Source organism: Pelobates fuscus, chromosome 3 (assembly GCF_036172605.1).
Source record: "Pelobates fuscus isolate aPelFus1 chromosome 3, aPelFus1.pri, whole genome shotgun sequence".
In the NCBI taxonomy this organism is placed as follows: Eukaryota; Metazoa; Chordata; class Amphibia; order Anura; family Pelobatidae; genus Pelobates; species Pelobates fuscus.
In genome coordinates, this window is record NC_086319.1 from 380,284,824 (window position 1) to 380,413,713 (window position 128,890).

Consider the following 128,890-nt stretch of genomic DNA (forward strand, 5'->3'; position numbering starts at 1 on the left):
CGAGATTCAGGATTGATATGAGTCTATAGGAGATTATTTGAGCATAATCCCTTTCCGGCTTACGTATAAGAACTGCTCAAGCTTGGTTAATGGAGTCAACTGATAGACCATGTAGTTAAATTTGATTGAATAGTGGGCTTAGAACCCCTCTAAGAACAGTGTAAGTTGACATTGCCAGTTTCCCTAAGAGACAACCTGTTTTGGTGAGGGTGGATTGTCCTCGTGAAGAGGGCATTGGATTGAGAGCTGTTTTCTATAGTGACCTGTGAGAGCATGACTTCACTAGGATAGTGTGAACTGGAGGCAAGTCAGGTAATTGTTGTGGTTAGAAAAGAAAACAACTATAACTAAAGAATTTACACTCTATTACCAATAAAAGGGGTAGACCTGATTGGAGGACGTGTGGCAGTGTGTAGTAGTCCGTTGGTTTAAATATCGCATTTGGCATTGTTGTTGAAGGCCCAATTGGTCAGGAAAGAGTGTGGACAGCTGCGGTCTTGCTTGTCGGCCTATAACTCCAGTTCGGGTGTCCGAGAATCACAAGTTGTGTGCTTCTAACTCCCTTCAGAAAGCAAAGAGTGTGAGGTGGAGATTGAGGTGGCTTTCCGGTAGGGAGTTGTGCACCTGCAGAGGCGATGGTTTGAATGCCGGATGATTAAGGATTGTGGAGTAGACTTCAAGCTCTCGTAAAGTGCGGCCAGCCAAGATGGTGGTAGAACCAGAAGTCTAATATTTGCTTTTAATTATCAGTGGTTCCATTTTTTGCAGGGACCAACTTAATGTACATAACATTAACGTGGAGATTTATTCAGCAATTTTCTGATTACTTCAGTGATTCATTTTTCTGCCATGTCGTTATCGTGAATTAATTCTGTAAAACGCCTCCTTTGGACCCTTCATCGAACTTCATTGCACTTAGAAAACCATTACTGCTACAGTAAACATTAGACTGGGACCCGATGAATATGCTAATATTCATGAATTAATAGCTTTGAATCTGCATAAAACACGGTTTTTAGAGGAACAAACAAAAAACATATTTTCTAAGAAAAAAAGTGTTTTATTTATTTTTTGCTATATTGTATTTGTTTTCTCCCGGCCCAAAGTCTGCATTTTTCAATCTGATCCACGTAGGAGTATTTGGCTAGTGACTCACTCACTGCTTCCCACAGTGGCAGACCTTTATTTTATATGTACAGAGGAGATCCTTTAAATAAAGTCAGTAGGAGTTTATTACATACATGGCAGCAATTTCAGACGTAAAAGGATACTTCAAGCAGGTTAACTGCAGAGCATCATGCATGAAAAAAGAATTGTGGCATGTTTTGTTAAGTCAGAAGAATGTATTTTTGGATCTCTGTGACATCCTTTGGTAAAACCTGTGTAAACAGTCCTTTGGCGCGATCGTTTCAACAATTTCATGTTGTTGTTTTTTGTTGTTGGTTTTTTTTTTATATATATATATAAAATATTTACATTATCTTTTTAATTAAAAACGATGCAACAGAGGGTTTCACTATCGGGATAAAAACACTAATTCACACCACACGGGCGCACATATATGGTGTTAATTACCAGAATTGTAAGAGGGTGGTATGGTAATTTACACTATAGATACATGCAGTGTGATATGTTATTTTTTTTTTTTATCATGCTGACGAGGCATTTTTGCTTCCAAGTGCTGATGTTTTGCAATTTTTGGTTCATTAAATCCAGTGTTGCTGTGAATTTTGTACATTTATTTCTATTAGGAAAAGGGAAAAAAAAACTGCCTTGCCAAAACAAATCAAAGAAGGCTACATTCATCATTTAGTCTTGATTGCCGGTGTATAACGGAGTAAAGCAAATAGCCGGGCGTTGAAATAAATGAGCGATAACAGAAGCTTTATTGGAACTCTCAGACAGACAGACAAACAGCACGGAGAGGGGAGCCATAGAAAACCGTCCTTAGTCACAGGCAGTAGGTGTTGCACGTTCTACTGGTCCAGAACTACATAGAAATGCATGTGCTTATTTTACAGAAACGAAAGTTAGTTTTGTATTGCTGCTCAAATGGTTTCAAAACCGTCATGGAGGCAACTTTTTCTCATTGTACGGACAGTGCGGGATGTTCATTTACATATATAATTAAAGGGACACTATAGTCACCAGAACAAATACAGCTTAATGAGTATAATCATTGCCCTCAGGCATTTTAATGTAAACACTGCCTTGTCAGAGAAAAGGCAGTGTGTACATTGTCCCTAGGGACACCTCCTAATGCATCTTTATGAGGAGGTGCTGATTGGCCAAAACTATGTTTGGCCACACACCCTTGCCATGGGAAAGCATTGGATTGGCAAACAAATTGGCAATTCTGATGATGTAAGCAAAGGGGACCAGCATGGTGCTGGAAATAAGGTGAGTTTTATAAACTTTTAAGGGGGCTAAGGGGGGGGGGGGAGAGGGGGAGGGGAGCAAGTCACCTAAATGGTGGGTTTAGCACTATAGGGTCAGGAATACATGTTTGTGTTCCTGGCCCTATAGTGTTCCTTTAATAAGAGGGATTCTAATTAATCCCCTCTACTGATTTCATATGAAAATGAGAATCACTGTTTGAGTGAGAGGCCAGCCGCACACAACTCTCTGCTGATTGACCAGGGGACAAGCAGAGTCGGATTTACCCCCCTTGTTACCCCAAAGGCCACCCTCCTCCACCTCCGTCTCGTCGGATGTACGTGTTTATTAATTCATGCGTGTTAAAGTACATTTTCGTGTACACATTATATTCATCTTATAACATATATACGGTACATATAATTCTTATTATAATACACATATATTTATATACGTGCGTATATATGTACACATACATAATTCTTTCCCACAATTTAAAAATATGGACTTTTATAAATTAAAACTTTGTCTTTTGTGCACACACGTATTCAGTGATCAATATACTCACTCACACTCACTGAACCCCTACACGCAGTTACTGACTCATGCAGGCACACTCACTGGCCCCTGCAGATGTACAACTACTCCCAGCCTTTGACAGATTTAAAGGAACATTATAGCATTGGGAATGCAAAAATGTATTCCTAACGCTATAGTGTTCCTCTGCCATTAGCTAAAGGTCCAGTCCACCCCCTGCCCTCCCCTCCTCCCCCCCCCCCCCCCCCGGTGATGAAAGGGTTAAGCACCCTTTTTTCACTTACTTCTTTCCACATAGGAATGCACTAAATCAAGGCTTTCCCATGTGGGTTTGACGATGGTGGATGTCCTCATGTAAAGTGTGAGGACATCTGGCGTTGTTTTCATGGAGTTAAATTCTGTGAAAAGCAAGGAAGTGCCTGATAAATAGCCACTAGTTATTAATGCAGGTTCTCTAAAACAGCAATGTTTTACATTGCAGGGTTAGGGGGCAAGGGCACTGCACCCAGACCACTTCAATGAGATGAAGTTGTCTGGGTGCCTATAGTGTCCCTTTAGGCTTGGAAAATCACCAGAGTACCTTAAGGTTTGCAATGCGTCATAGGAGTTGTAGTACTACAGCAGCAGTACTGGAGGAGCCTACAGGTCAGACGTGGAGACAGAGGGGTTGCTGTGTGGAGAAGGCCCTGGGCCGAAGGAAGTTGCAGGAGGGGTTGGAGTGAACATCGAGCCGGAGGCTAGGCAGGAGCTGTGACCTGAAGCAGCAGGAAGTAAGGGGAACACTGCCTGCAATATGCCCCCTCTCTTCTTTAGAGTCCCCCACAGGAGGAGACTGGGCTAGCCCACGAGGAAGATCTTTGACCTACCCTCTGGCCAAGCCGAACCTCGTTGGTGAGACCATGGCCTTGGTGGCTCAGGGGAGAACACACCTCCCTCCACCTGATCAGCTGTGATCATAAGAAAATGGAAACATCATGGATTGCAATAGAGGACATATGCAGGGATATCCACAGAAACGTTATCAAATGGGACGCCATAATCCATATAGTGTACTGTAGTGGTTATGGTACTTTGATTGCTCCTTAAGGTACTTTGATTGCTCCAACATCACGGGCAATAGGTATTTAAACAGATTAAATATAATAACGCAGATGGCAATGAAGAGAAAACGGCTGCATGAATAGTTATAGTTCGGGAACAGATTTTAGGATAAGTATAAAGTCATTGAATCCAGGATTATAAGTATTAAAGTGTATGCTGATGTTTCCTCTTTGAAATATGGGGGGGGGGGGGAATTAAATACAAAAACATATCAGGAAAAGCTTCATGATGTTGGATATCTCACTGCAAGTGCCAAACACCCTTCTCTGCTAAGTAGAGGATATGAGAGGATACAAGTATAGGAGGATACAGAGACAAAGCTACAGGGAACCGGGTCAACCCAGGTGAAAATCCAAAGTTAGATCAAGGTCATGCAAGTATCAAGGCAGACAGCAAAGATCGGGAAATCAATCAGCAGACTGAGACTGAAAGCATTATTTATTGTATTTTACAAATCAAGCAATATGGTGGGTTTACAGACAGAGGGATATATACGGTAATTAAACCCACTGAAACTATACGAGAAGAGAACTCTTCCCGTGACGGGATTCAGTCCAATCCCAGCAACACCTCCAACACTGTGTTGAGGAAGACAGCCCATGAGCTTACAATCTCGAGCAGGGGGGTCAAAAAAGTAGATGTCCAGATGTGGTAGAACTGCAACTCCCATGATGCTCTGCATGCCTTTACAGGCGTTTAGAATGACAAAGCATCACTTGAGCCGTAGTTTTAAAACACCTGGGGATCTACCTTTCGGGGGGCCCTGATCTAGAGGAATAGTGCATTGAGACAATAGGCTGCAGGAAAAAATACCAATAATAAAATATTCATGCACACACAACTGTGCCAATGAGTATTCCATCACTATGATCATATAGGACATCAAGTAGGAAGCAAAAAAAAACGCGTATATATTAACCAAGTATAAAGAGCAAATAGAATCAATCATCTGATTGATTGATTGATAAGGATATTGGAGAGACCCATGGTCAAGAAAGTGAAGGCAAGGTGGAGATATCAAGAATAGTGTCCAGGTGAGCTGTGTAGTGTGCATCCCTAAGTGGGCCGCGTGTCCATGCAGGGATTGAATCTGTATGGGTGTAGTTCCATGTAAAGAGGAAGAGGTGAGAAACACGACGAAGCTTACTATCAGAAGAGAGGAATAGTGTGAGAGGCGCATGGTCAGGAAATTCGTGTATACACTCCACTCTGAAGGCTGACAGATAGTTTAAATATTTTTGAAGGATACTAAAAACCTGCTTCCAGCAGGGATGGTAGGGGGGCAAACAATGTAAACTTACATTATTGTGGGGGTATGTATGAGGCAGAGCTTAACAAACCACTCTCCAACGAACAAAGTCCATAGAAGTTTCACAGGTCATACCAATATTTATGGAGTCATTTTTATAGAAATCTCTACTTGTATATCTTCCCTTGCTCCTGAGAGTTCCAGATTGTTAGGAACTTCAAGTGAAGGAACTTTGTATTCTCGAAAAATTCACACTTCCATGTTATTCAGTTGGGGTCACTTTGTAAGGAATATCATTTCATTTATAATTAGAGTAGCCACAGTTCTGTTTAATGTATAGTGCACAAGTAAATCCATTTTTTTTTTAACTATCTTAACATTTAGTTAAACCTATATAATACAGAGTCCGGTGGGGGCTACGTGTGCAGCGGCATCACCTGCATGCACCAGATGGTTATAACATACCATGGACATCAGCTGGGGATATTCCTGGTGGACGTCATGAAGGAGTAGGAAGAGATCTTCAGGTAGGTATCTCTTTTGATCAATACATTTGTCAATAATATCTCAGCACAACATACGATCAATGCCAATCTAAAAATAAACTTGGTTTCACACAATTTGGAGTGACGGATTCACTTTAATTCACTATAGTAGAGTAAAACTGTTGACTGGACTATTTTGATGCGGCCAGTTTTGTCATTCGGCATTAACTCCTGAGTCACTGGTGAGAATTTAAAAGAAGGAATATATTCGGGGCCCTACAGTGCCCAGAAACCATGATATAGAGACAAAGATGTGCGTTCTACAGATAATTTGCCTAGCTGCCCATTATGAATCCTGGTTTTGATTGATTGTCCTCCAGGATGGCTCTATGTCCGGGTAATTAAGAATTCCGAGAAAGGGTCCCGTACACCACAGGAGTGAAAAACATGCACATAAAAATTTAAAGTAAATTTTTACCAACACAGTGTCCTGGACTTTTTCCTTCGAATTCTTGTTGTTACTGGATTGAAGACGATTCACAGAATAGTGAGTATAACAATAGTGCGTGTTGGCTACTCACCTCTTGTGTAGTTACAAAGCATTCCTCATAGGTTTTAATTGATTGCCCTTTACTGCTTCCACAGGAAGGTAATGTCAGGTATCTACTACCTAGTCTGTAAAACCTGAATTTTGTCAACTATTAAATAAACACACACAATATTAAGAATTACAGAATACAGTAAACGATACTTTACCTTTTTTTTTTTTTTACAAAATATTCTAACAATAACTAATATCTCAGGTACCCATAGGCATAGATCCTCCCTCTATAGTACAGTCTATTCAAAGTTTTACAAATATTCGTTAAGTTAAAAAAAAAGACAATCACAATTAAACTCTCATTTACAGTTGGGTGACACCTCCAACTAACAAGCCCCACTTATCCCAGGAATAAAATATTAAATACTAAATATATGACACTTGTGGAAGCCTTACCTTTTTATAACTCAGCCAGCTACTACAGTGGAGGAGAGTTATCAACGTCTCGTTGTGCTTTTTGGCACAATATAGTTGTCAGACTTTTTTTCATCTGCTCTTTTTTTTTTTTTTTTTTTTTTGTGTGCCCTGTCATTTTTGAAGATATTTACTGTAAAGAAAACCGTCACTTTTCTAAATAAAATCATAATACTGGCAGAACGTAACCGTCACGTTTTCAGAACACTTTGATAAATATTAAGAGCTTCAAATTACATCACATTGCTTACTAAACCTGCACCTCGCCCTGCGTTACCATTCCAGTTGCATTTAACCCCTTAAGGACCAAACTTCTGGAATAAAAGGGAATCATGACATGTCAGACACGTCATGTGTACTTAAGGGGTTAAGGACACATGACATGTGTGACATGTCATGGTTCCCTTTTATTCCAGAAGTTTGGTCCTTAAAGGGGTTAAACAACTCCCAGTGGTTAAAAATGGTAAGCTGAATTTGTGGTGCCCAATTAGATGCCCTGATCAGAAAGATGCCTGTGGGCAGCTGTTTAATCTGCCTACTGACAATTCTGATGGTACAGCTAGACATGCATTGATAAAATTACACGTTTGCGTTCCAATTGGCGGATTGACTGCGTATTAATGGCCTCACACAACTGCTTAGTGTGCCAGCTGATTGCCACCACGACGTTTACTGGTTTTATATTAGTTGTTAGGGCATTGCAGTGCAAAGCTTAAAAAAAAAAAAAAGCATATTATCTATCAATTTATCCATTTAGCTAATCTAATATATACTGATGATATTTGCTTAAAAATACCATCATATGTTTATAACACTTTGTGTTAACATTTACTGTGTCTTGCCATGAGCACATATGGAGGGATTCATTTTTTTTTTTTTCTCAAAGTAAAGTTGTGAGAAATAAAATTAAACTGTGCTACTATCAGGGCCAACATTGGAGGCTAGTTTTTTTAAATTCTCAATCCTATAAATTTCACTAAACATCCTGCCAGTTGAGCCCAATAAGCTCTGTATTGAGTCCATCGTAAATGGTCCCAAATGCCCTGTGAAACAGCCGAGAGGGGGTGTCAAGAAGATTAGAAACTGGATGAAGTCACAGGTAATTTCCAAATGACTCCAGAATTAAACAGTGTGACGTAGGTATAATTATAGTTGCATAGCTGAAAAGAGACTTGCGTCCATCAAGTTCAGCCGTCCTCACATCTGTTTTTTGCTGTTGATCCAAAAGAAGGCAAAAAAAACAGCTTGAAGCACAATTTTGCAACAAACTAGTAAAAGTTTTATTGACCCTCTTACTGTTTCCCATAGTGTTGAGGATTAGGGGGACTACTTAATAAGATCTTCAGGCAGCCCTGAATTCTATTTAATATAATTTTGGGGGACATTCTCTTTTCATTCGGCCATAAACTTTTTATTAATTTATTTGAATTCATTTTAACGCATTTCAAGTCCTGCGTTTTAACTCTCATTTAACTCAGTAAGTGTAACTTATGGCATAGTGGTATAAACATAAATCTTTAATAGTGACATTATTAATATTTGTAAAATGATACCAATACATTTGCTAGTCATTTGACCAGTACATTGTATAAAATTGTAATTGTCTGCTAAAGTACCAATATAACAAGCACCCATTTACATTTCATTATATAACTTTGTGATTGTGATTCAATAATCAGTTAAGCTGCTGCAGAGACTGTGTCAAGTAATCAGTAAGGGGCTAATTCATTAAACTCCGAAATTCTATCGAATTCAAATCTGAATTTTAAAAAACAGCCAACAGCTGTGACCATAACGGAGTTGGATAAATACATTTTCCTGATCAACTATTGTACCCTAAAATGTTCCATGTGGCTTTCAGTGTGCTACAATTCTGTGTATAGTGAATAAACCCCCAAGTCTCGCCCCTGTTTGGGTTTTAGTACATTTCTCGCATTTTTCAAAAAGGCTCCTGAGTTGAAGACTGAATGGCAGAGGTATGTTTAAATAGAAGAGGGAGTGGCAGGTGCTGCTGGGCCAGCAATGCAATCTAGGAGTGATACAGCTGGGACGTGAATGGTCCAAGACCCCCACCACTTCATTGCCTTCTTCCTCCTATTGTCTGTAGCACAATACAGGACCCTCTGCAGGGAGCGTGTGTGTTGGGGGGATTTTCTGCTCCTTTCCCCTTTAACAATTTAAATGCCAGCTAGGTGAGCAAAGCATTGCTTGGAAACATGTTGCAGTCCTATCTAAGCTCGTGTCAATTTAAATGCACACTCAGTGTAAAAGCAGTGGTACTGTGATCGTGTAACAGTGGTACACATGGGACCAAAGCTCTTTCTGCATTCAACAAAGCTCGATTTAACCCTCTCTCCACCCACTTGATCACACATTGATGTGAGACAAACAGAGATAGGATCAGCTCAGAGATAGAGGTGTAAGAGGAATAGAACGTAAGGGATGTATTGAATGGAATGGTAGAATGTTAGAGTCAGTTATGGGAAGAAAGGAAGAGCAATGTGTGGGGTGGTGATGGAGAGAGAACGATACTTTGGAAAGAATGACAGAAGGGAAGAGTCACGCAGGGCTTGAGAACGAAACATAGACAACATAAATTGTGCCAGACTATAAATGATTAGGATGATAACTGGGGGAGAGACTAGGACAAGGGCAGACAAATTGGATAACAAAAAGGATACTAGGGATTATCAATTGGAAGGGGAGAAAGATACAGAGAGTGAGGACAAGGAGAGGAAGGATTAGAAGGCGATGGATGGAGGCAGAGCAAGATGTGTAGAGGAATAAAGAGTTATTTGGCAGGTGTGACAGGCCAGTCCTCTGTGTCCCTCTTCTCAGGGGGCCTGAGGCAAAGAAAGGAAAAAAAATATCACAAGAAAAGAGGAGGGAGAGATTTACATCCTCCAACCCCCCTCTGTTTCTCCTTTCACCCCCCCCCCCCCCTTCATCTTCAGCCAATAGCAGAGTGAGCTGCACCATGAAGAGAACCGTATATAAGACAGGAGAGGGGGGACTGGACCGATCAGATGCAGAGAGCGAGGTGACACCACTTTTGGGATAAAGACACCGGGAAACAATTTGGACCCCTCCCTTCTCCCTTTCTCTCACTCCCTCTTTCCAAAATCTAGAAACCCCCCTTCCTCTTCTTTCCAGACAAAGACCCCCTCCCACTGTACCACAATTACTACCTCTCCATCCTTGCCTGCGCTTATCATTTTTCCCTGTTTTTCAATCTGAGGGGATATTTTGATACAGATTTATTTTTCTACATTTTTTTTACAATTCGGTTTCTTGAATCGATCCCGTGACGGCCGCCGGGAGGGGGCAGGGGAGCGGCGGGGTGGGCAGGCGCACCTCGGACGCCAGAGCAGTGAAGAAAGGGACACGGAGGCAAGAGAGACGCAACCGAAAATCTACAGGGTCCAACCTGCGTTCCCTAAGCATGGTGACTGTAAGTGCCGCCATCTTTTTTTTCATACCATCTGATTGATCCTATTGTGCTTCTTGTGTAGAAAGGGTTAAGAAGGAGGTTACAGGGTTATTTTCTGTGTGGCATTAGAGGAGGAGGAGGTGGAAAAGTGGATGGAAGGGTGGAGGGAAGCAGAGAGACATCCCAGGGGAGTCCCATTTGGGACTCGAATGCGTCTTACAATGCAGCAAACGAAAGGACAGAAGAGGGGGAGGGAGAGAGCAAGAAAGGATGGAGAGGGAGGGGGGGGGGGCATGAGCTAAAACCATGCACAATATGTCCTTGGGGCGCTATGGTACTGCCATGTTATATAGGAGTGACAGATTTACTCATATAGCTAGAAAATAGGTAGGTTACAATGTATTCGTGTTTTTGTATATGTAGAAATACGCTGCTGGTTTGTATTTATAGCTAATTTGTATATATGTATGTGTATTTATATATATACACACACACTAGAAGATATGTTTAGCCTTAATTAGATAGATAGACAGATAGGTAGATGATAGAAAGGTAGATTTATATATATATATATATATATATATATATATATATATATGGCCCTGTACAGAAACCCTTATCGATACTATATGTTCTAGCTATGCAGTCATAATTGCCTATATCTGTCTATAGATCTATACATGGATAATGCATGGATGCATGAATAGAAAGACCCTAATGACACGAGCTGATCTCACAGTACCCAGCCCCATTGCAGCTGGTACCCACAGGCGCATGGGGGGGAAGGGAGGAGAGCAGGAGGAGGAGGAGGAGGAGAGAAGGTTCTTGAGAACAATAGAGGAGACATGGCAGGCTTTGGGCGTGTGCGTGAGCACGCGTGTGAGCACGCCTGTTTGGGGGATCTGTGTAGGGTGTGTGTCCTACTAGTATTGTTTATATAGAACCAGAACCAACAATAGGACAGGCTGGCCAATATGGTGGGTTGATGCCCCCTGGCCTGGTTTTTCTGGAGATATTATTACAGCACAGGACATCCTATACTTGGCGTTTTGTATTTCGTTGGCCATATTGGTCTTGTTGGTCATTCACGGTCAAGCTACGATGGCAGAGTTGGTTTACTGGGATTTATAACCGATTCCCCAGACATTTCTACTGTTGGATAATATGATAATTCTATAGATAGCAGTTTCCATTTTCTTCAGTAAATAAGAACTGGGTCCTTAATGAAAGGTATGGCTCACGGCTGTTTCAAGTGCTGAAGGACAGCTCTCAGGGTCACAGGATCTACCATACCCTAACAGAGTCTACTTCTGAAAAAGGTCAACAGATTAAACACCAAGCAAAGTAGATTTACTATTTAAGCAGATAATGTGGAGGCTAACTGGCTATCATGATGTTACTGGGATATAAGTTATATTCTGTTTAATGAGACACATTGCACAAACTGCACACTGTAGCCACACACAGTGTTACTTGCCCTGTGCCACAGCTTGCATCGAGCCACTGATAAAACCTGCCATATGCCTCTCTATCCTGCCATAACTTCTCTGGAGCCAGTGATATAACCTGCCCCATGCCACCTGTGATTGCACATTTGGAGTCACTAACATGGCTGCCATGTACCACCCACTGTCTGCCTTAGCTTGCCTGGACATGCTGACATATCCTGTGCTGTTTTCTACATAACATAACCTGCCTTACACCCCTCTGTAACCTTACACAGCATACCATGTACAGTGTGCCGTGTGCTGCCCTAATAGCCTGCTTTATATTACTCGGTATTTGATGAAGCATACACTGTGCCACTGGCTGCCTTACATAGTCTGCCTTATGCCACTCACTGCCTCACATGGCGTACCCTGCTCCACTGACTACTTGAGATCAGCTGCCATATACCACGCATTGCCTGGAATAGCCTGCCCTTTGCCACACCCTGTGCTCTGTACCATGTGGTGGCCAACACTGTCTGTCCATGCCATTCACAAACACAGATAACTTGCCACGCTTCGTGTGACCTGCTGACAGTGCTCCATGCTAGGTACTGAGTTACACAGGGTGCCCAGTGCCATGTGGTGGTTGACATAGGATGCCCAGTACAACTTGCTGAGGGACAGAGCCTGCCAAGGACCATGTGCCACCAACATAGTCCTCCCAATGTCATGTTCTGCCAACATAGTCTGCCCAATACCATGTGCTGACTGACAAAGTGTGCCCAGTGCCATGTGCTGACTGACAGTGTGCCCAATACCATGTGCTGGCTGACATAGTGTGCCCAATACCATGTGCTGGCTGACATAGTGTGCCCAATGCCATGTGCTGACTGACATAGTGTGTCCAGTACCATGTACTACCAACATAGTGTGCCCAATGCCACATGCTGGCTGACATAGTGCACCCAATGCCATGTGCTGGCTGACATAGTGTGCCCAATACCATGTGCTGGCTGACCTAGTGTGCCCAATGCCATATGCTGCCAACATAGTGTGCCCAATGCCATATGCTGACTGATATAGTGTGTCCAATACCATGTGCTGGCTTATATAGTGTGCCTAATACCATGTGCTGCCAACATAGTGTGCCCAATGCCATATGCTGACTGACATAGTGTGCCCAATACCATGTGCTGTCAACATAGTGTGCCCAATGCCATATGCTGACTGACATAGTGTGCCCAATACCATGTGCTGCCAACATAGTGTGCCCAATGCCATATGCTGACTGACATAGTGTGCCCAATACCATGTACTGGTTGACATAGTGTGCCCAGTACCATGTGCTGGCTAACATAGTGTGCCCAATACCATGTGCTGCCAACATAGTGTGCCCAATGCCATATGCTGACTGACATAGTGTGCCCAATACCATGTACTGGTTGACATAGTGTGCCCAGTACCATGTGCTGGCTAACAGTGTGCCCAATACCATGTGCTGCCAACATAGTGTGCCCAATGCCATATGCTGACTGACATAGTGTGCCCAATACCATGTAATGGCTGACATACTGTGCCCAGTACCATGTGCTACCAACATAGTGTTCTCAATGCCACGTGCTGGCTGACATAGTGTGCCCAGTACCATGTGTTGGCTGACCTAGTGTGACCAATACCATGTGCTGGCTGATGTAGTGTGCCCAATGCCATGTGCTGGTGACAGTGTGCCCAATGCCATGTGCTGGTGACATAGTGTGCCCAATGCCATGTGCTGGTGACATAGTGTGCCCAATGCCATGTGCTGGTGACATAGTGTGCCCAATACCATGTGCTGTCTGATATAGCATGCCCAGTACCAAGTGCAGGCTGACATAGTGTGCCCAATGCCACATGCTGGCTGACATAGTGTGCCCAATACCATGTGCTGGCTGACATAGTGTGTCCAATGCCATGTGCTGCCAACACAGTGTGCCCAATACCATGTGCTACCAACACAGTGTGCCTAAAGCCATGTGCTGGTTGACATAGTGTGCCCAATGCCACGTGCTGGCTGATATAGTGTGCCAAATGCCATGTGCTGACTGACGTAGTGTGCCCAATGCCACATGCTAGCTGACAGTGTGCCCAATACCATGTGCTGGCTGACATAGTGTGCCCAATGCCATGTGCTGCCAACACAGTGTGCCCAATGCCATGTGCTACCAACACAGTGTGCCTAATACCATGTGCTGGTTGACATAGTGTGCCCAATGCCATGTGCTGGCTGATGTAGTGTGCCCAATGCCACGTGCTGGCTGACATAGTGTGCCAAATGCCATGTACTGGCTGATGTGTGCCCAATGCCACGTGCTGGCTGATGTAGTGTGCCCAATGCCATGTGCTGGCTGACGTAGTGTAACCATATAATGTGCCCAATGCCATGTGCTGGCTGACATAGTGTACCCACTGCCACGTGCTGGCTGACAGTGTGCCCAACACCATGTGCTGGCTGACATAGTGTGCCCAATGCCATATGCTGCCAACATAGTGTTCCCAATGCCATGTGCTGGCTGACGTTGTGTGCCGAATGCCACGTGCTGGCTGACATAGTATACCCAATGCCACATGCTGGCTGACATAGTGTGCCCAATGCCATGTGCTGGCTGACAGTGTGCACAGTGTTGAATGGCATAGTATACATAATACTTAAACATGTCAGGCAACACATGGCACAGTACAAGCTAGACTACTCGACACAGTTGGCCCTAATCCTCAATCCTATACTATGTGCCATGAGTGCCACACACTGCCTTATCCCACACTCTGCCTTCCAGTAAGGTCCTGTGCCACGCTATGCCTAAAAATGCTTGCTTGTGCCATGTGCCATCTCACAAGTTTTCTGACATTACAGTAGAAAGGACTGAGCACAAAGTCAGGAGTGTAGTCCAAGGCAGATTAATTGGAGAAGAATAGTAACAATGTTTGGGCTCACATTGGACCCTTTATCATGTGAGCAGAAACATTGTGATACTTCTTCTTAAATAAGCGTGCCCTTAAACAAACCTTTCTATTGGTGTGTCTGTGAGGGAAGTATACTTAGTGCAGTCAGAAAGGCCTCACTGTGAGTGTTTCCTTATTTTTGTTTCCTGATATTGGCTCCCAGTACAGGAGTCTGTCTGTTGATAAACGTTACCCTGTACTACCTTTTGCCCCAAAATAGTTGCCACGTATTACCTAGCATTGTCTACACCGTGCCACGAGTCACTGATATAGTTTTGTTTCCTGATATACTCTACTCAGAGCCACGTGCTACCTAACTTAAGGCGCCCCTATACCAACCTGTGCCATGAGCCTTGGCTGTGTTACACACTACTACATTGACTAACAGAGGGAGAGAGAGACGGTTACTTTGTGTGCTAGACATCCCATGACACAGTGACTGCCACACATATACCCAGTACTTCACACCGACTTACACAGAGACTGCCACATATATACCCAGTACTTCCCACTGACTAAAACAGTGACTGCCACACATATACCCAGTACTTCCCACTGACTAACACAGTGACTGCCACACATATATACCCAGTACTTCACACCGACTAAAACAGTGACTGCCACATATATACCCAGTACTTCACACTGACTAACACAGTGACTGCCACACATATATACCCAGTACTTTACACCGACTAAAACAGTGACTGCCACACATATACCCAGTACTTCCCACTGACTAACACAGTGACTGCCACACATATATACCCAGTACTTCACACCGACTAACACAGTGACTGCCACACATATACCCAGTACTTCACACCGACTAACACAGTGACTGCCACACATATACCCAGTACTTCCCACCGACTAACACAGTGACTGCCACATATATACCCAGTACTTCACACTGACTAACACAGTGACTGCCACACATATACCCAGTACTTCACACCGACTAACACAGTGACCTCCACACATATACCCAGTACTTCACACCGACTAAAACAGTGACTGCCACATATATACCCAGTACTTCACACTGACTAACACAGTGACTGCCACATATATACCCAGTACTTCACACCGACTAACACAGTGACTGCCACACATATACCCAGTACTTCACACCGACTAACACAGTGACTGCCACACATATACCCAGTACTTCCCACCGACTAACACAGTGACTGCCACATATATACCCAGTACTTCACACTGACTAACACAGTGACTGCCACACATATACCCAGTACTTCACACCGACTAACAGTGACTGCCACATATATACCCAGTACTTCACACTGACTAACACAGTGACTGCCACACATATACCCAGTACTTCACACCGACTAACACAGTGACTGCCACACATATACCCAGTACTTCACACCGACTAACACAGTGACTGCCACACATATACCCAGTACTTCCCACCGACTAACACAGTGACTGCCACACATATACCCAGTACTTCACACCGACTAACACAGTGACTGCCACACATATACCCAGTGCTTCCCACCGACTAACACAGTGACTGCCACACATATACCCAGTACTTCACACCAACTAACACAGTGACCTCCACACATATACCCAGTACTTCACACCGACTAACACAGTGACTGCCACATATATATCCAGGACTTCACACCGACTAACACAGTGACTGCCACATATATACCCAGTACTTCACACCGACTAACACAGTGACTGCCACATATATACCCAGTACTTCACACCAACTAACACAGTGACTGCCACACATATACCCAGTACTTCACACCAACTAACACAGTGACTGCCACATATATATCCAGGACTTCACACCGACTAACACATTGACTGCCACATATATATCCAGGACTTCACACCGACTAACACAGTGACTGCCACATATATACCCAGTACTTCACACCGACTAACACAGTGACTGCCACATATATACCCAGTACTTCACACCAACTAACACAGTGACTGCCACACATATACCCAGTACTTCACACCGACTAACACAGTGACTGCCACATATGTACCCAGTACTTCACACCGACTAACACAGTGACTGCCACACATATACCCAGTACTTCCCACCAACTTACACAGAGACTGCCACATATATACCCAGTACTTCACACTGACTAACACAGTGACTGCCACATATATACCCAGTACTTCACACCGACTAACACAGTGACTGACACATATATACCCAGTACTTCACACCGACTAACACAGTTACTGCCACATATATACCCAGTACTTCACACCGACTAACGCAGTGACTGCCACACATATACCCAGTACTTCACACCGACTAACACAGTGACTGCCACATATATACCCAGTACTTCACACCGACTAACACAGTGACTGTCACACATATACCCAGTACTTCACACCGACTAACACAGTGACTGCCACATATATACCCAGTACTTCACACCGACTAACACAGTGACTGCCACATATATACCCAGTACTTCACACCGACTAACACAGTTACTGCCACATATATACCCAGTACTTCACACCGACTAACACAGTGACTGACACATATATACCCAGTACTTCCCACTGACTAACGCAGTGACTGCCACACATATACCCAGTACTTCACACCGACTAACACAGTGACTGTCACACATATATACCCAGTACTTCACATCGACTAACACAGTGACTGTCACACATATACCCAGTACTTCACACCGACTAACACAGTGACTGCCACACATATACCCAGTACTTCACATTGACTAACACAGTGACTGCCACTATACCCAGTACTTCACATTGACTAACACAGTGACTGCCACACATATACCCAGTACTTCCAACCGACTTACACAAAGACTGCCACATATATACCCAGTACTTCACACCGACTAACACAGTGACTGCCACACATATACCCAGTACTTCCAACCGACTTACACAAAGACTGCCACATATATACCCAGTACTTCACACCGACTAACACAGTGACTGACACATATATACCCAGTACTTCACACCGACTAACACAGTGACTGACACATATATACCCAGTACTTCCTACCGACTTACACAAAGACTGCCACATATATAGCCAGTACTTCACACCGACTAACACAGTGACTGCCACACATATACCCAGTACTTCACAGCGACTAACACAGTGACTGCCACACATATACCCAGTACTTCACAGCGACTAACACAGTGACTGCCACACATATACCCAGTACTTCACACCGACTAACACAGTGACTGCCACACATATACCCAGTACTTTACACCGACTAACACAGTGACTGCCACACATATGCCCAGTACTTCACACCGACTAACACAGTGACTGCCACACATATACCCAGTACTTTACACCGACTAACACAGTGACTGCCACACATATACCCAGTACTTCACACCAACTTACACAGTGACTGCCACACATATACCCAGTACTTCACACCGACTAACACAGTGACGGCCACATATATACCCAGTACTTCCCACTGACTAACACAGTGACTGCCACACATATACCCAGTACTTCGCACCGACTAACACAGTGACTGCCACACATATACCCAGTACTTCACACCGACTAACACAGTGACTGCCACACATATACCCAGTACTTCACACCAACTAACACAGTGACTGCCACACATATACCCAGTACTTCCCACTGACTAACACAGTGACTGCCACATATATCCAGCACTTCCCACCGACTAACACAGTGACTGGCTCTCACTTCCTGTGCGATTCACTGACTGCCACACATACTACACAACAATGACTGTTTGCACACTTTGCCGACCATTCCATTCTGTATCTAGCCGAGACAGTGTCACACATCATGTGAAAGATTCTATTCTCAATTTCCCTAATCTCCATTTTGTTTTTACTTATTAATTTAATGCAATACCCCACTATGAATCCATTTTCTTTTGTGTCTACCTGGGGCTTATTTTCCTTTTTAATATTCCTACCGTTATGCCTCCATAACTCAAAGTGCGTTAGCTGTAGACATGAGGTTATGGGGAAATAAAGCTTGAAGGAGTATGCATTGATGCAGAGATACGTTGGGGAAGGGGGGGGTTAGATGTAGATAGTGGATGATGAATGTAGCGCATTTGCAATTATATGGAGCTGGAATGAAATGCCAGATTGATGAAAGGGCTCGTGAAATACAGAGAGAGGAGGGTGGGTTGTGGGATACAGAGGGAGAGATGTAAAATAGGAGGATGCGTTATGTAGGGTGATTGGGGGGGAATGTGTTGAATTATTGGCGGTGAGAGGAATGGGGTTTTGTAATAAATGCAAAGAGGTGAATTCAAAATTGGGGGTTGTGAAATACAGGGATGGAGGTTTGGGAGAAAACGAACATGTTTGTAACAAGAATTAAAATAAAGTGTTGGCATTTGTAGACAGAAGGATGTAAGGAGGGAGGGGGGTGATAGACAAAAGGGTGGTGATATATGACAGTGGAATGATGGGAGACAGAGAGAGAGAGAGAGAGAGAGAGAGGATATCTATAAAGACAGAATGAGATACACAGAATCAGTGATCCACTTTATAATCTCCGTACAGACAGACTGACTGGAAGAATGGTACTCTGGGTAGCGATATAGACACAATAAGGCCACCTAAAAAAATCTAATAATACTCGGCGTGCACATCCTATGTGTGTCACCCTGTGCTGGGAGGGACAGACTCCATGTCCCATAGCTCCCTCCTGTCTGTGTCACCCTGTGCTGGGTGGACAGACTCCATATCCCATAGCTCACTCCTGTGTCACCCTGTGCTGGGAGGGACTGACTCCATGTCCCATAGCTACCTCCTGTATGTGTCACCCTGTGCTGGGAGGGACAGACTCCATGTCCCATAGCTCCCTCCTGTCTGTGTCACCCTGTGCTGGGAGGGACAGACTCCATGTCCCATAGCTCCCTCCTGTCTGTGTCACCCTGTGCTGGGAGAGACAGACTCCATGTCCCATAGCTCCCTCCTGTCTGTGTCACCCTGTGCTGGGAGGGACTGACTCCATGTCCCATAGCTCCCTCCTGTCTGTGTCACCCTGTGCTGGGTGGACAGACTCCATATCCCATAGCTCCCTCCTGTATGTGTCACCCTGTGCTGGGAGGGACAGACTCCATGTCCCATAGCTCCCTCCTGTCTGTGTCACCCTGTGCTGGGAGGGACAGACTCCATGTCCCATAGCTCCCTCCTGTCTGTGTCACCCTGTGCTGGGAGGGACTGACTCCATGTCCCATAGCTTCCTCCTGTCTGTGTCACCCTGTGCTGGGTGGACAGACTCCATATCCCATAGCTCCCTCCTGTCTGTGTCACCCTGTGCTGGGAGGGACAGACTCCATGTCCCATAGCTGCCTCCTGTCTGTGTCACCCTGTGCTGGGAGGGACAGACTCCATGTCCCATAGCTCCCTCCTGTCTGTGTCACACTGTGCTGGGAGGGACAGACTCCATGTCCCATAGCTCCCTCCTGTCTGTGTCACACTGTGCTGGGAGGGACAGACTCCATGTCCCATAGCTCCCTCCTGTCTGTGTCACACTGTGCTGGGAGGGACAGACTCCATGTCCCATAGCTCCCTCCTGTCTGTGTCACACTGTGCTGGGAGGGACAGACTCCATGTCCCATAGCTCCCTCCTGTCTGTGTCAAACTGTGCTGGGAGGGACAGACTCCATGTCCCATAGCTCCCTCCTGTCTGTGTCACACTGTGCTGGGAGGGACAGACTCCATGTCCTATAGCTCCCTCCTGTCTGTGTAACCCTGTGCTGGGAGGGACAGACTCCATGTCCCATAGCTCCCTCCTGTCTGTGTCACCCTGTGCTGGGTGGACAGACTCCATATCCCATAGCTGCCTCCTGTCTGTGTCACCCTGTGCTGGGAGGGACAGACTCAAGATGTCATCATACTCTGCTCTTTGAGCTCGTACCCCATTGATCACCATGCATACACATAAATAAAGGCATTAGCATATATTATCGCAGGATCTAGACTCTATAAGGATTAGCACTTACAGAAGGGCAAATGAGCTAATTAAGCTGCACAGTTTTGTTTAGACTAATTACTATTATCCTCTTTGTAACAAGAAGCCTGCACAATCGGCTTTGCATGCAGAGACTCTCTTAATGACACTTAACAGAACGATGGGACCTCAGTGGGTCGGTGCAGAAGTATGTGCTCTACAGCTGCTGGAATAGCTGGTGGTACTCACCAATAAACAATACACCGTACATAATGGTAATATACATCGGTTTCCTACTTGAAATCTCTCCCATAATCCTCTGTTTTACGTCCCTCCAGTAAACCTCTATATACAGCTGTATATCCCTTCCCCAAAAATACGGGAGGCCAATATCACCTCTAAGTACTCCTTTGCACTTGCTCCAGCACCGTTTAATGTAGAAAAGTGAATTTATCTTAAAAATATGTTAAAAACAGGTATAGGTCCTACGACTGTCCTCCCATGCGGGACTTTCTCAGGGACAAAAATTAAAAAGCATGCACAATACTAATAGCCATAACACTCCCTGCCAAGTCCCGCTTTAAATTGCCGCTTCTTCGACCTCCCTGGTCCTCCTTGGTCCCCTCCTACTTGACCCTGACGGGATGGTCCCCCTCGCAGCTGTATTCAATAAATGGAGTTCTTGGGAGCATGCGCGTTCCATAAACTGAGTGTGTCTGAGATTTCTTACAGAGTACTCGATATGGCTATCTTATAAACCTCTGCCCAGTAGTTATTCCATGACTACAGCAATTTTTGTGGCCACAGTACAGTCTATAAGAGAATCCGTATGTTACTTATTACATTGTTTAGTCAATTCAGTCTTTAAAGTATCGCTTAATGAATGTATAGGAAGACAGGGGCATGGGATCTCCTTGCTTCATAATTTATGCAACGAGAATAGGTGATTGGAAATGTCTTCAAAGGACTTATCTGAGCACCATAACAACTTAATCTCAATTAAGTTGTTATGGTGCATGTAGCCACTTTCTCACCTTAACGGGTTATATTCTTATTAATTATTATGAAGTTGTTATGGTGCACAGAGTGTCCCTTTAAATATCATTCTGCTATAATTCTATTTACCCCCTTCACAAACTGTGTATGTGCGTATGTGCATTCACCCCAAGACATAGGAATGCCAAATTGTTATTTAAAAGAGGAAAGCATATTAATCAATGTAATATCTCATTTTATGTCCAATAGTTTTTTTCATAAAATGGTGACCTTGTACCCCTATCTGCAGAACTGTCTGTATTCTTACTCTTCTTCCCATGTTTCCTATTCTCTTGCTTTCAGTGTGACGCCTTCTCTCACCACCCTCCGCCTCTCTTCTTTATTCTCTATTCTTAGACTGCTTTGCTAAAGTGAGGAGGGAGCATCTATTTTAGTGGAACGCGTTTACACCCAGGAGTTATTTTTATTCTCTTCTATTTCCTGAATTCACCTGAAAAATTGAGACAATGTGGGCTGTGGCGGCGCATCTAATAAGCCAGTATTGCTCTACGATATATTTATAGTGCAGTAACCTATCCTCATGGCATATATACACAGCACAATTACAGTGCCAGTCTATCTCATGGCATGTATACACAGTACAGTCATAGTGCCAGTCTATCTCATGGCATATATACACAGCACAGTTACAGTGCCAGTCTATCTCATTATATATATATAAACAGTACAGTTACAGTGCCAGTCTAACTCATGGCATATATACACAGTACAGTTACAGTGCCAGTCTAACTCATGGCATATATACTGAGTACAGTTACAGTGCCAGTCTATCTCATGGCAATAAATACACAGTACAGTTACAGTGTCAGTCTATCTCATGGCATATATACTGAGTACAGTTACAGTGCCAGTCTAACTCATGGTATACATACAGTACGATTACAGTGCCAGTCTATCTCATGGCATATATACACAGTACAGTTACAGTACCAGTCTATCTCATGGCATACATAAACAGTACAGTAAAAATATAAGGAGCACAATAACATAGACATGTGTTTATATGCCACCCTATCATGGCATATGTAAAACAGTACGGTTTCAATGCCAATATACATAATGGTATAAATAGTATGGTTACACTGCCAATTTATACAATCATGGCATATATACATATTAAGTATACGCCATGAATTTCTTGGTTTAGTGAGTAAGCCTTCAACATAATACAGTCAGTGGCAATATTACTTTTACATATCGACTAAACCAACGATGCCGACTTCTTCTCCCACACCCAAACACCAAGGTGATCTAACATGCCAGGTGTATGCACTGTGAAGGTAGAACACAGGTAACAGCTGTGCCCCACTCTCTGCTCACAAGCATGTGCCCCCTGTGGCAGTGCCAGTCTGCACCTCCCTACACTGCGCTAGACATTGTTAACCCACACAAGGGATGTAAGCAGATATACCATGCTGGTGTCAGGCAGAGATTGGACACTGACCTGAAAGGCTCATTGTGGCTAGAATGAGTTTATTCCCTTCCTCCCTCTCTGCTCACACACATCTCTACATCTTAATATTCTGCTTTTATTGCCTTTCTCTACCTATTATACATTATTTTACATGCCTAAGCTGTCATCTTCTCACTTTTCTTTGAAATTTCTGGCCACTAAAATTTTCTTAAAATATGCCATGTTTCTCCAGCCCCTTTTTAGAAATATAAATCAAACATCCAGTGTGTCCGGAATATCAGAATACTAGGACATGTAGCAAACTCTGGTCTTGAAGGGTTAATTTGGGGGAGATATGATTCTATAGTCAATACAATTGTAGGCCAGTTATACATTTTCTATACTTGCCATTTGACTCCACAGGATAACCTGTGATTTGATATATCATTTAACAGGCAATATTTATTCGTATATTCCATTTAGACAGTGATACACTGATATACAGTAATTAAAATGTTAACATGGTATATGAAGTTCTGATATTCGTTTCTGTGATTGTTTTAGCATGGTTATGATAGTTTTTGTTATATTGGTGCTCTAAGGCACATGTCGACTTTACTCATGTCATCCCCTAAAAAGTATTATATAACATTTGAAGACCTAGATATTTTTGCAACACATTTCTCATCATGCTCAGTCAGCGTTTGTTCAGAAATATTTTGGGTGCTCAAGCTAGACATAACTGCACTAGAACAGTCTAATTTGAGATAACCTAAAAATGCATTACATCTGGGGATAAATACCTTTTAAAGTAAAATGATATATATGTGGTGCTCAGTCAGCATGATTTATGCACGGTGTTGCATGCCTCCCAATTGTGACTATTTAGGAGCAATAGTCCATATATTGAGCCCAAAACTCTCTCCCCTTCTTTTTTATCCTAATATCCCTCTTTTCTAGTCTAATGTCCCTCTTTTTTATCCTAATGTCCCTCTTTTCTAGGAGCTCCATATTGTTGGTGTCTCTGTGTGTATAACAGAGCTCCACAGCAATAATGGTCCCAGTAATGTATCTTTCAACTACAACAAATGAGCTTAGAAATCAGTCCGTGTAAATAAGATACATTGTTTTTGTTCTAAATTGCATTTCAGTTACATAAAATATTATTAGCAAATAGCTGAAAATTTCTCAAAAGTATCCTGCCTCTTGGCACATCCCCGCTCACATCCTTAAAATTGAAGTGTCCATTTTAAATATTGGGCGTAGTGAGTTGTCTAAATTGCCAACAAATATATATATTTGTCTATTATGTATCAGTGATTGTGTAGGCCTCCTCCAAGATGGCCACTGAAAATGTCTGCCTGCGTCTTCACTCACAGCAATCTGAACTCAAATGACATGCATGGTTTTGGTGCATGGGTAATTTGGGGGCCACACTTCATAGAAATCTGTGCACCAGAAATAAAACAGCAATTATTTTGTATAAAGCCACATATATCAATACATGTGCTTGCTGTTTTGCTGTTACAATGTATAGATCAAATTTGCAGCACTGTTGGCCTCCAGCAAATCTGATCCAACAGACTCCCTTTGAGCGTTGTAGAAATTGGTTTCTGTGTGTGTGCTTGTGTATACAAGGTCTTGCTGATGATACAGGACGTAAAGACTACAGAAGATGCAGTTTCTATGGCAACCGGGCTAGTAGGCCTCAGGCCTATGGTTCTATTTTTTAAGCCTTCTGAAGGCAGATGTCAGAAAATGATTTGTATAAAGAGAAAGGACAGAAACTGAGAGTTTGCTGGATAACATTACGCCACTTGCTATTTTAATAGTTTGGTTTGTCAAAATCTTAAATTCACAAATAATCATTAAAATGAAAAATTAAAATTAAAATACAAACCACACAATGCAGGATTAATGAAAGAAAGCATGGCATTATATTATGCACTTCCCCTACTCTGATCTGTGAACTCACACTGAGCTACTGAATGGATTATTTAGAACATTTCATATTACAGTTGTAATTTATTCATCACCCTCAACATTTTTTTTATTATTTGTGATTATTTGTCTTTTTTTAATTCATCGATTGCTAAAGGAATAATGAATACATTATGTTTTAACATGCTTCCTGACAATCTCAGTAGATTTATTTAACACACGCTAAACTGTGGTAAACTCAAAAACAAAGAGCAAATAATCAAATATTTAAAAAAAATGTTGAAGAGTTTTACATTTTTAAATTCATCCATACTCTCACTCTTGGGTGTAATCATGTGGGGACATATCAAAAGCTGTTGGGGCTGTAAATGTGTGATTTGGAAATGAACATGAGGAAGAGTTTGGGGTTACTCCACGGAATTTTAGGGACAGCTGTGGAATCCCCCCATTACCAGCCCCTACATAGTTATTTACTAAATTGTGAATGGTCAGGAATTAAAGCCAAACTCAATCATAATTTCAAATTATAGGTCACAATTACTAATATTTAAACATATGTAACTTGCATAATCCCATTGTACAGCGCTACGGAATCTGATGGTGCTATATAAGTAATAATAATAATAAGATTTACCTCTATTGGCCTAAAATTCATACATTAGAGAATAACATTTTTAGTTACTGAACCCAACTGAGCATAGGGTGGGGTTTCAGTCAGTGTCCTATGTAATGTATCTGTCTGCGTATAAAATGTCACCAGTCCTACACAATTCGGCATCAAGTGATTAGTAATAGTTTCTTAACTTCCTCTACGCTACATTATATCAAACTACACTATGTGCACTGTTTTGTTTTTTTAGCTATTTATTTTTTTACCCCGTGACTCTAAGCTTTGTGGTAAAGAGAAAAAAAAGACTCCAGTGCACAAAAGCTTTTTTTTATTTTTTTTTCCATAACTCTCAGCCACATTGCCTCAATGCAGTTTCTGTACATCTGCTGTTGGGACCACAAGGGTACAGTTTGATTGTGTTCCTCTACAGGCGCAGACTAGCACATCTGCCCTTTTGTCTTTAAGACTGATATGTGCTCTCTTTCCCTAATTAACACTCAACATAAAGGTATGTAGATTAATGGCAAAAAAACGGTTTCCATGGATCCACGATCCCCTTGTGACTCAATCAGCTCTCAATGCAATAGAGGCCCTAGCAATGGCTGGCCCTCTGTTACCAAGAAAGTATAAACAACGAGATTTATTGGGGAAAATAGTAGATAAGGAACAGTCATGACATGTTATAACAGAGTACTTACATACAAGAATTGTTCAAACAAAATCCGAATAATTATTGTATTAACTTTTACCATTAATAAACATATAAATAAACTATGTGACTTAAAGGGACACAGTCACATTTAGAAATGAGAATACAAGTAAACTATGTGACTTAAAGGGACACAGTCACATTTAGAATTGAGAATACAAGTAAACTATGTGACTTAAAGGAACACTGTCACATTTTGAAATGAGAATATAAATAACAGCAGTCACACAATGTATAAATTACTTATATATACAGACACACATATATTGTTAGCACCCACTATTCTGTATAATGTCACTGTCACATTACCCGTTTAAATGGCCATACTATGTGACAGGCCAACTTTAAACATGGGCCATCAACATATACTTCTCTTAAAATGTACTCACAATGTGTAAAAAATTACAGTGCAGCTAGATGTAAGACGCAACACGCCGTTGTAAAATTGGCATACCCCCACCCACCCTGTTTATTTCCACCCCCACCTCAAACCTAACAATCACTGCTTTATGTCTTTGACTTTAATCACAGATCTCAATTTGCCTGACATACAAGTCAGTAAGGGACAATTCAACACACATCCTCCACCTATTTGACAATAAGTGACAGGGTCTTTAAAAAAGTACCAATTTAGCAGTCATTGGGGGATAGGAATTCAGGGGCGTGCTGTGAAATTTATTCGGAGCATATGGCAATGAGTATATTATAATGTGTTCAGGACCTTGATTATATCTCATTTACCACTTTTCTGGACTATCAGAAAAAAATTATAAAGCTAGCATGTTTATCGTAGAATGCGCTAACACATGCAAGAGACCATTTGCAGTGATCTGAGCTTGCGCAAGCTATGAGGCTTATGCATAGGAGCAGATATGCATCCTTTGCATGACGCCCTCCAAATTCTGGGTTCCACCTTCCCAAACGAAGTTTGCTTTGGGGTAATTATGTCTAACTCCAAAATCTGATATGTTATTGCAAAAGCGTTTCCAGAACAGCAAATGGTAAAATTCTGTTAGCACTAGGATTGTGAGAGCGGTATAACCGGTAACTATACTACCATGTTTGACTGTGGCTCATAAACTCAAAGATAAAAAAATATATATACATTTTTGTACAGGAAAAGAGGTTTGCATCAGACATGAGCGCCCAGTAATCTGTGCATTAATACCAAAAAGGAATTTCACCATAACTACTAAATCCAATGTGAAAATGGCACGTAGCACTTCCACACATATCTAAATATTTTTTGCTAAATAAAACATTGCTTTTGATGGGTTCAGAGTTTGAACGTACAAGAGCTGAATGAATATTCAGTGGCTGTCTGCAAATGAGTTAGTACAAGGTATTGCAGATTGATGTGGACTACATTTCCCATCATACTTGGCAAGTCTGACTATTCACCAGTATCTACAGTGCTAAGGTTAGGTATTCGTACATCTAGTTCACAACATTAGCAGCTGGGTTGCCAGATCTTGCTTACCGCTGCCAAAAGTTGTTAAAGGGACACTATAGTCACCTGAACAACTTTAGCTTAATGAAGCAGTTTTGGTGTATAGAACATGCCCCTGCAGCCTCACTGCTCAATCCTCTGCCATTTAGGAGTTAAATCCCTTTGTTTATGAACCCTAGTCACACCTCCCTGCATGTGACTTGCACAGCCTTCCATAAACACTTCCTGTAAAGAGAGCCCTATTTAGTCTTTCTTTATTGCAAGTTCTGTTTAATTAAGATTGTCTTATCTCCTGCTATGTTAATAGCTTGCTAGACCCTGCAAGAGCCTCCTGTATGTGATTAAAGTTCAATTTAGAGATTGAGATACAATTATTTAAGGTAAATTACATCTGTTTGAAAGTGAAACCAGTTTTTTTTTCATGCAGGCTCTGTCAATCATAGCCAGGGGAGGCGTGGCTAGGGCTGCATAAACAGAAACAAAGTGATTTAACTCCTAAATGGCAGGGAATTGAGCAGTGAAATTGCAGGGGAATGATCTATACACTAAAACTGCTTTATTTAGCTATAGTAATTTAGGAGACTATAGTGTTCCTTTAAAATACATTACAACTGTTCTCTACTGTCAGAGGATTTGTGCCTGTTAAAAAATGCTGAATATCAGCAATTTGCTTTATTAAAAATGCAAAAGGACAAGATAATATTTAATTGACTTTTTTTATAGAGTTTGTATAAAAATGCATGGATATGTTTAATACACATTAATTAATCTGATTGAGCTGCATAATAAATAGAAACCTGCCTGTTCACATTCGTTAATATGTCCCATTTTGATTTAAATGGAAAAAAAAACTATTTTAATTTAATAGGTTTTTTAGGATAATTGTCCTTTACAGGGGCTGTCGATAATGAGCCAGCAATTACGGTATAACCTCTAGAAAAAACAGTATCAAACAAAACTGGATTTCATTCACTAAACCATGAATCGTGCAGAACTGTTGAGGGAATTACAAGTTTTAGGAGAAATTAGCTAAGCTGCACAAAAACAGCAATTCTAGATTTCGTTCCAGATCAGCAATTATGCACAAAAAAAAATTGCAGTTCATTGTCAATTCTCTACAATTCCCACATTCGTGACTAAAACCTGATTGTCTAATTCAAAATATTGCTGCAGCTGCGGAGTGGTAGGCAGCTAGGCCTCAAACTGTTGTACAGCAAGCAAGGGGCTTTCTCCCTTACACATAGCCTTGAATAAGTAGGAAAGAAGGTTTCAGCCCCAATTATACGTGCCGAGGATTTGTATGGGCTACTGATGCCATGATAACTAGGTCAATAGGAACGTGGAAGAAAAATCTTCAGGGAACAAACATATATATTTATATTTTTCCTGACGAAACACTCAAAGTGTGAGCTTTAGGTTGAAAAGATATAAAACTTTGTGCGGAATGTGTTTAACCCTTTCCTGCCCGGATTACAGAAGTTGAGCTAATAACGATTTAATACTTGCTCTGTCCCTCTTGCTACGCTAATCCCACCCTGGAAGATGTAAAGGGTCTTTAAAGCATTATGCAGCTAAAATCTCATTAAATATGTCCTGCTTATTCTCCACTGTCTTGCTAATTAAAGGAACCAGGCAGATGCCGTCTTTCTCTCTCCCATTCCCTCCTCCCCCCCCCCCGTTAAAGATTCAGCCACAGTCCCATTTTGTAGAGATCGTGATTGAATAAGAAAAGCCTGCATTATCTGATCAGCCCGTAGTCTAACAGTTATTTTAGCACAGTACACATTATTGGCTATATGAAAACTATATATATGTTTTTCATGCTTTAGGGTCTAATTAAGGATTTGTAGATAACAATAGATTGTTTGCCACCAGACGGTGCTTTGTATATATATATATATTTTTTATTTTTCTATTTTTTATTAAACTGGAATTCACAAGGGAATTTAAAATGTTATGCCCAAACACCCCTGTAAAGAAATTAGAGTTACGGTAGATAACATTTTCTGTTTCTGCTACGTTGGACTAAAATTCAGTAGTCAATTTCAAAACAGTTGTAATTTTACCCAAAAAGCCCTGCTGGGACATTACGGTATGGAAAAATTACTCCTAGGGCTTTGCTGTTAAGTCATTAACCTGATTGATCCCCTGTGGGACCACAGGGATTTTCTCCGCCATGGTCTGAATTACCCCAAATTGGGACATGCTGCTGGGTATAAGACACAAGCTGAGCCGGGCCTAAAAAAAACAAACATATCTTTACATATTCCATGTCCCTTTCTTGAGCTGGTTTTGAGAGCAATTCTGGGCCTTGACTATAGTGAATAAAAAAACTTATGTATTTTAGTTTCCAGTATATTTTGCGTACTCATACATTAACAGGAAGTTTCCCTACCCCCACCTCCACTCGTCCTCATGGTGCAACAAGAAAAGACTGGCCTACTAATTGGTTCAATTATGCTAATTGCCTTTTACTGATTGGTTCATTGTTTAATATCTTACATTAATCTAATTATTTATATTGGTGTAATTATAAGAACATAAATACTGTGCTTTACTTTAACGTAAGACTTAATTCTAAAGCAGCATGGAGGCTTAAAAATAGACTCTCGCTCACTGCAGAATAAGGACAAAATGGCAGCAAGTTCTGCCCGTTGTAATGCAAACTTGCAGATCCTATACGTCACGCTGCGAAGGCTGACACTTTCTGTCATACATATATAACAAGGACACACTCACGATATTCATTTGTAATGCCCCAACATATTTCACAGTGTTGTACACATGTACAAAACTCAAACTAGGCCAGAACTAATGCTTATATAAAAAAAAATCATAAAGTTAAATAAAATAAATGCATTATTTGACATTATATGGCAATGCATTATACAATTCAGAGGCCTGGGCTGCCCCAGTTTTAGCAGAGTCTAACCTATTGACTGTTCTTAGGAGATCACGTTATGGGCGTAATCAGCCTTCTAAGACTTACTGCAGGTTAGGGTATTCGCAGGACCCTATAATGAGTTACCAAATATGTTTCCAATAGGGACTGCACACATCCTATCAGGTAATACACTGGTAGTCCAGGCTCAGGGGATGGCAAACCCCCTAAAATACTCCCAAATAATGAAAGTCCAGGCACACAGATTCCCTTATAGAGCAGACATTTTATTGAATTAAACAACATCTTAACTGAACAGCAATAACCCGAACATTCACAAACCCACTAATGTAGATAAAATGATTAATCTTTATTATTGGGATTTAGTTACCGGTACTTAATATCCTATAGCTGGATAGGTAGCTAGACAGCCAGTCAGACAGACAGGATGATAGATAGACAGACAGATTTACATTCACATGTGTTTATACATTTATTTGTAGAATATTTCCTTTGTTTGGATTCTAATTGGTTGGTTTGAGAATACCCAATACAAAACATAGTTTTACTGTTTATTACGAACGGCCTAGTGAGGCTTAAAAGTGGGGAATGGTTATTGGATGTTCTCCCCCTGAGTGTCATTGGAGTGTCACTAAACCTGCAGACATCTCCAATACCTACTGCCTTAACCTACCCAGTCACAGCACTAACATGGACTATAAGGGTATATGTGAATACGTTGGTCCATCTAGTCAGGTATTTGCTAAGCATTCGTGAAATCATTTACTGTGCTAGCCATTACTATCTATACTGGAGGGCGATTCCATGCAACAACTCCCCTGTGAATTATTTTAGCACCTAGAGTTATAATGCACTTTTTTCACTGTGACTCAGAGTCTTCTACCTCATCAATTAATTCTTATATCTGCATTCTCCCAAGTCAATAAGGAGCAGAGATTCTCTTATTGCTACCGTGCACAGAGATCATGGTTCACAAAGGATATTGGTACAGGAGACCTAATTAAGGTGTCCAGTACATAAATATGTCATTCACTGCGAGAGGGTGACAATGTATGACGATGACTGGGGGAAACCTGTATGAATCACTATGAAGTAAAAAGGAGCCACGCACAGGAATATTACATTTTAAAATTAAGTCACTTTGCTCTCATTCTGATTTTAACGTTAGCTTCTGTTAGACACTCCCTTCTCAAATTTAAAATAAATAAATTAAATAAACAAATTAAAATCATTATTTAGTAGATTTACCCCAATGAAAAAATGCATATATGTAATTATGTGTTGTTCATTTTCATTAGGAACGATCTAAAACTAGCTTGCAAAAACTGTAGAGCTCTTGTCTGCAGCATTTCCAAGCCCTCCTCTTCTAACCCCGCCCAGACGTTCTGTGACTGTCCAATCACAGACCTCCCAATGCCGCTTAATGAGGAGTCTTTGCAAGGCAGGTGTTCTGGGCAATTGCTGACTCTTGAGTTTAGCTCCACTGAGCTAACCAAACCAGGAAGTAACATGAACTGTTGCCTGATTGGCAGCCTGGAGTGTGTAACAAGGTTAATTTTTAAAGGTGTCAATTTCTATTTAACCTTGCACCATTTGTAAATGGAACATGAGGGCACAGTTTTCACACATAAAGCAATTCAGCAAGCTAAGGTGTTTGGAGTGATCCTTTAAAGGGGCACTGTAGGCACCCAGACCACTTCTGCCCATTGGAGTGGTCTGGGTGCCAACTCCCACTACTCCTAACCCTGCAAGTGTAATTATTGCAGTTTTTTATAAACTGCAATAATTACCTTGCAGGGTTAACTCCACCTCTAGTGAACTTCCTGATTTCTAGCAAAGATTTTTTTTGCTAGAGCGTCGCTGGAAGTCCTCACGCTGTGTGAGGACCTCCAGCATCGCTCAATTCGCCATAGGAAAGCATTGAAAATCTTTTTCAATGCTTTCCTATGGGGAGCGCTAATGCGCATGCGCGGCAATGCCGCGTATGCGCATTAGGTCTCCCAGGCCGGTGGGCGGGATCAGTCTCGCCCACCGGCCAACAGAGTCAGTAGGAGGAGCGGCGCGGAGGAGGAGGCAGCGACGAGGGACGTCGTCGCTGCCTCAGGTAAGTGACTGAAGGGTTTTCACCCCTTCAGCAACTGGGGATTGGGGGTGGGAGGGAGAGGGAGAGGGAACCTGCAGTGCCAGGAAAACGGATTGTTTTCCTGGCACTGGAGTTTCCCTTTAAGGATGCCAGCTTTAACAATTATAAAATGTCCTGACTTTTACATACACCAACAGATCCATGGTTGGAAATTCCAAAGATTCCAATTGGATTTAGTAAGTAGTTTAGTTGGGGCTTGTATCAGTTTCCTAATGGAAATTATAAACCTCTTTGTAACTTGATCTCATAAGTGTATGATATTGACAATTTACTGAAAGTTACACATCACTATTTTTACAGAGATGGACATACTCTTTATATTGATTTTAATATTGATCCAAATATTACCAGCGTGGCTGACAGTGTCGTCAATAAAACATCTCTCTTCCAGAAATATATTCTAGTCATTATAATTATTTTTAACTTTTTAACCAGATGGTGAACACTATTGTTACTTTTTGTAGAGATTTCATACCGATTTCTTCGTTTCCCTTACGTCAGATTTAAATCAGAAAAATTCTGTAGTAATGAAGGACTTTGTGTGTTTCCTTAAAGGGCTATTCCAGACACCATGACCACTTCAGTGATTTGAAGCGATCTTAGTGCTTGGAGTCTGTGCAGCATACCAAGTTTAACCCTTTGGCTGCTTGTTAGCAGCATCGTAAGGCATCATTAGCCAGCTCGGTACAAGAGTTCTGGACTGGCTAATATACATTTTGTGCAAATTTGCACTCCCAGTGTGCCATTCATTGGCTTTGAGTGGTCAGCTGATGCTTTCTTCCACTGGATGACGACTGGATTGGCTTTCGGCTGGAAGTACATCACCAAGCAGGAGAGGAGACTGGGAGCGTGGCGTGACCCAGGTAAGAGGGCAAACTTTGCTAAACTGTTTGCCTCAGAGTACTCCTGGCATCATAACAACTGCTACAGTAGGCTCTATTAGTTTAGGTCTTGCACTAAAACTCCCACTACTTCTGGGCGGCAGAAATGACTAGAGTACACATCAGCCCCAATCTATGGGAAAAATAGCAAAGAAAAGAGTTACTTGCACACTTACTTGCACACTTTTTATTATCACTCCAAAGGAAATTTAAGTATACGCTCACCTGCCACGTCAAAGCAAACCTCTTTTTTTACCTGAAGCTGAAAGAAGCAAGGTGAATTGTTAGTGTAGGACTCGCCTAAGAGGATTGCCTTGACGTGGCAGGTGAGCTTACACTTAAATGGCCATTGGAGTGATAATAAAAACCTTTAGTTATTTAAATGTGCATAGGGATTTGGGATAGTGTGCAAGTAACTCTTTTATTTGGTTTCTGTTGGCTTAGGCCTCACCTGGGCCCCTTTAAGTTCTTTAAAAAAAATTCTCTACATATTGTAACGCAGTCAGCATGGGAAGCTAGATTTCCGTGCCCAAAAATGCTGCAATTATTGTCTTAACTAATTTGGATCGGTAACAAGAGATTTACAGTATTAGATTTTTATTTATAGATCACTACTCTTAATCTCATGTTATAATCCTGAATTAATATTAAATCATCGTTATGAATGATGCCAGAGGTCTTCCAAGCCATTTTGCAGGTATTTAGGTTGGTGTCATACAGAGATTCACTAATTATGCATCATTTCGTTTTTTTCTGGAAAACCCAATGGATTATTATATAAATATAGCATGACTAAAAGGTTTGGGACATAAGTAGACCAGGAATTCTGATGCCATCAAATGCTTTTAGTCAACTGTTAATGTCACGTTTATTTTTATTTTTTTATTTATTTTTTTATTCTTTATTTTATTGTGCATGAAGTGACAGTAGGCCTGCAGGGCCACAACAGCAACTGCAAGCTTTAATATAACAGTTTAGCATTTGAAAATGTGGCAGAATAAACAGCACTATTTTTTTTTTTTTTTTCAAGAAAAGCATAGAAAAAAAACACAATCTGAATTCGAACAGTGGTACATTAGTTTAAACAGGTTACGTTAGGCAATCTCAACATTTGTTGCTCTCGTGAAAGAACAGTAAAATGTGTTGTATCGATTCGCAGAATTATCTGTCGTTAAGACATTGCTCTATAAAGCCGAGGTTGGTAATACAAGAAGATAATATACAAGTAGGCATGTTAGGCACACTTCCAACATGTCACGTTTATTTGATCAAATATGGATGTTCTCACATTTAGGTTGTCAAATATTAATGCATACCTCCAAACGAAACATGTCAAATGAAGAAAGTGAGTGGGACTGCGACCAGGGGCGGGGCTGTTCTGAGATATTTTAGGCTACTTGCTAATAAAAGTTTATGTAACTAAAATGTAATTTGGAACAAGAACAGTGTGTCTTATTTACACAGACTGATTTCTAAACACATTTATTGTAGTTTAAAGGCACATTACTGGGAGTATTATTGCTGTGGAGCTCTGTTATACACTCAGTCACATTACTGGGAGTATTATTGCTGTTGAGCTCCGTTATACACTCAGACACATTACTGGGAGTATTATTGCTGTGGAGCTCTGTTATACTCAGACACATTACTGGGAGTATTATTGCTGTGGAGCTCTGTTATACACTCAGTCACATTACTGGGAGTATTATTGCTGTTGAGCTCCGTTATACACTCAGACACATTACTGGGAGTATTATTGCTGTGGAGCTCTGTTATACACTCAGACACATTACTGGGAGTATTATTGCTGTGGAGCTCTGTTATACACTCAGACACATTACTGGGAGTATTATTGCTGTGGAGCTCTGTTATACACTCAGACACATTACTGGGAGTATTATTGCTGTGGAGCTCTGTTATACACTCAGACACATTACTGGGAGTATTATTACTGTGGAGCTCTGTTATACACTCAGACACAATACTGGGAGTATCATTGCTGTGGGGCTCTGTTATACACTCAGACACATTACTGGGAGTATTATTGCTGTGGAGCTCTGTTATACACTCAGACACATTACTGGGAGTATGATTGCCGTGGAGCTCTGTGATACACTTAGGCACATTACTGGGAGTATTATTGCTGTGGAGCTCTGTTACACACTCAGACACATTACTGGGAGTATTATTGCTGTGGAGCTCTGTTATACACTCAGACACATTACTGGGAGTATTATTGCTGTGGAGCTCTGTTATACACTCAGGCACATTACTGGGAGTATTATTGCCGTGGAGCTCTGTTATACACTCAGACACCTTACTGGGAGTATTATTGCTGTGGAGCTCTGTTATACACTCAGGCACATTACTGGGAGTATTATTGCTGTGGAGCTCTGTTATACACTCAGACACATTACTGGGAGTATTATTGCTGTGGAGCTCTGTTATACACTCAGACACATTACTGGGAGTATTATTGCTGTGGAGCTCTGTTATACACTCAGACACATTACTGGGAGTATTATTGCTGTGGAGCTCTGTTATACACTCAGACACATTACTGGGAGTATTATTACTGTGGAGCTCTGTTATACACTCAGACACAATACTGGGAGTATCATTGCTGTGGGGCTCTGTTATACACTCAGACACATTACTGGGAGTATTATTGCTGTGGAGCTCTGTTATACACTCAGACACATTACTGGGAGTATGATTGCCGTGGAGCTCTGTGATACACTTAGGCACATTACTGGGAGTATTATTGCTGTGGAGCTCTGTTACACACTCAGACACATTACTGGGAGTATTATTGCTGTGGAGCTCTGTTATACACTCAGACACATTACTGGGAGTATTATTGCTGTGGAGCTCTGTTATACACTCAGGCACATTACTGGGAGTATTATTGCCGTGGAGCTCTGTTATACACTCAGACACCTTACTGGGAGTATTATTGCTGTGGAGCTCTGTTATACACTCAGGCACATTACTGGGAGTATTATTGCTGTGGAGCTCTGTTATACACTCAGGCACATTACTGGGAGTATTATTGCTGTGGAGCTCTGTTATACACTCAGGCACATTACTGGGAGTATTATTGCTGTGGAGTTCTGTTATACACTCAGACACATTACTGGGAGTATTATTGCTGTGGAGTTCTGTTATACACTCAGGCACATTACTGGGAGTATTATTGCTGTGGAGCTCTGTTATACACACAGACACATTACTGGGAGTATTATTGCTGTGGAGCTCTGTTATACACTCAGACACCTTACTGGGAGTATTATTGCTGTGGAGCTCTGTTATACACTCAGGCACATTACTGGGAGTATTATTGCTGTGGAGCTCTGTTATACACTCAGGCACATTACTGGGAGTATTATTGCCGTGGAGCTCTGTTATACACTCAGACACATTACTGGGAGTATTATTGCTGTAGAGCTCTGTTATACACTCAGACACATTACTGGGAGTATTATTGCTGTGGAGCTCTGTTACACACTCAGACACATTACTGGGAGTATTATTGCTGTGGAGCTCTGTTATACACTCAGGCACATTACTGGGAGTATTATTGCTGTGGAGTTTTGTTATACACTCAGACACATTACTGGGAGTATTATTGCTGTGGAGCTCTGTTATACACTCAGACACATTACTGGGAGTATTATTGCTGTGGAGCTCTGCTATACACTCAGACACATTACTGGGAGTATTATTGCTGTGGAGCTCTGTTATACACTCAGACACGTTACTGGGAGTATGATTGCTGTGGAGCTTTGTTATACACTCAGACACATTACTGGGAGCATGATTGCTGTGGAGCTCTGTTATACACACAGACACATTACTGGGAGTATTATTGCTGTGGAGCTCTGCTATACACTCAGACACATTACTGGGAGTATTATTACTGTGGAGCTCTGTTATACACTCAGACACATTACTGGGAGTATTATTGCTGTGGAGCTCTGTTATTCACTCAGACACATTACTGGGAGTATTATTGCTGTGGAGCTCTGCTATACACTCAGACACATTACTGGGAGTATTATTGCTGTGGAGCTCTGTTATACACTCAGACACATTACTGGGAGTATTATTGCTGTGGAGCTCTGTTATACACTCAGACACATTACTGGGAGTATTATTGCTGTGGAGCTCTGTTATACACTCAGACACATTACTGGGAGTATTATTGCTGTGGAGCTCTGTTATACACTCAGACACATTACTGGGAGTATTATTGCTGTGGAGCTCTGTTATACACTCAGACACATTACTGGGAGTATTATTGCTGTGGAGCTCTGTTATACACTCAGACACATTACTGGGAGTATTATTGCTGTGGAGCTCTGTTATACACTCAGACACATTACTGGGAGTATTATTGCTGTGGAGCTCTGTTATACACTCAGACACATTACTGGGAGTATTATTGCTGTGGAGCTCCATTATACACTCAGACACACCAACAATATGGAGCTGCTAGAAAAGAGGGAGATAAGGATAGAAAAGAGGGGCAGAGGGATTTTGGCCAAAATAAGGACGTCATAAGAATGTGATGGAAATATGTTGGTGAGACCTGACATTCATTGTGTTTCCCTCTCCTCTTCCCTCCAGCAGATAATTAGCACCATGGAGACCCAGGCCAGTAATGGGCCAGGCAGTGCCGGGATATTGAACGGAACCAACGGAGCAGCTGATGACAGCAAAACTAACCTGATTGTTAACTACCTGCCACAGAACATGACCCAGGAGGAATTCAAGAGCCTGTTTGGCAGCATTGGAGATATTGAGTCCTGCAAGTTGGTCAGAGACAAGATTACAGGTACAACAATTGTTTAATATTCCCTGCATGCAGCACAGATGGGGCAAGGAAAGGAAGACTGGGCATGAAGGTCAGGGCAGAGTTATAGCAAGGTTTTATTTACTAAACAGTGAGTTGTGGTGGGTTAAAACTCCCAAACGTAGTCCGAGTTGGAGATGATTTTCCATATTTGATATGTTGTTCTGCAGGTATAGCCAGGTGGTCAATGACTCTCTGAACAGTAAATAACGCTTGAACGTGACAGCTTGGGTCCATAACCTTCTTCCCCCAATACCTTGGCACAAGAAACTATAGAAAATTGCATGTGGGTTAAGGGCATAGATCACAGCTTTATTATGAACCGTTATCAAACCATGAGTTCTAAAACTGGTCAGTGGTCACCTACCTACCACACTGGACCCAGATATTGTATCCAAAGAAAGCCAACGCACAGGGTGGCCTCCAACTGATTATTCTCAAAACTCACCCAAGCTGTAACAAAGTAAGAGAGAAGAAACAGAACTAACCCACAATTAGGGGCCGGTGGGCAGGGCAGATAACTCTGTGCTTTGTTGTTGGGTAAATGTTTTCTCTTGGCTCTTTTATAACTCGAATCAATAATTAAACAATACTAGCTTCCCAATTGTCTTCCCCAGGTCAGAGTTTGGGATACGGTTTTGTAAATTATGTGGACCCCAATGATGCGGACAAAGCCATAAACACCCTGAATGGACTGAAATTACAGACAAAGACCATCAAGGTGAGAACCCCAAACTTTCTTATCAGGAGAAATATACTAATATTAATGTATGTACTGTATAATGATAAATATTGGTATTTATATAGCGCTAACTTATCCTGCAGCACTTTACAATATTAATGATACTGATAACACTGATAATGAACACACTGCGCTGTATAATGATACTGAGTATCTATACACTGATAATGAACACACTGCGCTGTATAATGATACTGAGTATCTATACACTGATAATGAACACACTGCACTGTATAATAATACTGAGTATCTATACACTGATAATGAACACGCTGCGCTGTATAATAGTACTGAGTATCTATACACTGATAATGAACACACTGCGCTGTATAATGATACTGAGTATCTATACACTGATAATGAACACACTGCGCTGTATAATGATACTGAGTATCTATACACTGATAATGAACACACTGCGCTGTATAATGATACTGAGTATCTATACACTGATAATGAACACACTGCGCTGTATAATAATACTGAGTATCTATACACTGATAATGAACACACTGCGCTGTATAATGATACTGAGTATCTATACACTGATAATGAACACACTGCGCTGTATAATAATACTGAGTATCTATACACTGATAATGAACACACTGCGCTGTATAATAATACTGAGTATCTATACACCGATAATGAACACACTGCACTGTATAATAATACTGAGTATCTATACACTGATAATGAACACACTGCGCTGTATAATGATACTGAGTATCTATACACTGATAATGAACACACTGCGCTGTATAATGATACTGAGTATCTATACACTGATAATGAACACACTGCACTGTATAATAATACTGAGTATCTATACACTGATAATGAACACACTGCGCTGTATAATAATACTGAGTATCTATACACTGATAATGAACACACTGCGCTGTATAATGATACTGAGTATCTATACACTGATAATGAACACACTGCGCTGTATAATGATACTGAGTATCTATACACTGATAATGAACACACTGCACTGTATAATAATACTGAGTATCTATACACTGATAATGAACACACTGCGCTGTATAATGATACTGAGTATCTATACACTGATAATGAACACACTGCGCTGTATAATAATACTGAGTATCTATACACTGATAATGAACACACTGCGCTGTATAATGATACTGAGTATCTATACACTGATAATGAACACACTGCACTGTATAATAATACTGAGTATCTATACACTGATAATGAACACACTGCGCCGCTGTATAATAATACTGAGTATCTATACACTGATAATGAACACACTGCGCTGTATAATAATACTGAGTATCTATACACTGATAATGAACACACTGCGCTGTATAATAATACTGAGTATCTATACACTGATAATGAACACACTGCACTGTATAATAATACTGAGTATCTATAAACTGATAATGAACACACTGCGCTGTATAATAATACTGAGTATCTATACACTGATAATGAACACACTGCACTGTATAATAATACTGAGTATCTATACACTGATAATGAACACACTGCGCTGTATAATGATACTGAGTATCTATACACTGATAATGAACACACTGCGCTGTATAATAATACTGAGTATCTATACACTGATAATGAACACACTGCGCTGTATAATGATACTGAGTATCTATACACTGATAATGAACACACTGCACTGTATAATAATACTGAGTATCTATACACTGATAATGAACACACTGCGCCGCTGTATAATAATACTGAGTATCTATACACTGATAATGAACACACTGCGCTGTATAATAATACTGAGTATCTATACACTGATAATGAACACACTGCGCCGCTGTATAATAATACTGAGTATCTATACACTGATAATGAACACACTGCGCTGTATAATGATACTGAGTATCTATACACTGATAATGAACACACTGCACTGTATAATAATACTGAGTATCTATACACTGATAATGAACACACTGCGCTGTATAATGATACTGAGTATCTATACACTGATAATGAACACACTGCGCTGTATAATGATACTGAGTATCTATACACTGATAATGAACACACTGCCCTGTATAATAATACTGAGTATCTATACACTGATAATGAACACACTGCACTGTATAATAATACAGAGTATCTATACACTGATAATGAACACGTTGCGCTGTATAATGATACTGAGTATCTATACACTGATAATGAACACACTGCGCTGTATAATAATACTGAGTATCTATACACTGATAATGAACACGCTGCGCTGTATAATGATACTGAGTATCTATACACTGATAATGAACACACTGCACTGTATAATAATACTGAGTATCTATACACTGATAATGAACACGCTGCGCTGTATAATGATACTGAGTATCTATACACTGATAATGAACCCACTGCGCTGTATAATGATACCGAGTATCTATACACTGATAATGAACACACTGCGCTGTATAATGATACTGAGTATCTATACACTGATAATGAACACACTGCGCTGTATAATAATACTGAGTATCTATACACTGATAATGAACACACTGCACTGTATAATGATACTGAGTATCTATACACTGATAATGAACACACTGTGCTGTATAATAATACTGAGTATCTATACACTGATAATGAACACACTGCGCTGTATAATAATACTGAGTATCTATACACTGATAATGAACACACTGCACTGTATAATAATACTGAGTATCTATACACTGATAATGAACACACTGTGCTGTATAATAATACTGAGTATCTATACACTGATAATGAACACACTGCGCTGTATAATAATACTGAGTATCTATACACTGATAATGAACACACTGCGCTGTATAATAATACTGAGTATCTATACACTGATAATGAACACACTGCGCTGTATAATAATACTGAGTATCTATACACTGATAATGAACACACTGCGCTGTATAATGATACTGAGTATCTATACACTGATAATGAACACACTGCGCTGTATAATAATACTGAGTATCTATACACTGATAATGAACACACTGCGCTGTATAATAATACTGCGTATCTATACACTGATAATGAACACACTGCGCTGTATCATAATACTGAGTATCTATACACTGATAATAAACACACTGCACTGTATAATAATACTGAGTATCTATACACTGATAATGAACACACTGCGCTGTATAATAATACTGAGTATCTATACACTGATAATGAACACACTGCGCTGTATAATAATACTGAGTATCTATACACTGATAATGAACACACTGCGCTGTATAATAATACTGAGTATCTATACACTGATAATGAACACACTGCGCTGTATAATAATACTGAGTATCTATACACTGATAATGAACACACTGCACTGTATAATGATACTGAGTATCTATACACTGATAATGAACACACTGCGCTGTATAATAATACTGAGTATCTATACACTGATAATGAACACACTGCGCTGTATAATAATACTGCGTATCTATACACTGATAATGAACACACTGCGCTGTATCATAATACTGAGTATCTATACACTGATAATAAACACACTGCACTGTATAATAATACTGAGTATCTATACACTGATAATGAACACACTGCGCTGTATAATAATACTGAGTATCTATACACTGATAATGAACACACTGCGCTGTATAATAATACTGAGTATCTATACACTGATAATAAACACACTGCACTGTATAATAATACTGAGTATCTATACACTGATAATGAACACACTGCGCTGTATAATAATACTGAGTATCTATACACTGATAATGAACACACTGCGCTGTATAATAATACTGAGTATCTATACACTGATAATAAACACACTGCACTGTATAATAATACTGAGTATCTATACACTGATAATGAACACACTGCGCTGTATAATAATACTGAGTATCTATACACTGATAGTAAACACACTGCACTGTATAATGATACTGAGTATCTATACACTGATAATGAACACACTGCGCTGTATCATAATACTGAGTATCTATACACTGATAATGAACACGCTGCGCTGTATAATAATACTGAGTATCTATACACTGATAATGAACAGACTGTGTAATAACACTGAGTATCTATACACTGATAATGAACACACTGCCCTGTATAATGATACTGAGTATCTATACACTGATAATGAACACACTGCGCTGTATAATAATACTGAGTATCTATACACTGATAATGAACACACTGCACTGTATAATAATACTGAGTATCTATACACTATAATGAACACGCTGTATAATGATACTGAGTTTATATACACTGATAATGAACACACTGCGCTGTATAATAATACTGAGTATCTATACACTGATAATGAACACACTGCGCTGTATAATAATACTGAGTATCTATACACTGATAATGAACACACTGCGCTGTATAATAATACTGAGTATCTATACACTGATAATGAACACACTGCGCTGTATAATAATACTGAGTATCTATACACTGATAATGAACACACTGCGCTGTATAATAATGCTGAGTATCTATACACTGATAATGAACACACTGCGCTGTATAATAATACTGAGTATCTATACACTGATAATGAACATACTGCGCTGTATAATGATACTGAGTATCTATACACTGATAATGAACACACTGCGCTGTATAATAATACTGAGTATCTATACACTGATAATGAACACACTGCGCTGTATAATAATACTGAGTATCTATACACTGATAATGAACACACTGCGCTGTATAATAATACTGAGTATCTATACACTGATAATGAACACACTGCGCTGTATAATAATACTGAGTATCTATACACTGATAATGAACACACTGCGCTGTATAATAATGCTGAGTATCTATACACTGATAATGAACACACTGCGCTGTATAATAATACTGAGTATCTATACACTGATAATGAACACACTGCACTGTATAATGATACTGAGTATCTATACACTGATAATGAACACACTGCGCTGTATAATAATACTGAGTATCTATACACTGATAATGAACACACTGCGCTGTATAATAATACTGAGTATCTATACACTGATAATGAACACACTGCGCTGTATAATAATACTGAGTATCTATACACTGATAATGAACACACTGCACTGTATAATAATACTGAGTATCTATACACTGATAATGAACACGCTGTATAATGATACTGAGTTTATATACACTGATAATGAACACACTGCGCTGTATAATAATACTGAGTATCTATACACTGATAATGAACACACTGCGCTGTATAATAATACTGAGTATCTATACACTGATAATGAACACACTGCGCTGTATAATAATACTGAGTATCTATACACTGATAATGAACACACTGCGCTGTATAATAATACTGAGTATCTATACACTGATAATGAACACACTGCGCTGTATAATAATACTGAGTATCTATACACTGATAATAAACACACTGCACTGTATAATAATACTGAGTATCTATACACTGATAATGAACACACTGCGCTGTATAATAATACTGAGTATCTATACACTGATAATGAACACACTGCACTGTATAATGATACTGAGTATCTATACACTGATAATGAACACACTGCGCTGTATAATAATACTGAGTATCTATACACTGATAATGAACACACTGCACTGTATAATAATACTGAGTATCTATACACTGATAATGAACACGCTGTATAATGATACTGAGTTTATATACACTGATAATGAACACACTGCGCTGTATAATAATACTGAGTATCTATACACTGATAATGAACACACTGCGCTGTATAATAATACTGAGTATCTATACACTGATAATGAACACACTGCGCTGTATAATAATACTGAGTATCTATACACTGATAATGAACACACTGCGCTGTATAATAATACTGAGTATCTATACACTGATAATGAACACACTGCGCTGTATAATAATACTGAGTATCTATACACTGATAATGAACACACTGCGCTGTATAATAATACTGAGTATCTATACACTGATAATAAACACACTGCACTGTATAATAATACTGAGTATCTATACACTGATAATGAACACACTGCGCTGTATAATAATACTGAGTATCTATACACTGATAATGAACACACTGCACTGTATAATGATACTGAGTATCTATACACTGATAATGAACACACTGCGCTGTATAATAATACTGAGTATCTATACACTGATAATGAACACACTGCACTGTATAATAATACTGAGTATCTATACACTGATAATGAACACGCTGTATAATGATACTGAGTTTATATACACTGATAATGAACACACTGCGCTGTATAATAATACTGAGTATCTATACACTGATAATGAACACACTGCGCTGTATAATAATACTGAGTATCTATACACTGATAATGAACACACTGCGCTGTATAATAATACTGAGTATCTATACACTGATAATGAACACACTGCGCTGTATAATAATACTGAGTATCTATACACTGATAATGAACACACTGCGCTGTATAATAATGCTGAGTATCTATACACTGATAATGAACACACTGCGCTGTATAATAATACTGAGTATCTATACACTGATAATGAACACACTGCACTGTATAATGATACTGAGTATCTATACACTGATAATGAACACACTGCGCTGTATAATAATACTGAGTATCTATACACTGATAATGAACACACTGCGCTGTATAATAATACTGAGTATCTATACACTGATAATGAACACACTGCGCTGTATAATAATACTGAGTATCTATACACTGATAATGAACACACTGCGCTGTATAATAATACTGAGTATCTATACACTGATAATGAACACACTGCGCTGTATAATAATACTGAGTATCTATACACTGATAATGAACATACTGCGCTGTATAATGATACTGAGTATCTATACACTGATAATGAACACACTGCGCTGTATAATAATACTGAGTATCTATACACTGATAATGAACACACTGCGCTGTATAATAATACTGAGTATCTATACACTGATAATAAACACTGCGCTGTATAATAATACTGAGTATCTATACACTGATAATGAACACACTGCGCTGTATAATAATACTGAGTATCTATACACTGATAATGAACACACTGCGCTGTATAATAATACTGAGTATCTATACACTGATAATAAACACTGCTCTGTATAATAATACTGAGTATCTATACACTGATAATGAACACACTGCGCTGTATAATAATACTGAGTGTCTATACACTGATAATGAACACACTGCGCTGTATAATAATACTGAGTATCTATACACTGATAATGAACACACTGCGCTGTATAATAATACTGAGTATCTATACACTGATAATGAACACACTGCGCTGTATAATAATACTGAGTATCTATACACTGATAATGAACACACTGCGCTGTATAATAATACTGAGTGTCTATACACTGATAATGAACACACTGTATAATAATACTGAGTATCTATACACTGATAATGAACACACTGCGCTGTATAATGATACTGAGTATCTATACACTGATAATTAACACGCTGCGCTGTATAATAATCTGAGTATCTATACACTGATAATGAACACACTGTATAATAATACTGAGTATCTATACACTGATAATGAACACACTGCGCTGTATAATGATACTGAGTATCTATACACTGATAATGAACACACTGCACTGTATAATAATACTGAGTATCTATACACTGATAATGAACACACTGCGCTGTATAATAATACTGAGTATCTATACACTGATAATGAACACGCTGCGCTGTATAATAATACTGAGTATCTATACACTGATAATGAACACACTGCAATGTATAATAATACTGAGTATCTAAACACTGATAGTGAACACACTGCTGTATAATGATACTGAGTATCTATACACTGATAATGAACACACTGTATAATAATACTGAGTATCTATACACTGATAATGAACACACTGCGCTGTATAATGATACTGAGTATCTTTACACTGATAATGAACACTCTGCGCTGTATAATAATACTGAGTATCTATACACTGATAATGAACACGCTGCGCTGTATAATAATACTGAGTATCTATACACTGATAATGAACACGCTGCGCTGTATAATAATACTGAGTATCTATACACTGATAATGAACACACTGCACTGTATAATAATACTGAGTATCTATACACTGATAATGAACACACTGCGCTGTATAATAATACTGAGTATCTATACACTGATAATGAACACACTGCGCTGTATAATAATACTGAGTATCTATACACTGATAATGAACACACTGCGCTGTATAATAATACTGAGTATCTATACACTGATAATGAACACACTGCACTGTATAATAATACTGAGTATCTATACACTGATAATGAACACACTGCGCTGTATAATAATACTGAGTATCTATACACTGATAATGAACACACTGTATAATAATACTGAGTATCTATACACTGATAATGAACACACTGTATAATAATACTGAGTATCTATACACTGATAATGAACACACTGCGCTGTATAATTATACTGAGTATCTATACACTGATAATGAACACTCTGCGCTGTATAATAATACTGAGTATCTATACACTGATAATGAACACGCTGCGCTGTATAATAATACTGAGTATCTATACACTGATAATGAACACGCTGCGCTGTATAATAATACTGAGTATCTATACACTGATAATGAACACACTGCACTGTATAATAATACTGAGTATCTATACACTGATAATGAACACACTGCGCTGTATAATAATACTGAGTATCTATACACTGATAATGAACACACTGCGCTGTATAATAATACTGAGTATCTATACACTGATAATGAACACACTGCGCTGTATAATAATACTGAGTATCTATACACTGATAATGAACACACTGCACTGTATAATAATACTGAGTATCTATACACTGATAATGAACACACTGCGCTGTATAATAATACTGAGTATCTATACACCGATAATTAACACACTGCACTGTATAATAATACTGAGTATCTATACACTGATAATGAACACGCTGCGCTGTATAGATACTGAGTATCTATACACTGATAATGAACACACTGCGCTGTATAATAATACTGAGTATCTATACACTGATCCTCTTCAACCTATAGTTCCTGTAAATTTTCTTGTAATTGTCCTATTTATAGTTAAATCCCCCCTCTCAAAATATTGTAAAGCGCTACGGAATCTGTTGGCGCTAAATAAATGCCAATAATAATAATAATAATTAGTAGTAATAGAACATGTTAGAATTGCTTTCCATAACCATACATGTAAGAACAGGTGACAATGACTGGTTCAGTGCTAAATCTCTATAACTTGGCTCGATGTTGAGGTGTGCTATACCTGGTGAACGCCGTATATTTTAGCAGAATCATTTTAGGAATGCAAATCGGGTGGGCTACATTGATTTTAACAGATTGTGCCCCTTACACACCGAAATCCTAAACCTCCCCCACTGACAGGAGCTAGAGTGACAGATGCCCTAAAAACCACATACACCCTCCAAGGGTCACTTCATAGCGGAGGCAGCAGGTCACTGGCAGAGAGAAGGGGGTATATTCTGTTTTGGTTTCTTTTGTTATATAAATGCATGCCCTTTGGGAAGAAGGATAAGAGGAATAGGATGGGCGGGGGGAACTTGAAACAAAAGCACTCAGCCATCTGTCCTCTCTATGGCTAATTATGGGGTATTTTCCCTGGAGAGTAAAAGTGGCAGAGGATAGGAAGGCAGCTGCTGTTATTAAATCCCAAATCAGGGTCACACAATGGAAAGTTAAAGGCTAAGGCGACTAAAAGACTAATGTGACCGAATCTCAGATTCTGGCCTAACAGGACTTTCCAGGGTCTATCCCTCTCATACAATCGTAAAGCTTACTATCTAACATCTATCACAAAGAGATAAATGGATTAATCTGAATAATCTGTTTAATTAAATGGTCAGTCCCCCTGGGGAGCACAGTGGCCTAATAACAGTGACATTTTAATGGGTTAGAGGCTAGCCCTAGTGGGGAGCACAGTGACTTAATGACGGTGACATATTTAATGGGTTAAAGGGCCAGCCTTCCAGGAGAATGCAGTGACCTAATGACAGTGACATATTTAATGGGTTAAAGGGCCAGCCTTCCTGGAGAGTTCAGTGACCTAATGACAGTGACATATTTAATGGGTTAAAGGGCCAGCCTTACTGGAGAGTTCAGTGACCTAATAATGGTGACATATTTAATGGTTTAAAGGTCCCGTCTCACTGGAGAGTGCAGTGACCTAATGACAGTAACTTGGAAAAAGGCTTAAAGGGACAGTCCAACTTGGTAAACAAACTGACCAATGACAGAGAAATGTTTAACTAGGAAAAGGGTCAGTTCGACTGGTGAGCACAGTGACATAATCACAGTGATGTTTGCTTGTTAAACAGTGATTTCCTTGAACCAGAAAACCTTTTTTTTTGTTTTTATTTAAACTAAAATGCCCAAATTGCAAACATACCCACAACCCACCTCTTACCCAAGCCTGGCTATTCTGGCCTATATGTAGCCATTTTTAATTGAATTGAATTTTTTTGTGTGTGAATTAAACATTTCCAGCAACTAATTTGGGGAGACAGTATTATAAAAAGACAAAAAAAAGATAAATACAGCCTCAAAGTGTGTATTGCTCGCAAGGCATCACTAAATCGAATTAAGAATTTGGCGACCAGAATTACTTTTTTTATTTTTATTTTTAAATGAATTGATTCTCACGCGTCTTTGTAATGGAAAATGCTGATTTAAGCTCAGTATCACTAGGTTGGAATGCTGCACAGGGATGGAATGCTGCATGACTCTATAATAGAGCAACGTATTGCGTGTGCAGGGAGAGAGCGTGCTGTGGGTTTGACTGCACAGTCCATTTATTTAATGGCACTGCACCTGCACTGCAGCTATTCTATATCAAGCAAGCATGCTTGACGTCCTTTATGATGATTTAACCCAGCCTCCCTGCCCCATCAGTCATTTCCTATGTATTGCAGCCGAATCACATCCTCTGAAACAAATGTAACTTATCATGCAAAAGAAATGCAGATCCTAGCTGGGTGGATGTTATTACGCTGCTATATAAAAGAATCATGACTCGAAAAAAATAATTTTTACTCATTCAAAAATATACATTCGTAGTGTTGTACGTTCATTTTAAGTTTTTTGTTTTTTTTATTATTAACTAGCTGAAAGTTCTCTATGAAATATAGTGTCTATCGCATTTCTGCATTAAAAAAAAAATTCTTATTTTTTTGTTAAGCATCGTTGGTAATAAATGGGTATTTCTAAAAATGCAATATCAGCAGATTTTCTGACTTCAGCGTGCATTTCGCCAGTGTTAGTGTGACTGGATAAACAAATTAATGTCAGGCTGTTTTTGTATAAAATGTAAAACAAGACCGCATTCCTATAAATGTTACGCTATAGCGTTTCTCTTGATAATGGGGTTTATTTATGAAGAAAGAAAAAAAAAGAAGAGAGAGAGATTGTGTGTGTGTGTGAGAGAGAGAGAGATCAGGATAATCAATAAAAAAAAAGAAGCTTGCTAATAGTAATAACATTATTTTATACTTTGTCTTCTCTTATAGAGAACTAGGAAAATAGTAGTGTTTGAGATTATTTTTTTTCTTTAATTTGTCTGATTTTATCTAAAATATGCTAAATAATTCCCACCGCCCAGCAGCAGCAATGACAGTCACACTATCATACATGGTGGGAAATGGCTGAAAGCCTTCACCCTCCTTATCCTCTGTCATGGCAGATATTCTGGGCCTGCGCTGTCTGTGGTGCTGAACCAAATCCTCTGTTGAAAATAGTGAGACATTTCTTGCAGGCAGTGTAGAGAAGGAGAGAAAGGCAGCAATTTCCTGTCATGTAACAGGACAATCTGGCTTTTGAGTCCCAGATGGGTGAGCAACAAACAATTCATACAATGTCCATGGGCTCCACGTTCGACAAGAAAAAACGATTCAATATGTATTTTTTCAGAATGATACAGCCCCTTGCAGTATTTTTTTTTTTAATTCTTTATTATTGTTGAGGCATGTGATTATAGGGGTACAGAAAAAAGAGAGGGAGACTTTCAAGAGTTGTACAGGATAGGGTCGTCATAACATATTGTCAAAGTCTCCTATGATTATCAACTTCATTTTATATATAGTAAAGTTTAGACAGTACGCTTTGTCTAGGCGCTCTACATTCATGCATGCTATGGCCAATAAAAGTGTATACATGCTTAGTTAAACATTATTTACAGTCATCACTAGTATTAAAGGCTTAAAACAGAAGGCATATATCATAGAACAGAGTTCAAAAGTCAGCATGTGGTTGTGGGGTAACCTCGGGCAGTCTCTGATAGGCACTCAACCCACTCCCGACCTCAGGATTCGCCGCGGCACAGCCAGCTGACCCTCCTTGTCCCAGCGATTCCATCTAGCACTGATGAAGCAGGATGGCTGCAGAAGTATGAGGCTAGGAGGTACAGGCAACTTGCGCGGGAGGTGATTCTGCTGGGCGCCCTGCCGAGGTGTGGATCGGTGCGTCGGGCCCCTGGGTGCAAACGTCGGCCTCTTGTTGCGGCCTGGAGAGAGGCTCTTTGCTGGGTTTCCCTGGTAGGTGGTAGCCGGTGGTAGCTGTGGGGTGTCGGTTTGTTTGTACCCGGTTGTTTTGCCATGGATTGTGGGCGTCTGGGCGCCGCTTGTTTTCCTGCTGGTTTTGTCGCACGTGGCGTCCGCCATTTTAGGTAGGGTGCCCAGGCCGCGGATCAGACTGCAGATGTTGCTGGGCCCGGGTTGCCGTGCTGCCTGCGGGGTCACAGGGTGGGGGCCGGCCCAGAGGGGGGGGGGAACAGGGCCAGGACCTCGCCAGTCCGGTCCTCTGGCCGGGCGCTGTCAGGCAGGATAGCGGGGCAGCGGGCGTCCGCCCCGCTCACCGCCGAAGAAGGCCCCATCTGGGGTGGCAGTTTCTCCCCCAGGGGACTGGAACTCGGAGAGTCAGCCTCTCCCTGGGTCCAGTGGTCCCAGCACACGGAGGGTCGGTGCTGTCGGTCTTCTATCCCAGGATAAACCATGTTTTTAGGGCTGAAATCGTTGGAAGGTGCAGGAGCTGAAGGTACTTGCGACCGTCCAGCTCGGCGGTCCGGCCCCGCCCCCCCACTTGCAGTATTTTTAATGCTGAAAACTGCAAAGTGTTTAAAATGTAACATAAAAGGCATGTAGACACATAAAGACATTGCGGCAATCACCACAATTTAGACAATGCTTTTATAAAAATAAACAAATTAAAAGAATAAAATTAGGAAAAAAATAGAAAAGAAACTCATATCAGAAGACTCATGCCTGTCTCTCTGTCTGCCTGCCTGCCTGTCTCTCTGACTTCCTGTCTGTCTCTCTGCCTTCCTGTATGTCTGTCTGTCTCTCTGTCTGCCCGCCTGCCTTCCTGTCTGTCTGTCTGTCTGCCTGCCTGCTTGTCTATCTCTTTGCCTTCCTGTCTATCTATCTGCCTTTCTGTCTGTCTGTCTATCTATCTATCTCCACCTACAATGCCCTCCACTAATATTGACACCCTTGGTAAATATGACCAAAGAAGGCTGTGAAAATCTGTGCTTATTTTTTAACCTTTTCATCTGTTGTTCAAAAAATACACACAAATACTCTGCTCTCATGGATATCAAACAATTGTAAACACGGCACAGGTTTATATATGTGTGGCACAGTTATTGGCACCCTTATGAATTCATATGAGAACATTCATTTGAAGTATATCCCCATTGATATTTTACCATTTTTTTTAGTACATCTGGGTGTCTAGGAACGGATAATTGTTCAACCACGACTTCATGTTTCACAGGGGAATAAATATGAGGTAACACATAGGCCAAATTCCCTTAGTTATTCATTACAATGGGTAGGACCAAGAAATATAGCTCTGATGTGCAGCTAAAGCTTGTTGTGCATCAGAAAATGGGAAGTGGCTATACAACGATATTGGCAATAATTAAGAAGTTTCAATCAACTGGAAATGTTGTGAATCAACCTGGAAGAGGACGATGATCTATATTGTCTCAACGCACTGTGAAGAGGATGGTTCAAGTGGCCAATAAATCTCCAAGGATCACAGCTGGAGAATTTCAAAGGTTAATTGCACATTGGGTCAGAAATTCTCCAAAACTACAATCTGATGTAACCTAATTGCGTAACATCATCACCACAAGCTGTTTGAAAGGGTGTCAAGGAAAAAGCCTCTATTCTCATCAAAAAACAACCTCAAGTCTTCAGTTTCCCAGACACTACTGAAACATCAAATGGGATGGGATCCTATGGTAAGATGAAACCAAAATGGAGCCTTTTGGCAATAAACACCAGAGGTGTGTTTGGCGCACACAGAGAGCTAGCCATATGGAAAAGTACCTCTTGCCCACGGTTAGATATGGTGGTGGCTCTTTATTGTTTTGGGACAGTTTTCTGCCAGAGGACCTATACATTTTATTAGGATACATGGCATCAGGGACTCCATCAAATATCAACAAATATTAAATGAACACCTGACTACTTCTGCCGGAAAGCTGAAAGTGGGCCGTGGTGGGCTCTTCCAGCAGGACAATGATCCAAAACATACATCAAAATCAACACAAACATGGTTTACTGACCACAAAATCAAAGTCTTGCCATGGCCATCCCAGTCCCCTTGACTTGAACCCCATAGAAAACCTGTGGGGTGAACTGAAGAGGAGAGTCCACCAGCATGGACCTCCAAATTTGGAGGATCGGGAGGGATTCTGTAGGGAGGAATGGTCTCAGATTCCTTGCCATGCATTCTCCAACCTCATTAAGCATTATAAGAGAAGACTCAGAGCTGTTATCTTGGCAAAGGGAGGTAGCACAAATAATTGACTAAAAGGGTGCCAATAATTGTCCCACACATATATTTAACAAAGTTTTTTTTAATTTTTTTTATTCTTTGATATCCATGAGTGCAGAGTATTTTGTGTGTTTTTTGAACAAAAGATCAAAAGGTTAAACAACAAATATTTTTTTTTTCACAGCCTTTTTGACTATATTTACCAAGGGTAACAATATTAGCGGAAGGCACTGTATTTATCAAGCATCCTGTCTGTCTGCCAATTCCCCAATGTAATGTAAATGGCGTATAATACTGTTGTACAAATGAGTTTTAATAGGATAAAGGAGCTGTTTTAAGTGGTGCTTTTGCATATTAATTTCTTCATTTGGGCTTACATGTTTTACCAGGAAGACAAATTCTGTAAAACTGGAAACTTAAGGCAGGATATAACGACTTTGGCTTCTTTAGTAGTATCTATAGGGAGTATCAGGCCTTAAAGGCTGCATTGAAAACCCTAAATAACTGTAATAATATTAGTGAAAATAATTAATTAATAGCTTAATAAAAGAGTTTGTTGCATCAGATGACATGTGACCTGCCTTAATGATGTGCGTTGAGGCTGCATAGGCTCATGGGAAATTCCCTAGAGAGGTCTGCACAATACACTGGCAGCGGATGCCCTGCGCATGATAAACAATCCATTATCCCCAGGGATAAACAAAAGAGCAGTTTAACCCCTTCACTGCCACACAGGAAATGGTTTCATATGTTATTATGATGTGAAGATTCTATCTTCACATTACTTTGCTTGACGATACTGTCCCTCTAACCAGGGATGTTTTAAACCCCTTTGTGAAGGATCATCATGATACAATGGGATTTGTTTAACCTCTTCTGATGAAGGTGTTAAGAAGTAGTGATTTTTTCTGCAACCCTCTACCTTATCCTTCAATTCTCAGGATTGTTAGTATTCTTTGCTTATCTCCTATATTTAGTAATCACGTGTTTTGCAGGTCTTTAAAAAAAAATAACGTGAAATGTATTAAATAAAAACGATTGTATTTACCTCTATCCTTGAACTCAGAGCCATCCTGTCAGTCATACCATTTGCACCTGTCAGTCAAATTAGACAAAGGGGTAGAACAGAGGTAGGCAACCTGCGGCACTAGTGCCGTGCACGGCACTCGAGGTGTCTTTGCACGGCACTCAAGGCTGCTAGAGCCAAACAGGCTCTGGCCTATCAGGAGTCCCAGTAAAACTTCAAATATCTGCTAATACGAAAAGATGGTAAAGGACAATCCTCAATTTAAGCATTGCAGCACATAGAGGAAATTATCTCAGATCACTTCCTCCAAGCACTTGTGAATGGGAATCCACAACGTAGTAGAGCAGCCTGCAGCTGCTGTTGCAGCCTCTGTCTTTGACCTGTACTCGGCCAGCCTGGTCCCCACTGGAACCCAGGGAAGCCAACCATACTGCTAGATATACACAGATATTGTGGATCAAACCAAGTGTTTATCTGAGTATCTGCTCCTTTCCAAATTGTTAAAATAAATGCGTGCACGTTGAAGTAAATTACACTGAGACACAAGTATCAGGTTAATAAAAAACTTCGGAATGTTTACTCAGGGGGCGGCAAGCCCCTTATAAAGGCAAAAATACATCATATGCAAAAATGTAGATAACAGAGAGAATACATCTCTAATTGGTTAAGTGTCTTATCTAATGCAAATCATACGAGGCGTGATGTCACCATCATCCCGGGATTTTACTCCGGATGTAGGCGCCATCTTGTTACACGAGGTAGTTAGTCGGTGGGAGCGGGTGCTCTAGCAGCCATTTTGAGTAGATATTGAATACAGGTATACACAGTAAATATACATTTTTACTATCACTAATTTACATTCATAACACAGAAATGAAGCATAACCCTCCCCTCATACAAATAATACGAACAGCGCACACACAAACATACACACAATCTGCACAAACGTAACCCGCTAACAATCCACATACATGCACACAAACCCCACATGCAGCCTCTCACATGCAATACCCCAAACAGCCCACACACACTACCAAACACACAATGTGACATATCCATCCACACACAATTCCACAAACAGCCCTCATACACAGCCCACATTCATATGTATCATAAACTACTAATGAACATATACAATATAATAGCTCATATACGCACAAATACAATGATGCAAAGCAACTGCAGTAAAAATAACACAAACAGAATACGGCAGCATACACACCTAAATTTAAAAAAATAGGACCGGCACGCTACGGGACATCACAATCCTATATCGGCACAGTGCTGCTAAAAGGTTGCCTACCCCTGGGGTAGAAACACAATGTTGCACTATGCAATGTATGCCTTCGCTATGCCAGGACTGAACTGGGTTGTGATTTCACTTACTTAATGTTTAATAAACATTTTAAAAGAAAATGAAGCATCACAGGACAAAAAAAAAATCATTAACACAATTGTAGGCGATTTTCAGTGTTATATTCTATAGTTTCATTTCCAGGAAAGTGACGGTGGATCTGAATCATCTACAAATGTGGATTCACTATAGAAATAGCAGTTCGAAATGTCAAGTATTATTATAGCAATGATGCAACAGTGCTATAGCCACAACAGTGCCTGTTAAAATGTTGGGCGTTGTTAGAGCAGGGTGGCCCTCTAGTGGACAATGGAGATTCTGTGCAGACTGTAAGACTGGAACCTGTTATCTCACTGTTACATTTTTGTTACTCAAGTGTCATTGTTCTTATTATTATCAATCAAACAATGACAATGAACGCCATTCAATTCTATACATAGTGCCGGTAACATTGACAATGTATAGATTAAATATTAGTTTAAACGTTAGTTTGGATTCAGGTAGCTGCTGTTGGCTAAGCACATTTCTGAGGGTTTATTCATTAAACCCCACATATTACTATAACCAAGTAGTGACTATATGTGGATTGGATAATTATTTCCCAAACCAGCAGGTTTTGCCTATGTTCTATAGTTTTCAGCCCCATCCATGTACTGCCACCATGCCAAGGGTGTGCTCCTGTGCAAGGGATTCTGGGAGTTAAAGGTCTCATCATATAATTTTGCACTTTACGTTTGTAATTGGTACCTTTTCTAAAATATGTTTCAAATCCCAGTTCATACAGTAGTAAATTTATGAATGTATGTGTTTTATATGTGTATAGAAGCTAATATGGTGATATTCTCTCTCCTGTTTACACAGGTATCATACGCCCGCCCCAGCTCAGCCTCTATACGAGATGCCAACCTGTACGTCAGCAGCCTCCCAAAAACCATGAACCAGAAAGAGATGGAACAGCTTTTCTCTCAATACGGGAGAATTATCACATCTCGTATACTGGTGGATCAAGTCACAGGTATATAATATACAGTATCCCTTCACTCACCCTGTAACATTTTATGACAATTGAAGTAATCATAAATTTTATTGTTGTGGCTCTACTGTTTTTTTTGTTGCCTTTTTTAGGTGTCTCCAGGGGTGTAGGTTTTATACGGTTTGATAAAAGGATAGAAGCAGAAGAGGCTATTAAGGGCCTGAATGGACAGAAGCCTCTTGGTGCCAGTGAACCAATTACAGTGAAATTTGCCAACAATCCCAGCCAGAAAACAGGACAGGCTCTGCTCACCCACCTGTACCAGACAACAGCCAGGAGGTACACAGGACCCCTGCACCATCAGACACAGAGATTCAGGTAAACAGATTTCCCCAGTAATCATTACTATCCCACAATCCATATGCCATTGTCTCTTACTATCCATGGACCATGCACGTCAAGCCATTTACATCAAAATAACGCTATTGTCTTTCACTTGGTATGCTCAAATCCACCCATCCATCTCCTGCATGCTGTCTGTAAATAATAATTCCTGTCTCCTGCTACTTTGTGTCTACTGCCAGTTACTGTCTATACCCCTCCTGTATTATTGCCCCCCCCCCCCCCATCCTATAATACAGCTATATCACCACCTGATACTCCCTATGTATCACCTGGATCCCATCCTGTAACTCCCTTCTATCTCCCATCTGGTATGACTGCCCATACCCCATCCATTTACATTTAGTATAATCCATCCTTTATCACTGGCTGTTTCCCAGTCTGGTCACTGTCTATATTATTGCCTATAGCCCCCTGTCCTGTTATTATTGCTGAACCCCCATTCTACATTACCACCTGTATCCTTCCTGAATTCCTCCTGTATATCTCCTATAATGTTACTGCTTACACCTCCTCCATATCATGCACTCGATCTACCTACATCTTACATTGCTCTCTATATCCCCTCGTACGTTACTCTCCATCCTTTACATCACTGTCTATAGCTTTTGAATCTGACTTCCCTTGTAGCCCCCTCTTGTATGACATAAACATATTGCATAAACCCACTATTGTCACTTCCCAGCTACCAATATTCTATTAAATTCTTGTCTATGCACCGCTATAATCCTACTCTCCATTACTTCATATTATATTACTGTCTATATTCCCATATCTACCCACACCGTGCATTACTACCGGTATTTACATCTAGCCTTTATATTTCCACCTTCGGAACCCCCATTTATCATTTCTATTTACAACCTATTGTTACGCTGCTTGTGTTACTCATGTGATTCCTGTTCTAAGCCATGCTTTACTGTCTACATTGCCTCTTCATTGTTGCTACTTATCTACTACTGCCTATACCCCCCTCCCCCATTCAGTTACCCCCACCCATTCTAAGTTTCTGCCTCTTTTTCTATTTAATTTTGATATTATCTACTCTAGATTATTTTTAGCTGTGTCGTACATACTGTTTGCCTACTCATGCTTGTACTTTTCACCAGTGCTTCTCAAATGCTGTCTCCAGCCATGAGGCTTGCTAGATAGTGCTAATCTTTTTCTCATCTCATTCCATCCTGTACATATCCGCCAACTGAATACGCCACCCATAGTACCGCTAGTTAAAATATAGAATTCAAAGAATGAACGCTTACATTGCCTTATTTGCTATTCAAGCATTGCTCACCTATAATACCCTTCTCTTAACTCCTACCGACATACTGCTTACCCTGTCCTCCTCTCCCTTCTTTGCCTACTCCTGCTGCCTGCAGCACCCCTTCGGCCTCCTATACAAGGTAAGGGCATATTTCACTGCCCCGTGATACATTTAGTGCTTGAATACCTAATTTCATAGTCTTTTTTTTTTATGTAAGAAAACTATATACATCTCTAACATAAAATTAGCTAAATATGTGGACCACAAAATGAATTGGGGATATTCAGGGTACCACCTCGAGGGTGGCTGTGAGTGCGTGACAAGAGTATGTGTTGCATGTCTATGTAAAGAGAGAGACTGTCATGAAATCTCTGACTTTTACCCAAAAATCACTGACTAATGACCATAACGAGGCATAACGAGGGTTACTTTTTAATGGTAAGATGGATTTCAGGAAACTTATGTGCATATCAGTATCTTTAGATGTGTGCGCACACGTGTGTGTAGATATATGTGTGTGTGTGTGTGTGTGTGTGTGTCTCAGTGATGGGACCCTCCTGCACCTCTGTAATTTGGCTGTTTCTGTTGTCTAGTACTAGAGAGACAAAGTTCATCTGTCTTTAACTTCACTTACCTGTGGGAAGATTGGGGTCTTTTTTGGGGGGGATACACAGAACCAATGATCCCCTTAAGACATTAATCTCCTACTCAAATGAACCATTCAAGTAATTATTTTAATGCTATTCAGACCATCAATGGATTGGTTGACGATGTATTGCATTGACATTTGATTGCCTAATTTCAGTATTGGGCCATGTGTAACTTTATTCACATGGGGTTTGGGTTTACTAAGGTTAAAGGGTTTATTTGCCTGTTTATTTTTGTATCCTCATTTCCTAGTTAAATTCCTAATTTGCTAATTTCCTTAATGGTTAAATACCTAAATAGAAACAATAAAACACAACTGTTAATGGATTAATCTCTCAATTAATACCTTTAAACACCCCTACAGCATGCTCTCCCTGAATCAATATAGCAGTGGTTTCCAAACCAGTCCTCAAGGCATGCCTACCAGCCCAGGATTTAGGCATTGCCCAGTTGTGTTAAGGTGTTTTTTTTTTCTTTTCTAAAAAAACTTTATAGACAAAACGGGGTAATCTCTTAATCATAGACTGGTAGGCGTGCCTTGAAGACAGGTGTGGAAACCACTGCATTATAGCATTGTAATTATTATATTTCACAAAATGGCACCCAATATGTTGTTGTCATTGTCATCATGTGAAAACTCTTAAAGTGAAACAGTGAAACCCTGTTCACTTAATCAATCTAACACTTTGCAGCAGTAATACTTACATTTAAAAGTACTAATACCATTAGATAAGTTATGTTTTAAATATATAAAAAAAAAAAACATTTCCTTTGCACACTGTACTTCCCGTGGTGTCTTAATATAGCACAGGAAGTACTCGTACGTGCAAGTGCAACAGGTGACGCTTCCCCCAGCTGGAGCAATTTGTAACTCGGTCATATTTTTCTAATATTTCCCATGAAATTTTTAAAAATAAATATACGAACATGTTAAATAAAAAAGAAAAAAATATATATGTGTATATATATATATATACAGACACATATCTATATTATATGCACCCTTTAAAAATTCTTTATTAGACCCTTTTTTTTAGTCTGTCTTTGTGTACTCATTATATGCATTATATGTACTTTATTTTATTTTTGTACCTTTAGTTTATTAACATCTGTGTGACAAACATGAAGGCAGTTGACCGTTATACAAATAGGAGATATACAAATGAGCTTAAATATAGTATTGACCGTGACTAGATTTACATAGGAGTAGACCCGACAGCTCTACAGACTGGTGGTGTTATTTATCACTATGTTTAATACCTTTTTGATGCAAGTTTCCTTCTACCAGCTAGAGTTTCTCCACGCGCCTTTCTAAGAGCAGTAATGTACCCCCTATCATTCCTGCGCGATTACTAACACTCCACTCCCTCTCCTGTCCCTTTTCTCGCAGGCTGGACTCTTTAATAAACATGGCGTATGGAGTTAAGAGGTAAATAAGAGCCCAATCCCTTCTGCCCCCAACTCTTTTCCCCTCCCCCTCCCCAGCGCAAGTCTTTAGTTTTTAAATGTGATTTAATGTACAGAGATGGGAAATAGCTGTTTATTTGAGGAGGGTTGTTTACCAAGCTGTGGTTGTGCCACTGGACAAATACTCTCATAATCAGATGCAAAATTTAAATTGAATTACTAATAATGTTTGAAGGGAGCGCTTGATATGGGTGAAATGGCAAACGACTTCTAAAATTGGCAGCCAAAATATTTTTACGTGTTTGGCTGCGATTTGATATTTTTGGGGTCAGCTTTTCAAATGATTTAATGTTTTAAATTTTTTAATTTTTTTTATTAATAAGATTTGAAAAACTAGATCATATATTTAAAATATACCTTTTTAAAATATATATTTTTAAAAAATATTTAAAATTAAAAAAAAAAATTAAAAATAATAAATCATTTGACAAGTTTATACAAAAATATTAAATCATTTGAGACCTTATCCAAAAAAATATTACATCAAGACCTTTGCTCTTTTGGCATAAGTTTTATAGGTCAGTTATCATTGATTACCCTTAAATCAATATTTACGGGAAACTCCATACTATGAGTTTTCCTATTTGTCCTCAGATGCTCTATGACTGTATAACATCCTCGATTTGTTGTGAGTCTCCAAGCCAAAACTCCCCAATCAGCGCAGTTCATCCTTAGACAATCTCACTCTGTGCTGAGTACTGTCTCAGAATGCTTCAACAATGCTCTCAACATGGACCTAAGGTCCAACATGCCCTAAGTGGGGACAGTCGGAAAGGCCAACACACCTCTTTTTGGAAAAGACTGCAGCTTTAGCAGGCAGATTTGACGCTCATCCCCCCTTTCTGGCCTGCCCACCTTTCCATCACATATCTCCCATTTTGGAGCATAGACTATTTCTGGTGACCGATATCAAACATCAGTTACCTAGTATAAATATTATATATTTTCATCGAATTATGACATTTCCTCTCTGGACATTAAATCACAGCTCCGCCCTGCCTTTTATCTAGATTGCTAGTATATATGTAGTTACGTGCTATTTTTTTATATATATTTTTTTGTCTGCTCTTGGATTCTTTTTAATGCGACCCTTCTTTTAATTTTTGGGGAGGTGCTTTGTTTAAATTTTTGTATTTTTTTTTTGTCTCTGTTGGCGTTTTTACTTTTCCTTTTGGTTGCAGTTGTAGGGTGTGAAATGTGTTTTTGTATGTGTAACACAGTGCGCAAAGTAAGACATCGGCATGTCTCACATAAACGACAGGCTTGAGAACAGTAAAACTATGACAGCAATCTGATTACTGTAATACGACAAGACAAAGAAGTAATATGTAAATGCAGACCTTGAATGACCAGCAGATAGGCTAGGCTGGTATGTGTGTGATATGTCGCAAACAATCAATAGACGCTCAGGACGGGAGACTAGGCAAGACCCTTTTGCTTGCGACAGTCCTAAAATACTATCATATTTAATACATATTTCTAATTCTCTACTGCTGCAAGTAGCCATTTTGCTTTTCAAGCAGACATCCTACAATGCAAAACTTTTTCAATGATAAGCAACAACAGTCTTTTTTTTTTTTTTTGACTTCTTGTTAAATACATTTTCAGATGACTACTATCCAGGCTATGAAACAAAATATTATTGATATCATGCATATAAAACTTTTCAAGTATTCCTGTCACAAAAAAATAAAAAACTAGTTCTCCTATAGCTCAAAAAATACTACTTGTTATCTCACCAGTAGTATTTAAGAAAACCAAGATGGTTGCTCACAGGAAATGTACTTTAAATATCTCAGGTGCTTGCAGGTAACTAAATGACTATGAAGGAGAATTAGACTTTGACTGTATTTTAACACAACAAATTTACTGCCTAGTGAAATGACCCAATGACTGACATTTTGAGTGGATGTTAGCAGTACAAATATAGCTCTGGCCACTAGTAAATTTCACTGGATTTTGAGCCGCTTTACTTGGTCTTGTGATAGTAGTAAAAGACGATACGTATTATATCATGAAAGCAAGTGTGAGGATTAATATGGCTGAAATATAAATGGGTCGCATGTTAAATACCTCACTGAAAAAAACCTCACACATGTATGTAAATTAGGGTAATCTCTTATTAGTCAGATTAAATATTTCAGTAAAAATAATAAAACAAGCTAATTTTTTGCATATAGTGTAGTTCAGATTTTTTTTTTTCTGATTATACATATTTACAGTGTTATTATTCCCTTAAGTAAAAATTGTCAGGAATTCAAAATGAATTTCAAATTTGCGGACAAAATATAAGAATTGGAGAATTTTTCTATTTCAGCTATTTTGACCTGAATTTTGAAATTTACCTTAAATCCCCAGCAAGATTGTCTTTAGTGAATTAACTCTGTTAAAAATCAAGTCTTAGTTAACTGTGTACGGATTGCCTTGTGAAACATAGGTGACATAAGTACAAATCTGTACAAAGTCCTCTACTTTCGCTAGTTTGCGTAAGCTGACTTTAAAGAGGATCTATTACATTAAAGATAAGAGAATTTTAAAATCTAGAACAGAAGAGTAACTAATCTTTAATTTACATTTCACATGTTTCATATCTCACCTTGGGTAAATCCTCCGTTTTTTGTCGGAGGATTTTCCCAAAATGAATGACAATTAAAGTAAACTCATCTTCGAACGCCTCTTTATTGAACTAACTGGGCAAAGTCACTAACACGCTTCTGGGGTCAGTCACCCTTTAAATCAGTGTGAGCTCCCAGTTCTCAAGGCTTTAAGGAACAAGGAGGAAAAAGGAATCATGGGAAAAGTAAGCAGATTTGCATAAAGAGCAGGACGTGAAATGTGAAATTAAATTATTCAAAATAAGGGCCACCAATTTTTTACCAATTACAGGAATTTTTAATTAAAGGCCAGGGTAGCAAAACTGTAAACTGCTGAGTTAGAAAATGTGAATTCTCCATTTAGTAAATAACCCTGTAAGTAAATGCAGTATTATGCCCCGTTAAGACCAAGAGAGGCATGTCTGAATTATAGTAATGTTGGCAGTCTATGTGGTGACCCATTATGTGCATTGTATTTGCTTTAAACAAACAGAATATATTGGTTAAACAAGACCTGAAAAAAGGTCACTTTTGTAGTCCTTTAATTTCAAAATGATTGCTATGCAAATAGTCTTCTAGAATGAATTTGACAGGTAAATATACTAACTAACCAGTATACTATCATAGCAACTATCATAGGAAGTGCCTAAGGATTTGACCGTAACATGTAAATTGTGAGATATATATTATACAACTTTACCAGATCTGCTATGGTTTGTTCTGGATACATATCACTTTTTCCTGTTGTGTAGCGGTACATGAATGATGCTATGCTCTATTTAGAAGAATTCATATACTGACAGATCATTTATAAATAAAGGCAGTTTCATAGGGATCCTATAAGTTAATGGCTTTCTCACAGCAGTCGCTGTAGCACCAGACATGATAAAAGTTATATGTTTCCATACCGAAAAACTGGTATCACTACACTTGTCATCCCAACTAAATTACAAAAACCATGTTCTTAAAGTGGAATGCAACTGTAAAAAGAATCAAAAGCGAATTAAAAAAAATTAAGAACCCTAGATTATTAAGGTTAGTGCCTTTTTAAAAGATGACCAGATAGCTATACCTGATGGTTGGGATGGGTTATTCCAAGCTGTGGATTTTCAGCATCAGTCTTTAGAACCAATTTCAGTAAAGTGTGCCTGATCAGTCATTTACAGCTAGACTTAATGTGTTCCATATACCGAGGAATGTCCCCAGTGCACGGCGGGTGTGATGTAATGGTCCAAGATTGAAAGATGGGCATGGGGATTTGTATACCGGGGTATAACTAGTGATTTATATACTGCCATATGCATTATGCAACCCTCTCCTTTCCACCTCACTTACCTGACCTTTGCACCAGCCTCCCCTTCCTCCAGTACTTTCTAATGTCTACGTCTACTCTGCTTTTTCCCTCCTTTCTCTCTCCCTCCCCATCACCCCAACCCTTCTTTCCTTCCCTCTCTCCAACATCACTTAAATGTCTTCTTTGAAAACTACATGGTTCTTTTTTCTTCTTTTTTCTCTATTTCCTTAGTTCTCCATTTCAAATTTCACCAGGAACTCTTTCTTACCCTCAATGTGAAAGACCACCTCTTTTCTTCATCTTAGAGTCTTAATAGAAAGAAGATAAGAGCTTATTAGCACATCCACTTGACCAATTTTACTGTCTATTTTAAGCCCCCTGCTATAATAAAATAAGTTATACCAATCAGGGCCTGCATTTACATTCCAAGTGCTAAAATTCTACCTGCGCCTCTCTAAGAAATACTAGCCATTTGCGTACTGATCTATCGTTGGATTATATTTTGGGGAAAACTAGGCCATATTAACACTTGCTTAAATATTAACGTCATTAAATCTTTTGGTAGAACATGACCCTTGGGCATGCCCACTCGTGGTCTTCAAAACATATTGTTATATCAAAAACTGCCTCATACGAAGTGTGCTAGAAAAGTAAGATGGATTCTACAAATCTTGGTAACTCTTGTTAATATTATATATATGTATCAAGAAATCTGATCTGTGTAAAATAGTCCCATTAAAGACATCATATTAAAGATTATTCAGGCCTGTTTATTGTGTGTTTTGAGGTAGTTTCCCATTAATTTAAAATGAATTGATTATATACTGGCCTCTCCTTACACCCTCTACATTTCTTACTATTTGATTCTAATTTTGCATTGTCTGTGTCACGGACATATTAAAATAAATCAAAACATGGGTTTGATAAAAGCCAAAAAATTTATAGAAATTCTCACTTTTAGTACAGTGATCCCTATTGTCATTTCACATGATCTTATTCTCAATCCGATATTTAGTTTTCATCTTCATTTCTTCTAAAAGAAGAGACGAACATGACGAGTCTTCATATCCTCATTACAGTTGGTGGGTTACTTGTTGCCGTAGACATGACTGGTAGCTAAACTGGGACATACTTGACCTTTTTTGATGTGTACTGCCGCTGGCTTGCAGTACATTAAGCCACGTCTTGCGTAAACTAAATAAGGCCCCACCACCAAAGTGGTGTGAAAAGAATGGGATGACTACTGCATGGAAGAAGCTTTGGTCACAAGGTTAAAAGGCATTTCTGACCCAATGCACACCATATTCTACATATCTAATGGAAGGGCCCACTTTGTCTTCAGTGGCACTCAGCATGACATCTCAGTTAGTGGAGTGGTACACAAAGAGGTAGATAAAAAGAGATCTGTTGTAACAGGAGCACCAGTATCTGTCCTCTGGGTTCCTTCATCCCTTCTTATTTACCCTGTATGCAAAATAGTTAAATATAAGGTCACCGGGAAGCCTATCTCAATTTCAATCTCTGCATATGCCCACTGATTTTTTTTTATAGATTGTATTAATTTTGAAGGCTTGAATTTATTCCAAATTAAAAAATACAAAATAAACAAAACCTATAACTGTAGATTACTCATACAGAATGAATCTAGAAGTACTCTCTGCTTCATAGGTCACAGAATATGGCCATTGCTGTGCTTGTTGTACCATTGGTTCTGTCTACTGGTATTTTCCACTGTGTCCTCATTCCTTTCCTTCCCACAAGGATTTCATCCTTATACTTCTGCTATAACTTCCACATTCTCATGTACTGTCTCCTCACAGAGATATCTTATGCCTACACCTGGTCTAGTAGACTATTCTTTCATCGTCCATTTTTCTCTCCAAATTACAAATGTCTTCCTCATACGGAATGCCCTTTCCTCATCCACCCTTCCAGTTCTTCTCCCTGTTTTCTGTACAATTCATCCACTATTTCTGTTATCGTATACACATCCATTTCTCATCGCATCTGGTTTCCTTACCACCTCTGATAAACCTCTAGTCCCTCAATGTATCTCTTTCCCTCATTCCTTCTCCCCATCTTCCTCTCCTGCTTTCCTCTCTCATAGACCTCTTCCTTACACCCAATGTAGTCCGCTCTCCTTCCTTCCCAGGTTCTCTCCTATCACCATTGACAGTGTTACCAACCTCGCCGGGGTCAGTCTGACGGGTCCCACCACTGCCGGCTGGTGCATCTTTGTCTACAACCTGTCCCCAGAAGCTGACGAGAGTGTGCTGTGGCAGCTGTTTGGACCATTTGGTGCCGTGACAAACGTCAAAGTTATCCGGGACTTCACCACTAACAAGTGCAAAGGATTCGGATTCGTCACCATGACTAACTACGACGAAGCCGCCATGGCAATTGCAAGCCTCAATGGATACAGGCTGGGAGATCGGGTCCTGCAAGTGTCATTCAAAACCAGTAAACAACACAAAGCATGAAGAAGCAGTGGGAGTAAGAGTTAGGGTGGGAGAGTTGGAGAGAGAGAGGGATAAAATAGGCAGGGGAGAGAATAAAGGTATGGCTGATGGAGAGGTTGGGAGGAGGTTTAGAAATAGAGGTAGAAAGGACTGGACACAGAGAGAGGAGAGTAACAACACGAGTTTAGTACTAGGTTTGAACACAGAGTCTAGCATAGGCCTCCTAACAGAGATACTGTATTAGTAAATATCCTATTTGATGGTAGTTTTGCACTTCCATTGGATGCACAGTGAGTTGATAGTCTGGCACTTTAAAATCTTAAATCCAAGATATGTTACATGAATAAGACCATGAATCCTTTCTAAGTTGGCAACTTGAATGCAGAGCCAGGTTTTTATGAATAGGTGACAATATTCAATACTTAGACAGGTAGTAGAGAATAACAGGACTGGTATAGAGCATTCAGTGCCTGTCACCTTGAGAGATTGCATAAATGATAGCAGCAATAGACCCCGGAATGTCTAGACAGAATGCACAGTGCCTGGCACCTCTATGGCTGGCACATGGGGTACAGAGCTTGGTACCTCTATGTACGTTATATAGGTATGGCACGATAGCTCCGTTAAAGTGGTCCTGCTCTCTCTTAGTAGCAGTGAACAGGTTAGGTTTCTTTTGGGATTGAGATCTCGAAACTTCAACCTCCTCACTCTTCTAACATTTAACTCCTATTCCCTCACTCTCCACCTTTGTACCCCATCACTACTCTTAAAAGAAGATAATAAACGAAGAAATGAGACGGGCGCAGAAATGAAAGAGAGAAAAAAAAAATATCTATTTTTATAAAAAAGGAAAAAAAATCCCGTGAGCAGTTTAAGCTTTCACACTTGTCCCAAAAGACAATGACCCATTAAGTGTATATGTATAAATACGCATATATACATATAAACTCCATTTTAGACAAAATCATAAATTCAGGTCCCGAAATATAAAAATTCTGATTTGATTTAAAATGATAAAAAAACAAACAAACACCTGTGACTGGTTTCCAGAAGGGACTGCTTAAAATCCATTAGGAAACATTCTAGAATTTCCTATTTCCTCTTCATTTATTTGTTTACAAAATGCGTAGTTTAAAAAAAGGAAAACCAATGAAATTCTTACTCATTTTAAACTTGAGTTGAATCCAGAGACTTGCGTTCCATTTATTAAGATTATTACTGAATATTATGCCATGTTTGGGGTAATTAATGGGTCATAGATAGCAATTATAGCTTCAGCCCCACTTATCCAGGGGGAAAAAAAATAACTAGTAATAAAAAAAAACTTTTCCTTCACGAGAATTCACAATCGATTCTTCCATTTGAAATATATATAAATATATATATATTTTTGAGGGGCTTGTTTCGTAAATCTTTAAAATAAAAAAATGTAATTTTGAAACCCTGAAATGTACAAAAAAAAAACCCTAAGTAATAGACAATGTATATATCGGAAATAAAAATGATAATTTTACAAAAAGATTCAGGCCAGCTCCAGGCACGGGGAAGTAATTATGTCGTTTTCAGGCATATAAATAAGGTATCTCATAGCCATGTAATTTTGCTCAAAGGATTTTCTGAATATGAAATATGGACTCTGATTGGCGGATTCCTGGACATGTTTAAGGACTTTGACTAAAGGATTCTGGGAGTAGAACAGTGACAGAAAATGTGCACTTATTGGTTGTTAAAAGGGTAGATGTCATGAACTGTCACTTAAAGGATACTGGAATTGTGATTCTGCCTATTTTTTGAGGGAACATTACGTAAACATTTTTGGGTATTTATATAAAAAAAAAATCCAGCTGGTATTTTAAATTACATTAGCAGAAAGCCTTGAGCCGGCTCACCTAAACCATATAATTTGTTTCAAACAGCAGGAAATGACTAAACGCGGAAAAGTGGGACTGCAGCCTTAATTCAAAAAGCAAATATTCATAACATTTAATATGATTAGCTTTGCGTTCATTTATCGTATAGCAGAAAATAGAAAAAAAAAATTAGGTTGTTTATTAATTAAGTTTGCGTCTGTTCTATAAATCGTTTTCTCGTTTATTTTCGGTTCCCTCCCCCCAAATAACTCTTTTTGAACGTGTGTTTTTCTTTAATATTATTTATAGATTTTTTTTGTGTTTCTTTAAAAAATAAAAAAAAAATAATAAAGTAGTTGGGGGAGGGGAGAGAGGAAAATCTTTCTCCTACCTTATAATTTTAGTTAGAGCTTTGTGTTCTAGTTTATGTGTGGTTACTCTGACTGTGTTTAGTAGAAAGTTGTAGGATCTCTTGCAAATTATAAATAAAAAAAAAAAAAAAAAGGAATCGACAGAGGTTTAAAAAAAACACACAAAAAAAATGAAGAAAAAAAATATTATGAAAACCTGGCGAGATCTTTTGAATTGTTGTTTTTAACTTATTTCGAAGTATTTATTCTTTATTTGTGTGGGTATAAATATGTGCTTAATTTATGTTTGTTCTGAGCCTAAGCAAACAAGGTTTCTTATTTTTTTTAAGCCCTCCTCTACAGAGGAAAAAGGGTTTAATCGGTCTTGAGGATAAGGTGTTAATTTATTTAATGAACGAAAAAAAAAATGGGATTGAAACATTGTTTAAAAAAATATAAAATGAAAAAAACAATAATGTGCATTTTTTATAAGCTGGTTTGAAATCCAAGGAGCTGAGAGCACTGAATAATTCAAAAAAAATTATAAAAAAAAAAGAAATAAAAAGATAATTATTAATAAGTAATTGTCGACTGTTTATTTAGGTTGGACTCGAAACCAATTGTAAGTTGTATGAGTGGTTGTAGTACTGCAATCTGATTGGATGAGTGAAAGTAGTTGAGTGCATTGTGAAAGTTGCTTGTGCACTTCTTTTTTTTTTTTTTTATAAAAACAATACAAAAAAAAACAAAATAACAAAAACAAAAAAACAACAAAGCAAACCCACCACTCTACGAGAGTTCTCAAAAAATTTCCATCTTTTACTACGAATTAGATAAAATAATGATTTACATCGCCCTTAGTTTTTTTCTCCCAGCTGGACCACCACATATGGAGGTAATTTCCTTTATGTTGTCTACAATTCCAGCAACGAGCATCAAGATCCATTGCAAATTTAGCTATTTTCACTGGAGTCATATACCAACATTTTATTAATTTAAATTGTGTTTCTAATAAGACAAAGGAATGAACATATTTATTAATTTTATAAAATGAAGATGACCATTCCTTTATATCTATATGTTTACTGTGCACTTCTAACTTATAAAGAAATATAAAAATTGTAGATTATTTAAACATAAAACTAAAAATTATTAAAACTAAATGTGAGGTTAGGAGTCATTGGCTGGGGCTGGCCATGTCATTTGCATTGACCACTCTATTGACCAATGTATGTGCACCACCATAGCCAGACTCTTCCAGGCTATCACCTGTATTAGATGTTTCAGCTGAAATGATTTGTGTGAGTTAAAGGATTACTACAGCCTTAGCAATACAAACATACTACTCACTGCTTAGATTTCTATGCCCCCGCTAAAAGCAATTAAAAAATTTACTCACCTATTTTTCCCGGTTCCTGCAGCCGTCCGATCTGCCTCCTGCAACATCACGATGACTCCTCTTCATCTTCTCACCAATCAAATGCTCTCTATGAGAAGTATTGATTGATAAACCAGTCTGACTCAGTATTGCAGCAGAAGCACTCTCTAGTGGGTACCAGGAAGAGGTGCCACTAGAGGTGTCTTTCGTCCTGCAGTGAAAACATTGTCATATCTGCAAAACAGCAATATTTTACATTATTGGACTATAACACCCGGGGCACTGCACCTAGACCACTACATTGAGATGAATTAGTCTTGGTGCCAATAACTTTAAAGGAAACGCTTATCATTTTATCATTATTTAAATTAAAAGATTATAAAAAGTATGTACATACCACTTTCCAGTACATCTCCTGTCTTAATACTGCTCTTTGGGGGCAGCCATCTTTAATGCCTCTTTCATTGAAAACACCACTTTATCCGACCAAAAATGATGCAGGTAATCAAGAGCAAGTGTGCGATTAGGAATCTTCATATCTAGCACAAGCGCCAGGTAATTTAAAAAGGCTCCCTGGAAAGGGTTTTAGACATTTAAATCGCTCATGGCCTTAGCAGATAAGGGAAACTTTTGATCAAAAAGGGCTCAAAGATGGCCACCATCATGGAACAAGTGTAAATCAAGAGATACATCTAAAGTGGTATCTTATATGTATTAAAAATAATACACAGGGGGGTGGAGACAAGCAACTGACCTGAATGGCCGCATGCAGCACGAGCTTTGCAAAAATCAAGAACTCTGGCCAACAATCACAGCCCAAACTCGACAAAAAAAACGACACCAAACTGATCCCCAGACCGCAGCCAACGATATGGGCCGAAAAAACAAAAAGCCCTAACCGCGGCAAACTCTAAATATAGGTGACCTATGGAAACAGGCGCTCAGCACCCAGGGCCCAAATATGGCCGCCTACCGCGACGGATGCTCCAATATCTCGGATGATTTCACAACAGAGGTGGAGGCGGAGAACTCAACAGCAGTGTCAGCACCCCTCCAAACTTCCCACGACCAGATTCATCTCCGGTGACCACTACGGTCATGAAAGAACTCCTGGCGGGGCTCCAATACACTATACAAGCCGATATGGCCCAACTTCGGCAGGACCTGCAGGGCGTGACGGGCCGCCTGGGTACCCTGGAGACTGACTCCCGCCAGAATGAACAACAAACACAAAGATTGCAACAAGCAGTACAAGAATTGAAACAGCAACGATTCGCGGTGCTGGAGGATCAAAGACACAGCTGAAATGTCAAAATCTGGGGCGTAGGAGAAGGGATACTGGATGTAGAGCTGCCACATGTAATACGGCGACTCCTGCAGGCCCTCTTACCCCCCAAGCAGGCCAGACAAGTGAACATAGAGAAGATGTTCCGACTACCAAGAGCAGCCAAGGCCCCAACAACAACTCCGAGAGATCTGCTGGTCTGCTTCCAAAATCAGGGGGACAAAGCAGCAGTAATACAAGCCACGCAAAATCAATCACCGTACCAGTTTGAAGAAATGCAGCTCTCCTTCTATGTGGACCTGTCGGGGTCCACATAGGCATGGCGACGCTCGCTCCAGCCCTTCACGACAATTTTACGCCAGCACAAGGTCCAATATAACTAGAAGGGGTCCCGAGCGCTCATGGTCCACCACGGGAACTCTGCATCCATCATCCGGGATATGCAGGGGGCTACGGAACTACTGCCCACCCTGCGCCTTCACATGGACTCTATGCCCATCGCGGAGAACACCACTACGCTAATACCATCCAACATCGGAGACCCTGCAAAAGTAGCCTCATTCGTCCCCAGATGGCCCGGGACCCACACAGTAGTCAACTCCTGATGCAGCTACAAGAGCCGACCTGCCTTAGAGCCGACCTGCCTTCGGACCTCTAGGTCTCAGGGGAGTTAATCTCCCACCTGTTGAACTCGTTTAAACTCATGTATGTTTTAGGAACTTTCCGGACCCCCCTACTCAAGGCAACTCTCATTATACTTAGCCATCCAATGCACAACCATACCTCATGTTCAACAGCCCCTCCAAATGCCCTCGTACACATTATAACATCCCCCCCACCCGGGGTAACAGGGTATACCTAAGCATCACTAAGTCGGGGTACTGCGGTAGCAACCTATGACAAACGTAGCTTAACCACTCCAGGATGACCTGGAACGCTAACTCCCATCATAGCCATAGATGTGCCCCAGACCCAAAGACAGTAGTCTAACTTACTCTGTTTTATTATGCTATTAATCACCGGACCCAAGGCCCTAGTAGACGGCCCCAGACTACGGTACAGACGCAACATAACAAACCGAGACGCTATGGCGACACCACAAGACACCGGCACTATTGGAAGATACAGTCGTGCACACGGCCACACGAACTTGACCAGAGACCTAGACAGAACTGTGCATACACACCATCTTACCTCTAGCACCGGCTGGCAAAAGCAAGGTACACACATGTTGGGGATATCACCCTGCCACCCCCCAGACCAACACCATTCTACCCTTCACTCTCACGCCTTGGCTCTCACACCCCAAATCACACACGGTCTATTTGGGACAAGACCTAGACCATTCATTGAAGTTCATTAATCATTATCATAATCTTCTATACACGGAATGCCAGCTGAAATAGCATGCTTAACCCTGTATTTACTGATGAAGTTCCACTGACATAGCGGACCATATTAGCTTTTCCAACCAATATAATAAAATGTGCCTTTACCCCAGTGCCATACCTGTGCAATACAATGTTATTGAGTTACTTATTCATGCCGTTGTGGCATTGTAAGATGTTATTGTTACTCCATGCACAATAAAAAAAATAAAGAATAAAAAAAAATAATAATAATAATAATACACAGGAATTCCTTATTATATGTAATTTTTTATTTTCTACAATAATAAATATGACAACAGATTTCCTTTAAACTGCAGCTAACATAGCATACCTACCTGTGTTTAATCCGCCCCCGCCAATTCTTTAAGTGTGTGTGTGTGTTTGTGTATTACGCCATCAGACCTGGACATGTTGGTTAAACTCTCAGCCAAGAAGGGCTACATACATGCACATACACGTACCTACCAGGGTAATAGTCCATTTTTAAGAATGCATATCTAACCCTCATACCTTTAAAGATCTTTTCTGAGTCCTGTGCCGGTTACAAAACAATTTAAAACAAAAAATCTGAACATTTCAAAATACTCAAATTGGATAATGATGTCAGATACATGATGGTAAGTAACAAATGATAAAAACAGATTTAGGCACAAGACGAGGGTGAGAGATTATTTACCCTTAGGCTTACCTAATAAAATAGTGAATTATAAAAAAAAAAAACATACATACCATTGCTTTGATTAAATAGAAACTTATGGGAAAAGTTTTGTTGGTGTATTCATACTCAAATTATTTGCTGCGTATTAATATTAAACTTGTCTAAAATAGCAATTTGTAAGAAGTTTAAACATACATGTAATTTAAAGGACGTGTCGGTTCTTTCTTTAGAGGGACACTATAGACACCAAACAACTTTAGCTTAATTAAGCAGTTTCCGTTTTCTGCCATTTAGGAGTTAAATCACTTTTGTTTCTGTTTATACAGCATTTGCCACACCTCCCATGGCTGTGGCTAACACAGCCTGCATGAAATCCAAATGGTTTCATTTTCAATCAGATGTAACTTACATTAAAAGTTTTTATCTTCCACTCTGTAAATTGAACTTTAATTACATGCAGGAGCTCCTGCAGGGTCTAGCAAGCCATTAACGGAGCAGGAGATAAGAAATTCTGAATTAGACAGAATTTGCAATAAAGGAAATGTAAACATTAGATGACTCTTTACAGGAAGTGTTTAGGAAGACTATGTAAGTCACATGCAGAGAGGTGTGACTAGGGCTGTATAAACAAAGTGATTTAACTCATAAATGACAGAGAATTGAACAGTAAGACTGCTGGTGCATAATCTATACACCAAAACTGCTTCATGGAACTGAAGTTGTTTTGGTGACTATAGTTTCCCTTTAACACATGCAAACAAATAAAAAAAAAAGAAGAGAAAGACGCCTACACACAGAAACATTAATTAATGTTATGTTTGATATTACAGCTGCGTTATGCTTTCTTGGAACTTCTAGCCAATCAGAAGCCAAGTGAAACAAAAATAATGGCTTGACTGGAATTTAAAGTGGTCGTGAATACACTACCCAATTTACAAGTCTTAGGTCAGAGATTAGGAATAAACGTATTACAGGACCTTAGAGTACCAGGGCTTAACGTATTTAGAAAAAATAGCAAAAAACAGTAATAGTTTCTGAAAACTACCTAAGACACAACTGGGTAATCCCTAAATCCTGGACTGGTGGGGGAGCCTTGAGGACTGGAATGTGAAGCTCTGGGTTATCAAGTTAAAACTTTGTTTAAACACTGACGAGCCCTCTAATTGGTCCACATCATCCCTTCAACTTCAGAAACTGGAGGAAGTGGTTGCAGGGTTGACGTGGATTGCCTGTGACCATAAATTACACGGTGCCATATCATAATTAGAGGGCTCCCACAAGCATATTGCGCCCTTCTCTCTGCCTAGAACATCACCACACGTCTGCTTCTCGATCGGCACATCCAGCAAATCCAAATTTTAGCACTGATCAGGGAAGCACAGACACCACAGCAGGAGCGGATCAGGATGCTACGGCCACCCAATCAACGCACACACAAATGCCAATCGGCACATCAATCGGGTTGGTATCATGACTCTCCGGCAGTGTAAGTGATGTGTCATCAGCCAGCCCGAACTAGAGTTCCAAGCTTACTAATGCTCTCAGTCATTGAATGGCCAACTAAATCATCACCCAACACTGTAGAAGCCTGGAAACTGAGCCAGCATACTCCTGGCATCATGACCACAGCAGATTGTAGTTGTTATGATGTTTGGAGTAACCCTTTACATTTTCCAATTCCCAAAGTGAGAATTCAAAATTAATTTCAAATTTAAGGCCAAACTGGAAGTATAGCTGACTTACAGAATGTTTCTAGTTAAGCTATGTTTACCTTGAATTTGAGATTCACTTTGAATTCTCATTTTAGTGAATAACCTTGTATTTTGAGTTATCCCTAAGACTTTCAAGTGAAGATAGAAATAGCGTTTAAAAAGTCCAAGAGGTCAGAGACTCCTTGGTACGGTATCTGCTAACACGTGGACCACGTGAGGTGAAAGTCTCTAAGAGAGAGAATTCCATTAGGAGTAATACAAACAAAAAGGGGGATGGAAGTTGTAGCAAAATGGAAAAAGACATGATATGGGTGAAGATAGCAACAAGAAAGGTAGAGAACAACAAAGTAAGAACAACAAGTTTAAGAGCCAAGAGTAACCAAAATTTGGTATAGTGATAAAAAAGGAAAAATGTTTGTAACAAAATGTCCAAAGTAAAGTCCCAATAAAAAACTTGCCAGAAAATATAGCATCAATTCTATTAAGGGAAATTCTTCTATATAAATGCCAGACCCGGGTTTTCTTAGGAGCTGTATATAAAAACAAAGGAGAGAAAGGGAAACTAGTGCAATATGTCCCAAGATGCAGAGCTAAAGGAAATAGTGAAGGAACTTTGTGAATATTCACAAATGTGAGCAGAACGTTTCCAGAAAAGGGTTGATTTGTACAGTTGGAGCACTGTAGGAGAGAGAATGCCTAGCAGCCCACTGAAATAAGTTGGTTAGTAAGTGTCTAGGAGCCAGCCATGGAAGGAAATAGAGAAAGAAGAAGTGTACCCAGCCTTGAGAAGTTAATGTCTTAATACTTAATATTACAGGCCATTTGCAAAGTGACTGATTTAGATGCTATATCTGTTATAATGAAGGGGGCCTTCTGTAAGTGAAGAGTACAAAAATGAAATAAATTTAAAATAGTGCAAAATGTCTCTTTAAAGTGTCACAAACAGCACAGAAGTCCAATTTTCAACTCACATTTGGGGGAGCTTAATCCCCACTTGTAAAATGTCCCTCTGGCACCAGCTCACAATGAGCAATGGTGAAGAGGACCATATAATATGAAATAGTGTTCTCCATATATGTATATACAAATAAGTAAAAAGGACTAAACCGAGCAGACACAGCGCTCTTTGACGTACTTTGGACAGTAGTCAGCAGGTGTCACAAGTGTAAACCATAAACCAAGATTATTTTACACCTTCATTATGGTTTTACACTTGTGACACCTGCCAACTACTGTCCAAAGAATCCTAGGTGGAGCTTATATCACCTTATACCTATATGGTTATCCTCACCATTACCTTGTTGTGAGAGGTTGCCATAGTGACATCCTTCAAGTGGGGATTAATCCCACTGTATGCAGTTTTACCTAGAGCTGGTTATAGCTCCACCAAATGGGAGTTGAAAATGTAACTGTGTGATACTTTAACCCCTTAAGGACCAAACTTCTGGAATAAAAGGGAATCATGACATGTCAGACATCCTTAAGGGGTTAAAGAGATATATTTTTTTTGGTTTTTTTTCTTTCATACGCCATTACGAAGTAAAGGTCTACCTGTATCTTGCTCCTTGGTATTCCATCACATTTTTATTTCACACTGTAGTTTTATTCGTTCCTTGCTTGTGTTTTTATTATCTGGAGAGACTCTTGGTTGGCGCACCCTATTGTTTTTTCTATTTTTATCATCAAAATTACAGTTATGCAGAAACATATAAACAAACATTCCATAGAGCATAGAGGTTTCACAATTGAACGGCTCACACTTTAAAGAGCTCTTCAAAATGTGAGTGGTTCAATTATGAAACATTTATAATAAATTACACAGTCCCTAGCCCAGCATAATTAAAGAGCTGGTGATACAGATACACTGGGATCGAGGTGGTTAATGCTCTGTTAAGGTGGTAGATCTGTCACAAATGTTTGGCCATTATCCTATTCAAACTTTCACAGTTAATCCTAAAGGTTTCAAATATAGAAATTGGTGACATCTAGTGGTTAAACTGAACACTAAAGCAGTTCTAGTTTTCTTGGTAGTCCTGATAAAAGTGTTGACATTTTGTCCTATATTATACATGCAGTGAGAACACACGTTCTAAGAATAACCTGCAAGTTATCAAGATTGTCACAGGGCTTTAACACTGTGATATGCAATTCTTCCCACTTGTATTCCAGTTTCGCAAGAGGGGGAGATCTTCTAATTAATCCTCTCTGGCATTTCATATCTTTACCAGACACTGGATTTCCCTGCCTCCCTCTTACACCTTGATTTCACCGTCCCCACTCACAGCAGTCTAGAAGCAGGATTGTCTACATAGCAGTTTAGATCTTATCTGTCAGTTTCAGTTAGTGAATGATGGCCAACCCCGATACTTGTGATACACAGTTTTGCTAAGCAATAAATTGATTGATACATGAATTATTTGAACCCAACCACAAGCACGTTTTTAGGTCTGGACCAAGCGGCTTGTGACCCAATACTTCAGTTACCAGTGTTATTACTTTCACATAAAGACAAAGACTGGAATACAGACAATATAAATAGAATATTAACAGGTCCGGTAACAGTCAATGTAATCTAAGGATCACATAATATAAATACAAAAATAAAAAATGATCTCTGCTTTCTGCCTCCATTAACCATAATTTGCTTTTGGTTTAGAATTGGAAGGGGTTAAAAAAAAAAACTTAAATAAATTAATGACTAACAAACAGACGCTCTGTTATCTGGGTATAGATTCTTCCAACATCCTTCATCTCCAATAGGATTTGTTAGCAAATAAGAAAAAAAAACAAAAAAAAAAAAAAACAGATATTTACATGACAACTGTCATTGACTTTACAAGTTTGAGCAGAATTAAAGTCCTCAATGTTTCTTAAAAATGAAAAAAAAACGACCACATGTGCCACTAAGAGGTCTATTTGCACACCATTGTATACAGGTAAACCTTTAACCCCTGAGTCTTACATACATCCTGTCTGCTGGCTGAGCGCCCTCGTAAAAGTAGAAAAATAAAATATCAGACAAAGATGTGTTTTTTATTTAATAAAACATTCACAACATTCCCCAAAACATTATGTACAGTGGAGGGGTGAGCAGCTTACTGGGGAAGGGGGAACGTGGATGAACATGGATGGAATGTGTCATTTGGTTGCCCGTGCCATGGTAAGGTGAAGATATCTAGAGAGAGGGAAGTACAGTAGGAATTGGAAAAGGTTGGTTCAGGAGACTGAGATGAGGTTTGGACTCCATGACATTGGTCATATCATTTTGGGTCCCAGTGGATAGTGCTGGAGGTTCCTAAAGCCTGGAAAGACATGAAATGTTAAAATTAGAGAGGTGGGTGTTTACATTATGAATGAGGAACATTCTTTCACTGTGTTCTAGAGAAGATATTTTCAGCCGTGGTAACATTCTGAGTACCTATAAAATACACCATTCTATGATAAAGCACTAAATAAATATTTTCAGACACCCTCACCCGTTCCACATGCGGAGAAGTTCAAGAACCAGGGTCAACAAATCACTGTATGGGCTGCATCTCCTCCCAAGTCTTCACAATGATAGCCTTTACACAGTAAAGCAAACACCTGGTTCTCTAACTTGCCGGATGAAGCCTGCCTTTCCTCTTACAATAAGAGGTCAGGGAATGATATAGGGAGGAGTGCCCTTCTTTAAATGACTCCATGTTTTACCCCGTTATCGACAGCTGTGAATCGGTTCCACTCATGGTAAGTACAGTGGCAGGGTGTAATTCCACTGCATAAGTTATGGTGCAATGTGTCCCCTGATTGTTGCATATAAGTGCAAGAGAGGGAAAGAAAAAACAAGTTTCTGCAGGTATAAGCAGACACTCCTCCGACGTCAGAGAAGGGGGTTAAAATTGTTCCTCTGCCAAATGAAAAATATCATACGTCTAACCTCAGACCTATTTTTGTGCATGTAAGCTGCAGTTTCACACATGATCAGACCTTCAGCATACAAGTTCTTTAACAATACAAAAACAGAATTATGGCTGCGGTCAACATATTCAGCAATTCCATGCTAAACTACATATCCCATAGACCAATATGGGAGACCCCCGATTCTATTCCTATTCTGGAAAGGTTCTTTAATATTGCTCTATAACAAACAACACACACAAACTATAAATGTCACGTTAGAGTTTTATACATCTAGACAAGCCAACAGACCTTCCTCTGTTCTGGCTCAGTACCACATCTATCTGAGAGCCAAAGAAGCCAAACATATAGGTGTCAGTAAACTCATAATGACCGGCATTACAATAAGGAATACTCACACCTAAATCAGAGCTCATCGTGATCTCCAGTCGGGGGCTGAGGTGGATGGCAAGCTGCAGGAGTGTAGAACTCCATCAGGTACTCACAACGACTTGGCTCGGAGGTGGAGGTGACAATTGTTTCCTTACCGCAGGAGAGCTTCACCTGAGGGGACACAATGGGAAGAATCTTGTTTTTGCCAAATCTCTTAATTTGTTTCACTGGAATTCTGTAAATTTCAGATATTTAAACCCCCCCTCCCTCCCCCCCCCCATGGTAAAATGAAGAGAGTACATAATCCACAACTCAATCCAGTCATGGATACATTCTTGCTGGATGGACAGATTACATTTCCTATGAAAATGATGGTCAAATATTTGAGTCCGAGTGGCCAATCTTCTGAAGAAATTGCCAGATTTGAAAGTGCCCAGACCCCATTTTAACCAACATTTTTTTGTTTCAGTCCCTGTCCTTTTCCACATACCTCAGGCTTTCATCTTCTGGTTTCTGTGCCACCACAGTGCTTGATGTGCTACCTGATTAGTATCATTTACTGGCCAAGTGCCACAGTTTCAGTGGTCTCCGAGTAGCAGTGATGGCACTGGAACCATAGATTTGTTGTTGCTGCCCTAAAAGGGCACACAGTGGGATGTCTCTTACCAGTGTAGAGCGGTTAGGGCCCTGCCAGCACGATGTGCCTTGCTCATACTTCATTGAAGTAAATTTGTTGCCTTCTGGTCCAGCCCAGGATCCCCATATTCTGTTGATGATAAATAACATTGTCTTTAACAAAGTCATGTCCTAGAGATTATATGAACATAAAGTACATTGCTTGTGCCTACAATAACATTGAGGTATATTATAATTCTGCAGATCTAGAACCCTGGTGCTCCCTCTCTGTGCTGCATGATGCCTGAGAGGTTCAAAGTTACCTTTCTCTCCAACATGCACCCATTGCGATCACATAATGAGGGTCATCACCACGAGCTAGGGAAGTTAAATTCTTACCCGAGGTTTGTTTCTGATCCTCCATTCTTTGGCTTCTGTGTTACACGGTTAAATGGACAGAGGCGATAAATATATCTGTAAAAGAAGGAGAAAGCAACACATTTGAAAGTTTGTTTAAATAAATGCACAAATTGCCATGAATAAGTATTCAGCCCTGCAGCACATCCCATTCCTCCCATACCGATCTTAGTCTGTGAGTTGCTTCACCTCATACCGGACCAATGTTCTAAACATTCTACCATGAAGCATCCTCTTCCACCCCAGCTTCTGCTAGACACCATAATAATAAAGTCCCATCTATGCAATGTACCAAAACTTACTCGCTTGTAGTAAGTTCATAACACTGTCCATATAAATATGAAAACTCTCCATCTGGTCCAAAATCCAAAGAAATCTCCTTCTCCAGACTCCTAACAAAGAAAAAAAAACTAGATGTAAAGAGGCAATGAAGAGCTACGAAAATACAAAACCAGTTCAAAAGAGGTAATAAGGCGCTCAGGAGTCGAGTTACTGTAATAGGATGTTACAGGGTAATAAGGCACTCAGGAGCCGGGTTACTGTAATAAGATGTTACAGGGTAATAAGGCGCTCAGGAGTCGAGTTACTGTAATAGGATGTTACAGGGTAATAAGGCACTCAGGAGCCGGGTTACTGTAATAAGATGTTACAGGGTAATAAGGCACTCAGGAGCCGGGTTACTGTAATAAGATGTTACAGGGTAATAAGGCGCTCAGGGGCTGGGTTACTGAAATAAGATGTTACAGGGTAATAAGGCACTCAGGAGCTGGGTTACTGAAATAAGATGTTACAGGGTAATAAGGCACTCAGGGTTACTGTAATAAAATGTTACAGAGTAATAAGGCACTCAGGACCCGGGTTACTGTCATAAGATGTTACGGGGTAATAAGGCACTCAGGACCCGGGTTACTGTAATAAGATGTTACGGGGTAATAAGGCACTCAGGAGCTGGGTTACTGTAATAAGATGTTACAGGGTAATAAGGCACTCAGGGTTACTGTAATAAAATGTTACAGAGTAATAAGGCACTCAGGACCCGGGTTACTGTCATAAGATGTTACGGGGTAATAAGGCACTCAGGACCCGGGTTACTGTAATAAGATGTTACGGGGTAATAAGGCACTCAGGAGCTGGGTTACTGTAATAAGATGTTACGGGGTAATAAGGCACTCAGGACCCGGGTTACTGTAATAAGATGTTACGGGGTAATAAGGCACTCAGGAGCCGGGTTACTGTAATAAGATGTTACGGGGTAATAAGGCACTCAGGAGCCGGGTTACTGTAATAGGATGTTAAAGGGTAATAAGGAACTCAGGAGCTGGGTTACTGTAATAAGATGTTACAGGGTAATAAGGCACTCAGGGTTACTGTAATAAAATGTTACAGAGTAATAAGGCACTCAGGACCCGGGTTACTGTCATAAGATGTTACGGGGTAATAAGGCACTCAGGACCCGGGTTACTGTAATAAGATGTTACGGGGTAATAAGGCACTCAGGAGCCGGGTTACTGTAATAGGATGTTAAAGGGTAATAAGGAACTCAGGAGCTGGGTTACTGTAATAAGATGTTACAGGGTAATAAGGCGCTCAGGAGCCTGGTTACTGTAATAAGATGTTACAGGATAATAAGATGTTACAGGGTAATAAGGCACTCAGGGGCCGGGTTACTGTAATAAGATGTTACAGGGTAATAAGGCACTCAGGAGCCGGGTTACTGTAATAAGATGTTACAGGGTAATAAGGCGCTCAGGAACCAGGCTACTGTAATAAGATGTTACAGGGTAATAAGGCACTCAGGAGCCGGGTTACTGTAATAAGATGTTACAGGGTAATAAGGCACTCAGGAGCCGGGTTACTGTAATAAGATGTTACAGGGTAATAAGGCGCTCAGGGGCCGGGTTACTGTAATAAGATGTTACAGGGCAATAAGGCACTCAGGGTTACTGTAATAAAATGTTAGAGTAATAAGGCACTCAGGAGCCGGGTTACTGTAATAAGATGTTACGGGGTTATAAGGCACTCAGGAGCCGGGTTACTGTAATAAGATGTTACAGGGTAATAAGGCAATCAGGACCCGGGTTACTGTAATAAGATGTTACGGGGTAATAAGGCACTCAGGACCCGGGTTACTGTAATAAGATGTTACGGGGTAATAAGGCACTCAGGACCCGGGTTACTGTAATAAGATGTTACGGGGTAATAAGGCACTCAGGACCCGGGTTACTGTAATAAGATGTTACAGGGTAATAAGGCACTCAGGAGCTGGGTTACTGTAATAAGATGTTACAGGGTAATAAGGCACTCAGGAGCAGGGTCACTGTAATAAGATGTTACAGGGTAATAAGGCACTCAGGAGCCGGGTTACTGTAATAAGATGTTACAGGGTAAAAAGGAACAGTCACAATTTAATAGTTAGGTTACAATAATAGGTAATGAGGACATTTACTAACACACCTGATTGTATCTTCAATGTCCTTAAAAGATTTCTCAGCTTCTTCAAATTGAGAACGTGCCTTGTCAGCAGCTATAAAAACGAAAAAAAAAAAGTAAGAAATCTTCAGAACAAAAAAAAAAACAAAAAAAAACAACAAACAAACAAACCCCGTACCTTCTTCTCTATTTTTACTCACCATCAATCAATGTCTGAGTGGCTTCATCATATGGTGGAAGCTCTGAATCCTCTCCATGTGGCTTGGTAGGTAATGTCTGACGGGGGAAGGGAATAAATAAAATATTTAAAATAACATCTACATAAACATCAGTTTAAAAAAACAAACAAAAAAAAACTAATCACACAAATGAGTGTGGGAAGGGAGTAAAACGTTGGCATTAGTGCTATGGGGTTCTGTGACTCGTGTCTTGTAACCTTGATATTAGTCTGTCTCTCCCAAGAGGTATTTTAATTAAACAGTTCAAGCACACACCATGATAGCAGCATAGTGTGCATTATCGAGTCCATTTCAGATTAATAAAGCTGTTAACAGAGCTTGCTCTATAGAAGAGCAGTGTTTTGGGAGCACTGGGAAGGAAGTAGAACCAGAGATCGATATCAGCCCAGAGCTGGTTGGCGACGAGAAGGAAAATAAATCACTAACTCTGTGGTCTTGATCGGAAGAATCATCATCATCATCACCGTCGTCCTCTTCATCTCCCTCTTCTATATCCTCCTCCTCCTCCTCCTCAGGGTGAAGATCAGGGTGGGTGTCAGCTGCCTCTTCAACCTGAGCTGGTGGTGGTGGTGGCGGCTGCGCACTCTGCTGGACAATACAGGGAAATTCAGAGACAGGTGGGCGAGGATTCAATGGAAATATTAAATACTAAATCATTGTGTAAACTATAGCAAGTGTATCCATATTTGCATCTTATAAAGATATCTTTAGTTTCTCTACTGATGAATGCTGTAAAAGTTTAAAAAAAAAGATAAAAAATAAAATAAAAAGATTACGACTGAATGATATTAATGTTCATATCAGAATCACAGATTTGTAAGATCTTTTTAATGCATTTCACATGCCAAGTCTTATTATATAGTCTAACTGCTGCTAAATGTTACAGAACTGCATCCACTTCCCTTTGCCAAAATATGCTTAGAATTTTTTTTTTTTTAAATGATCACAAAAATTACACCCACATACTGTGTAAAACTTGTATGTGTAAACAGAATCATATTTAGCCCCTTAAGGACACATGCCATGTGTGACATGTCATGGTTCCCTTTTATTCCAGGAGTTTGGTCCTTAAGGGGTTAATGTAATCAACGCTGGACACATTTCCAGTTAACCTTCCTGGGTGTAGTAGAAGCACACTGAATTGATTTCGCTTTTACATTACGGATATATTCTAAATGCAGAAATCCTTTCCAAGGTCTGCCGGCAGGACGCCTCGCTGTATATTTTATTTAGTACATGATATTATGACTTCCTAGAAGTATTCGTTCAGCTATTGACTCAACTACTACAACTCCCAGGAATCTTTGCGATACCCATAAACCCTGCTGATGGGAGTAGCGGAGCCATGTTTAAGAAAGTCCCTCGAGGTAAAGTAATTACTACAGTGAACTTGCTAAATACAGTGACCTGGAGTTTTCGGTTGCCTAGCTTGCCCCCGTACATGCACATTATGGTTGGCTTCAGACAAAATGAAATATTTGGAAACGTTTGTGACGATACAGACTTACCTCAGATTTGTATTTGTCTCGAATCTGCGGCCAGACGTCAGCATGGAAACTGCTGCTATCCAAAGAATATGAACCTCCCAGGATGGACTGCAAGTGACAAGGGAAATGCTTAGAGATAGTTTAACAAGGAGAACAAGCGATTAAAGAGAGGAAAATGAAATCAGAGGTCTCACAGGCATGCAAGTCTGATTTGGGCAGGATGTTCAAAGCTTTAGGGGAAAATGCGTTGGTGATGCTAAATATCTGTTGTAGAATAAGATGTAAAACATGGCTGTATTATCTTAACACAATGGGATGCCATAAGAGATTTGATAAGTTATCAATGTATTCACACATGGTGTGTGTAAAAAAACAAACACACACACACACAAGGTGTTACAGATTTAATAAGGTGATGGGCAATTTAATAAGATATTACCACTGCATTTTAGTGACTGAAAATTGTAAAATACAGACAAAAAACAACAACACACTAATCTGTGAATATAGCCAAGTAAAGTTGGAGATGTTTTCCAAAGTGGCTATTTTTGGCTACATTTAGCAATTTGTTTTTCAGTTCACAAGAGTATGGTGTTTAATGAATATTGTGTGTGTGTAGACATCTCCTGGGAGTACACGTATACAGCGTGCATCTAACACAGAACTGCAGACCGTACAATTAAAAACAGACCCAAATCAACTCTCACCTGCGCCTCTTCGACAGAAAGAGAGCCGTCTCCGTCAGTATCCAGCTCGTGGTGAGAGATCAGCTCTGGGGCGGACAGCCTGGTTGGAGAGACGAGATACACATGCATCATCATATGTGCTGCATCATCTTGAATTCTCACCTCATTAAAGAATTCAATAAAGTTTACAGGATCACAAGATTTAAGAATTACCACTGTCAGATTTCGTTAAAGGAGCACTATAGTGCCAGGAAAACAAACTCATTTTCCTGGCACTATAGGATCCTAAGGTCCCCCCCACCCTCAGGGTCCCACTCCCGCTGGGCTGAAGGGGTTAAAACCCCTACAGCCACTTACCTTTCTCTAGCGCCGGGTTCCCTCGGCGCTGGAGAACTCTCCTCCTCCTGCCTACATCAGCGCCGAATGCGCATGCGTGGCAAGCGCAGAGACGCGAGCGCATTCAATCCGCCCATAGGAAAGCATTTCTCAATGCTTTTCTATGGACGTCCAGAGTCTTCTCACTGTGAGAATTGCGGAAGCGCCTCTAGCGGCTGTCAGTGAGACAGCCACTAGAGGCTGGATTAACCCTCAGTGAAACATAGCAGTTTCTCTGAAACTGCTATGTTTTCTGCTGCAGGGTCAACACTAGAGGGACCTGGCACACAGACCACTTCATTGAGCTGAAGTGGTCTGTGTGCCTATAGTGGTCCTTTAAGCAGAAATAATGTACTTGTATAGAGGCATTTAAGGTCCAGGAAGCCAGGCAACAGACAAGATAAAAGGTTATCATTTGTTACCTCCTGTTCTGTTAATAGCCTGCTAGAGTCTCCTATGTGTGAGTAAAATGTAATTAACATAGCAGGAGATAACTTCTAAAGTAAACTCACTGTGCTTTAAGATCTGAATGAAAATGAAACCATTTACTTCATGAACATTAGGTCAGCCAGGGAAAGTGTGGCTAGAGCTGCATAAACAAATTGACTTAATACCTTAACGGCAGGGTCCTGATCTGTACACCAAAACCACTTTATTAAACTAAAGCTGTTTTGGTGCTTAGAGTGTCCCTTTAAAGGGACACTCCAGTGCCAGGAAAACAATCCGTTTTCCTGGCACTGCAGGTCCCCTCTCCCTCCCACCTTCCATCCCAGGTTGCTGAAGGGGTGAAAACCCCTTCGGTCACTTACCTGAGACCCCTGCCGATGTCCCTCGGCGGTGGTTTCTGGTCGCCGCCGCTCCTCCCCTTCCTTACGTCAGCCGGTGGGGCGAGACTGATCCCGCCCATCGGCGAGACCTGATACGCATGCGCGGCAATGCTGCGCACGTGCATTAGAGCTCTCCATAGGAAAGCATTGAAAATGCTTTTCAATGCTTTCCTATGGGGAATTGAGCGACGCTGGAGGTCCTCACACAGCGTGAGGACGTCCAGCGACGCTCTATCACAGAAAACCTGCGCTATAGACACAGAAGTGCCCTCTAGTGGCTGTCTACTAGACAGCCACTAGAGGAGGAGTTAACCCTGCAAGGTAATTATTGCAGTTTTTTATATTACCCTTGCAGGGTTAAGGGTAGTGGGAGTTGGCACCCAGACCACTCCAATGGGCAGAAGTGGTCTGGGTGCCTGGAGTGTCCCTTTAAATGCACAGAATCATGTTACAATGTGCTGTGGCATCATCTAAAAGGGACATGCCAGCTACACATTTTTAGAACAATAAAGGGTTTAAAAATCTGGACATTCAGGATATATTTTGGTAATTCAAGTTATTTGGATATTATTCAACTTGGCAACATGTGGAGAAAGTCTCTATAATTTTCCACCTCTCTACATATCCTCACTAATAAACAAGCATCTTCCATCTTATCCCTCCACTTTCCCCCAAATAATGTGTGCCTAAGCAATGAGCTCATTGTACCCAGAGGAGGTTAGAGAGCTTCACTCCAACACCAGACCCAACAAGTGGAATGTGCCAGGTACTCCTTTAACCAAAGGGGCCGAATGGATTACCCTTGCCATTTAATACGGATTCAATTTGTCCTTAAAGTTTCTTATTACAGACAATACCTATGATTTGTATTCATTTTTTTGTTACAGGTACAGTTTAATACACTAGACATGTTTTGCGAACCAAATATTAAATATTCTTAAATCCGTAGTGGTATGGGATACCCCAATATTTACATTGTACCAGTGTATTTATTGCAGCCTCTAACCCATAAATGGCAAAATATAGAAGTGAACTACTCTCCTGCGTGATGTCAAGGAGCCAGGCAATATGCAGAGTAAACATAGCAGGATAACATCCTTTACATCCACTCACATGCCATCAGAATCCAGATCCAGATCAGAGAACGCCTCTGAAGCTTGTTGTTTCTCCACGGCTTCTTTCTCGGCCTCCCTCCGCTCTGCAACAAACACAGATTACACTTTATTTTTCTTCAAACTCGTTTTATTTATAAACCACAGCGCAGTACAATGGGTAAACAAAACAAGTAAGTGAACGACAAGGTTAAAGAGGCGATCAGTGCCCTGCTCATTATGGAGTATAATTACATAAATACAGGACTTCCTTAAAAAGAAAGGACAGCAGGAGGTTTTAGGGTGAGAATGTTCGTATAAACAATGGATAAAGCTGAGACAACAATAGACAGCAAAAGTTGAGATATATATTTATATAAAAAAAATCTCTAAAAAAAAAAAACCTGTTTGTGGGAATCTATTTTCTTGGTTTTAAATGGTCACTAAAGCACTATTACTTTCACAAAACTAAACCGTGTTGTATATAAACAAATAGCTATCATATTATAGGGAAGTTTCACCCCCCCTGTGTGATAAGTGGAATGGCTGCTGGGAGATAAATGTCTTATTCAAAACACTTCAGGACAGAGGTACATGCGATAAGATTGCATCCCATAGACCAGAACGAGTGGCTCCCGATTGGGTGAGCTGTTACATGGTGAAGGAAGGGTTTGTGGCTCGAGCTGTACTCCGTTTATCTAGGCTGTGCAGTTTCAGGATCTTGGAAGGTATTATTTAATATTAAGCGTTTAGGGGGTTTTGCCCTATTTTAAATCTTGAAACACTTGCAAATAGGCTAAAACATGATCGGGTGAGGAACAGAGCATCCCTAGAGAAGTGTTAAGGGAAACAAATGTAGGACAAGCTAGGATCTTGCAGAGCAGAAGGACAGACATACTGAATTTGGTTATTAGAATGTGCAAGTTGGAGTGGAGTCATTGAGACAATGTGTTTAAGAGTTAGGATTTCTATATTTTTTAGCTTTCCATTTAAAACCCTTTCTTCCACCTACAATGTCAGACCCTGACAGAGCCGTTCATGGAATGTAGCACAGGTTGGTATTTATAAGAAAGGGAGAATGGCAGTAGAACGCAAGACGGGAAAATTATGAGGACGACTCTCAGCACCATGATTCTTTTAATCAATCTGCGTATACTACAAAGCTTCATACAGAATACTATGTATCATGATGGATGGGTTAAACAAGACCCACATTACCTTCCCAGGCCTTCTTGTGGGCATCCTTTGCTTCCCGTTCAGGTTTCTCTGCGTCTTCTTTTTCTGAGCGCAGAACATCCACCTGCTCCTGGAGACTTTGCCGCCTCTGTACCATGTCCTGCAACTTTGCCTACGTCAGAAAGAAATACCCAATTCTTAGTAGCCATAGTGCACCAAACTATCCCGTAGGGTTTATTCATTAAATAGTCATCTGTGGCAAATTGATAAGAGAACGGTGTAATCAGGTCCAAGGGTGGAGGTGGAGTTATACAGCCAGCTTGGCTATTTTACAGTATGACTGATGATCTCAGCAGATTTGATGTTTTACCATAGGAAAGCCTTGAGAGGACAGAACAATGTACCAATCAAGGGCTCCCTATGAGCAGCATGTTATTGAGAACAGAGTCTGGCCTGGTTGTCACAGAGATGGCTCCTCCTCTAGTTATTGTCATGAAGACCGCTACTAGAGATTTGTTAACTCTGCAATGGAAACAACAAGGTCTTACATTGCAGGGATACAACTAAAAGGCCACTGACACCCAGATCCTGACCATTGAGACAAGATGGTCCTTTAATCAGGGGATCCCATTTTAGTTAACAGAACCTCTCTCTAACATGTCGTGCAGATTCAGAACACAAAGAGATGGCTTTTTCCGGCTAGATTGCTGACTCAGTACCTGACTCTCCTCCCTGCTCTTCTTAGCCTCCTCGATAAACTGTTGTTTTAGCCGGAAGCCCTCTCTGGCCACCTCCGCTTGTTTCTGCATCTCCTCTCGCTCCTTCTTCCCCATCTCCCTAAGGGACAGAAAGAAGAAAAAAATCATTAGCAAAACAGAGAAAACTAATCCTAGATGTTTCATTCTAAAGAGATAAAAAAAAAAAAAAAAGTCTAAAGTATCTCACCTGCATGTATTCTGACACAAAGCTCCACTGTTATACTCATCTGTGGTGTCACAGCAATCTGCAGAAAGACAAAAATTGTAATTCTACAAGAAGTTCATATAGCTGGTAAATCCCATCAACATACATCCCCAGGATTTAAGGATTCCCTAATTCCATTCCAATAAGGGCTGGAGGCATTTGGAACATCACTTGGTGATGAACGTATTTTGTACATTCTGATTCATCTTCTGCATCTCATGTTATGGAGAATAGTATGCAAGTCAGGGATCCTCTCGTTAACCAACCCTTTCATTTTCCATGATTGAATCTGTTCATTACAGATAAAATGTTGCCACCTGTTAATAAACACGGCACACCTGGCAAGATTCCACCTCTCCATGAAGTATGAGAAAGCTGCCTACTCACCGCAGACCCCATCATTGACACGTGATGACGGTATATACTGGGGCTTGAATCCGGCATTGGTGCAATGGAACCTCCCATTGGAACATGCTGCAGTACCTGTAAGAGCAGAACAAAGACTCACTTAACACAATCAGATGTGGGTCCACGCCAGCGACACCAGCAATGCCCCATACCTTAACATCTCATTCATTACCCTTCACAACTCACATAACACAAATCATTGCAGTGTACGGATAGAAACTCAAATCATGCATGACACAGGAGGAATGGAAAGGGTCATTCCACAGAGGAAGAAAGAATACAATAGAAGGAAATGCTCTGGTTCTTTGTCCTTGATGTCTTTTTTACCGGGTTCGTCGGTCCCATCTGTGCAGTCACAGTAATCATCATTCACACGGTCAAAGGGAATGGTGCGCGATCCATCCAGGCAGGTGAACGGCTTGGAATCATCGTAGAAACTGCGACCTGGAAGAAGAACGCTTTAAGAATATATCCAGCGGTTGGCAAAGTAATTTTCCTTAAATGTTGTCTGCTTGTTTCACAATATGAACAATGGAGGCAACTAGCAATCAAGGCAATAGTATTAACACATAAAGGTAATCCCCATTTTAGGTATGAAAAGACTTATAGATAACGACATACATTAAAGGAATACAAACAATTCTTTAAAACTACTAATTTTGGGCTCCCAACCTCCCCCGCCGCCTTAATGTGAGGGTTTAAAAGAGTAGTATTACTTAAAGGGACAGTATAGGCACCAAGACCACTTCCTCTTATTAAAGTGGTCTGGGTGCAGTACCCCTTTCACCTAAACACTGTATTGTCAATTATGGTAGTTTCTGATAAACTGCAATAATTATTTTGCAGCGTTAGCTCTTCTAGACAGCCACTAGAGGCACTTTTTGGAATTTTAATTGGTTCAGTGTTTTCCAATGGGGAAGCACTATGGCGTACAGCACATTAGTTCCCCTACATCGTGGGAGGAGGATCCCGATCCAGCACCAAGGGACCTCAGCGCTGGAATCTGTTAAGTGAATGGAAGGGGTTTTAACCCTTTCATGATAGGTGGGGCACTGCAGAGACAGAGGGACGGTATAGTGTTAGGAATACAAACCATTATTCCTAACACTATAGTGTTCCTTTAACCTTCAGCCCTCGGCAGCAACGGTCTCCACGAAGCCACTGCGCCTCTTTGGCTGAGATCCTGTTGATATTAGCCAATCAAATGCTTCCCCATAGGGAAACATTGGGATGCTAGTTTTACAAGCGCAGCAATCACAGCTAGCACCGTAATCACCCCCATACCATCTGCAAACTAGCCTGTACAATTGAACGCTGCAACATTAATGATATTATTGTTATCTATAGTGTACTAATGTAGTATTCTGAACCTGCAGTTGAATGCATTAATTAATAATCTGGCTATTAGTATTTGATTGGTAAAATTGTAAACCACAAATGTTTCTTGTGCCATCCCACTCCTCCCCCATGCTTGCCACTCCTAGCTGTAAATCTCTTGAAATAAAGGTTTATCTCTACCCCTCCTTAGGCCCAGATCCCCCCATACCATCTGCAAACAAGCCTCTACAATTTTACTCGGCTCAACCCACCCAGGCTCCCACAATTTATAGCATGCTCTTCCAGCTAAAAATTCTCACTCAATTACCTTGTCATTCCTTCTATAGTTTACCAATAGCTGCAACTCTGTTTACTTTTTTAGCCATCACTTCCAAATTTCCCCTGCTACCGCTTGTCTCAAATCCTCACTGTATCATTTATATTGTAAGCTCACTGGCTATCTACCTATGCAAATGGATAGATCTCAGCTTACGGGCAGGGCCCTCTAAACCGTTTGTATTTGTTTGTGTATATTTTACGTCCTCCACCAATTGTACAGCGCTGCGGAATCTGTTGCCGCTTTATAAATACCAGTAATAAATAAATCACAATGAGCTGCTTAGAATGCCCCTTTAATGCCAATTCTTTAACAGCACATACATTACACATAATTTGGTATCAATTACATGTGATGCAGCCGAGAACCAATTTAAAATGCTAGTTTTATCCAGTCAAAATCAACTACATGTAAAATATCGGTTTTCTATCCATTTGCAATATAATAAAATGTACAGGCAGATTAAGATAGGACATTTGATTCAACTTATGTGGCATTAGTTTAGGGATTTCAAAATATATACCCAAGTGAAAGGATTACTCCAAGCACCATGACCACTTCAGTGATTTGGAACCTGTATGTGCAGCGTTTATGTTATTTTTTTTGGTAATTCTTTCTTTGTCTCAACTGACTGTTATGCTTTACCGTGACAACAAGACCAAACTTGCAAATTGTACATACCATAGCAAACATAAGTAACAGTCACTAGGATTAGGGTTACACATAAATAGATGTTTTAGATAATTAGAGACAAACATACGGCATTTAACATCTTGGGACAGTAACGGTATCTTGCAAGATTATTGTGCCAAAAGGTGAGTAGCGTAGGAAGGAAATGGGCTCCCCGCTCATGGTGGCGTTACCACAGCGTTCGCTAAGGGGCCAATCCTGTTGGATATCGGGGACGTGGATAGGCCTGGGGCTGTGGTGATTAAAAGCGGTAGGTTTGAGCTTGGGCCTTATTGCTGTGGCTTGTGCGCTATGTGGTTAAAGGAGAGTTTGACACCTCTTTGGGTAATGAAGGGGGCATAGCTTAGTGGAATGGCAGTGAGGCAGGGGGAGAGGATGCCAGTTGTGGGCTATACCCAATGGTCAGCGCTTGATGTCACGTCTGGTGCCTGATCTAGGCTGGCTAGATTTTTTTAGAACTTAAATAAACAGTAGCAAGAAACAGAACAGTTCAGAGTTGCAGCATTGTGCAGGACTTGAGGCACTTCGGGGGTTCAAGTAGTGGCTGCCGCATATGCTTCCGCTGAGGATTGACGTGGGGTAAACTGAGTGATTCCCCATGTTGTACTTGAAGTGTGCGTGGCATGCCCCAGCGGTAATGAATGTTGTGTTGTTGTAAAAGTGTGGTGAGAGGTTTGAGAGACCGCCGCTAGGCCAGTGTGCTGCTAAATAGGTCTGCATAGAACCCAAGTAATATATTCTCAAATTGGAAGAGGGGTTTCCTTAGTGCAGTCAGGACAGCAGCTTTGTCTGTACCGCTCTGGAAATGCAGGTCCCTATGGACAGTGGCAGGTGCTTTGGGGACACGGAAAAGTCCATCCAGGGATACTGCCTTGGCGAGAGCAAAGCCCATATCAATCTCCTCAGTAGATGCAGCATTTCTGCCCCAGAAACCCCCCTAATTTTCAATTTGTTCCGACGACGGCGGTCTTCCTGTGCCACAAAGCGGCGTTCATGTGTTTGGTTGTGTCGTTGCAGTTCTTTCTTGCACTGCTCATTCCAGCGTCTCCATTTGCTGGGAGCCCTTGTGGGAAGCTTCCTCCAGTGCATCAATGAGACCTGTCAGGCCCTGCAGGCACCATTGATTGTAGCTCGGTCAGCTTGCAATGTATTTTGTAGTTCCGCAAGGAGCCCCTTCAAGACAGAAATGCGCCATGCGCCTGTCTCCACAAGTCGCTGATATTCATCCCGAGATTGTGTGGTGGAATCTCGGTAAAAATAAATTTAGTAGGCCGAGATTACCACGTGGCATGTGTACGTGCATATGCTGACGTATCGATCAGTTGGTTGCACGAGGCAAGATACGATCAGTAGTGTACGGAGCATGTGCAAGAATACAGGATGTAGTATTCCCCTCCTCCATTGTGCTGGACAAGCCATGCGGTCAAGCAGGAAGTTAATTCTTATTTGTATTGATTGGTCAAGAGAATGTGCGGGTGGAGCTTAATATGGGAGGAGTTATGTGCCTATATAAGGAGCCTGCACTATTGTCCGGGGCTCAGAACTTGTGGTATTTTGGTGACGCTTGTTGAGTGGGCTGTCAGGTGAGGTCCCTGGGGTCAGATTTGGCTCGGTAATTGCCCTGATTTAGTGCCTTTTAGTCGCTTATAGGTTGGAACATCAGGAGTGTGCAAACTTCCGCTTAGGCAGATAGGCTCCGCCCCGTGCAGAATTTCTTACGGAGCGGCTGCACAGACAGATATTTATGTCTGCAGTTGACAGCATCATTAAAGGGACACTCCAGGCACCCAGACCACTTCTGCTCATTGGAGTGGTCTGGGTGCCAACTCCCACTACTCCTAACCCTGCAAGTGTAATTATTGCAGTTTTTTATAAACTGCAATAATTACCTTGCAGTGTTAACTCCACCTCTAGTGGCTGTCTGCTAGACAGCCACTAGAGGGAACTTCCTGATTTCTAGCAAAGATTTTCTTTGCTAGAGCGTTGCTGGACGTCCTCACGCTGTGTGAGGACCTCCAGCGTCGCTCAAATCCCCATACGAAAGCATTGAAATTCGTTTTCAATGCTTTCCTATGGGGAGACGTAATGCGCATGCGCGGCATTGCCGCACATGCGCATTAGGTCACCTCGGCCGGTGGGCGGGATCAGTATCGCCAACCGGCCGACGGAAGAACAGGGAGGAGCGTCGTGGAGGAGGAAAGAGCGGCGAGGGACATCGCCGCTGCCTCAGATAAGTGACTGAAGGGGTTTTCACCCCTTCAGTAACCGGGGATTGGTGGGTGGGAGGGAGAGGGACCCTCCAGTGCCAGGAAAACGGATTGTTTTCCTGGCACTGGAGTTTCCCTTTAACAGGCTAACATGAGCGTTCTGGGCTGCTAAGCCAAATATGGGAACAAAATGTATTTGTATTCCGCAGGCAAACCGTGCCAGCAACAAATTAGCAATGGTGGCACAGACCCCGGCCCTCCATATGAAAGTTTAACCCCTTAAGGACACATGTGACATGTCATGATTCCCTTTCATTCCAAAGGTTTGGTCCTTAAGGGGTTAAAGGAACACCTGGGCACCATAACAACTTCATCAGAATGAAGCTGTTATGGTATGAAGAGGTCTTCGGTGCCAGCTTACCTGAAAACCAGAGGTTTCCAAACCAGTCATTCTAACCCAGCAACAGTCCAGGTTTTGTCAGTATCTCCATTGGAATAGAAAAGAGGCGATACTCTGGTTACCTAGGAATGGTCCGCCACATTGGCAATGGAGCAGAATATCAAAGACAGGGTGAATTGACTATTTATTCCCTTCAGGTAAGCCCGGTTCCTCCTTATATCACAATGTTGTTACACAAATGCAGTTGTTATGGTGCCTGGAGTGGGCAGTTGCGCCTCAATAAATATGCCTGCTTCACTGAAAATTAAAATGCCAATTGGTCTAGTTAGCATGGACAATGCCAATCTAAAACAACAAAACAAAAAACATTTAATGTATTCTTCCCTTTATTTTCTGTTCAAGACAAAATTGTGTATATTCCAAGTGTTCTTGATATAAGCATGCCAGTCAAGTGGAAAAGTGGTCTAAATGCTCTGCATAAATTTAAATATATTGAATACTTTGCATGTTAATCACTGGCTAATATAAAAAGGTACGCTGAATGACAAAAAGTAAAAAATTTCAGATTACTTTAATATATGTACACGTTGAGAGAAGGACACAGCCACACCTAGAAACTATTGCACCTAGAAACAATTGCAGCCTTTGCATATTAATAAAGTATCTGGGTAATACAATATTTTTTCAAATAATAGAATTGCTGGGAACTAACCACATATTAAGACGCAACAGTTAAACTGAAGAAGATGTCCAATGCAGTTATCAATTTGTCTAATTTGGTCGACATGCTACAAATCAATTAATTCACTGTTCATTATTCTCTAAAATGTAAATTGTCAGGAACTTAAAGTGGATTCCAAATTAAGATCACAATTAAAGAAATGGGTAATTTTCTCAGAGGAAGCGATCTTCATTTTAGCCTAAAAAAACATTAAATTCACATTCAGTGATATTTACTAAAGCAAGAATTCAAAGTGAATTTCAAATTTAAGTCCAGAGTAGTTGAACGTGCCTAGCTGACTTGTAGAATTATTCCAGCTCCCACTATGGTGACCTTAAAGGGACCCTCTTGACACCATAACTACGTCATCTAAATAAGGTTGTTATAGTGTCAGAAGACCGCCAGACGCACCCTTACCTTAAGGGGATAAAAAAATTCTTAATTTAATCCCCCAAAATTTGCCTCTGTCGCTCACAGGCGGCACCCAGCTCCTGAATCTCAGTTACAGGAAGCACAAGGCTGCCACTGATTGGCTGGGTCAGCTGATGTCAATCAGCAGATCATTTTAGATGAAGTTGTTATGGTGACCTGAATTTATCCTTAAATTCACTTTGAATTGCCACTTTAATGAGCAGCCCTGATTGCACTGAGCACATGATGAGCTGTGACCTTGGGGGGAGGCAGGGAGGGGGGCTGTCACATAGACTAGAAATAATGGACACACTGATGGCACTCACTGGACAGGGAAACCCCTCTGGGTCTTTTCACTTCCACGGCAGAGCCGCTCAGAACCCCCAGAACCAGCACCAGGAGCAGCTCCATCTCTATCTGCCAGGGCAAGACAGCAACCGGAAACTGGCAGCCAGCAGCCTATCTGATAACGCCAGCAGCAGCAGAAACTCGTCCATCTGCCTCACTTCCGGCCAGCGCCACTTCCGTGCAGCGTCTGCAGGCAGCCATGTTGGGTGTGGCTGTTTGCACTAGTACAGCTACAACGATACAAAATAAAAAAAAGCACTCAGATAGGGTGTCCAAAGCCACGATTATACCTCTTACAAACGTCAGCAACATATTTGCTGAACTGAACTCAAATAGCAGCATAGATATGGTTTGAAAATATTATAGGTCCGCCATATTGGAGGTGGCAATAAAGAGGGGGGGGGGGAGGGGGGAATGGCAAAGCTTCTCATATGTGTTCTGTCAATTACAGAAAGCTACATGTGATAGCTGTAACAGTTCTGGGGATTTGGAAAAGCAAAATGCACACAATTCATAAGTAATACAATGAAGAAGAAAAACTAGGATAAAGGACTGAACTCAGAAATGTAGAATTTAATAAATCAGGGGCATGAGACCAGCAAGGTTTTACACACACTCAGAGAAAAAGAAGAAAAGCAACGCTTACATTGCATTAAAACTGTCTATATTGGATTGTACAGAGCAAACCACAATCAGAGCTATCTGCAGAGAGTTTCTCAATAATTTCACTTTATCATAAATATTTTGGAATAGCTAAAGAATGCTTTCCCACCTTTTCATGGAATATATCAATTCTTTAAGTTGTTGACCCTTACATGACAAGTGATGTCTTGCAGCAGTTGTAATCCCCATATCAGCTTACCTTAGGAAGCAGTTCAGACCCTGATTACCTACATCTCACATGTACATAATGTGTGTCTAGAAAATATGGGTGATCTAGCAATTCTGATTTTCTTGTGCTTAAAACAGTGATATATCATCTATGGCAGTTGTTATAGACATCCTCCCTAAATTATAATCATTCTCTTTCTAGCGAGAGTAGTAATATGGCCGACTTCCCTGTGCTACAACCACATTTCCACTGAGAGTAGTAATATGGCCGACTTCCCTATTCTAAAACCCTGTGTCTTTTGGGAGTAGCAATATGGCCGACTTCCCTGTGCTACAACCACATTTCCACTGGGAGTAGTAATATGGCCGACCACACCATAGCAATACTGTGTTTGTATTGGGAGCAGTAAAATGAATGTTTAAAAAAAAAAAAAACAATAGCAAAACACGTTTCTATTGGCAACAGTGATATCACAGGGCTAAGACAGTTCCAGTGTTACCGATTTATGACATTAATTTTAATTTTTTTTATTTTATTGTGGAGTAGCAAGATGGCTGCCCTCCTATGGCCAGGCTGCAGCAGTGCAACCAATAAGAGGGATTGTGTGCTGTGTCCAAGGAGACTGTTGCCTGGTATTTACTGTAATCAAAAGCTGTGGAAAGCAGCAGGGGCCAAGCTGAGAGGGCTGCATTATACAAAGCAAAAATAAGACGAGAAATACATATTTTAAAGGTGGGTATTCACAGATAGGGACATATTGTGTAACTTTTATAGAGACCAGTAAGGGGCACTGGGTGAGGGATGATACTGAATGTAAAATATAAACATAAATATTCATTAATACTTATTATTAATTAGGAATGCTACAAGAATTGGAGAATCTTAACATTGTCTTGATATGCCAGGTAGCATATTTTAGTTAAAAATAGCTGAAATGATAAAAAAATAAAAAATGAAATTTGAGCTATTTTTGCCTAAAATTAGATTTTTCACTTTGTGCTTTATTCAATAAACATTAAATTGTAGTTGATCAGATTTTGAATGGGTCAATTAAGGGGCAAAACTAAAGATACATTAGCCAAGCCATGACCGTAGCTGACATGGATCATTTTTCCAAATCAGCAATTTTTATCTATATTTTGCCAATCGCGATTTCATTAGCTAAGTTTGAGAATGTATTGAATAAGCGTGTGAATTGGTAGTTGTGGACAATTGTGAAGGGAACTGCAAATGTTAGATTTTGGATTTCAGTTGGAGCTACAGCAATGTTGAGCTAAAATTTTTGTTTTACCCAAATAAACCAGAATATGCTGTTTTAACAAATAAACCGCCATTTATGTTTCAGGCTCTCTGATATTTTTGTTAGAGTTGTTTGCCTTTCTTACTGGCGCCAGATGTGTACAAATAAACACAGACATGTAACTGTCATGGTAGGATCAAATATGTCATATGTGTTGTGTGTTCTACAGCAGGAAATCATGCCGGCTACAGTGTCTCTTGATTCTGTTAAACCTCCTATACACGAGCAAATAGCGGAACTGCAGAAGAAGATACAGCTTCTTGGTAAGTATACCTCCATATTATTGCTAATAAAGACGGCCAGTTTCATTTTAGTGGGTGTCTGGAGGAGTGACCAGGGGTAGGGCTAATATACGTGATCTCATGACCTGATACCCTACAAAAGGGTAACTTGTGCACTATAACAACTTGCTGCAGGTTAATGGCTGCCCCCCTGGAGCTAATACGTCAGATTGAGGAAGTTTAAATGGTGCTTTTCAGTATCACATGTGTCCAGGACTCCAGCTTGTGCTTGCGACTTGCACATTTTCAAACTTTTAATCGCTATACTAAATTGTCCTCCCAGCGCCCATTGTGCTCAGCCTCTTTGGCCCTGGCACTCGTAAAGAAGATTATACCATGGCGCCCATGATAGCTGACACTCATATTCTATTCTACCGATTGCAAGGGTCAGAATGCTTTAGAAAGTTACAGGGAACGGGTTTGATTGTTAAGTATAGGGGATGTACTCACTGAATAGGGAATATTAGTGTCCTTTTTCTGTCCTACATTTTCTGCTGTGCCTTGCAGCAATCTATACCTCGTGTACAACCAAGAGCAGCCATCATTCTACAAAGGAGACTTTTCCATAACAAACATGGATGGAGTCAGTTGTATAAAATGTGAGCTCATGTGACAATGGTCAGCTTTAAGCACCCCTCCTCCTGCCCAGTTCATGAAATTGAGGTGTCACCTTTGTATCTATTTTATGCACTCTGTCTAAAACTTAGAGCTGGGTCACACACCTCTAGATCAAGTACCCCCTGATTGATAGACATGTCCTGTGTTTAAATGTTAAGAACACATTTTTCATTCATTGTGCATGCTTTGCTTATCATAGACGGGGATCAAAAGGCCTTCCAAGAGCAGTCGGGATGGACCATCCAGAAGAATGGGGAGACTATACAATGGCTGCGCCAGGAGAATAAAAAGTTACATCGGAAGCTAGCTGACGTGCTTGCGGTATGTACCCGACTTAAATATCTCAGAAACATGCAGACACATGCTGCTCTATTGACAGTAAAGCTAATGCTATATCTACACCTTCTCCCCATCCCATGAGGTCTATCTTTAAACAAATAATGTTTCCAACAAGATATACATGAAAATCAGTAGGGAAGAAAGTGACCATTTTGATTGTTTCCTTGTGATGGGAAAAAAATATATAGTGTTAATAAAGTTATTCACTTAACTCTGACCTTTGTAACTGGTCAAGTGAATGAAAAGAAAGGAGAAACATTTAAAACAAGAGAATCAAGTCATGAGATAGTTTCATTATGTGACTGCCAGTTCTCAGCTCTTGCTCTCTGTGCCCATCTCAGGGTGACGAGAAGGTGATCAAGGAGGCTTTCCAGAGCCGAGCCGTGGAGAAAGCAGCCATGAGGGGCAAAAGTGGGCAGGTGAGTGCATGGCAATATATGTTTACCTTGTCTATTCGGCCTTCTTCTGTTTAAAAAGATACAACAAACACATAGGAGCTGTTTAAAGGGACACTGTAACCAATTTATCTCATTAATTTGGTTATAATACCTGGAGTCTCCTGGCACTGTCCCTCCATTCCATGTTAAACCATTTTCGAGCATTTATTATCAATATTATATTTATATAGCGCCAACAAATTCCATAGCGCTTTACAATCACAAACATGTAATCTAGAGTCTCTGGATTCCCATAGCTCCACCCCCACAGGAGGTGTGGTTAAAGCAGAGATTACACACTTCCTTGTAGCCATGCCGATTCATACCTGCAGTGGCACTGTGATCGGTTGAATGCGGTCAGCTGACACTATCAGCCAATCACAGCCATCCATTGTTGCTCACGTTAATGTTTTCTCATTAGCCCAAGCAGCAGAGAGAGTTTGAGTTTCTGGTGACTTTTGTTTAGCATTAAAACATTAAAAGGGGTTTAATGCTGAATAGTAGAAAAGTGCCAGGAGACTCCAAACACTATAAACACTTCAATGAGATGCAGAAGTTATGGTGCCTATAGTGTCCCTTTAAGGTCAACTCTCTTTAAGTTCAATGTTCATTTTAAATAAAGTTACATCAGTACAATAAATAGGGACGAATGCAAGTGTGTCAGATTTTAAATAAAGTTCCATCAGTACTATGTCTCATTATTATTATTATTATTATTATTATTGCCATTTATATAGCGCCAACAGATTCCGTAGCGCTTTACAATATTATGAGAGGGGATTTAACTATAAATAGGACAATTACAAATAAACTTACGGGAAAAATAGGTTGAAGAGGACCCTGCTCAATCGAGCTTACATTCTATAGGACATATGCTATTGTTCCAGAGTTTAAATAAACACAGAACTGCAACACCTTCTCTTCATAGTGACAAAATGGTTCCACCATCCATGGTGAGGTGCTGTGTGCTATTTCCTTTGCTGAATTATTGAAATTGAATACAAAGTATAGAATAGTTGTAAAATTTGACATAATGCCATTGCTATAACTAATGATAGAAAAGGAAATGCCAAGTCTTTTTGCTTGGGATCACAACAATTCCAGAGCTGACTCTCTTCAAGTCTTTATTACATTAATTTATAACTATAATTTTATGTTGCAATTTCATCAATGTTAAATGAAGCATGTAGAATAAAAATGCAGACCTCTTCATACTCATTACTGAGAGCTCAGGCAAAGATCATAAATCATTGTAATTCCCGTTTCCCAGCGAGTATATCTGAGATGTTTGGCCTTTACCATTCCAGAGCTCAGAACTCTATTTCCCATGCATAATCATTTTTACTCAGTTCCGAACAACTGGAGTAAGAAAAGTTAGCCATGTATTATACAGTCTTAGAATGGTAGCGGGATATATACTGATTGTAAGCTCACATAGGTAAAACACTTATTTTTGTTAGTTTCTTGTGAACTACAAGTCATATTGACTGACTGTGCTGTAGTTATATTGCACAGCACTTTAGAAACAGTCTATTATTAATGATAATAATAACTAATAAATTATTCCTATTGATTAGGGATTTGCAAGTCTATATACCTATCTGTCATCTCTTTTCATTCTATCGACATCTTCTGGTCTGTTTCCAGGCGGCCATCCAGGTGATGGACCAACAGTTGTGTGACAAGGTGAAACGTCTGAATGCTCTGCATCATCAGACCGAGAAGAGGAGGAAACATCTGGAAGAGCTGCAGAAGCTATACAAGCAAAATGAATTGGTGGAACAGGGAAAAACTGGGAAGGAAGAGGAGGCCTTGGAGGATGAACAGGTGAGGGGAACAAAATGCATACTCATCTCCTCCACAGTCATCATATCGTCACACTACATCCAAAGTCCATTTGTCATGTCATTTGTCCATGTATCACCCTGTGTTGGGAGGGACAGACTCCATGTCCCATAGCTCCCTCCTGTCTGTGTCACCCAGTGCTGGGAGGGACAGACTCCATGCTACCTCCTGTCTGTGTCACCCAGTGCTGGGAGGGACAGACTCCATGTCCCATAGCTCCCTCCTGTCTGTGTCACCCAGTGCTGGGAGGGACAGACTCCATGCTACCTCCTGTCTGTGTCACCCAGTGCTGGGAGGGACAGACTCCATGTCCCATAGCTCCCTTCTGTCTGTGTCACCCTGTGCTGGGAGGGGCAGACTCCATGTCCCATAGCTCCCTCCTGTCTGTGTCACCCTGTGCTGGGAGGGACAGACTCCATGTCCCATAGCTCCCTCCTGTCTGTGTCACCCTGTGCTGGGAGGGACAGACTCCATGTCCCATGGCTTCCTCCTGTCTGCGTCACTCTGTGCTGGGAGGGACAGACTCCATAACCCATAGCTCCCTCCTGTCTGTGTCACCCTGTGCTGGGAGGGACAGACTCCATGTCCCATAGCTCCCTCCTGTCTGTGTCACCCTGTGCTGGGAGGGATAGACTCCATGTCCCATAGCTCCCTCCTGTCTGTGTCACTCTGTGCTGGGAGGGACAGACTCCATGTCCCATAGCTCCCTCCTGTCTGTGTCACCCAGTGCTGGGAGGGACAGACTCCATGTCCCATAGCTCCCTCCTGTCTCTGTCACCCAGTGCTGGGAGGGACGGACTACATGTCCCATAGCTCCCTTCTGTCTGTGTCACCCTGTGCTGGGAGGGGCAGACTCCATGTCCCATAGCTCCCTCCTGTCTGTGTCACCCTGTGCTGGGAGGGACAGACTCCATGTCCCATAGCTTCCTCCTGTCTGTGTCACCCTGTGCTGGGAGGGATAGACTCCATGTCCCATAGCTTCCTCCTGTCTGTGTCACTCTGTGCTGGGAGGGATAGAATCCATGTCCCATAGCTCCCTCCTGTCTGTGTCACTCTGTGCTGGGAGGGACAGACTCCATGTCCCATAGCTCCCTCCTGCCTGTGTCACCCAGTGCTGGGAGGGACAGACTCCATGTCCAATAGTTCCCTCCTGTCTGTGTCACCCTGTGCTGGGAGGGTCAGACTCCATGTCCCATAGCTTCCTCCTGTCTGTGACACCCTGTGCTTGGAGGAGCAGACTCCTTGTTCCATAGCTTCCTCCTGTCTGTGTCACCCTGTGCTGGGAGGGACAGACTCCATGTACCATAGCTCCCTCCTGTCTGTGTCACCTTGTGCTGGGAGGGACATACTCCATGTCCCATAGCTCCCTCCTGTATGTCACCCTGTGCTGGGAGAGACAGACTCCATGTTCCATAGCTTCCTCCTGTCTGTGTCACCCTGTGCTGGGAGGGACAGACTCCATGTCCCATAGCTCCCTCCTGTATGTCACCCTGTGCTGGGAGAGACAGACTCCATGTTCCATAGCTTTCTCCTGTCTGTGTCACCCTGTGCTGGGAGGGACAGACTCCATATCCCATAGCTCCCTTCTGTCTGTGTCACCCAGTGCTGGGAGGGACAGACTCCATGTTCCATAGCTTCCTCCTGTCTGTGTCACCCTGTGTTGGGAGGGACAGACTCCATGTCCCATAGCTCCCTCCTGTATGTCACCCTGTGCTGGGAGAGACAGACTCCATGTTCCATAGCTTTCTCCTGTCTGTGTCACCCTGTGCTGGGAGGAATAGACTCCATGTCCCATAGCTACCTCCTGTCTGTGTCACCCTGTGATGGGAAGGACAGACTCCATATCCCATAGCTCCCTCCTGTCTGTGTCACCCAGTGCTGGGAGGGACAGAGTTCCTCTCTGTTACCTTCCTCATGCTTGAATCACTCTGTGTTGGGAAGAAAAGACCAGTGACTGTCAATATATTTTTTAAATTTAATTAGTTTTTATTCCCCATGACATTATTTTTATTTTTGCCCCAGGACTTCTTTAGAAAGGGGTTGTAATCCAAATACTATTTCCCCAACTTGTACTGTTTGCAAGAGCCAATATGCAAATAAAATAAATTCTAATAATCCAAATTCTATAAAAATCTTAAATTTGTATTTCCTCAAATACAAATAACAAATTCTGCCAGTTTTCACACCACCGGAATAAACTACGTATTATAAAATCCTTACGGTTTACTTGTTTTATCCACAGAATGAAGCCACAGAACAGGAGGAAATTCCTCACCAGGTTAAATATTTTATATTCACAACCAGCTCTGTTCCGCTCTGCAATGTTTAGAATTTCTCTCCTTTGGGCTTCACTTGCTCGTCAGTCATATGCTGCTTGTCTCCTCGTTTTCCAATGCAAGGGTTGGTGGCTTTGTGTCATTTAGCTTAGAAGGTATTGGACCAGAGCAAACTGGGATTTTCAGTTTCTTCACATCTTGGTGACCTCAGGCTAACTCCCCTTGCTTGAATGCTTCAGGTGCTTTGTGTTTACTTGATCACACAGATGTAAACTGCCATAATTTAACCCTTGTTTTACACATCTGCAGTCCCTTCGAGTTCTGGAGAACCGTCTTGAGAAAGCCCAGTTGAAGTGGCAGGAATCGGAACATATTCATAATGTCTACCAGAAGCTCAAAGACCATCTGCAGGTGACACCATCTTAACCGGAAACTTGCTTCTTCTTACCTGTATATTTGTATCGCTTTGTATATTAAGAGTGTTAGCTCTGCAGAACTACAGTCCTTTAAATATAGCCTCTCATGTTCTTGTTTTCATATTCGTGACCCATATTCAGTATTAGCACTTTCACTTAAGCCATTGGTTGCTGGATTTACAGATATCTGAGTTCCTCTGTATGTTAGAATGTAAGCTCTACGGGTCACAAACCAAGTTTGATATATCTGTAATAGCTGCCTTCTTTGTATAAAGAGAGTAAGGACAATTATTCTTCTATTTGGGTCCTCCTCTCCTATAATGTACCTAAGTATCAGATCACAAGCGCTGCCAATCAGAAATCACTTCTGGGGATTTGAATTGAATCTGTGTATTTTTGTATATTAGATTGTAAGCTGTGTGCTTTGTTTTCTCTCTGTATTATACCTGTGTCCCTTCCTGCATTAACCTGTGCGCCCATTTAGGTGTTGTATCCATGCTTGTCGCAATCAATTAGTGACAAGTCAGTAACGACAGGTAATTACTGGCAGACAAAACTTTTAATGTCTCCCATTGAGATTATTAGGAGGTAATAAATGCAAAGTAACAATTGGTTTCCATGCTTGAGGTTAAAGCTTACCAGGTGTCACAATCTAACTAAAAATGATGCCTCCCTCATCTATAGGAAAAAAAGGAAAGGCCAAGTTAACCAATGCAATCTCTCTGTATACCCTGTATTAAAAAACAAACAAACCATAAAACATTTATTATATAATAAAGTACATCTGAAGTGTCACGCTATTTACCATAACTATTACAGTGCACTGTGGTGTTTTTGCTGCTGGGAATCCCCTTGTGCGTCCCATGGTGGGTTGTCAAACCATTTAAAGTTGCTGTTGCAATGAATTGAAAAATGTTTCTTGATGTATGTCAGATTTGCAAAACAGTAAAGCTACGTGGTGGTAGGTACCAGTGGAGTCAGACATGAATAGCGTGCAGAATGTTAAGCACAACTATTCATCACGGAAACCTATATACAGGCATATATAATAAAAAGATATATTTTGGCTGCAGGAGGAGAGTTTGACTTTTCAATCCCAACTTGATCTCCTGGAGGCCGAGATTCTAAAGCAGAGACAGGAGCTAAAAGAGCTTCAGGCAATGAACAAGGGCGCAGTGATGGCACGGGACACAGCTCGGGTATGTAACACATTTTGTTATACAGGGAAGTCGATGCAGCCAACCCCAGGGTGAGATGATAGGAATGCCCACATCATTTTATTTATTTATTTATTTATTTTTTGACAATCTTTATCCTACATGATTATTTATGTTTGTTATATCACATCCAGAACAATGTGTTTTGCCTCTGCAGTCTGAACTTCTGCGTCAGGAGGAAGAGCTTCATCGGGAACGACGGGAGAGAGATCGCATCCTTCAGGAATACAAGAGGCAGGCGGAGGAGAGGCGCATGCATGCTGAACGGGCGGAGAGGAGGGTCAGTCATAGCTCATGCTCATGGTTCATTGGTATATGACATTGTTTAATCAACTAAATATAAACTTCTTCTTGTTACGAAACTCCTTGTTCCACCAATGAGAGACAATCTCCTTCACCTTGTTCCACCAATGAGAGTCAATGTCTTCGCTTTGTTCCACTAACAAGAGACAATCTCATTAATTCCATCTGATTATTCCAAACACGTTTTATAACTGGAAGACTTCACATCTTTTACTAGCGGACACCTGCAGCTATCTTCATCAAGCCTTCTTTCTCCTCCTAACCTAGACTGGATTCGAATACATTCTTTGTCCCATCTAAATGATTGAAATTACTAAAAAGGTCACAGTTTTTGGATATTTTCTTCTTTCCTTTCTCCCACAGGCTCAACGGGTAATTCTGCAAGGGGACGATGCTCCAGTGGAGACTCAGTTGGCCTCAAATGGGCAAGAGGAAGAGAAAGTCATTCATACTTATCAGGAGGCCTTCCAGAGGATTAAGGATGCCACGGGGGTTACTGACACTCAGGTGAGAGTTCATGATTCTGGAACCTGTGAACCTAATGTGTAATAATTTTAAGCTTCAAAAACTGTTTGTGTGATGTCTCAAACAGGGTTCTTTCTTTGAGAATTTTGAGTTTGAAGATGTAGGTGCTTTTGATTGTTGACGTATTTTTGTGGATCATATATACATATACGTACAGATATATACAGGGCTTAAAATGTAAACTGAACTGGGCTAAATTTTCACCCGCAAGTGGAAATTTTGCGCACTGAAATATTTAGATAAATGTGTATGTATGTATTCATCGTAGGTCGAATTATTTGTTGATGTCCTCCATTGAACAAGGATGAGCCTAGGGCCAGATTACCAGGTTTTCACTGTTTATTTAACGGAACACTTCGCACAAAGCTTGCTGAAGTACTTTGTGTCTGGAGTCAGTCATATTTGTGCACTTTCATCATTGAAAAACCACATCTACCTGGCTGTCACTCAGAGCGAACCGGAAGTTTAGGAAGTATTTTCGATCTCCAGATCTAGCTGGAGCCACAAGCAGATACACTACAATCATGTTTACATGTTCCATGTCCCCACTTTCTGAATAGTTCATGTAGACAATCTACCTGATCCAGTAAATCTATGTCATCTCAGAACTAACTGTAGTTAAAATTCTGGTCACTGGGTTATTTTTAATTTGGATCTGTGAACCCACTATTTGACCTGAATCACTAAAACAACGGGGGAGATGTATCGAAATGTTCTGATATAAGTGTAGTTTAGTTATTTAGTATGTTTGTATTTTTTAGATTGTTGTAAACATTACATTTTTTTCACAGAAATATCTATTTTAGAAAAGGCCATGGAATTTAGAGTGACAGAAAAAAGAAATGTTAAACAGAACACTTTTCTAGCAAAACCAAGTGAAGACATATTGATAAATTTGTTGCATTGCCACCAAAATGGCGGGAATTCAGAAATGAGAGTTAAGAAGCAACAGGTGACAAATCCTGACAGTTTTGTACTCATAACACTATAGTGTCCCTTTAAGCAGATTAGATAAAGTTTATTTTTGGTGTCAGAGCTTCTCTAATAAATTATGCCCATTAAATGTACACCAAACAGAGGCACAAAACTGTGTGTGATACTTTGATCAGTTTCCAGTTTTGAGGTAAGTGTGAAGGACTGGAAACACAATGGTAACGTTACTACCTTCATATTTCTTTCACTTGTAGGAGGTAGTAAGCCGCTTCATAGCGCAGGGGGAAACCCACAGGCACCTGGAACAGCTAAAGAGTGAAAATGAAAAGACTCTAGTAAGGCTGAAAGATGAGAAGGAGAGGCTGCAGGACGCCTTCCAGGAACTCAAATACTCAGGAGAGGCCAAACTGTCCAGGTACGGTACTTTCTTTCCATACACACTGCATATAAAATGGAGCTCATAACAGGATGGCAGAGATTTAGGGATATTTCCAGCAGGCCATACCAGCCCTGTATAATACATACACAAGGGGAAGGCACACATGCAAATGGCGGGCAGTTGTTGGCTGTCAAGGGTCTCGGGCAGTGACACTCTGTACAATAATATGTAGAAATGGAAAAGGCACAAAATTACCATCCAAAGGCAGTTTTATTTGGACAGAAAAGCAGTATTTGGTCAGTAACAAGAGCCTTCATGGAAATCTGTGCCCTGTCACTTTCTACATGTATTGTTGTATGGAGTGTGGTCACCTCAGACAGTTTGACACCTGACAATTGTCCCCTCATTTGTACTTGTGACAATTGTCAGGTGTCAAACTGTCTGCACTGTATGCATTTTAATGGGCTGATACGGCTTACAAGAAATGTTGCCTGGCCTTCTTCTACCTAATATCAGTATTTTGTATTTCCCCACTAAGGTGTCATGGTTTTATTGCTTAGATTGTCCCTTTTAAGGCCTTGAAACCTACACAAAATAAGTATTTCTTTCTTTTTATGTTCCACGTATGACTTGCTTACAATTCTGTAATCAGACCATGACCATGCATATTTCATACATCGATATTCTTTATTCTCCCTAATAGTGGACAACAAGTTTTAGACGATCTCCAGATGCACCTACAGATGGAAGAGAAGAAACGTGACACATCCAAGGAAGACCTAGATAGAATGTCTAAGATCCTGAGCTCAGCAAAAGCAGGAGTGGAGCATCTCGCAAACAAAGTGCAGCACATTAAGGTGGTAAGTAGAGCAAAGAGGCACTCAGGAGCCAGGTTACTGTAATAAGATGTTACAGGGTAATAAGGCACTCAGGAGCCGGGTTACTGTAATAAGATGTTACAGGGTAATAAGGCACTCAGGAGCCGGGTTACTGTAATAAGATGTTACAGGGTAATAAGGCACTCAGGGGCTGGGTTACTGTAAAAAGATGTTACGGGGTAATAAGGCACTCAGGAGCCGGGTTACTGTAATAATATGTTACGGGGTAATAAGGCACTCAGGAGCCGGGTTACTGTAATAAGATGTTACAGGGTAATAAGGCACTCAGGAACCGGGTTACTGTAATAAGATGTTACGGGGTAATAAGGCACTCAGGAGCCGGGTTACTGTAATAAGATGTTACAGGGTAATAAGGCACTCAGGAGCTGGATTACTGTAATAAGATGTTACAGGGTGATAAGGCACTCAGGAGCCGGGTTACTGTAATAAGATGTTACAGGGTAATAAGGCACTCAGGAGCCGGGTTACTGTAATAAGATGTTACGGGGTAATAAGGCACTCAGGAGCCGGGTTACTATAATAAGATGTTACAGGGTAATAAGGCACTCAGGAGCCGGGTTACTGTAATAAGATGTTACTGGGTAATAAGGCACTCAGGAGCCGGGTTACTGTAATAAGATGTTACACGGTAATAAGGCGCTCAGGAGCCGGGTTACTGTAATAAGATGTTACAGGGTAATAAGGCACTCAGGAGCCGGGTTACTGTAATAAGATGTTACCGGGTAATAAGGCACTCAGGAGCCGGGTTACTGTAATAAGATGTTACAGGGTAATAAGGCACTCAGGAGCCGGGTTACTGTAATAAGACGTTACAGGGTAATAAGGCACTCAGGAGCCGGGTTACTGTAATAAGATGTTACAGGGTAATAAGGCACTCAGGAGCCGGGTTACTGTAATAAGATGTTACAGGGTAATAAGGCACTCAGGAGCCGGGTTACTGTAATAAGATGTTACCGGGTAATAAGGCACTCAGGAGCCGGGTTACTGTAATAAGATGTTACAGGGGGTAATAAGGCACTCAGGAGCCGGGTTACTGTAATAAGATGTTACAGAGTAATAAGGCACTCAGGAGCCGGGTTACTGTAATAAGATGTTACAGGGTAATAAGGCACTCAGGAGCCGGGTTACTGTAATAAGATGTTACAGAGTAATAAGGCACTCAGGAGCCGGGTTACTGTAATAAGATGTTACAGGGTAATAAGGCACTCAGGAGCCGGGTTACTGTAATAAGATGTTACAGGGTAATAAGGCGCTCAGGAGCCGGGTTACTGTAATAAGATGTTACAGGGTAATAATGCACTCAGGAGCCGGGTTACTGTAATAAGATGTTACAGGGTAATAAGGCGCTCAGGAGCCGGGTTACTGTAATAAGATGTTACAGGGTAATAAGGCACTCAGGAGCCGGGTTACTGTAATAAGATGTTACAGGGTAATAAGGCACTCAGGAGCCGGGTTACTGTAATAAGATGTTACAGGGTAATAAGGCACTCAGGAGCCGGGTTACTGTAATAAGATGTTACAGGGTAATAAGGCACTCAGGAGCCGGGTTACTGTAATAAGACGTTACAGGGTAATAAGGCACTCAGGAGCCGGGTTACTGTAATAAGATGTTACAGGGTAATAAGGCACTCAGGAGCCGGGTTACTGTAATAAGACGTTACAGGGTAATAAGGCACTCAGGAGCCGGGTTACTGTAATAAGATGTTACAGGGTAATAAGGCACTCAGGAGCCGGGTTACTGTAATAAGATGTTACCGGGTAATAAGGCACTCAGGAGCCGGGTTACTGTAATAAGATGTTACAGGGGGTAATAAGGCACTCAGGAGCCGGGTTACTGTAATAAGATGTTACAGAGTAATAAGGCACTCAGGAGCCGGGTTACTGTAATAAGATGTTACAGGGTAATAAGGCACTCAGGAGCCGGGTTACTGTAATAAGATGTTACAGAGTAATAAGGCACTCAGGAGCCGGGTTACTGTAATAAGATGTTACAGGGTAATAAGGCACTCAGGAGCCGGGTTACTGTAATAAGACGTTACAGGGTAATAAGGCGCTCAGGAGCCGGGTTACTGTAATAAGATGTTACAGGGTAATAAGGCACTCAGGAGCCGGGTTACTGTAATAAGATGTTACAGGGTAATAAGGCACTCAGGAGCCGGGTTACTATAATAAGATGTTACAGGGTAATAAGGCGCTCAGGAGCCGGGTTACTGTAATAAGATGTTACAGGGTAATAAGGCACTCATGAGCCGGGTTACTGTAATAAGATGTTACGGGGTAATAAGGCACTCAGGAGCCGGGTTACTATAATAAGATGTTACAGGGTAATAAGGCACTCAGGAGCCGGGTTACTGTAATAAGATGTTACTGGGTAATAAGGCACTCAGGAGCCGGGTTACTGTAATAAGATGTTACAGGGTAATAAGGCGCTCAGGAGCCGGGTTACTGTAATAAGATGTTACAGGGTAATAAGGCACTCAGGAGCCGGGTTACTGTAATAAGATGTTACCGGGTAATAAGGCACTCAGGAGCCGGGTTACTGTAATAAGATGTTACAGGGTAATAAGGCGCTCAGGAGCCGGGTTACTGTAATAAGATGTTACAGGGTAATAAGGCACTCAGGAGCCGGGTTACTGTAATAAGATGTTACGGGGTAATAAGGCACTCAGGAGCCGGGTTACTGTAATAATATGTTACAGGGTAATAAGGCACTCAGGGACCGGGTTACTGTAATAAGATGTTACAGGGTAATAAGGCACTCAGGAACCGGGTTACTGTAATAAGATGTTACGGGGTAATAAGGCACTCAGGAGCCGGGTTACTGTAATAAGATGTTACAGGGTAATAAGGCACTCAGGAGCTGGATTACTGTAATAAGATGTTACAGGGTGATAAGGCACTCAGGAGCCGGGTTACTGTAATAAGATGTTACAGGGTAATAAGGCACTCAGGAGCCGGGTTACTGTAATAAGATGTTACGGGGTAATAAGGCACTCAGGAGCCGGGTTACTATAATAAGATGTTACAGGGTAATAAGGCACTCAGGAGCCGGGTTACTGTAATAAGATGTTACTGGGTAATAAGGCACTCAGGAGCCGGGTTACTGTAATAAGATGTTACACGGTAATAAGGCGCTCAGGAGCCGGGTTACTGTAATAAGATGTTACAGGGTAATAAGGCACTCAGGAGCCGGGTTACTGTAATAAGATGTTACCGGGTAATAAGGCACTCAGGAGCCGGGTTACTGTAATAAGATGTTACAGGGTAATAAGGCGCTCAGGAGCCGGGTTACTGTAATAAGATGTTACAGGGTAATAAGGCACTCAGGAGCCGGGTTACTGTAATAAGATGTTACGGGGTAATAAGGCACTCAGGAGCCGGGTTACTGTAATAAGATGTTACGGGGTAATAAGGCACTCAGGAGCCGGGTTACTGTAATAATATGTTACAGGGTAATAAGGCACTCAGGAGCCGGGTTACTGTAATAATATGTTACAGGGTAATAAGGCACTCAGGGACCGGGTTACTGTAATAAGATGTTACAGGGTAATAAGGCACTCAGGAGCTGGATTACTGTAATAAGATGTTACAGGGTGATAAGGCACTCAGGAGCCGGGTTACTGTAATAAGATGTTACAGGGTAATAAGGCACTCAGGAGCCTGGTTACTGTAATAAGATGTTACAGGGTAATAAGGCACTCAGGAGCCGGGTTACTGTAATAAGATGTTACAGGGTAATAAGGCGCTCAGGAGCCAGGTTACTGTAATAAGATGTTACAGGGTAATAAGGCACTCAGGAGCTGGGTTACTGTAATAAGATGTTACAGGGTAATAAGGCACTCAGGAGCCGGGTTACTGTAATAAGATGTTACAGGGTAATAAGGCACTCAGGAGCCAGGTTACGGTAATAAGATGTTACAGGGTAATAAGGCACTCAGGAGCTGGGTTACTGTAATAAGATGTTACAGGGTAATAAGGCACTCAGGAGCCGGGTTACTGTAATAAGATGTTAGAGGGTAATAAGGCACTCAGGAGCCAGGTTACGGTAATAAGATGTTACAGGGTAATAAGGCACTCAGGACCCGGGTTACTGTAATAAGATGTTACAGGGTAATAAGGCGCTCAGGAGCTGGGTTACTGTAATAAGATGTTACAGGGTAATAAGGCACTCAGGAGCCGGGTTACTGTAATAAGATGTTACAGGGTAATAAGGCACTCAGGAGCTGGGTTACTGTAATAAGATGTTACAGGGTAATAAGGCACTCAGGAGCCGGGTTACTGTAATAAGATGTTACAGGGTAATCAGGCACTCAGGAGCCGGGTTACTGTAATAAGATGTTACAGGGTAATAAGGCACTCAGGACCCGGGTTACTGTAATACGATGTTACAGGGTAATAAGGCACTCAGGAGCCGGGTTACTGTAATAAGATGTTACACGGTAATAAGGCACTCAGGAGCCGGGTTACTGTAATAAGATGTTACAGGGTAATAAGGCACTCAGGAGCCGGGTTACTGTAATAAGATGTTACAGGGTAATAAGGCACTCAGGACCCGGGTTACTGTAATAAGATGTTACATGGTAATAAGGCACTCAGGAGCCGGGTTACTGTAATAAGATGTTACGGGGTAATCAGGCACTCAGGAGCCGGGTTACTGTAATAAGATGTTACAGGGTAATAAGGCACTCAGGGACCGGGTTACTGTAATAAGATGTTACAGGGGTAATAAGGCACTCAGGAGCCAGGTTACTGTAATAAGATGTTACAGGGTAATAAGGCACTCAGGAGCCGGGTTACTGTAATAAGATGTTACAGGGTAATAAGGCACTCAGGAGCCAGGTTACTGTAATAAGATGTTACAGGGTAATAAGGCGCTCAGTAGTTGGGGGCTGTTACATGGGTTGCGTTATTGATTGGTGTGTTTCTCTGCAGCCAAGAAGTCACTATCCTGCTCCTGATCTGTCACCGCTATCAGATGAGTATGTTCTAGATCTTTTGTCCATCACTGAAGAAAAGCTGCAGAAATTGTTGGAGGAGTTGGATGGCCAGGATCTTGGAGAAGTCGTAAAACAGATGGAGGAAGAGGAGGTTAGTAAAAGTGGTAAAACGTCTTTGGTGATATTTTGTTTATTACATGTACACTGAAGGATAACTGGTGGAGATCGTTTTCATCTGCAATATAAGACTTGGTCATCAGATAACAGGCAATAGAATAGACTTCTCCACCTCCATGATGAATAGATTATCAGTAACTGTCTCCCTTTATGTTTGAACAATGAAAACCTCCAACTCTCAAATATAATTATACCATTTTATTTAGCAATTTATATTTTTATTGAAGTATCAGATGAACACTATTCCCATTCTTTATTTAAGCTCGAACAGTAGGTATATCAAAATAGAATTGACAATAGATAACAATTCAATAAAAAAGGAACGATAAATTACACGTCACCCAAAACTGTATAGACCAAATTAACCCCCTTAAGGACACATGGCATGTGTGACATGTCATGATTCCCTTTTATTCCAGAAGTTTGGTCTTTAAGGGGTTAAAGGTACACTATAGTCTCCAGAACAACTGTAGCTTAATAGCGTAATGGGTTTAGCACTGTAGGGTCAGGAATACATGTTTTGTTCCTGACCCTATAGTGATCCTTTAATATAACAAAACACTATAACAAAAATCATGGTGCGAAAGGTACTACCACCCTCCAAATTTTGAGTGGAAGCATGAGAGAGATGGGACCAATACACAGAATCGAACAATACCTTACGCTCAAATTACAAAGCCAACCTCAATGTCAATTGAAGGCCAAACTTCAGAGGACCGACGCCAACAACTGTGTTTATCCCACCCAAACACAAATGTACAAGGTAATTCTTGGAAAGGCAAAGATGAAACTAGTATATATTATACATTTCTATCAATAGCAATCTGGTACCAACCAACCAACCAGATACACAAACCGGACCCTAGACAAAGGCCTAGTACCCTAGATCGGATATTCTTTGCCCCATATCCAGGTGAAATGTAATCTTCATGTTTATTCATGTTTGTACAGAGCTAGTCGCACAACCTACACCAATAAATCTAACCTCTGGTCTGGAGTTACAACTCTAGTATGCATCTCAACCATGAGCCTAAACCATTATATTGTACTCGGTACCTGGGAAGTTCAGGGACTTCTGAATGTACAATTCATGTTTTTTAGCTCCGATGATGCATAACGCCATGTAATAACTTATAAGCATGTTCAATGGTGCAACTGTAAAATGTAATTTTAATTTCGTACGATGATGTCTCTTCCCCATATCCCTTTTTCCTTTCTGTACCCTCTTCTTGAAATCCAATAAACAGTAACACGCAAAAAAAAATATTACACATGTCACAATACATAAAGGGACTGTAGTGGGGGGGGGGGATAGATTAACTGTGGGCACACATATAATATCCCGGCGATATTAACCGGTTTTCGAGCGTCAAAACCGCAGCCCCATCACCCCTAACAAATATGAGTAGGAAAACTAAAAAGCTAAAACCCAAGAGACCCAAGCCGGGTATGAATATAGGAGACCTTCTCCGCCAAGCACATGGCGCATATGGGCCCAAGATGGCCACCAACCTGGAAGATTTCTCGGACAACTCGGATGAGTTGTCCCCAGAAGAAGAGGGAGGCAGACAGATGCTGATATCACATCCTCAAGCCATACCTAAGACCGGAGACTCAAGACCCATGATGGCAGAAATGCTCCAGAACATGCTGGGGCTCTCCAAAGGTCAATCCAGGTAGATGTTGCCCTGCTCCGCACCAACATCTAAGGCCTAGTCGGCCGCTTAGGAACAGTGGAAGCCACCTCCGAGCAGCACATCCAAAAGCTTACCAAGCGACAAGCGGCCTCTGACCAATGCTTTGCCACGCTGGAAGATTGCGATGCCGCAATAACTTGAATGTCTGGGGGAATTCCGGAAGACGTTCCCAATGCACAGCTCCTGCATCTCCTACGGAGACTCCTGGCACAACTAATAGAGCCTAAACAGGCCAGAAATGTAAACCTCAACAGAATCTTCAGGGTCCTGAAATCCCAGAAGACGCCTGAATCAGCTCCCAGAGATCTAATTGTGCAGTTCCGAAGTGGGACAGACAAGGCGATAGTACAGGCAGCACGCAAAGAGACTACCTCCTACAACTTTGAGAACATGGCTCTTTCCTTCTTCGCAGTTCTCTCCGGTGAAATGCTACAATGCCGCAAAACGCTGCAACGCCTCAGAGCTCTACTCCGAAGCCATAATATAGGATACCGCTGGAGATCACCACGAGACTTACAAGTGCGACACTGTGATACTGTGCACTCAATAACAGGAGCAACCATGCTCCTCACCAAGCTAGGCCTTCCAGGGGACTCACTGCAACAGCCTAACCTCCAAGCAATGACATCGGCGGTACACCACTGGGATCTGAATACAATCAAGCCATTCATCACAAAGAATGCGACACCAGAAGTATATGCAGCTGTAAACCTGAAGCTGAGGGATTGCGGCTTGAGTCTTACTCCACAAATGCATCGGACTTACTCTAATTGCGGTTCAAAGTTGGTTATATTTTTCTTTCGGAACCCTTCTCTTTAATTTCTTGCTGGTCAACCAACCCAAAACACAGGTCAGATACACTTATGCTCAACCATAAGCCAGGCTCTCCCATCCTACCCCTGAGTCCGATTACTACAGAGTTCTAGAGGTGTAAATCAGTACAGGCTCGAGGAAGATCCCCAACAACGCCATCCAGATAATGTGTTCATGCTCACCTTATACTTGCATGTAATCAGTCAGCTCAGCCATAGTGGGGCATATGATCTCCTCCAAGGGGTTAGGCCCATAGAAGGCCAGCCGAATCCTCATCTCCGAGTCTGCATTGCTGGACAGGCCAAAGTCCGTGATCACCTCCTCCCTGATCAGTTGCACCACCTCTACTGATGAATTGGTTCTGAACAAAGCCAATCCCTCTGGGACTCTTTTCTGGATTTCCTCCTCTGACAAGTACACCGCATGAGTGCTAGGTTTGTCGGGTTCAGGGATCCTCACTTGGCGACTTTCAATGCTGCTGAAAGGATTATAGCCCACCTCCCCAAGCACTAGATGACACTTAGTAAAGGGGAGAACACAACCTTTATTAAAAACAACACATATAGATAGTAGATTTAACGGAGTGGCAGGGCAGCCAGTTTGAACTGGTCTAGAAGTGTCCCTAGAACAAGGGATACCAAGATGCCAATATAGCATTTACGTGAGTCGTTATTTTACATAAGGGATGCATTGGCCATCCAGTATCCAAAATAGTAACCCAAGAATTTGGGCTCCTCATTGGGGAAGTCCCCTTTCAGAAGAGGAATAAAAGTATAAGGTAAAGAAAAGAAAAGAAGAAAAGATAAGAAAATAAACAATAGAAGATAAGAGAAGGAAAAGTAGGGTTGTTGCGGAAGGAGAATAGAGTGGCACCCAGACACCCCCGCACTCATACACGTGCTCCTCAGAATGCTGTCTGTCTGTCCCTCCTAAAAGGCCAGTTAGCCGTTGGAGGTGAACAAGGTCTATATGTCTTTTTTTGTTACCTAACTGTCTCTAAAGAAGGTCTCTCAAGGCCTTGGTGCATACTAAATTTTTAAACACAGTAAAACATTGGTAAACATGTTTTATTAGGGCAAAACAGATACATGTAAATATCTTGTCGTAAAGTTAAGTAAAATGCTGCTCTTGTGATGGGGCGAGGTGAGAGGTATGTACTCCAGTAGGAGAGACCATTCAAGCAAGGCTAGGTCAGAGTTTTATCTGACCGTTATTCTACAGTTCATCAATAAAAACAAAGAAAATAATAACAAAAGCGGGATAGGCCGTAGACGACCTTGATGTGGCCGTAGATTGACTGCCCCCAGGGTAGAAGGGTTAGATTGTATCCATGTTCCAGTCTGTTTTGTAAGGGTTCTTGCCCGTGCTCTGGAACTGATATGTTGAGTAATGAGAGTCCCAGCATAGAGACAAAGGAGTTGGTAAGTTGTTTTCCTTCATGTTGTACAATCAACCCATGTCCTGGACCCTGACGATAGGGGATAGCCTTGTCATGCAAAATCTTGGTAACGGGTCCCAGAGATTGTCTCCAAATGACCGTAAAATGCGGAAAGTCTCCATAAAAAGCACAAACATGTCCCTCAAAGGTATGATTAAGAAAGGGTGTAGCAACATCCATTACTGTAACCAGGGCCGGATTAACATAGGGGCTGATGGAGCTACAGCTCCAGGCCCAGGCCCATGGAATAGGCCCATTTAAACTCTTAGGTTTACCACCTGACTGTTTTTTTTTACTGGCACAGCCGGTATTTGAGGCTGCCTGGCCGTGCTGGTATTGCAGTAATACAAATACAGGTAATACAAATACGGCAATACAAATACAGGTAATTTTCTCCGAATAAATGGAGATTACTCTGCAATACCAGCACCGGCCAGTAGGGGTCACTGTGTGTGGAGAGAGGCAGGGATAGGAAGTTACAGCATATCCCTGCCCCTCTCTACTACTCACTGATCTGTGGTCCAGACAGTCCAGACAGCAGCTCTACAGCTCAGGTAAGTGAGGAATGGGGGGAAAGGCAGCAGGGACATATGGGGACACTGAGACACATGGGTACACTGAGACATTAGGGGACACATGGGGACACAGACACTAGGGGACACAGACACTAGGGGACACTGAGACACTAGGACGCAGACACTGGGAGACCTGGGAACACTGAGGCACTTGGGGACACTGGAAAACATGGGGACACTGAGACCCTAGGGGACACTGAGACACTAGGACACATGGGGACACAGACACTGGGAGACCTGGGGACACTGAGACACTTGAGGACACTGGAAAACATGGGGACACTGGGACACATGGGAATGCTGAGACATATGGGGATGCTGTGAGACATAGTGACATTGGGAGACATTGGGACACGGAGACACTATGTTCCCATGTCCCCCAGCCAGTGTCCCTATTGTCTCATTGTCCCCAAGTCTCCCAGTGTCCCATGTCTCTCAGTGTGCCTAGTGTCCCTATATGTCCCAGTGTCCCCATGTCTATGTCCCCATGTCTCCCCAAGTGTCTGTCTCCCAGTCAGTGTCCCCGAGTCTCCCAGTGTCCCCTAGTGTCCCTAGTGTCTTAGTGTCCCCAAATGTTTCAGTGTCTCCATGTCTCCCAGTGTCTGTGTTCCTAGTGTCTCAGTGTGCCTGGTGTCCCAGTGTCCCCATGTCTATGTCCACAACTGTCCCCATGTCTCCCAGTGTCCACAAGTGTCTGTCTCCCAGCCAGTGTCCCCTAGTCTCCCAGTGTCTGTGTTCCCATGTCTTAGTGTCCCCAAATGTTTCAGTGTCCCCATGTCTCCCAGTGTCTGTGTCCCTACTGTCTGAGTGTCCCCGTTTCTCCCAGTTTCCCTAAATATCTGTGTCCCCATGTCTCCCAGTGTCCCTGGGTCTCTCAGTGTCCCCATGTCTCTGTGTCCCCAGTATCCTAGTGACATGGGGACACACTGAGACATTGGGACACTGGGAGAAATGGGGACACAGACACTGGGAGACTAGGGGACTGGGCAACATGGGGACACTGACACTGTGATACATAGAGACACTGAAACTCTGGGTGACTTGCGAGACTGAGACACTGGGAGACAGGGAGACACTGGGAGCAATCCATCTATACAGCAGAATCAAACTGTGAGTAGTTTGTTGGTGATTTTACTGGATTTTCTCTGATGTCACTCCTTGTGATTTACATCATGTGATGTCACGCATAACTAATTAATTATACAAATGATTAAGGCTGGTATTTTTTTCCAAGAACGGTGGCAACCTTAACTACTCTTCACATACTCTTGCTTAAAGGAGCACTATAGGGTCAGGAACACAATCATGTATTTCTGACCCTATTATGTTAAAACCACCACCCTGGCCCCTTCTTGCCTCTCTAAACATAGTAAAATATTACTTGTATTCAAGTCTGCAGCTGCTGGCTCAGAAGTGGTGGTCTGAGCAAATTACAATACTTCCCCATAGGATTGGCTGAGACTGTCAACTAGGCAGATCAGGGGCAGAGCCAGCACAAGTCCAACAAAGCCCTGGCCAATCAGCATCTCCTCATAAAGATAAAATGAATCAATGCATCTCTATGAGGTAAGTTTAGTGTCTGCATGCAGAGGGTGGAAACACTGAATGGCAGTGCTGCACACTAGGCAGTACTGCCCCAGGAAGCACCTATAGCAGCCATCTAAGGAGCAGCCAGTGGAGTTATTTTCTCTGAAAAGACAGTGTTTACTGCAAAAATCCTGAATGGAATGATTCTACTTACCCGAACAAATACAATAAGCTGTAGTTGTTCTGGTGACTATAGTGTCCCTTTAAGTTTGGAAGCTTAAGAGGGATGTATGGGAACAAAACTTGTGTGGACTGGCTGACATTAAAATTAGTTTAGGTAATGCAGACGTTGGTCTCTCTAACACTGTGGCATGTCCCCTTTCTTCTACACTCACTACATACACCTTCTCTCTGTCTCAGACTATATACCAGGAACTTCTGCCTGCTAGTAAGAAGGTAAGGAGACAAGTGGACCAGCAAGTGCTAGGGGACAGTCCTTAGAAAGCATGGAGTGAGCGCATCATTAGACACATTTATGTCAAGCTCAAGGTGCTGCCTGCATAGTATGCCCTTAGTTGGACAGCCTACAGGATTAGCAGGCAGCCTGACATGAATTCATGCCAGACTGACCTTCCAATTCTTTGGACAAACATGCCCCCTTTTTAGGCATGTTCACCACATTTGGCAGGTCTTGTCACGTGATTCGCGCCAGTGGCCCACCCTTTTACCCCGCCCATTGACTTCCTGCTTCACTGGACACTGCTGTTAGGGGTTATGGATTTACTTGAAAGATGAAAGCATAAATTAGAGAGAAATTAGCATAGGGTATGTGTTTGTTTCCCTCCAGCACCATCTCCATCAGATACATGACGCTTGGGAGGTATGACTGTTTTAGTGTTTTTTGGTTGATAAGATTACGTAATTAGGCCCATCATAATTGTCAGCACCAGGCCCACTGTGCTCTTAATCCGGCCCTGACTGTAACCTTGTCTGCCAACATGCAGAACCGAACCAGAAGGTCCCTGGGGACATAGTTGGTGCTCTGTCAATTTTTGCCACTCTAAAGTGGGAGTCCACTTCTATGGCCTTAGACTTAGATGAGGACAGTAGGGAAGTCTATATTTTTCTCGCCATATGATATGTAGCTGCCTAATGGTTTTCCCAATTTGAGGTTCCCCACAGGCAGCTGCCGAGGTTGGAAGAAAATCAAGGTCATCCATTGCACTGACCCTAATGGCGCCATCTTAACCTAGTGGGTTTACGGCAACGATCGAGGCCTCCTTCTCGATGTGCCCAGTTGAGCCCAGTTGAGCTGCTGCTGTCTGAGAGACATTCTCTTGGTCATCTGCTTTACTGGCCTCCGAGGAAGTTGGAGATGGCACCATCTTAGACACATGCGGACATGGAACCTGGTGGAGTAACTCCCTGATACTGATAGATTTAGAGTTAATGTTGTTCTTTGCTGTCTTAGGGTGTTGTCCCAATGTTGCCCCAAACACTGGTTGCCAAAATCGCCTTAAAAAATGAAGGTTCTGGAAGTTAATTTGATTAGGAATTCAGTTCTCAGAGCAACTGCACAAAACATCTGCTCTGTTCAAGCACTGACTCTGCCCCTCCTTTTATAGCACTTTTAATTGTTGATCTGGGCAAGACATGATAGGCCATTAATGGGGTACATGACATCAGGGCAGGATTTCCTATAAGTCACGCAAGACATTTTCCTCATTGTACACTATTAGACAGTGCCTAGTCGATACGCCTCGGAGCAAATAGGATGTAAATCCAGCCATGGACATAATGCTCTGGACAAGACATAGCTGAAATATAAAACAAAAACTTGGTTACAGGTTAAATTTATTTAGGAATAACTAGTCAGTTTCCTGTTAATCCCGGATAATATATGAAGCTGGTCCTGTAGTTTTGATTTGTATTGTGATGTGTTGTGTGTAGATGTGTCTTTAAGTTGTTATGTGATACTACACAGTTAAGGTGTTTACACTTCAAGTTACTGATCTATGTTAATATCATTCTCTCTAGTTTCAAGCCAGCATTGAGGGCAAGCTCCCCGCGTACAATGTGCGCATCTCTTTGCCAGCTCCAGCCAAGCAGGATATATACGGTAAGAAAGCCAGGCACATATATAATGGTCACAGGGACATAGAGAGTGATGCTGCTGGGGGTCAAATACTGAATGCAGGATATAACATATATTATTCCTGAAACCTCTATAGTTGATACAGGGTATACACAGTCTGCCACCTCTAGGGTTAGTATAAGGTATACACAGTCTGATATCTCTAGGGTTAGTACAGGGTATACACAGTCTGATATCTCTAGGGTTAGTATAGGGTATACACAGTCTGATATCTCTAGGGTTAGTATAGGGTATACACAGTCTGATATCTCTAGGGTTAGTATAGGGTATACACAGTCTGATATCTCTAGGGTTAGTATAGAGTATACACAGTCTGATATCTCTAGGGTTTGTACAGGGTATACACAGTCTGATATCTCTAGGGTTAGTATAAGGTATACACAGTCTGATATCTCTAGGGTTAGTATAGGGTATACACAGTCTGATATCTCTAGAGTTAGTACAGGGTATACACAGTCTGATATCTCTAGGGTTAGTGCAGGGTATACACAGTCTGATATCTCTAGAGTTAGTACAGGGTATACACAGTCTGATATCTCTAGGGTTAGTATAGGGTATACATAGTCTGATATCTCTAGAGTTAGTACAGGGTATACACAGTCTGATATCTCTAGGGTTAGTATAGGGTATACACAGTCTGATATCTCTAGGGTTAGTACAGGGTATACACAGGCTGATATCTCTAGGGTTAGTACAGGGTATACACAGTCTGATATCTCTAGGGTTAGTACAGGGTATACACAGTCTGATATCTCTAGAGTTAGTACAGGGTATACACAGTCTGATATCTCTAGGGTTAGTATAGGGTATACACAGGCTGATATCTCTAGGGTTAGTATAGGGTATACACAGTCTGATATCTCTAGGGTTAGTATAGGGTATACACAGTCTGATATCTCTAGAGTTAGTACAGGGTATACACAGTCTGATATCTCTAGGGTTAGTATAAGGTATACACAGTCTGGCACCCTTAGGGTTGGTAGATGGTATACACAAACCGCTATGTTTGGTACAGGGCATACATTCTTCTTATGCCGACATTAAATTCGTTGTTTATCTACCTTGTAACAGATGATGAAGACAGTGGTGATGATGAAGGGGATGTTGTGACTCGAGCAGCATTAAAGAGGCAGTCACAGCAAATCGTAGAATCAAAGACCAAACGGCGCACCCGGCCTAAGAAGAAACGAGGAAAGCAGTAAAGGAAAAGGAAAGCAGATCCTAGAAACACAGTTTCCCTGACATTCTGCTATCAACGACCTCCATCATCATATCACTCGATCTTAGCAAGTCCAATCCTTCTCAGTCCTTTTCTAACAACGTAATCCTGTTCTCGTTATACACTTCTACCTCCAATTCTCTTCTACAGGTCCTCTTTATGGTGGTTTCATTCTTGCAGAACACATTGCTTTCCTACAAGACTTTGCCCAAATATCCATTCTTTTAAAAATGTCTTAAACAACTACTGTCCTACTAACTGTGTAACTCTTCTCTTCCTACCTATCTACTACATCTTGCCACATTGTGTCCTCCTACGAAACGTGCATGGTCTGCTGCCGTTAACCTTTCATTGTCTATGTAGACAGGTTTATCAAGATTCAGGCTGAAGACACGACCATCTTTTTCCCCTTTGCATATCTTTCATATTTCCTTTTTCATAATTATACTCCATTTAATTACATTTTACACTCTCTTAACCCATTGTGATAATCTGTTTTACATTTGCCCAAAATTATTCGTCAGAATTTACAGATTTGTAGTAAATAATATTTTATTGAAGAAGACACATCACATTTCAAGATTCAAGCAACAATATAAGGCATTTACTTTTTACATTATTTTTTTTAACTGGGTCTAATATAAAGCGTAGTGGCCAATACCAGCATCTTCTGTATTAGTATAATAGAGCCACCACCAATTACACGCTGAAGTAGTTTTCTGCACAAAATGTCTCATGAGAAATATGAAAATCCCAGTGTGTGCTTGCAGGAATAGAAACAGTTAAAAAATATGGAAAAGTATTTTAGAGAGACACGGAAAGAGATATAAGTGAGGCGAGCAGGGTGGAGAAGGAGAAAAATAATTAGGTAGAAAGCAAAAAAAGATAAATGGCTGATTCTGAAACACTTGCGATATTTGAAAAACATTCAGTGATAATATTATATGGGCAATATCTGTTCCACCTGGGCACCGTAGGGCCTGCAATACCATGGTACAGACCAAAAACAGACAAATAAATGACATATCTAACAGTTGTACGTCTTTCGGACACATTGTCTAGCGGTGGGTCTGATGCCCCATTTCCAGATACACACAAACCAACACAGTGAATTACTGCCTAGCAGAAAGCCCTTCTCTGACAAGCAACCCTGATTGGCTAACAGATAGATTCGAGGTAGTGAGGGACAAGCACTACTGACAGGTATACTGTATAGGTGGGTACTGGTTCCCGGGGTCCCCTTCTGTGAACCCTAAAAGTACACAAAATAAACAATAGGTCTCAGTGAAGCTGGAAACTTTTGACCAAATCACACGTTCTTCATCAAGCTTGACCATGTTGGCAGCTCCACTCTATTGGAATAAGCTTCTTCACTGAAACCATTATTCTTTATTTTGTGGCTAACAGATAGGACTGGCTATTGCGCTATTCCATAAACCACGCAATATTAGGAAGATCGCATTCAAAATATGCTGTGCATTTTTCAGCTCTAAAAATGACAACAACTACAATAAACTTCACAGGTTAGAGTCCCCCCATGGTTTTCTCGTTTTATATTCACACACATCTTCCTGATGTGCTGCATGGAACATGCTTCTTTCTCAGCCATCCCAAACCTTGCTTTCATACTCAATAAATTATCCTGTTTACAGGTTTGTTTGTTTTTTTTTGCTCACTTTCATCTTCTTAGCCTTTAGCTTCCCGTACTTATTTCACCCTCCCCCTTTCCACTCTAGCTATCATCTATGTAAATCTCACAAAGGGCAAGGGCAAAGCAGGGGCTACGGGATCAGCATCTGACAGCTTGTGATGTTATTGGGATGAAAGATGCTGTGGGAATAAAAAGTTCTGACGTCATCGATGAAGCGGGTTTATGCTGACATATGATGGCCTTTCTGTTTTGAGTGATAAATAATAAATAGAGATTATTCACCAAACTTGTTTTCTCATTTTTATAAAGCAAAATGTCTTAAGTGCCATGTAACAACTTATGACAGTAACCCAGCTCCTGAGTGCCTTATTACCTCTGTAACATCTTATTACAGTAACCCGGCTCCTGAGTGCCTTATTACCCTGTAACATCTTATTACAGTAACCCGGCTCCTGAGTGCCTTATTACCCCGTAACATCTTATTACAGTAACCCGGCTCCTGAGTGCCTTATTACCCTGTAACATCTTATTACAGTAACCTGGCTCCTGAGTGCCTTATTACCCTGTAACATCTTATTACAGTAACCCGGCTCCTGAGTGCCTTATTACCCCGTAACATCTTATTACAGTAACCCGGCTCCTGAGTGCCTTATTACCCTGTAACATCTTATTACAGTAACCCGGCTCCTGAGTGCCTTATTACCCTGTAACGTCTTATTACAGTAACCCGGCTCCTGAGTGCCTTATTACCCTATAACATCTTATTACAGTAACCCGGCTCCTGAGTGCCATATTACCCTGTAACATCTTATTACAGTAACCTGGCTCCTGAGTGCCTTATTACCCTGTAACATCTTATTACAGTAACCCGGCTCCTGAGTGCCTTATTACCCTGTAACATCTTATTACAGTAACCTGGCTCCTGAGTGCCTTATTACCCTGTAACATCTTATTACAGTAACCCGTCTCCTGAGTGCCTTATTACCCTGTAACATCTTATTACAGTAACCCGGCTCCTGAGTGCCTTATTACCCCTGTAACATCTTATTACAGTAACCCGGCTCCTGAGTGCCTTATTACCCTGTAACATCTTATTACAGTAACCCGGCTCCTGAGTGCCTTATTACCCTGTAACATCTTATTACAGTAACCCGGCCCCTGAGTGCCTTATTACCCTGTAACATCTTATTACAGTAACCCGGCTCCTGAGTGCCTTATTACCCTGTAACATCTTATTACAGTAATCCGGCTCCTGAGTGTCTTATTACCCTGTAACATCTTATTACAGTAACCCGGCTCCTGAGTGCCTTATTACTCTGTAACATCTTATTACAGTAACCCGGCTCCTGAGTGCCTTATTAACCTGTAACATCTTATTACAGTAACCCGGCTCCTGAGTGCCTTATTACCCCGTAACATCTTATTACAGTAACCCGGCTCCTGAGTGCCTTATTACCCTGTAACATCTTATTACAGTAACCCGGCTCCTGAGTGCCTTATTACAGTAACCCAGCTCCTGAGTGCCTTATTACCCCGTAACATCTTATTACAGTAACCCGGCTCCTGAGTGCCTTATTACCCTGTAACATCTTATTACAGTAACCCGGCTCCTGAGTGCATTATTACCCTGTAACATCTTATTACAGTAACCCGGCTCCTGAGTGCCTTATTACCTCTGTAACATCTTATTACAGTAACCCGGCTCCTGAGTGCCTTATTACCTCTGTAACATCTTATTACAGTAACCCGGCTCCTGAGTGCCTTATTACCCTGTAACATCCTATTACAGTAACCCGGCTCCTGAGTGCCTTATTACCCTGTAACATCTAATGACAGTAACCCGGCTCCTGAGTGACTTATTAACCTGTAACATCTTATTACAGTAACCCAGCTCCTGAGTGCCTTATTACCCTGTAACAACTTATGACAGTAACCCAGCTCCTGAGTGCCTTATTACCCCTGTAACATCTTATTACAGTAACCCGGCTCCTGAGTGCCTAATTACCCTGTAACATCTTATTACAGTAACCCGGCTCCTGAGTGCCTTATTACCCTGTAACATCTTATTACAGTAACCCGGCTCCTGAGTGCCTTATTACCCTGTAACATCTTATTACAGTAACCCGGCTCCTGAGTGCCTTATTGCCCTGTAACATCTTATTACAGTAACCCGGCTCCTGAGTGCCTTATTACCCCGTAACATCTTATTACAGTAACCCGGCTCCTGAGTGCCTTATTACCCTGTAACATCTTATTACAGTAACCCGGCTCCTGAGTGCCTTATTACTCTGTAACATCTTATTACAGTAACCCGGCTCCTGAGTGCCTTATTAACCTGAAACATCTTATTACAGTAACCCGGCTCCTGAGTGCCTTATTACCCCGTAACATCTTAT

General features: G+C 41.0%; 3 protein-coding genes across 18 annotated transcripts; 2 read left to right on the forward strand and 1 right to left on the reverse strand.

The window, feature by feature from the left end:
• Positions 1–9,779: 9,779 nt before the first annotated feature.
• On the forward strand, positions 9,780–70,447 carry ELAVL3 (ELAV like RNA binding protein 3). 15 transcript variants are annotated; one of them, XM_063449528.1, is made up of 8 exons: positions 9,780–10,214; positions 38,303–38,510; positions 39,125–39,249; positions 57,431–57,584; positions 57,695–57,920; positions 59,321–59,344; positions 61,244–61,282; positions 67,340–70,447. In XM_063449528.1, exons 1-8 carry the CDS (start codon positions 10,206–10,208, stop codon positions 67,686–67,688), a joined length of 1,134 nt encoding a protein of 377 aa, XP_063305598.1. In that variant the 5' UTR covers positions 9,780–10,205; the 3' UTR covers positions 67,689–70,447. The 15 variants fall into 15 exon arrangements, with proteins under 15 accessions (XP_063305598.1, XP_063305602.1, XP_063305600.1 ...); XM_063449532.1 differs by having other exon boundaries at positions 67,361–70,447; XM_063449530.1 differs by having other exon boundaries at positions 39,146–39,249.
• Positions 70,448–79,303: 8,856 nt separating this feature from the next.
• PRKCSH (PRKCSH beta subunit of glucosidase II) lies at positions 79,304–97,818 on the reverse strand. Of its 2 annotated transcripts, none has more exons than XM_063449560.1 (17): positions 97,684–97,818; positions 91,602–91,718; positions 91,254–91,349; positions 90,849–90,906; positions 90,623–90,740; positions 89,946–90,075; positions 88,750–88,834; positions 86,456–86,534; positions 85,770–85,856; positions 84,688–84,846; positions 84,223–84,298; positions 84,047–84,116; positions 81,895–81,984; positions 81,575–81,649; positions 81,227–81,326; positions 80,587–80,731; positions 79,304–79,593 (listed from the first exon to the last, which is right to left on the reverse strand). In XM_063449560.1, exons 1-16 carry the CDS (start codon positions 97,766–97,768, stop codon positions 80,594–80,596), a joined length of 1,563 nt encoding a protein of 520 aa, XP_063305630.1. In that variant the 5' UTR covers positions 97,769–97,818; the 3' UTR covers positions 79,304–79,593; positions 80,587–80,593. The 2 variants fall into 2 exon arrangements, with proteins under 2 accessions (XP_063305630.1, XP_063305629.1); XM_063449559.1 differs by having other exon boundaries at positions 84,688–84,849.
• A 1,360-nt stretch (positions 97,819–99,178) lies between these two features.
• Positions 99,179–125,682, forward strand: ODAD3 (outer dynein arm docking complex subunit 3). The gene is made up of 15 exons (XM_063449544.1): positions 99,179–99,269; positions 100,007–100,100; positions 100,936–101,057; positions 101,417–101,494; positions 103,160–103,339; positions 105,600–105,635; positions 105,943–106,044; positions 107,123–107,248; positions 107,424–107,546; positions 107,933–108,076; positions 109,282–109,442; positions 110,110–110,266; positions 115,238–115,393; positions 123,507–123,588; positions 124,696–125,682. Exons 2-15 carry the CDS (start codon positions 100,016–100,018, stop codon positions 124,824–124,826), a joined length of 1,683 nt encoding a protein of 560 aa, XP_063305614.1. The 5' UTR covers positions 99,179–99,269; positions 100,007–100,015; the 3' UTR covers positions 124,827–125,682.
• Positions 125,683–128,890: the final 3,208 nt, after the last annotated feature.

Excerpts from the sequence above, each read along its gene's own strand:
- ELAVL3 (XM_063449528.1), top strand. Across the intron at positions 59,345-61,243 it reads CCTTCGGCCTCCTATACAAG|GCTGGACTCTTTAATAAACA; the intron begins GTAAGGGCATAT and ends CTTTTCTCGCAG. Across the intron at positions 61,283-67,339 it reads ATGGCGTATGGAGTTAAGAG|TCCGCTCTCCTTCCTTCCCA; the intron begins GTAAATAAGAGC and ends CACCCAATGTAG.
- PRKCSH (XM_063449559.1), bottom strand. The coding sequence starts at position 97,768 with ATGGAGCTGCTCCTGGTGCTGGTTCTGGGGGTTCTGAGCGGCTCTGCC. Across the intron at positions 84,850-85,769 it reads GAGACAAATACAAATCTGAG|CAGAGTGCGCAGCCGCCACC; the intron begins GTAAGTCTGTAT and ends TGTATTGTCCAG. Across the intron at positions 80,732-81,226 it reads GCCCTAACCGCTCTACACTG|GTGAAGCTCTCCTGCGGTAA; the intron begins GTAAGAGACATC and ends GTGTCCCCTCAG.
- ODAD3 (XM_063449544.1), top strand. The coding sequence starts at position 100,016 with ATGCCGGCTACAGTGTCTCTTGATTCTGTTAAACCTCCTATACACGAG. Across the intron at positions 101,495-103,159 it reads TGAGGGGCAAAAGTGGGCAG|GCGGCCATCCAGGTGATGGA; the intron begins GTGAGTGCATGG and ends GTCTGTTTCCAG. Across the intron at positions 110,267-115,237 it reads AAGTGCAGCACATTAAGGTG|CCAAGAAGTCACTATCCTGC; the intron begins GTAAGTAGAGCA and ends GTTTCTCTGCAG.